The following is a 144,179-nucleotide window of genomic DNA, read 5'->3' on the forward strand; positions in this document are numbered from 1 at the left end:
GTACCAACAATTGCTCCACTATCTTCTCCCTCACCTTAGTAACCCGGTACAATAAGTCCCCACTCAACATGAAATAGGGAAACCTGGTGTCAGCTTCCGACTCCTGTGTTATGCTGTTTATAACGTTTACCTTTCTGAATGCCTCTTTTAGAGTTAGGTCCCTATGCTGGGTGAACCCAAAATTTTCTCTTGGCACTGCTATCTCAGAAATGTCTGCCTCAGGGAATACTACCTTCTCCTCTTCACCCACTACACAGAAGGCAAACTCGTTAGACTCTGGGGTTAGTGAGATTTTTTTTAGGGCGAACCCATTTCTTACCCGAGCAATTGAGGTCTCCACCCCTCCCCCACAAATCCCGAACTATGATAATTGGGAGCAATAAATCCTGGATCATGCCGACTCCATAGGACTTAGTACCTCGGGCCGTTTCACTGACCACTCTGGTCACCGGATAGTCTTTAGCATCCCCGTGAATGCAACGGGCCCACCTTCTCCCCAGGGATCAATTGGAGAGGGACTGTGGCCCTCACAAGGGTCATCAAACCTCCTGAGTCCAGTAGTCCAATCATTTTCAGGTCATTCACTTTTACTGGACAATTGTGGGGCCCCTTGCTGGGTGGACAGTCTACACTGCAAGCTGGATATGTGTAGAATGAACACCGGCGTCCCATGCTATAGTCATTTGCTCGGTGGTTAGGTGACAATGGGCAGCTATATGACCTGGGTCGTGACATCTCCAGCAAATGACATCCCCCGATGAGGCCCTTAGCATGACCTCCACTGCCCCCCTTAGACTTTGGGTGCCCCACCCCTTTTTTAACCTCCGCCCCCAGTATGGAAAGGGTTGCCTCCCCAAAGACCCGTCAACTCCCTGATACCTTTCGACCATTCCAACCAAGTCATCCGGGGATCTCCCTGGGCAACCCAAGTCTGCATCGGACTCAGAAGGGAGTGCATGAATCAGTCCATTACAACTCGCTCCCCCATCTGTGCTGGTGTAGAGGACTGTAATCACTTTTGGACGAGCTGCAGCAGATCAAACATTTGGGAGCGAGGGGGTTTGTCACAGTGATATGCCCAGCGGTGAACCTGTTGTGTCCTGACAGACATTGTCACCGTCAAGCATGCCAAAATTCCTATATGACAAAGGTTCCAGAAATTCATCTAAGACTGTGGGCCCACTACGCGTTTTCCAAGCGTTTACGCTGCGAAATTTCCACAGCGTAAATGCTTGGGAAACGCTTTGTAAACCTTCCAACCATGGTCTCCAATGCAATTCCGCACTTTCAATGCCCATGCTGTGTATTTTTCCGCAGCGTTTATGCTGCGCTCAAAAATCCACAACATGTCCATTAATTTTGCGGAAGCGCTGCGTTTTCGCCATCATTGACTTGCATTAGAACGCGCCAATTCCGCAAGACTGCATCTGTACTTGCGTAATTGGCGCGTTCTAATGTGCGGATGGTACCCGGGTGTGGAGGACATGAGACTCTCCTCCACACCCAGGTACCATTAAATGCTGTAAAAAAAAGAATAAAATAAAAAATAAAGATTATATTCACCTTCCGACGGCCCCCGGACTCCTTCTCTGTGCTTGCCGGTAGATTGCGCAGGACTGAAGGACCTGCGCTGACGTCACAGTCATGTGACGGCAGGTCTTTCAGTACAGCGTACTGCGATCTGCCGGCAGCCAGCACAGGAGCGCAGCAAGACAACGCGGGTCATCGGAAGGTAAGTATAGGTTTATCTTTTTATTTTTAACCATTCTCTCGGGTCACACTATATAAATCCATGCTGTTTGCATGGATTTATATAGTGTGACCTAGTTGTCAAGCACTTTCCAAGTGATGCTAAAATCGCTTGGAAAGCACTTGACACCCGCATGCGGAAATGCAAGTGAAGAACGCTTCATTTCCGCATGTCCCTGGCATGAAAAACGCATGTACAATCCGCATGCGTTTTTTTCTACCAGGGAGATGCAGAAAAGCTCAGGAAAAAATCCTGAGCATTTCTGCATCGTGGGCACATAGCCTTAAAGTTTAACATCTAGGGCTAGAGCCCCATGGTATAGCAACTCTCTCAAGCATAGAAAGAAAAAGGGCATATCGTTAAAGCTATTATAAAAATATTTCTTTATTAAATCTCATTAAAAAGGCTATATTGCACAATTAATTATACATAATAGAACAGTTTTTTGAACAAATGAAGCAATGTATAGAACCCAGTAGAGTGGCAAGGAGAAACAACCTCCTGAACAATCAAGGGATGAATGGGGAGAATCACAATATAGTATGTGCACAGCAGTATGGCAGTGGCGTACCGCCAATGGCGGCAGACCACGCCACTGCTATGGGGCCCTTGGCCAGAGGGGGCCCGTGAGAGCCCCAAGCAGCGTGGGAACGAGGAGGATAGGTGAGTAGGAGGTTGCGGCGGCAGAGGAGTGGGTTGCGGCGGCGGAGGAGCGGTGCACACACAGTAGCCGCTACTGCAGCTACCACGTGTGCCCGCTGCTAAAGGGACATGAATATTCCCTCTTCTCCACTCCCATGGGCGTGGAGAAGACGGAATATTCATTCTCTTTAGTAGCGGGCACGGTGAAGCGCTGAGCCCCGGCTCCTGCTGTCAGTGGCCGCCGCTAAAGAGAAAGCATATTCACGCTTCTCCACGCCCATAGTCTCGGCGTGGAGAGGAGTGAATGTGCCGGTAGCAGCTCACCTCGGCTTCTGAGAGCGCGCGCAGCTCAGATGCCGACATGAGCTGCTGCAGACAGGACACAGCGCTGGAGCAGAGGTGAGGAAGGAAGGTGAGTATAAGTGTTTATTGTTTTATGTGTGCAGTGATTGGGGGGATGAGGAGGCCACACATACTAGGATACTTGGATTGAGGAGGCCACACATACCAGGAATGGGGGATTGAGGAGGCCACACATACCAGGAATGGGGGGATTGAGGAGGCCACACATACCAGGGATTAGGGGATTGAGGAGGCCACACTTAACAGGATTGGGGGATTGAGGAGGCCAAACATACCAGGATACTTGGATTGAGGAGGCCACACATACCAGGAATGGGGGATTGAGGAGGCCACACATACCAGGAATGGGGGATTGAGGAGGCCACACATACCAGGAATGGGGGATTGAGGAGGCCACACTTACCAGGATTGGGGGATTTAGGAGGCCACACATACCAGGGATTAGGGGATTGAGGAGGCCACACATACCAGGATACTTGGATTGAGGAGGCCACACATACCAGGAATGGGGGATTGAGGAGGCCACACATACCAGGAATGGGGGATTGAGGAGGCCACACATACCAGGAATGGGGGATTGAGGAGGCCACACATACCAGGAATGGGGGATTGAGGAAGCCACACATACCAGGAATGGGGGATTGAGGAGGCCACACATACCAGGATTTGGGGATTGAGGAGGCCACACTTACCAGGATTGGGGGATTTAGGAGGCCACACATACCAGGATTGGGGGACTGAGGAGGCCACACATACCAGGGATTGTGGGATTGAGGGGACCACACATACCAGGGATTGTGGGATTGAGGGGGCCACACATACCAGGAATTGTGGGATTGAGGGGGCCACACATACCAGGATTGGGGGGTTGAGGAGGCCACACATACCAGGATTTGGGGATTGAGGAGGCCACACATACCAGGATTGGGGGGTTGAGGAGGCCACACATACCAGGATTGAGGAGGCCACACATACCAGGATTGGGGGATTGAGGAGGCCACACATACAAGGATTGAGGGGTTGAGGAGGCCACACAGACCAGGATTGAGGGGTTGAGGAGGCCACACATACCAGGATTGGGGGATTGAGGAGGCCACACAAACCAGGATTGGGGGATTGAGGAGGCCACACATACCAGGATTTGGGGATTGAGGAGGCCACACATACCAGGATTTGGGGATTGAGGAGGCCACACATACCAGGATTGAGGGGTTGAGGAGGCCACACATACCAGGATTGGGGGATTGAGGAGGCCACACATACCAGGATTGGGGGATTGAGGAGGCCACACATACCAGGATTGGGGGATTGAGGAGGCCACACATACCAGGATTGGGGGATTGAGGAGGCCACACATACCAGAATTGGGGGATTGAGGAGGCCACACTTACCAGGATTTGGGGATTGAGGAGGCCACACTTACCAGGATTTGGGGATTGAGGAGGCCACACTTACCAGGATTGGGGGATTTAGGAGGCCACACATACCAGGATTGGGGGACTGAGGAGGCCACACATACCAGGGATTGTGGGATTGAGGGGGCCACACATACCAGGGATTGTGGGATTGAGGGGGCCACACATACCAGGGATTGTGGGATTGAGGGGGCCACACATACCAGGGATTGTGGGATTGAGGGGGCCACACATACCAGGGATTGTGGGATTGAGGGGGCCACACATTCCAGGGATTGTGGGATTGAGGGGGCCACACATACCAGGGATTGGGGGATTGAGGGGGCCACACATACCAGGGATTGGGGGATTGAGGAGGCTACACATAGCAAGGATTGTGGGGGCCACACATACCAGGAATTGTGGCATTGAGGGGGCCACACATATGAGGATGGGGAAATTTACCAGTAACTGCTGCATTTCCCACCCTAGGCTTATACTCAAGTCAATAGGTTTTCCCATTTTTATGTGGTAAAATTACGGGCCTCGGCTTATATTCGGGTCGGCTTATTTAAAATATACGGTATTTTAAAATCAGTGAGTATGTGGTGCCCATAATACTGCAGGACTGTGGCATGCATTATACTATATGGGGGCTGCATTTTACCCTATGGGGTGTGTAATATACTGTATAGAGGACTATGGGGAGTGCATTATATTCTATGGAGGACCATGGGAAGTTCATTATACTATATGGAGGATTATGGGGGGCGCATTATACTATATGGAGGTTTATGAGGGGAGCATTATACTATATGGAGGATTATGGGGGCGAATTATACTATGTGGAAGATTATTGGTGGTGCATTATACTATATGGAAGGCTATGTGGGGCCATTATAATATTTTGAGGGCTATGTGGGGGGCAATTATACTGTATGAAAGCAATTATACAGTGTGAATGTTTGTGTGGGGTCATTATACTGTTTGGAGGGCTGTGTGGGGGCCATTATACTGTTTGGAGGGCTGTGTGGGGCCATGAGAGTGTATGGAGGGCTCTGTGGGGTTCACAGTTGGGGGATTATACTGTGTTAGGGTCACCATACTTTGCCGTGGGAGTTGAAGTGGGGTACAATAGGGTCATTATACTGTGCATGTGGAGGAATGCACCATAGGGGTATCATATTGTTTGGGGGGCACTTTTGTTGGCATCATACTTTATGGGGGCAATGAAGGAGGAATCTATGACTTCAGAAGGAGGTAAATTACTATGTAAAGGCTGGAAAGTTATGAGATCTCCTCTTCTGTGACACAGACAAATATTTATTTTTTGTAGGGGGGGGGGGCAATTAGAGCTTCTGCTATGGGGCCCCATGACTTCTATGTACGCCCCTGCAGTATGGAGAACAATATCTGCTCTTTTTCTTTCTATGCCAAAATTTCTGCTTTCAATTTTTCATATTCTTTGGGGTCCTGCAAGGCTAAATCATAGTAGGCCTTCTGTGGCTCCCCCGTTAAGAATGGCGCCAGGACTTCCGCTCATTGCTCTGGTGGGAGTTTCTTCCTATTGGCAACCCTTTCAAAAATGGTTAGAAAGGCCTCTATGTCGTCACCCGGGGTCATTTCCTGCAAGGCTCTCTTCACCGCCCTCCGGACAGAGAAATCATCAGCTGACATTGGAGTCGGAGCTGCCGCCGTGCCACGAACCACCTCTGTGACTAAATCAATCCGCTGCTGCTGTTGTCGGCTCTGTTGCTGGTGCTGCTGGAGCTGCTGCTGCAGTTGTTGCATAAGTAGCTTGCTTGTCTCCTGTTGTGCCAGCTGTTGCAGCTGCTCCCAATGCTGCTGCAGCTGTTGGCTTTGGACCAGGTGCTTGATCAGCTCCTCCATTTTGTCTGACCATCCTTACAGCCTCGACATGCAGTCTGTCTACAACCATCACACTTGCTTCCTGGGGATCTTGCCCGCACTTCCAGCACCAACTATGGTAGATCAGCTCACTTGACAGCACATAGAGGTAGACACAGGAACACTGTCTATTTAAATTTCCCGTGGTTTATTAAGAGTTCGGCATAAATCACCGCAATGTTAGCAACACAAATATGGCCTTTCCGGCCTAAAAGGAAAAACAAAACATAACGTATGGCACAGTTCTTGTTGCTACGGGTAACCACCTGCTCAGAAACAAACAACCCAAGGTTTAGATTTCCTTCACATAGCAATACAGCTCCAGAGCTTGTGCCTCCAGTCCCACCTACACCATATGCTCTAAAAGCTGGGAATTTGTCCTCTGACCTCCTCCCTCTCTACAGGTGTTTAATCACCCTAGCATTAAACATGGCTGATTAACCCTTCATCACTTTGTGTGCTGGAACATTTTTTCTATGTTTATATTACTGGAGCTAACAATCTCAGTGCTACATATCTCCCCTCCAGTACTTTGCCAGTGACTTTTTCACAACAGTCATGGCTGAAAGTGTTGGTACCCTTGAAACTATTCCAGAAAAAAAAAGGAAGTATTTCTCCCAGAAAATTATTGCAATTACACTTGTTTTGTTATACACGTTTATTTCCTTTGTGTGTAATGGAATACACAAAAAAAAAAATGGGCCGGACACCTTTCCAAAATTGTGGATGGACAACTTTGTTTCGAACAAGTGATTCTGGTTCAAACTTACCTGTGGCAAGTAACAGGTTTGGGAAATATGAAAATCACACCTGAAACCAGATAAAAAGGGGAGATGTTGACTCAATATTTGCATTTAGTATCTGTGTGTGCCACACTAAGCATGGAGAACAAAAATAGAAGAAAACTGTCTGAGAACTTGAGAATCAAAATTGTTGAACAATATCAACTATCTCAAGGTTACAAGTCTATCTCCAGAGATCTTGATGTTCCTTTGTCCATGGTGCGTAACATAATCAAGACATTTACAACCTATAGCACTGCAACTAATCTCCTTGGGCGCGGACGGCAGAGAAAAATTAATGAAAAGTTGCAACACAGGATAGTCCGGATGGTGGATAAGCAGCCCCAATCAAATTCCAAAGAAATTCAAGCTGTCCTGCAGGCTCAGGGTGCATCAGTGTCAGTGCGAACTATCCGTCGACATTTGATTAAAGTGAAACACTATGACAGGAGAACCAGGAGGACCTCAGTGCTGACACAGAGGCATAAAAAAAGCTACACTGCAGTTTGCCAAAATGTACGTGAGTAAGCCAAAATCCTTCTGGGGAAGCGTCTTGCGGACAGATGAGACCGAGATAGAGCTTTTTGGCAAAGCACATCATTCTACTGTTTACCGAAAATGGACTGAGGCCGACAATGAAAATAACACAGTACCTACAGTCACATATAGTGGAAGTTTGAAGATGTTTTGGGGTTGTTGTTTTTTTCCTCTGGCACTGGGTGCTTTGACTTTGTGCAAAGCATCATGAAATTTGAATATTACTAAAGGATTTTGGGTCGTAATGTAGTGCCCAGTGTCAGAAAGCTGGGTTTGCCTCCTAGGTCAGATTCATGGGTCTTCCAGCAGGACAATTACCCCAAACATACTGAGAGACCTACAGCTGTTTGCAAAAGAAGAGTGGTCCAAAATTCCAATTGAGAGGTGTGAGAAGTTTGTTGATGGTTATAGGAAGCGATTGCTTGCAGTTATTTATTCCAAAGGGTGTGGAACCAAATATTAAGTTGAGGGTGCCAACAACTTTGTCCAGCCCATTTTGGGGGTTTTATGTGAAATTATGTCTAATTTGCCTTTTTTCTCATTTTTTTTATGTTGTTCCAATACACACAAAGGAAATAACATATATGAATGTTAATGGCATGCCAACGTAGTGGAATGGATGGCAATTTTTTCTGGGGGAGAAGGGTAGACTGGGGGAGAGGTGGTTCAAATTTCAATAAAGGACTGTGAGCATGAGGATCCTCTTTCTTGCCTGAATAAAAAATTACTATTAATTTAACTCTGCGGAAAGGATCAATCAAGTGACGGCTCCTGCAGAGAGTAAGGCTGGTGTTACATGTCCACAAATCACTGGCTACCTATGGTGCCTCACTTAGCTCAGGTCAGGACACAAAGCAGTTGGACCGGGCCTTAGGGTTGGCTGTGCAGTAGCCTATAGCTGCTGATTAGGGCTTTAGTCCAACTGTTGCACTACTTTAAAGGAATTGTCCGGCCTTGGGTTACAAGTCTGCAGTCACTTTATGTGACTGCAAATCTGTGATTCCTCACAGCGAGCACTGCCACATGCCAGCGGTCATGTGACCGCAAGTATTCAACTTACATAATTCCGGACACATTCCGTGTAGAGAAGTCTGGCCTTGCTCAATACGCTTGTATTGAGTGAGGCCACGCAATGTCTAGTTGGCAAGTGACTGCATGTATGCTAACCAGTTACTTGTGGTCACACGTCTGTCGCCCACAATGGAGAATCCTCACAGAGAGCAGTGTGCGCACTGTGAGGATTCACAAGTCTGCAGTCTGGACAACACCTTTAATGCTAGGGAAAATATAGTAACCTAACATTTTTTATTTAGCGTGAAAATCTCAGATGCATACTCAATACTCAGTTTGGGGGCTTATATCTGCATTTTGAGGTCTATATTGCGCTCCAGTGGCAGTTTTCGTCCACACCACATTCCCTGCCTCCCGGAATGAAGACATCCCCCAGAGTAGCAGTGTTCTCTGAGGTTGTGTAGTGTGAAGATTTATGTAAAAAAAGTAGAGCGCTACATAGGAAGATTACATCAGAGTAATATGAAAAATAGTCTTGAGTTTCATCCAGAAAGCTTGTACAATTTCCATCCATATTGTCATGCGTATGTCCGTCTTATATGTCCGTGTGACATCTGTATTTATACATCAACATTTTAAAATGGACATGTTGAAATACAGTGTCCCATGTTAATAATGGCATATATCCGTATAAATCGGATGCAATGCGGATGATTCCCCTCTGGATACACCGCCTCTATGCTGTGTGACTTCAGGTAAAAGAGTTGTCAATCAAGCAGGAGGCTATAGAGCTGAAGTGACAGAGGCTCCAGATCTACAAATAGGTCTTTACATATCAGTACAAACGCCGATTTTTCAGTAACGGAGGAATGGACTGGCCATGTTAAAGGTATTGCTGGACTTGTCTGTGAGAGAACCACATGCCATGTATATACAGGTGCATCTCACAAAATTAGAAAATCATCAAAAAGTTAATTTATTTCAGTTCTTCAATACAAAAAGTGAAACTCATATATTATATGTAGCATCGGCGTCTCTCACTCCTGCCGGGCAGAGACGCCGTTCCCCTCACCGCCGCGGTCAAGGTCTGGCGTCTTCCTGCTCTCCTGCTGCTAAGGCGCGCATCGTGCGCAGCTTCCCGGGCACTGTGCTTAGGGCGAGCTCCCTCCCTCTTAAAGGGGCCACACGCGCCGTCCTAAAGAGTCCCGGACAATGGCCGGAGGACTGCCCCTGTATTAAGCACCTCCTCCAAAATGGAGGTGCCTGTGCAAGGTTGTTGTCTGTGAGCTAACACTCTCCTCAGCCTTCAGGTTCCTTGCCCGCCAGTCTGTCTAACAGTCCTGCCTGCCAGTCTGCCTATCTGCCGTGTACGCCAGCCTGCCTACCCGGAGCACCTGCCAGATTACCAGCCGTGCCCACCAGCCCACCAACCCAGAGCACCTGCCGTGCCCACCTGCCTGCCTACCCGGAGGACCTGCCAAGTTACCGGCCGTGTCTGCCTGCTCGTTTACCCGGAGTACCAGTCTGGCTAAACGCCGTACCCGCCAGCTTGTCTATCCGGATCACCTGCCAGCCTACCAACCGAGCTCATCCGCTGTACCGGTCAGCTCCTGTCATCTGACCCGTGGGAGTCACCTGCTCTTACACAAGGTCGGTCCCAGAGTGGCACCTGGTTCACCTGCTCGGTCCCTCCTTGGTTCACGGAGTCGACTAAGCTGCCGTGTGACCGGGGTCGGTCCGAGTAGGCACTTAGTTATGCCCCTCTGGTCCTTCCTTGCATCAAAGCACAAAGGTTCCACCACCCTGACCTGTAACAGTTTGCACAGGCCATGGAATCCGGTGGCTCCCAGGCTCCTTCGCTCTCTGACTTGTACCAGGAGGTCTCTTGCCAGAGATCCCAACAGGAGACTATTCTGTGCTATCTGCGGACAGTCAACTCCCGCCTGGACACGCTGTCCACTCCGTCGGTGTCCATCTCTAATCAAGCGGCACCCACTCCGGCAGTACCTCAACCCAGTGGTGCTGTGGCACCCGGCTTTGGACCCCAGCTTTCTGTGCCTCCACGTTTCGATGGTGACCCAGTTCTATGTCGGGGCTTCATAAATCAGTGAACGCTGCATTTTGAACTTCTGGCACACCAGTTCGTCTCCGACCGGGCCAAGGTGGCATTCATCATGTCTCACCTCACCGGAGAGGCGTTGGCGTGACTTAACCCTCTGTGGGAGAGAGGGGATCCTCTGGTGTCCGATATAGAGGCCTTCCTCGTGGCTTTTCAGAACTGTGTTCGATGAAGATCTTCTACTGCCTCCTCACTTCTCCGACTCCGTCAAGGGAGTATCTCTGTGGGACAGTATGCCGTGCGTTTCCGCACCCTCGCATCTGAACTGGCTTGGAATAATGAGGCACTGGTGTCCACCTTTTGGGAGGGCCTTTCCGGACGGATCAAGGATGAGCTAGCCGGCCGAGACATACCTCCTACCCTGGATGACCTGGTGTCTTTAGCTACCCGGATCGACATCCGCTTTCTGGAATGTGCTAAGAAGACGACCCTGGAGAGAAGACCTCCGCGTCTCGCTCCAACCTTCCAAAGGCCTGTCTCGCAACCAGCAATCCCCCGAGTATCTTCGCCAGAGCCAATGCAATTTGACCAAGCCAAGATGGTCAAGTCTCGCCAGGAGACACGCCGCGCTGAAGGGAGTTGCTTCTACTGTGGCAGTATAGAGCATCTGATCCCTTCCTGCCCGGTGAGACCGGGAAACTCCAGTGTCTAGGACCGCTCGGAGAGGTAATCCAGGGCAAGAGTTCTTCCTCTCTGTCCTTGACTCTGTCCATTTCTGTCACCAGTGGTGAGACCCGCTTCTTCGAGACTGCCTTTCTGGATTCCGGAGCCGCAGGGAATCTCATTCAACATGCCGTTGTGGAGCGTTATCAGATTCCTACCATACGTCTGGCTGAACCTTTGGCGGTTTCCTCAGTGGATGGGAAGCTTCTCCCGGAAACCATCTTGCTGGTCACCAAGCCTGTAACTCTTCAGGTGGGAATGCTGCACTCGGAGAAGATCTCCTTTCATGTGCAGTCTGGTCTCTCTCATCACCTCTTGCTTGGTCTGCCCTGGCTACAGAGACATGAGCCCGTCCTGAATTGGAGATCTGGTGAAGTGCTCTGTTGGGGTCAGGAATGCCATGAGTCCTGTCTGGTTCCAGTTCGCCCTGCTTGAACCCCGTCTACGCCGGCTAACCTACCTGGCCTGCTGGCACCCTACTGGTCCTATGTGGATGTCTTTGACAAAAAGGAGGCTGAGACACTACCACCTCATAGGCCGTATAATTGCCCCATCGACCTAATACCTGGTGCTTCACCTCCTCGCGGGCGAATCTACCCCTTGTCGTTGGCTGAGACCCGTGCTATGACATAGTACATTGAGGAGAATCTTGCTAGGGGATTTATCCGGAAATCCACCTCTCTGGCTGGAGCAGGATTCTTCTTCGTCAAGAAGAAAGACGGCTCGCTTCGTCCTTGTATAGACTATAGGGGTCTAAACGAGATTACCATCAAAAATAAGTACCCCCTGCCTCTCATCTCGGAGTTGTTTGACTGCCTAAAAGGCGCGAAGATCTTCACCAAGCTCGATCTTCGGGGGGCATACGATCTGGTCCGGATTCGTCAGGGAGACGAGTGGAAGATGGCATTCAACACCCGGGACGGTCACTATGAATGCCGCGTGATGCTCTTCGGTCTCTGTAATGCCCTAGCTGTCTTCCAGGAGCTAGTTAACGACATATTGGTCTTCTCCCCAGATCTGCCCTCACACCGGAGGGATGTTTGTCAGGTTCTGCTGAGGCTCCGGAAGAATCACCTGTATGCTAAATACGAGAATTGCCTCTTTGAGCAGACCTCCTTGCCGTTTCTTGGTTATATCATTTCTGAGACCGGTCTGCGAATGGATCCCGAGAAGGTGTCTGCGGTCTTAAAGTAGTCTCGACCGGAGGGATTGAAGGCGATTCAACGGTTTCTGGGTTTCTCAAACTATTACCGCCTCTTCATTCCTTGTTTTTCCTCCTGGAATGCTCCCATCTCTGCTCTCACCCGTAAAGGAGCAAATCCCAGGAAGTGGTCTTCCGAGGCAGAGAAAGCCTTCGTCTCCCTTAAACAAGCCTTCTCGTCCGCTCCAGTGCTACACCGTCCGGATTGTAACAAGCAGTTCTTTCTGGAGGTTGATGTCTCCTCCTCCAGGGCTGGAGCAGTGCTCACCCAGAAATCTTCGTCCGGGAGAAAGGTAACCTGTTGCTTCTTCTCCAAGCTCTTCTCCTCATCTGAGCGCAACTCCTCCATAGGAGATCGAGAGCTGCTGGCCATCAAATTGGCACTGGAGGAGTGGCGCTATCTGCTGGAGGGGGCTCTGCACCCGGTGGTCATCTACACTGACCATAAAAACCTTGCTTATTTGCAGAACGCCCAAAGACTAAACCCGCGTCAGGCCAGATGGTCACTATTCTTTGCTTGATTCTGCTTTACTCTCCACTACCGCCCGGCAGACAAGAACATTAAAGCCGACGCTCTATCCCGTTCATTTTTGTCTACCGACCAGGAGGAGGAGCCTCTACATATCATTGACCCTTCCAAAATAATGACTGTTGCTCCGTTTGACCGGTCTCATCTACCTCCCGATAAGATCTTTGTAGCGGTTCAGGATCGGAAGAAGGTTTTACTGTGGGGTCGTTCGTCCAAACTGGCTGGTCACACTGGCCAGAGGAAGACATTTCTGCTCATTGCCCGACATTATTGGTGGCCCACCCTGCGCAAGGATGTTGCGGGCAATTTGTCGTGGTTTGTTCCTCTTGTGCCCGTAACAAGATCCCCAGGCACCTCCCTGCTGGCTGTCTTCTTCCTCTTCCCATGCCTTTCGCTCCGTGGCAACATATTGCAATGGACTTCATCACGGATCTCCCTGTTTCTTCCGGTTGTACTGTCATTTGGGTGGTCGCCGACCGCTTTTCTAAGATGGCTCACTTCATTCCCCTGCCTGGTCTTCCGTCTGCACCGGTGCTGGCTAAGGACTTCATCCATCACATCTTCCGTCTTCACGACTTACCCCTCCACATTGTCTCGGATCGCGGAGTTCAATTCACTTCGCACTTCTGGAGAGCTATGTGCAAGCTGCTGGATGTCTCCCTGGATTTTTCTTCGGCCTATCATCCTCAGTCCAATGGCCAAGTGGAACGCATCAATCAAATCCTCACCAGTTTTCTTAGACACTTTGTTAACGCTCACCATAGCGATTGGGTTGAGCTCCTGCCCTGGGCCGAGTTTTCCTATAACAACCATGAGAGCGAGTCTTCAGCTAAAACTCCGTTTTTTTGTGGTCTACGGTCGACACCCTCTGATCCCTTCTCCCGTCTCCTCTTTAGTGCACAATCCTGCCGCGGAGTCTCTTGTCAGCGAATTTTCTTCAATTTAGGAAGACACTAGATCCGCGCTTCTTCAGTCCTCGGAGCGGATAAAGAAGCATGCTAATAAGAGACGTCTGGACCCGCCTCTGTTCCGTCCGGGAGACAAGGTCTGGCTTTCTTCCAAATATGTTCGTCTCAAGATACCTTTTTTACAAGTTGGGTCAGCGGTTCATCGGTCCGTTCGAGGTTCTGAACCAAATTAATCCGGTGGCTTACAAGCTGAAACTCCTGGCCTGCTTACGGGTTCCCAACTCCTTTCACGTGTCTCTCCTCAAACCGGTTGTCCTTAATTCTTTCTCTGACGATCCAGGTATCACCCCAGCTCCAGTCTCCGTTGAGGATGTCTTTGAGGTAGAAAACATTTTGGCCACCAAGCGGGTAAGAGGAAAGACTTTCTTTCTTGTGGATTGGAAGGGGTTTGGTCCTGAGGAGAGGTCTTGGGAGCCCACGGAGAACATTCATGCTACTCATCTTCTAGAAAAATTTCTCGCGGGCTTAAAAAAGAGGGGGCGTAAAGGGAGGGTACTGTAGCATTGGCATCTATGCCTCCTGCCGGGCAGAGACGCCGTTCCCCTCACTGCCGCGGTCCCGGTCTGGGGTCTTACTGCTCTCCCGCTGCTAAGGCGCGCACAGCTTCCCGGGCACCGTGCTTAGGGCACGCGCGCGCTCCGTCCGTCTTAAAGGCGCCGCGCGCGCCATCTTAAAGAGTCTCCGGCCAATGGCCAGAGGACTGCCCCTGTATTAAGTACCTGCTCCAAAATGGAGGTGCCTGTGCAAGGTTGTTGTTTGTGTGCTAACACTCTCCTCAGCACTCAGGTTCCTTGCCCACCAGTCTGTCTAACAGTCCTGCCTGCCAGTCTGTCTAACAGTCCTGCCTGCCAGTCTGTCTAACAGTCCTGCCTGCCAGTCTGTCTATCAGCCGTGCTCGCCAGTCTGCCTATCTGCCATGTCCGCCAGCCTGCCTACCCGGAGCACCTGCCAGATTACCAGCCGTGCCTGCCAGCCCGGAGCACCTGCCAAGTTACCTGCCGTGCCCACCTGCCTGCCTGCCCGGAGCACCTGCCAAGTTACCGGCCGTGTCCGCCTGCTCGTTTACCCGGAGTACCTGTCTGGCTATCCGTCGTACCCGTCTGCTTGTATACCCGGATCACCCGCCAGCCTACCAGCCGTGCTCATCCGCTGTACCGGTCAGCTCCTGTCATCTGACCCATGGGTGTTATGTTCTGCAACTTAGAACTAAGGAATAGGAGGGTAAAGCTGTGCCTGCACTGAGACTCAGCTTCACCCTACGCTGGGGTGGGTGCCCTATTCCTTATGAATAGCCCCACCAAAACTCCTGCACTGAACTCAAATGAAGACTTGTAGGACGGGGAAAGGGGTCCCTAAAAGATCTAAGGACTGGGAGCAAAAGCAGGAGACCTCCTAACAGAAAAGTTAGCTGCAGAAACGAAAATTAGAGAAAACAAAACTGGTGGAACAAGAAGTCCCAGGATAACAAAAGTCCAAAGCAAGAAGAACTAAACAAGGCTACTTAGCCAGAGCACGAGCGTTACAACACTGATGTCCAGCGGAGAATGGGAGTCAGGTGCTGAGTAATAAAGAGTGCAAAGATCACGTGACCAAGAAACCCAGCACCAGAGGAAAAGACTAGAAGCCAGCAAACCACAACAAGATGGCCGATAGTAAAACAAAATAGACTCTAACAGTGGGAGTCACCTGCTCTCACACAAGGTCGGTCCCAGAGTAGCACCTGGTTCACCTGCCTGGTCCCTCCTTGGTTCACGGAGTCGACTAAGCCGCCGTGTGACCTGGGTCGGTCCGAGTAGGCACTTAGTTACGCCCCTCTGGTCCCTCCTTGCATCAAAGCACAGAGGTTCCACCACCCAGACCCTTAACATTATATAGAGTCATTACAAACAGAGTGATCTATTTCAAGTGTTTATTTCTGTTAATGTTGATGATTATTGCTTACAGCCGATGAAAACACAAAACGTATTATATCAGTAAATTAAAATAATTAACAAAAAACACCTGCAAAAGCTTCCTAAGCATTTAAAAAGGTCATTTAGTCTGTTTCAGTGGGCTCCACAATCATGGGGAAGGCTGCTGACTTGTCAGATGTCCAGAAGGCAGTCATTGACACACTGCACAAGGTTCCAGAGTTCCAATTTTCATCAAGGTCCCAGAGTCTGGAGGAAGAGTGGTGAGGTACACAATCCAAGCTGCTTGAGGTCTATTGTGAAGTTTCCACAATCGGTGATGGTTTGGGGAGGCATGTCATTAGCTGGTGTAGGTCCACTGTGTTTTATCAAGACCAAAGTCAGTAGGCCAACATTTCAGATTTTAAAATCATTTTTCAAGCTGCTATACTGTTAAGTATTCTAATTTACTGAGATAATGACCTTTTTAAATGCTTATGAAGCCTTTGCAGGTGTTTTTTGTTAATTATTTTAATTTACTGAGATAATGACTTTTGTGTTTTCATTGGCTGTAAGCCATAATCATCAACATTAACAGAAATAAACAGTTGAAATAGATCACTCTGTTTGTAATGACTCTATATAATATATGAGTTTCACTTTTTGTACTGAAATAAATTAACTTTTTGATGGTATTCTAATTTAGTGAGATGCACCTGTAGTTTGGGGGGAGTGCAATACTGGTGACAGATTCCCTTTAAAATCTGATAGTGGGTGTGCGTCCAAAATAAATAGAAGGGATGTACGAACCCTTTCACACCGCATTCTTCCCGACGGGGCTTGCATCAGGACCCCCGCAAAATGGCATTTGGATGTATGTGCCGACGGGGCCATAGACTATAATGGTGCTGGCAGAGTGAACGTGTGCTCTGTGTATCATTTTCGGGCGAAATGCCTAATGTAGGTGGACACTTGGGTGCAGTCTACTACGTCTGGGTGTCCGTCTCCAGTAGGTCTACACATCCGAAAATGATGCATGGCAGAGCGCACGTTCACCATAGCTCCCAATCGTCCCGCATACTGCAGGATAGTCCCGATTTTGAGACTTTGTACCGCAGTCCCGGCCGGGACCCTACTTCTCCCGCTGGGCAGTGAGAAGCAGCTGACACGCCCCCCTTGTATCAGGCCACGCCTCCTCTGTCTCCTCTTCTGCAGGCTCCTGGACTGAGGTAATTTCAGCTCTGCCTACTGTATGCTCCGTTGTGTGGCTGCTAGTGATGGGCAGTCCAGCTGTTTTTGGTGACCTGGCTTCGCTCACCAAAACGAGTCGGCTCTTTTGGATCCTAAATGGATCGCTAGTAAATATGTGTTCACCATGGGTGAACTCCGTTGATGCGCCAAAACTCTGCCTACTCATGATTAACCAATTACATTGAAGAGTTGGCGGAGTTTGGTTTGGGTGATCAGAGTTACGATCGCTGAACACTGCAATTTTACACCCAGTGAGAGCCATTTAGAGAAGTTAGTGGCTCTCACTGGGGTGCTGGCTCCCATCACTCACAACAGGGAGCCGGCTCTTTGTGTCGGATCATTCGCGACCTACACATCACTAGTGGCTGCTTTCTGAGGTGTGCCTGCAGCAGCCACAGCACTGAAGAAGCAGGCACACACAGGAGCACAAGCAGCCACAAGGGAGCACACAGGAGGCGGAGCTGCTGCTGCTGCTGGGGGGACCCTGAGAAGACACCATGGATTGTCTTCTCTTTTGCAGGCGGCTACACTGGAAATAGTCCTGTTTTTAATCCTTACCTTAATACTATGGTGTTTGTACCTAATCCGCTCTTGTGTGATACTGTCTGCTAAGCCGTGTACCTAATCCCCTCTTGTGTGATAATGTCTGCTAAGATGTGTATGTAATCCTATCCTGTGTGATACCATAGCTCCCAACCGTCCCTCTTATGGAGGGACAGTCCTGATTTTGAGCCTCCGCCCTGCAGTCCCGGCCGGGAGCTTGCGGCTCCCGCACAGCAGTGAGAAGCAGCTGACAAGCCCCTCTTATATCAGACTATGCCCCCTCTGTCTCCCCTTCAGAGGCATATCTGGGGGGACAGCCGGGGCATATGCCCCGGGTGCAGCCGGCAGGGGGGTGCAGTCGGGCCGCCTAATGCGGAGGTCCAAAGTGTCTCCCCCGGCGGCTGCATTCTGCCGCCCCCCAGACTAGGAGTCAGCAGTAGTGATGAGTGAGCATGCTCGTTGCTGGAGATTTACAAGCATGCTCGGGCGAGCACCTATTGTCTTCAGTGTGCTCGGGCATTAAGTTTTCGTCGCTCCGTGAACATGATTTGCGACTGTTTGACAGCTTTAATACATGTGAGGAATTCCTGGTTTTCCACCATTCTTCACATGTATTAAAGCTGTCAAACAGTCGCAAATCATGTTCACGGAGTGACGAAAACTTAATACTCGAGCACACTGAAGATAATAGGTGCTCACCCGAGCATGCTCGTAAATCTTGAGCAACGAGCATGCTCAATCATCACTAGTTGGCAGTTCTCTGAGCCAGGTGTCAAGCTGACAGTCAGCTCACAGAACCTGCAGCGCCGGCACCCAGTGTTCAATTGTAGACGTGAGTATCGCAGGATCAGACCATCTTCTGAAGCGTGATCATGTCATGTGATCACACTGTTGACATCACTTGCCGGCGCAGCAGGCAGAGGGGCACATTGGTGGTAAGTGGTCCACATTAGTGGAGCTGAAGACCCAAAGATTAAATGTTGGTGGGGGGGGGGGTTATTTTGTGTAACGGCTGGGGGAGGTTTACAGTGTGGGGGTATTTATTGTGTGTGTGGGGGGGATTTATTATGTATGTGTGGGGGGATTTACTATGCGTGTGAGGGGAATTTACTGTGTGTGGGGGGGTATTTACTATTTGTGTGTGGGGGTATTTACTATGCGTGTGTGGGTTTTTACTATGAGTGTGTGGGGGAGAATTTAATGTAATGGGGCTAATTTACTGTGTGTTGGGGTATTTATTCTGTGTGGGGGAGATTTACTGTGTGTTGGGGTATTTATTCTGTGTGGGGGAGATTTAGTTTAACGGGGGGATGATTTGAGAACACAAGTGTGGGGAGCACAGAAGGGACAGGTGCCAACACAATATGGGGAGCAAGGGTTGAGATGTTGGGCATGTATGAGGAAACAGTATGGGAGGATGTGTGCAGACACAGTATGAGGAGCGATGGGAAATTGTACAGTACAGACCAAAAGTTTGGACACACCTTCTCATTTAAAGATTTTTCTGTATTTTCACATGCACACTGAAGGCATCAAAACTATGAATTAACACATGTGGAATGATATACTTAACAAAAAAGTGTGAAACAACTGAAAATATGTCATATTCTAGGTTTTTCAAAGTAGCCACCTTTAGCTTTGCTGACTGCTTTGCACACTCTTGGCATTCTCTTGATGAGCTTCAAGAGGTAGTCACCGGAAATGGTCTTCCAACAATTTTGAAGGAGTTCCCAGAGATACTTAGCACTTGTTGGCCCTTTTGCCTTCACTCTGCGGTCCAGCTCACCCCAAACCATTTTGATTGGGTTCAGGTCTGGTGACTGTGGAGGCCAGGTCATCTGGCGTAGCACCCCATCACTCTCCTTCTTGGTCAAATAGCCCTTACACAGGTGTGTTTGGGGTCATTGTCCTGTTGAAAAATAAATGATGGTCCAACTAAACGCAAACCGGATGGAATAGCATGCCGCTGCAAGATGCTGTGGTAGCCAGGCTGGTTCAGTATGCCTTCAATTTTGAATAACTCCCCAACAGTGTCCACCAGCAAAGCACCCCCACACCATCACACCTCCTCCTCCATGCTTCACGGTGGGAACCAGGCATGTAGAGTCCATTCGTTCACCTTTTCTGCGTCGCACAAAGACACGGTGGTTGGAACCAAAGATCTCAAATTTGGACTCATCAGACCAAAGCACAGATTTCCACTGGTCTAATGTCCATTCCTTGTGTTCTTTAGCCCAAACAAGTATCTTCTGTTTGTTGCCTGTCCTTAGCAGTGGTTTCCTAGCAGCTATTTTACCATGAAGGCCTGCTGCACAAAGTCTCCTCTTAACAGTTGTTGAAGAGATGTGTCTGCTGCTAGAACTCTTTGTGTCATTGACCTGGTCTCTAATCTGTGCTGCTGTTAACCTGCGATTTCTGAGGCTGGTGACTCGGATAAACGTATCCTCAGAAGCAGAGGTGACTCTTGGTCTTCCTTTCCTGGGGCGGTCCTCATGTGAGCCAGTTTCTTTGTAGCGCTTGATGGTTTTTGCAACTGCACTTGGGGACACTTTCAAAGGTTTCCCAATTTTTCGGACTGACTGACCTTCATTTCTTAAAGTAATGATGGCCACTCATTTTTCTTTACTTAGCAGCTTTTTTCTTGCCATAATACAAATTCTAACAGTCTATTCAGTAGGACTATCAGCTGTGTATCCACCAGACTTCTGCACAACACAACTGATGGTCCCAACCCCATTTATAAGGCAAGAAATCCCACTTATTAAACCTGACAGGGCACACCTGTAAAGTGAAAACCATTTCCGGTGACTACCTCTTGAAGCTCATCAAGAGAATGGCAAGTGTGCAAAGCAGTCATCAAAGCAAAAGGTGGCTACTTTGAAGAACCTAGAATATAAGACATATTTTCAGTTGTTTAACACTTTTTTGTTAAGTATATAATTCCACATGTGTTAATTCATAGTTTTGATGCCTTCAGTGTGAATGTACAATTTTCATAGTCATGAAAATACAGAAAAATCTTTAAATGAGGTGTGTCCAAACTTTTGGTCTGTACTGTATGTGGACACAGTATTGGGAGTGAGGGCGATGGGATGTGTGCGGACACAGTATGGGGAGTCGGGGAGATGTGTGAGGAGGGAGTATGGAAAGTGAGAGGGTAAATGTGTGAGGAGACTATTGAGCGGAATAGTGTGAGGAGACAGTATGGGGGGAGAAAAGTGTGAGTGGGCACAGAATAAAGTCTGGGTAATGTGTGTGTGTGTGATGGGGGTGGGGAAGCATGAGGGGGACAGTGTAAGGTAACAGCCATGAGTAGACAGTATGCCAAGGAAGGGGGAGTGTGATGAGGGGGCACAGTATAGAGACGGGGCACAGTATAGAGACTGGGCCCTATAGGGGGGACATAGCGTGAGAGGACAGTGTGAAGAGGGGGCCCAGTATGGTAAGGAGAGGGCAGTGTGTAGAGCATGTACTATAAGAGGGACAGTGTGGGGGTCATATTTTGTGCAGGGAATATAGTGAGGGGCAATTATTTATTCAGGGGCTCAGGGTAGGGCAGATATTTGTATTCAGGAGCATTATAATGACCCTGCTATCTTTAAGGGTGTCATGTTGGGATGTGCTGCAGAAGACCGGAGAAGATGGAAGTCTGCAGAGACGAGCTGTAGATGAGGAAAGTCCTCAAGGGGTCTGGACTAGATGGAGACGAAAAGAAAGAGAACAACTCCAGAGACGTCATCTATCAGGTACCTGGATGTAAATGTTTTTTGTGATACTAATTCTCCTATTTTTATTTCTGTTAGGAGCGTTAAAGGGGTTGTCCAGGTTTGTGATGAGCCTGCAGTTATTCTATGTGACTGCAGACTTCTGACAGTCTGCACTGCACGCTGTCAGGATTCTCTCGTTCCGGCAATTTGCATACATGCGGTCACGTGCCGACTAGACATGCGTGGCTGCACTCAATGAAAATGAATTGAGCGAGGCCGGACACATCTAGTGGGAATGTGGCCAGAAGTATACAAATCTCATACTTGTGCCAGGAAGAATCCCAAAAGTGTGCAGTGCATCGCTGTGAGAATTCAGAAGCCTGAGGTCACATAGAATTTTACTCACTGCCAGCGCCACTCTGACAACTCCTCCTGCCAGGGGAGAAAGACAATGGTAAACAGGCATGGATTGGGGTGTCACCAGGGGCATGGCTATGCTCTGCATGATTGGTCCCTCTTTCTGTTTTTCAAAAGTTGGGAGGTATGCGTTCACTCTGCCAGCACCATTATAATCTATGGCCCCATACCTCAGAATCCCGTTTTGAGGGAGGTTCAGCAGTAAGCCCCGAAGGGACAACTGACCAGGCGGAAGAATGCAGTGTGAATGGGGCCTAAGAAAGTACACTGTGCTGGGAGCCACTTCTTGCTTCCTTTTTTGAATCTCCTAGATGTCCAGTCTCGAATGTCGGCATTTCTACATCTGTCATATCAGAAAAGGCGTGTGTACAGTGCCCATGTGCGGTTGCGTTTTCGCTACGTCAAGTCCCAGTGTCCGCAGCCTCGTGTGCGACCTTAGCTCTGCAATTAGTACTAGTCGCACATCTGGGCCGGGCAAATGGCAGCACTGCCATATTAGGTATTGGCAGGCGCTGTAGTGACGTCACGGTGGGCGGAGTCAGGCGCGGGGTGCAGCGTTAGTCACAGCCGGCTGCAGGAGGTGACAGCGGGCTACGGCAGCTGGGAAATAGCGCGGCTCCGGGTGCGGCCTTCATCGTCACCTGGAGATGGGGGAGAACAGCACGGACAAGGTCAGAACTGGAGCCCGGCGGACCAGGGCTGGTGTGCAGAGAATGTGCCGTCTGCTTGCTGTGTCCTGCACATCCTGGAAGCCTGGTGCTTCTCACATTCATGGACAAGGAGGGGGCTGCACAGTGATCCGACACGTGCGATTTACATGCGACTTGTCTGACATGACATTTTGGAATAATGATGACAAAGCTGTGACTGTTCAGCCCCATTATTATTGTGAGACCATAGTGACTGTGTGATGTGTTTCCTGGGCTCGGACACCCACTTATCAATGGGGTATGACTGACAGATGAGGCCGGATTAACCACTGGGGCCACCATGCGGGCGCCACACGAGCCACAAGCTGTGACACTAGGTTGCTTCTTGGTAATGGCTGGTGGTTGTGCTTCATTCACACTGTCTGATCGGCGTGGGGTGAGCGTGATGACCCCCGGGATAGACGATCCTGTCTGGTGGCAATGCTGGATCTCCGCAGTCCTGACTTGTCACATTCACTAGGAGCCGAGCGCACTTATCATCAGCATTATATACCTGAGGATAGAGGGGCGTCTCCTCATTGGGAAAAGAGGTTTTTCAATCCACCAAAGCGAATTAAAAGCAAAAATACCTTATTATGATTTCATTAAAATAGTAGCACAGGCATAAAAAATATACTGACGCGATTCGAGTCCGGCTGACACTTAATAGTAGATATATCTATCGGACTCGAATCGCGTCAGTATATTTTTTATGCCTGTGCTACTATTTTAATGAAATCATAATAAGGTATTTTTGCTTTTAATTCGCTTTGGTGGATTGAAAAACCTCTTTTCACAACTTTGGACAAAGCTGCCTGACCCCTCACAAGCTCTATCCAGAGTGGATTGTCCAGGACTAGGCTGAACAGCACACGTCTACAGGATGGGGTGAGCTGTATCTACAAAATATTTTAGGCCACGGCCCCACTATCAGTGTTCGGTCAGTATTTTTTCTCTGGAGTGGCAGCCAAAACCAGGAGTGGGTGATAAATGCAGAATTGGTGACTTGTTTCTATTATACCTTTTTCTCTGATTTTTTTTCCTCTCTTGGTTTTGACTCCCACTCCTGAGAAAAAATACTGACCAAATACTGATAGTGGGGCCGTGGCCGTATAGTACTGCTCGGTTGTCACATAAGGTCATTCATTGCCAGTCCACAGGATCAGGGATTCATCTTTGCGGCCATCTCTCAGACTGAGTTCCCTCGATGAGCTCTTGATGATTTTTTGATGCTGCATATTGTATTTTCATGCACAAAAACACAGCTTCTTACTGTTCCAGCAAAAGGAATGAGATTTGTAAGAGCTCCTGCCCACTGTTTTTTTTTTTGTTTTGTTTTTTGGTAGCGCAGTGTGAACAGACCGTGTGTCTGAAATCTGCAACAAGTCAATTTCTCTTTCAGTAAATAAAATGAGTTTTATTTGCATATAATCCAGCAGAGACCAAAAGACTTATTATGAAGATATCAACTAGATATAGCAAATAAGTACATAAAATATAACTTTTATTAATGAAAAGTCTAAAAAGAAATTTATAACATGATGCCCATATGGTGTATCATAAGTAAAAAGATATAAATATCTACGATATAGCTGGACAGAATATCAGGCCCTATTAGGTCCAGCATAAGTAAGAATAATGAAGGTATTCAAGCTATGAAGTCCAAAAAGAGAACCCCACAGATACGCAAAAAAACAAGGTATATCTCACCAAATGCCCATATAGCAATATAGACGGTGATTATACCTATATCTGTGTATACCCATAGACAAAACCAGCCATTATTAAATGGTAAATAAGTATACAAATAGAGCTATGAGGGGCCTTCTATTATCATCCAGGCACTCAATCCTCATAAAACATGGAAACATCTCACCCGGGGTCTTTTTATATATATCTGCTCCCCCTTTACATTCCAGGTGATGAGTTAATCCATGGAACATCCCAAGCCGAGGTATACCTCACCAAATACCCATATAGCAATATATACGGTGATCATACCTATATCTGCATATACCCATAGACATAACAAGCCATTATTAAATGGTAGGTATGTATACAGAAATAGAACTATGAGGAGCCTTCTATTACCATCCAGGCATTTAAATCCTCATAGAACATGGAAACATCTCACCCGGGGTCTTTTTATGTCTGCTCCCCCTTTACATTATAGGTGATCAGTTTGTCCACGGAACATCCCGACGCGTTTCAATCCTTCATCAGGGGTATATAGTTCCTCTTCATTAAGGGTATATCATTCCTCATTCCTGCATTGGTTCATTAATCATATCCTAATGCCTCAAGTGGGTACACATTATGCCCTGCTTTATATGCGTGCGTTAAGCCGCGCTCCTTCATAATTACCGCGCTGACCGTGACGTGTTTCCGGTCCCAGAATACCACACTGCCGGAAGTAAACATCACGCGTTACCATGGGCATGGAACGCACTTCCGGTCCCAGAATACCCCGTTACCGGAAGTCAACGTCACGCGTTCCCATGGATATGGAACGCAAGCGTGCTGCTAGGAAACACGCATCACCTTACCAATACGTGGTGCCGCCTCACGCCATGCTGGAACCCACAGGTTCCTCCCCCATGCGATCCAGCAATCATATTAAGTGGGATAAAGGATTTTCAACAGCGGGAAAAGGCCACCCTCCGTTGTCCACATCTCTATCAAAACAAATACCCCAAATAATAATAATGTGTAAGAAGGCTCTATCTGTTAGTCACCAGAAAAACTGCCTAATTGTCTAAGTAAACACGTACAGTTCTCTCCATAAATTTATACAAATAGATCATGGATTAAAAAGGTTCCCACGGGAACCCCCATGTAACATACCGAAGCATTGCACTTATATGGTCTTTTCTATCTCGATAAAAACCTTTTTAATCCATGATCTATTTGTATAAATTTATGGAGAGAACTGTACGTGTTTACTTAGACAATTAGGCAGTTTTTCTGGTGACTAACAGATAGAGCCTTCTTACACATTATTATTATTTGGGGTATTTGTTTTGATAGAGATGTGGACAACGGAGGGTGGCCTTTTCCCGCTGTTGAAAATCCTTTATCCCACTTAATATGATTGCTGGATCGCATGGGGGAGGAACCTGTGGGTTCCAGCATGGCGTGAGGCGGCACCACGTATTGGTAAGGTGATGCGTGTTTCCTAGCAGCACGCTTGCGTTCCATATCCATGGGAACGCGTGACGTTGACTTCCGGTAACGGGGTATTCTGGGACCGGAAGTGCGTTCCATGCCCATGGTAACGCGTGATGTTTACTTCCGGCAGTGTGGTATTCTGGGACCGGAAATACGTCACGGTCAGCGCGGTAATTATGAAGGAGCGCGGCTTAACGCACGCATATAAAGCAGGGCATAATGTGTACCCACTTGAGGCATTAGGATATGATTAATGAACCAATGCAGGAATGAGGAATGATATACCCTTAATGAAGAGGAACTATATACCCCTGATGAAGGATTGAAACGCGTCGGGATGTTCCGTGGACAAACTGATCACCTATAATGTAAAGGGGGAGCAGACATAAAAAGACCCCGGGTGAGATGTTTCCATGTTCTATGAGGATTTAAATGCCTGGATGGTAATAGAAGGCTCCTCATAGTTCTATTTCTGTATACATACCTACCATTTAATAATGACTTGTTATGTCTATGGGTATATGCAGATATAGGTATGATCACCGTATATATTGCTATATGGGTATTTGGTGAGGTATACCTCGGCTTGGGATGTTCCATGGATTAACTCATCACCTGGAATGTAAAGGGGGAGCAGATATATATAAAAAGACCCCGGGTGAGATGTTTCCATGTTTTATGAGGATTGAGTGCCTGGATGATAATAGAAGGCCCCTCATAGCTCTATTTGATTGTATACTTATTTACCATTTAATAATGGCTGGTTTTGTCTATGGGTATACACAGATATAGGTATAATCACCGTCTATATTGCTATATGGGCATTTGGTGAGATATACCTTGTTTTTTTGCGTATCTGTGGGGTTCTCTTTTTGGACTTCATAGCTTGAATACCTTCATTATTCTTACTTATGCTGGACCTAATAGGGCCTGATATTCTGTCCAGCTATATCGTAGATATTTATATCTTTTTACTTATGATACACCATATGGGCATCATGTTATAAATTTCTTTTTAGACTTTTCATTAATAAAAGTTATATTTTATGTACTTATTTGCTATATCTAGTTGAGTTTTATTTGCAAATTTTCCCCATAGGCTTGAATGATATGAGTAAAATCTACTGATAAAAAAAAAAAAAACCGTGATCCACACATGACTTTATCAATAAAGTTTTATCAAAGCCAAGTAACAGGGAGTTTCCAAAACAAAAGCAGTTTTATTTAAAACATTACGTAAAAAAAGAGACAAAAATTGCAGCGTTAAAATGCATATAAAAAAACACAAGTAATCTACAATGTCAAAAGCTCATTGTGGGATCTCTGCTTGAGATTCCCAAAGATCACTAGAAAGTAGGTCCATGGCTGCAGTGATGAGGAAGATGAAGAAGTCACATGGGCTGACGGACGCCGCACAGCTCCACTTTTGTTACCGTCAGTGACTGTGGCTAGAGCGGAGCTGTGCGCTCTGCACCGCTCCTCCTCCTCACTGCTCCTCTGTAGGGAGGGTGTGGGGCTCAGGACCACAGTTGCCAACTAGACTTTTTTTTTCTGGACAGTTTATCAAAAAATCATTTTTTTTAAAAAAGTTTAATAAATCATTGATTATCAGTTATGCATATCTACAACCCAAAATTCTGATATAAAGACATGAGCTGCATTCATTGTAAAATGATGACAATTACAATCAAAATAATCAGTATAAGTTTCTTCAGCTTCAAAAAAAAATCACAGACACCTCAAATTTTTTTTTTTGACAGACAGGGCAAAAAAATGCCCTATTTGTAGGACTATCCTGGAATTTCTGGACGGTTGGTAACCCTGCTAAGGAGCCGCCTCCTAGTGATTAGTGAGGCCCCCAGGGATCCTATGGAAAGGTGATAAACGTCCATTCTGGGGTGACCCAGGAAAATCCTGTACTACTCTTCCTGTCTGTGAGCTGGGCATTGATCCTGCCTGATCTGGTAATAATGCATCTTATGTCTTGATTTTGGACACTTTCCATAGATGAATTCAGAAAACCTCCGAGAAGATGGTAACATGTACTTCAAATCTGGAGACTTCGAAGCCGCGCTGTCTTGTTACACAAAAGCGCTGAAGCTGTCCACGGATAAGAAGGATGCGGCCGTACTACATAGGAACCGCTCCGCCTGCCACCTGAAGCTGGTACGTACATGACGGAGGACTGTCCGAATGCTGCCACACCACACCCCTACTTTATTTTTTTTTCATCGGATCTAATGAGTAAAATGCCTACAAAAATCGGGCAGCACACACAGGTCACACGTATGTGTGACTATAGGCTATGGGTGTGTAGGGAAATATGGAGCATGCAACCCGACAACACTCAGCTATGCTTATGACTCGTGCTGTGTATCATCAACTGGCATATCCAGCACCATCAGTACCGAGGTGCTCGACAGATCCTTTAAGGGACCTTATTCTACACCACTGTTTTTACAGTACAATAAAACAAAAGTTGCACAGAAGATTGTGTTGCTGTTAGTCAGGTTGTTGGCTTTCAGACCACCAGCACCTATAAGAAAAATCATGTGTCTTCCCAGTTGATGCATACCCTGCATTAATGAGAGCGCTGTGCACACAGCGGAGGCTGGGGATGATGTGATTGCAGTGCAGAGAAGTTATATGACCATACTGGTGGGTACAGCTCTGATCGTAACAGCTTTTACTATTTATGTTATAAAGGAAGGATAATCCAGACCAGCAGACATAGTCTTCTTTATTCAAGTAGGCATCATACAGGGGACGACATTCATGTTAGGCTATGTTCACAGATGTTGTGTTTTTCAGCGTTTTTTGCTGCTGATTTTTATGCAAAATTTTCAGCTGTGTTTTGCAGTACCAACAAAGTCTATGATAAACCAGAATTCTCTGTTCACAGGGTTTTTTTTTGTGTATTTAGTGCCTCGGTTGGGGTTTGGGAAAATAGAACATGTCACTTCTTTCAGCGTTTTTCACTCATAGGAAGTAATGGGTGGTGAAAAACGCTGAAAAAACAAACCAAAATTTGCATCAGCGTTTTTGATGGCAAAATAGAATGGGGTTCTTTTTTTTCACAGAACTTTATATACATGCATTCAATAGAGACAGAAGGACAGTGAAGAAAACGCATCAAAAAATGCAGCAAAACCTACATTTTTGACGCAGCTGGTTTCCTGCCAGAGATCAGTTTTGCTGCAGATTTGTGACGTAAAAAAACCAACATGTGTGAACATAGCCTTAAAATCAAAGATGGCATTTACGCGTTTCAGTTGCATGAAACATGTAGATGTCAGCCTAGAGCTATTCATGTTGTCCTACCACCATCACCGTTATGACTGTGTCATAGATCCCTATGGAAGTGGGGCTGCCCTGTGAGATTAGTGATCAGCCGGTCTGCTATTGTCCAGAATTGATGGCAGTTACGGTATATAGATGTCTGTGTTTTACAGGAGGATTACGCAAAGGCAGAAGAAGACGCATCAAAAGGTAAGTGGAAGTGAAGTATTACAAATGTGCGTACTGTGGGTTCACACCATGTCATTCTGTATCCTGTTTTTCCCGATGGCCTTATGTTTGCACCAAAACCATCATCTTCTGTTCTGGTTTTTTTTTTTTTTTTTTTCCTTGGAAACCCACAACTAACTTTTCGTCCTTACACAATCTTCTCGTCATATTCTGTACTGTTGGTTTCTTGAGCTTTGGAAATTTCTCTGGGACGTGTCCATGGACAGTTTCGCTAACAGTAGTTTATTCTTTTCACAGCGATTGAGGTGGATGGAGGTGACGTGAAGGCTTTGTTCAGGCGCAGTCAAGCCTTGGAGAAGCTAGGCAAATTAGACCAGGCCATACTTGACCTTCGGAGATGTCTCACTCTGGAACCCAAAAATAAAGTGTTTCAGGACTCTGTGAGGAACTTAGGAGTCCGGACACAGGAGAAGGTATTCCGTTTACAGACACACACTTTCTTTATGAAAAAGAATAATCATTTATTTTACATTTATTAAAATGGGTTATCCTGTCTATTATGAAAAAAAGCTTAAAGTGCTAGGTCCACCTCGTACATTTATAGCATATCCTGTGGCTATGCCGTACATGTATTATAGATGTGAGTCCCACAATATGTTGCAAATATGCGTTAAGTGTACGAAGTGGAAATACACTCTTAAAGGGGTTACTTTTAAAAGGGTTTATAATACGCTCCCTCATCATTACAAAGCCTGTCCTGTTAGGCTGAACAAGACGAGACCACCCTATCACTGACTGACGTGGGTCACTACAACTATGTTGTAATAGCTTTAACTATAGTTTTTTAGAAAACAAAAATCTGTATTGAAACCACTGCCCCTATGGGTGGTGATATCTGCTATTTCTTTTCAGCAGTGTTGGTTTCTTTTTATCTCGGCTCATTTATATCAGGGCTATGAGCAGTGACTACAGCTTGGATGCAAGGGAGTCTTTGGCTATCATCCACACCACAGAGGTTTTTAAGTCATTGAAAAACTACTCAATTTTCAAATGGAAACTGCTTCAGGAAAGGCTCCTTTTTTGGTAGAGTTTTTCTTTTCATGAAACAGTTTTCAAGAGGTTTTTTTTGTTTTTTTTTTCTGAAGGGTTTTTGGAAGCCCTTGGATTTGACGGTACCTAGCTTGGAGCGGAGTCCATCATGATCCGCTTCTAAAAGTACATGCACGTGGATCGTTTTGAGGAGCGGTTCTGCTCCAAATAATGTGTGAAAAACTGTTTTTATTTATTTCTATTGTAAAACCAGCAACTTGTTCATGCATTCCGTTTTGTTTTTTTTTGAGTATTTTTCTTCTGGTGGGAGAGAAGAACAGGGATGTCATTTCTTTGAAGCGCCTCTTGATGGATTCCGTCCAAACTAGGCACTGTCCAATCAAAATTCTGCAAAAAGAAAAAAACTTTTAGGAAAAACCCTCCAAAAACACTTGAAAAATCCTACAAAACCACTTCAGGAAACAAAATAACTCCTCAAAAATCACCCCAGAGAAGGAGCGTTTCCTGAACTTGTTTCCACTAGAAAACTTGTCGTTTTTCATGTCTTGTCTTTAAAAAAAAAAAAAAAAACACCTGTGTGCACATAGCCTTAAAAGTCATACCCATTTCCTTTCCCCCACCAAGCGTTTTTCAAAAGCACTCTCAAACTCATCACATGAACAGCATTGAAATGAGTAGGACACTTTTTGGAGTCGCTTTTGAGGAGTACCAATCTTGGAGCAGATCCACTACTCCAAAACCTGTTTGTGAAAACCTCCTAAGCTGTAAATTACGTCTGATTTCATCATAATCTCAGTTGTTCTACATAGACACTATAAGTAAGTTTTTGCTTTTTCTAATAAATCTTAAAATGATTTTCTACAGGTGCGGCTCATGTCCTCTACCGACTCTCGTGTGGACCAGATGTTTTATATTTTGCTCGATCCTGAAGAGAAAGATGTTGATAAGCAACAGAAGGTAGTGATCGATTGGGAGGTGATGTGAGGTCCTGCTGCCCTAGGAGGATACTAAATTATATGTATACTTTTGCAGGCAGCACAAAATTTAGTAGTCTTGGCTCGAGAAGACGCTGGAGCAGAGAAGATATTTAAGAGTGATGGGGTCCGTCTTCTGCAGCGGATGCTAGAAACGAAAAAATCAGACATGATGCTGGCGGCTTTGAGGACACTGGTCGGACTCTGCGCTGGTCACCAGACTCGAGTAAGATTTCAAGCTGAATTATAAGACTCTGAGAACGGGCAGCTGTCATTTATTTTTTTAATTTTTTTGCACAATGTTTTGGGAAAATTAAAAAATAACTGAAAAAACAGATTTTCAGTTGTAATTGCGTAGTATTTGGAGCTTCCAAAGGTACACAGTATTTAGTCTACACAAGCATTAAACTTTGTGACTTCTAAGATCTATTACAGTTTTGGCAAACACTGAAAGAAACCGCAGTCTGCTATTGTGAAAGTATAATTCATATTCCATGAGTGACTCTACCATCAGGCCCGGATTCATCATTTTGTATTTTTTAAGTGACTTTTCTTGTCTTTAGGTGTTTGTCATTTTTTTGCTGCAAATTCTTCAAGATAGCGCATAGGGAGTAATTAATTTTGCACTAAATCAAAGTTTTTGTTTTTATATGCCAAAAAGTCATAAGATCCTTTAAATTGTCGTAGGTTAGTTTTCAGCTGTGCAAAAATAAAATTAGATTGTGTACCACACGGGGTACACCAGTGCACTAAAATTTGGCAACATTTTGAAAAATCGCTAATGATGAATTAGGCTAAAAACATTTGGCTAAGGGAAACCACAACCATAATGCCGAACAATAAAGAAACGGTAAAGTTAACTTAACCAAAAGTGCAAATTAAATAAGGCACAAACATAAGTCTCCATTAAAACCATTTTTGCTGCAGAAAAAAAGGTGCAAAGATGTTGATGAATCTGAGCCTTGGGGTGGCGTTACTCTATTCAATTTAATGCAGCAGTGTAAGGAACTGCTCCATAAAAAATATCAGAACATGTGGGCTGAGTCGTGCTGCCCGAACCGGACACGGGAAGCGTTATTGCAGTGGAGGTCAGTAATGATGCGTCTTGGTGACCTATATATGTGTTTATAGGGAGAGACCTGTCAGTCTAGGGGAGTAAGAACTGCTTCAGACTAGTCATCATCCCCAGTAGTGATGAGTGCAAGTTCTCGTAACTCCAGTTTGCCGAGGGTGCTCGGGTATGCACCGAGTATCGCGGGTGCTCGAGTGACATGTTCGAGTCTCTGCGGCCGCATGTTTCTCTGCTGTTAGCCACAAAACATGCATGAATTGCCCAAGTATGTCAGTCAGTCCCCGCATATTTTGTGGCTGTCTAACAGCCGTGAAACATGTGGCCATGGGGACTCGGAACATGTCACTCGAGCACCCACGATACTCGGTGCATATCCGAGCACCCAATGCAAACTCAAGTAACGAGCACTTGCGCTCAAGACTAGTCGCCAGCTGTCTTTTCAGAGTATGTTTTATCTGAAACATTGTTGCATTTGGGAATAAACTCTACACTGCTGCAATAGCCTCTGACTCCTGCTGCCCGTGATTTGGGCGGGATGAATCTCCCATCAGCTTCCTTTTTAAGATATCTACTATATAATCGGCTTATCCCGTCTGTCTGTCTGTCTGTCCGTCCGTCCAGGAAATCCCGCATCGCTGCTTGGTCCGGCCGTGGCCAATCAGCGACGCGGGATTTCAGAACAAGATGGCGGCCGTTAGCGGCTCATCTGCCGCACGGAGGTCATCTCCCGGCTGCTCGCAGCAGAAGTACCCCGACCGGCGGCCTAGGCAGCGCCGCTCCCCGGTCCTCCCTTCACACTTGCCGTCGGGAGATCAGCGGCCCTAGCCGCTGATCTCCCGATGGTAGCCGCATGGAGGTCAGCGGCATTGCAGCCGGGAGATGACTGGCACAGGCAGCGCCACTCCCCGGTCCTCACTAACACTGCTCGCTGATTGGTCGCAGCCGCAACCAATCAGCAATATTGGCGCGAAATTTAAAACACCGCTGTCGCAACGAGCGCAGTCCGACCGCGAATTGGCGCCGAATTTGAAACACGCTTCGCTGATTGGTCGCGGCCGGGCGGCCGCGACCAATCAGCGATATTGGCGCGAAATTTAAAACACCGCTTCTCTGGTCGCGGCCGGCCGCGACCAATCAGTGACTGGCGCAGCCCGGCCCCGAATTGGCGCCGGATTTGAAACACGCAGGCCATCATCGGGAGATCAGCGGCGACGCAGCCAGGAGATGACCGGTGCTAGCCTCTCATCTCCCGGCTGCTCGCAGCAGAAGTACCCAGACCGGCGGCCTCGCTCCCCGGTCCTCCCTTCACACTTGCCACGTGGTCAGCGATGTTGTCACAAGCAGTATTGACAACATGACGTAATTACAAAATTCATTAGGGACCCCGGGGGGATACATTGGGGGGTTAATTTAAAGTAGTGCCCATTTAAACACTGCTTCGCTGATTATTCGCGCCCGGTCGGCCGCATACATATTCTAGAATACCTGATGCGTTAGAATCGGACCACCATCTAGTAGTTAATAAATGTCCCCTACATCACAGCTTGGTTATTCTGAAGATTTTTACTGAAGTGTAAAGTGCTATATTAGTATGTTCACACGTTGCCAGTGTGAACCAGATTAACCGCATCCACCCTTGCCAGAATCCAGAATGTGGGGCTGTGTATCTAGAAGAACCAGACCAAGTTATATGTAGAAATCAGTCAGCTCATTCTGGTCAATATTTTCCATTAAAATTTGCAAACCAAAGCCAGGCATGGAACTGACGGAGAGAAATATGATAATGGGAAGAGTCCCACCTCTTCTGTGTTTTGGGTCCTTGTCTGGAATTGTCCTACAAATACTAGTACAGAATGGAAATGGTTCTAAAGAGTGATTTCTCTTCTGTTGATTGTTTAACTGTAAAGTTTAGTGTTGTAATTCAGTGTTATAGTAGACAAGTGATCTGTAAGCAAATACTTCTTATAAACGCTCACTCCACACGAGTGTATACTATGTTATACTATGTGGCAGTGCTGGTCAGCATGTTTTCATTCTTATACCGATATGGCATGAGAAAAAAATCGCAGCATGCTGTGAGTTGCAGAGAAAATTGTATCGTACTCATCCATTCAAATCTATGAGTGCGTAGAAAACATCGGACTGCACTTGGATGACATCTAAGTGCAGTCCAATTTCCGCAGCCTCACAGAATGGAAAAGATGGAGACATATTTTTTTTCTCCATCTTCTCCTCATCTGAGAGGATTGCATTACACTAAGCGGACACTTGATTCATCCTTTACATAATCGATCTGATTTTCTCGGAAGAGAGAATCATCGCTCGTGTGACCATAGCCTAAAGTTGTATATGCAGCTCGAGATTTTACTGCTGATTGAAGTTTGCACTTATTTATTTATTTATTTTACTCACTTATATAGCGCCATTAATTCCGCAGCGCTTTACAGACATGATCACTGCCCCCATTGGGGCTCACAATCTACATGCCCTATCAGTATGTCTTTGGAGTGTGGGAGGAAACTGGAGAACCTGGAGGAAACCCACACAAACACAGGGAGAACATACAAACTCCTTGCAGATGTTGTCCTTGGTGGGATTTGATCCCAGGACCCCCAACGCTGCAAAGCTGCAGTGCTACCCACTGAGCCACCGTGCTGTACTTAATGCATTTATTTCCATTAATATATAACATCTTCAGTATAGCAGCTCTTTAGGCCATGTTGTAGTATGTGTACACACTACAGAAATATGACATTCTAATATAGGAGTGCTAAAATAAACTGTATTATGTGTCGTCAGATTTATTATATATTGAGGATGTGAGGAAGAAATATCTGCAGAATAGTCGGACATATGAAGAAGTGTATTATTAGATCCGATAGATATGGGCATACAATGGATATATGGAATAATCATATTCTTCATTTTTGTTGTTACATGCTTGTATTATTGCAGACAGATCTGTGACACTCGGCCATGTTGTATAGTTTTGTCCTCTTGTTTGTCTAGACAGTGTCTGTCCTGGGCGCTGTGGGAGTGGAGACGTTCTGTGCAGTGATGGCAGTGGACAATGAGCCGGTCTCTCTTGCTGCTTGCAGTGTCCTCCATGCAATGTTTGATGCTCTGAAAGAAGGCATGATTAAGGATGTTCGTGGGAAGGAAGGAGCAGTCGTTTTGGGTAAAGGCTTTTTAGTGATACAATGACCATAAAGGAAGATATGTCTGCCCTTTATATATGGGTGACATAATATGTTTTTATTTATTGAAGATCCTTCGAAGGAGCTGAAGTCCATGATCCATCATCTGTTAGAAATGCTAACCCAAGCCGGCGTCTCGTCACATGGCAGAGAGAACTCCCTAAACCTGCTTATAAAGGTGGTGCCTCGTAAGTCCCTGCGGGATCCCAACAATGGCATGACGCTGTGGGTTATAGACAATGGTAAGCATACCCTTATACCTCTTTAGAAATGTGTTAAGAAGTTTAGTACATGGCTGGGAGTCTGTGACAGAATATATGTTAGGTACTATAAGAAAAAAAAGCCCACCCTGCATTGTATGTACTACCCTGCATGGTTGACTGACCTGGATGCCACGAACACATTGACTGCACTTTGATATAGATATATATATATTTTTTAACAAGCAATTAAGCAATGTAGATAAGTTACATATATATAATGGGACGCGTTCACTGAACAGCTGATCAGTTTTTTGTTTTTTTTTTAATGTGCTCTGTAATGAAATCTTTGTTTGGTTTAGGGTTAAAGAAAGTCCTTGAAGTAGGAGGTTCACTGGTGGAGATCCCTGGCAGCCTGGCGGTCACAGAGACCACAAGAATGAGCGCTTCTGTACTGCTGAACAAGCTTTTTGATGACCTTAAATGTGACGCAGAACGGGAGAATTTCCACAAGCTGTGTGAGGATTATGTCCGGTAAGGAGATAGTCAGCTCATAATAAGAAGTGAAGCGTCTGACTGGAGCACACACTGCAGACTGCCTGTAAACGCTCTGTATAGCCGCCAACAGGACGGACAGTCACAAAGCTCAATTCATTTGTCCCATGTTGCTGCTTTCTGCAAAGTTCTCCACCTCAGTCGTGCATTGAGGAGAATAGGGGCTGATTTCAGTGGTCCGTTGAGGTCCCAGCAGAAGGGTCTCCTTCGCCCCCAACAATCAAAATATTGACAAAAGACTTTTGTAGAAAAGTTCCTTTTAATAAAATATATCAGAAAATGTGACCTTGTTACTAGAAGCCACTATTCCGGGCTCCCGTTTAATTCCTTATACTGTGCTAATAAAATGGAGACACTGCTGAGTGTTTGGTGCCAGCACGAGTGCCCGTTTTCTGTTTCACAGTTGCAATTGTTTCTGTCCTGCTTGCAGCCATCTGCACTCATAGGACAACCCTTTATTACCTAAAAGGAAATGTAATGGCATTGTTTTTTAAATCTTAATTACTTTAATTTATAGAATGTAACAAAACCTCCTCTTGATTCCTGAATTACTTTTTCTTTGCATTTCTTTATACCCAGGAGCTTGTTTGAGAAGCATAGTATGGACGGAAAGCTATGTGCCATACAGACCGTCTCATGCCTCTTACAGGGACCTTTTGAGGCTGGAAACCGAACTCTAGAGCTTTCTGGCATAATGGACAGTGTCATATCTCTCTGCGCCTCAGAGCGGGAGATTGATCAGCAGGTGGCCGTGGAAGCACTCATCCATGCTGCTGGAAAAGCCAAGAGAGCCTCCTTCATCACTGCCAATGGGGTGACGCTCCTAAAGGACATCTACAAGAAAAATGAAAATGATGCTATCCGGATCCGAGCCTTGGTGGTGAGTGTCCTGTGTGATGTGATACTGAAGATGCACATATGTTCTGTTCTCTACTTTCTGATAACTGGCTGTGTGATGTGCCTGTGTAGGGTCTCTGTAAGTTGGGATCAGCTGGAGGAACGGACTTCAGCATGAAACAGTTTGCAGAAGGCTCCACTCTTAAGCTAGCAAAGCAGTGCCGGAAGTGAGTTACATATCAAGTACTTCCCTGTACAACATACATGTGAATAAGGAGTAAGACGCCCATCTGTATTTTCTGTACTACCCTGCAGGTGGCTGTGCAATGAGAGCATCCAGGCCAGCACCCGACGCTGGGCTGTGGAAGGCCTGGCCTATTTAACGTTTGATGCCGATGTGAAAGAGGAGTTTGTAGAAGATAAGGCAGCAATGCAAGCAATGTTCAGTCTGGCGAAGGTACGTCATTTCCATCGCCTTGTTATTCCCATATTACTAAGGTGACCAGTTATTCTGGTGTCTGATTTAGCGCGTTCTGTAAGCCCATTGATTGCTGTTTCAGAATACGAAGCTGTTCTATGACTTAATATAAAAGTAAGATGTGCAGTATTAAATCAGTGTTGATCTGCTATTACTATATGCTATATTTTCATAAAGGCCATTAAATCCACAGCACATCAGTGAGAAAAGACCAAGTGCGCCATGCTGGCTAACAGCGTATTAGTTACATCCATACTGTTCGATCAGGTGGGGTGTCCAGCACTATGAATAGTGCTTCTCACAAGTACCAACACTGATTTCCCCCACCATTGTACAGCGAATACTTGCCCCCCAAAAATGTAAGGGCGATGTTCTTTTTTAAAACTAAGGTGTAGCTAATGCTTTAAAATAACATAATAAGCATAACTTACATGTGTAAGCCCCCGTTGCTGCCTGGAGATCCGCATGGGTGGGTCACCAGAAAACGCATAATCACTGCAGCCAAATACTGGTCATTGACTGCAGTGCTCACGTGTGCTATGTTGGGCAGGATACACATTGAAGCATTGTTTGCACCATTTTCGTTAGTGTTTTTTTTTTCTCTTCTTTTACTAAGAATGCGGCAAATTCTACAGTAAATTATTGAAAACTCTATATACTGTATTTTGTTTCCAGTTTTGTGATAATTTTAGCACAGCATTCTTGGGTGTGGTGCTTTCTCTATTGCTTCATTGGGGGACACCGGAAACCATGGGTGTATGCTGCTGCCACCAGGAGGCTGACACAAGGCAGAAAAATGGACTCCTTCCAAGCAGGCTACACCCACTGACCGGAACTATGCTAATCAGTATTTGCTTAACATCCAAAGGAGGCAGACACAGATCGGTGCTCAACCCATCTCTACTTTTTTTGTGTTTTAGTAATGATTTCTCTTTTCCTTTGAGTTACAGCTTGTGACTACGGGCATCAGGGTGTAGTTTCTCACCCTGTCATGCCACCTAGAGACGGAGTTAACAGTGTGGTCTGATCCACATCGTACCTTCTCATGTCTACCAGGCAGCACCCCCTAACCCCCCAACAAAAAAAACCCCAAAACATCAAGAATGTTTGGGGCATCCGCACATAGGTACAGGCGCACTGGTCCTTGCCATCTATCTCCGGCCTGCTCGCCCACCATAATAAGATGTGTACAGGGAGGGTAGATGTACTTATGATGTGAAGGAGTCGGGACGCTAGATGAGAGCACAGCGGATTTCAGATTCTCTCATCTCCAGATGGAAATGCACTGTGCTCAACCCGTAATTCTCCTTCCAGCGTTATAGGCAGAAAGGGCTCCAGGCCTTGAAGACTTCAGCAGGTTTTTCACAGGACCACGTTTTTTAATCTTTCAGGCCACGTTCCCATGCTCCTCTAGTGAATCGCCATCAAATTTAGTCCCGGGCTTCATCGAGGCTTACTCTTCCATTAGGTCCCATCTCCCTGCCAGCCGCTGGGCGCCTGGGCTTTTTTTCCCTCTCTTCCTCCCTGGCTCACTTCCTGTGCAGCAGCCTATCTCCGGCATTCTTGTTCCTGCCCTATCTAACTTCAGGGTCGCATTTTCGCTTCCTCCTCTCTTTTGTTTCTTTTTTTTGTTCTTCCTGCATCTCCCCGCTCTCCAGTCACCAGATCCCGGTCTCCAGCACTGCGGTCTCCATTTCTGTGCTTCTGGGGTTATTTCCGCCTCTTCTGGAATGGGTAGGTCTCTGCTACTATAGCCACACAATCCTCCCCTCAGCCGCTCCATACCTGGAACCTTTTTTACCTATATGTCTAACATTAGGGCCTCTCACGTTCATCCTGCTCCTCCTATAAACCTACACTTTGCCTGTTGTTCCTGTAAAAAGTAGGTACTTACAGGTCAAAACACGGCCATCTGCCTGGACTACAGTAACCCTACAATGCAGGCCACAAAGGAGCCCCCCACTGCCCACGAGTATAGCGCACCTTCTATCACCCAAGTGGGCTGAAGCCTTATCTCAATCAGCCGCCAGCCTAACCAAGGTCTCATAATCCTTGGTCTTGGTCATAGAGCTCCTGCCCATGCCATCAGCTGCCTGTGGTGTACCGAGGGTCGAATCTGAGTCACCCTCAAATCGCTCCACTGTAGCAGGGTACATAGAAGAGCCCTGAAGCGGATACGTACAAGCTCATCCTCCAGGTCCCCATCTCCTTCCACCTCCTCTCGATGGTGTCCTTTTCCCTGGCGTCTGCGGGAATCTGACCTTCGGGATCTGAACTCTGACCAGATCTCCAAATTCCAGAACATCATGGACAGTATTGTCCTGGCTGTGAATCAGACTCTAAACGTCAAGGTTGAGGATCCTCTGCACACGGAGCAGACTGTATCCTTCAAAGTGGCAAAACGCCCTCCACGGGTCTTTTCAAACCACAAGGAGTTTGATGACATATTCGCCACGGATATGCCAGAGAAACGTTTTTCTAGGAAAAAGTGTTTGGATATTCTATATCTCTTTGCTTTCACCCTTATTAGACTCTGGTTGGACCCTCTGGCGGAAGATCCCCCTGTGTCTCGTTTATCTTCTAGCAAAATTCTCTCTCAAGGGCCCCACTTACATGTTGAGTCTTTGGCTAAATTTGGCAGATTCTCTTTACTGAAAGGTCCTCGTAAAGGTCTTTCAGTTTCCAAGGCTACCATTGCCTGTGGGATTCTTTCTGCCATCTTGGATCGTACCGAATGAAGAGAAGACCACCCCCACTTGGGGTGACTGCTCCCTCCATATGTGCCCAGTTAGTGCTTCCTGGGCGGCTAGCCATCAGGCTTCTGCATTGCAGCTCTGCAAGGCCGCCAAACTGGTCTTTGATCCATACCGACCTAGGTTCTACAGAGTTCACACCTATGCCTCGGTTGATGCCAGCCTGGGCAGGAAGGTTCTGCATGCTGCAGTAGGCTGGTCTTAGATCTGTGAGTAGTTGTTTCTCTCACCCAAGGGACTGGTTTAGGATGTCCCATGGTTTACTGTGTCCCCCAATGAAGCCATAGAGAAAACAAGATTTTGGGTACTTACCGATAAGTCTTTTTCTCAGAGCCTTCATTGGGGGACATAGCACCCGCCCTTAGTTGTGCTATTGTTGTTTAAAGTTTGTCACCTCTGTTTCTCCTTACTACTGCTTTCTCACTAACTGATTAGCTCAGTTCCAGTTGGTGGGTGTAGCCTGCTGGGGAGGAGTTAATTTTTTTTTCCGCCTAGTGGCAGCAGCAGCATACACCCATGGTTATCTGTGTCCCCCAATGAAGGCTCCAAGAAAAAGATTTTACGGTGAGAACCTAAAATCTTGTTTTTGTTGCCTTTTTTCTACAGTGCTGGAAAAATGCCAGAAAGAAACCTACATATTTTAAATGCAAAATAAAATAAAAAAAACACCAAAAATGCTTATTAAAAAATCACCTAACCTATTTAACTTTTTTTTTTTTTTAAGCGTTAAAAATGCTGAAAAATGTTTTTGTTTAATTATTTTCCCTAGAACTGGCGCAAGAACTAAGAAATGTAGTTAATTTGAGAGCCTCAATGCAGGGGGGCTGTGAACTTTGGTCTTAGAGAAAAATCACTTGATTCTTTTTTTAGAAATGTACAATGCAGCACACGTTTCCTTCTCTAGTCACAGGACAAGACTGTGATTTTTGCGGTTGCATCCACCCTCGTGAACTGTACAAACAGCTATGACCGAGAGGAAATGGACCCCCAAATGTTAGAGCTGGCTAAGTATGCCAAGCAGCACGTTCCTGAGGAGCATCCTAAGGTGAGGCAACAACCATTGCTGTAAGCATACTATGACATAGCGCCCCTTTTACACAATTTAATGGCATTTTCTGCTGCACAATGTCAGGACAAGAAAGATTTTGTTGAGGCGCGGGTCCGCAAGCTCTTGGTAGCCGGGGTGGTGTCTGCTCTGGCCTGCATGGTGAAGAATGAAAGCCCGGCATTAACAGATTCATCAAGGGAACTGATCTCTAGGTAATTCTTGTACTTCATCAGTTGTCACAAAATAGGAGACTGAAAATCGAGGATTCGATACACAAAATGCGTAAGAAAGTTCTTTTTTACTTTTTATTCTGGATATGTTTTGGTCTGGAAACCTCTTTTTAGCAGAAATCAAAGCTTTAAAGGTTATTGTATAAAAGAAAGTTCAACAATGTTCTAATATTCTTTATCAATGACCCTGTTTTCAACATCTTTGCTTGCAGTTATTGCTAACTTTTAGGAAATAAAATCCTATCCTGGTACATCGGTACTCCACACAGCTCTGGTTATATGATCAGGACAGATTTTATGGATGCAAACACTAATTGTTCCTATAAAATGACTGCAAGCAGAGATCTTATACAATCTTTCACTATATATTATCAATTTCTTATAACTTTCATGACATTAAAATACAAATGTGTCACATCTGGGCAAATCTCGCTCTATGGGATGTACAAAAGGTTTAGCGGAAAAGGGGTGCTGCAAACAACTTCCAACAATTCTACTAAATTTAATTTGGACTAAGTACATAATTTGTGCCCCAGCCCCTTGGTAACGCCTCAGGCGGCTGCCTGCGCTGTCTGCTTCCCTGGTAGCAACTAAATGATTACTTCTAAGCTGTATACTGATCATCGTTTCCAATGCAAAAATGTCTGCAAAATCTGTGATCTAGTGACAAATTTCCCTTCCCCCTAGGGTTTTCTTGGCTTTAGTGGAAAAATCTGAAGACCGAGGGAATGTAGTAGCTCAAGGAGGAGGAAAGGTAATGAGTTCTCTCATTTTGATTTTAATTAAAGTGACTGGGAAGAGATTTGCCGCTGTGAGCTTCCAGGTGGGCCGCTGTGTTCTAGTTAGGAAAGTGAACATTTTATTATAGTTTTCCGGAACGTGTCCCCAAAAGATGTAAACCAACTAAAAGCTAAATATAACTAGCAAAGAAAAGGCGCAATCTCACAGATTATAACAGCTCAGATGTTGTGCAGAAATTGAACACCTAAAATAAAACGAGATGACTATAGAATGTTAAATGAATGGTACACATTTAATGTTTTCGGATGCCTGCAGAACCCTTACAGTGCTCCTGATTGGATAACACCCTTTAAAAGGTCTAATTTTAATATTATGGCCCAGATTCATCATTCTTTTTTCTTAGGCAAGTTTATTTTTGCCCCAACTACATTATAGCCTTTGTGCCATTTTTACTCTTGAAAATGCGCTGTGGTTTTCATTAACCAGATGTTTTCTGCTAATTCAGCATTTGCAACTTTTCAAACTGTTGGCACTGGAGTGCCATTGCGCAAAAAATTGACCTTTTTATGTAGCACTCCAGTGCCTTTTTTATGTAGCACTCCAGTACCTTTTTTATGTAGCACTCCAGTGCCTTTTTTATGTAGCACTCCAGTATGTGGCTTTTTTGTTTAGTTGAAGACCAGTATCCAACATTTTAAAGGCATCCTTTCAGGTGATTAATACTGCCTAAACCAGTGTTCCCCAACTCCGGTCCTCAAGAGCCTCCAACAGGTCATGTTTTCAGGATTTCCTTAGCATTTCCCAGGTGATGGAATTCTTGCCTGTGTAACATAGTAACGTAGGTTGAATAAAGACCTAGGTCCATAAAGTTCAACCTTCCTCCCCCAATGTGATGCAATTATCACCTGGGCAATACTAAGGAAATCCTTTAAAATATGATTATTTGTGGCTTTTGAGAACCAGAGTTGGGGAAACACTGGCCTAAACCAAGGATGAGTACAATGAGCAAATATCATGTAGTAAGTAAATAAATAGTAATAGTGCATGTAAATAACATAGGGTTTTATCAAAAAAAGTATAAAAGCCTTCCCACCGTTACAAGGTGGACCGAATCAGGATGACCCCTATCCTTAGGATCTCGCCTTGCTATGTCTATTTAGCTTTCCATGGCAGGTACAACAGTCTGACAGTCAGGTCTGCGTCCTGCTCTTACCCCGTCTATTCAATATTTTAAAGTATTAAAAAAAAAAAAGTGTCAAAAGAACACATATTTGAACTTGTGCCAAATTCATGAAATATTGTATTGTATGCCATTTTGATGAATTTGGAGCAAGGCTCATCTTTGAAAACTGAAAAACAAAAGCAACTTAATAGGAACCTTTCAGCACAGAGCCCGCTTTGTTGCTCTCTGAAAGATAGTGTCCTCCATACGTTTTAATTATGCCATCTATTGCTATCTGACTGAAAATTTGCTGTGTTAATTAATATGTAAATGAGGCTGAAGTGCTCTGAACATGATCAGAGCACTTCCCAAGCTTCTGCTTCCCTGGCTCTATTTTTGCCACGCGCAACCTTCCTCTGCTTGACTGACAGCTCACTTGCTTGACTCCAGAGTCTGTGAGCTGTCAGTCAAGCAGAAGAAGGTGGTTGTAGGCAGGGAATAGAGCAAGGGAGCTAAGGAATAGAGAGTGCTCTGATAACACCCAGAGCTTATCAGCCTCATTTGCATATTAATTAAACCAGTGATTTTTCTTTTTGTTCAGGGAGCAAGAGATTACAAAAGTAAAGGTGTGGCTGACTTTTATCTTTTTAGAAAGCAACATGACCAGATAAACAGTTTGAGTGGAGTGAGAATTTCTGTTATCTTCCCTTTTAAAAAAATAAATTAAGTGCATTATTTTATGAATCGGGACCTAAGTGTTGGTTATCCCTGCGGTCACATATAATCACCAGCTCATCTGTTAGGAAATATGCACTACTGGATAAAATATTTTTTGCTTGATTTGTTACAGGCTTTATTACCATTGGCTTTGGAAGGAACAGAAATTGGGAAAACTAAGGCGGCACAAGCGCTGGCAAAGATAACCATCACCTCTAACCCCGAAATTGCATTTCCAGGGGAAAGGGTAGGTAGCTGCAGATAGCATCCAAACAATTACTGCACCTCAAGTAATCTGCTCCTGGGCGTATGTGTGATCGCCTCTGTACTGGACAGGTACGCAATGCATGTGGGCTTCAATTTCCACCATTTGGCCACAATATATTATTTTCTCTGGTTTTTATAAATGTTGATAGATATTTGGATTGATACTTGGTACCACAAGCTGGCAATGAAGTTATATGTTCTGGTGATCCTAGGCTGGTAATGATGTAAAAGCATAAAATAAATGATTTCTTTGGGGTCTTCACATTATTGTTGTAAAAGGAGAAAGTGTTACTTACAAGTGTCCATGCCTGGTGGTCAGGTAGACATGTTTGACTATAATGTGGCCCATATGTGTGTATTGCCAACACTAATCGTAGCACAGCAGTCTATGAGCAGGTCACTACAAAGGGGCCCTACCCAATAGATCCAAAGCTTGGATTCTAATATACCTAATCTTTTGTTCCCACGGGGGATGCAGGACAAGTAATATTGTGAGCATTATTTATTCCCCATCATCCACTTTCTATTTTCCAACAGATTTACGAGATTATTCGGCCCCTGGTCAGCTTGCTTCACCTTAATCGCACAGGTTTGCAGAATTTTGAGTCACTGATGGCATTAACAAACCTTGCAGGAATCGGTGAAAGGCTGAGGTGGGTAATGCCACACTTATCGCTGGCCACAAACCACTTCTGTCCTGTATTGATGGTACAATATGTTATAGCACTTAATAGACAGATGATTACTGGTTTGCAATGTTTTCTGCAGGAGTAAGATCATAAAGGAGAAGGCAGTGCCTATGATTGAGGGTTATATGTTTGAAGAGCATGAAATGATTCGTGTAGCTGCTACTGAGTGTATGTGCAACATGGCCATGAGCAAAGAGGTAAGACTAAAGCTTGCATCGAAGTACATCAGAAAAAAGTGACACTAACAAGTTATCGGTTTCCAGATCTAGTAATTTCATACTGAGGATGAACGCCATGTACATTTACTATTGCGAGGGACAGATGGTTCAAGCCCTTTATAAGGCTCTGATTTCATTGTGTTTATTGAATATTTTCAGAAAGCTCCCATTGTATATGTTAAAGGTTGCCCTAGACCCATTCACCAGCCGGAGCCTCCTGACATACACATATACTGCCAGGAAACACTCAAAATCAGTATGAATAGCATTTAAAGGGAACCTGTCAACTCCCTCTCCCCCCAAACCAATAATATGACCGTGTAGCCCTTTAAAGGGGTAGCCAGTTGATCTCTTTATGAACCCAAAGTGCTGCTTTACCAGTGAAAAATCCCATTTTGAAGTTGTCCCGGGAAGTGCGTTGGAGCATGACAATGCACGTCTAGCTTCTCAGCCTCACCCTGCATTTCCTACCTAGAACCACCCTCCCCTGGCTGACTGACAGGTTGTTTTCTCCGGTACATGGCCACTGACCTGTCAGTCAGCCAGGGTGCTGCTAGTTCGGGAATACAGCAGAATGTGAGGGGCTGAGTGCATTCACACCCCCAATGCACTTCCAGACACATCTGCAAAACCCGACTTCTCGCTGCTGGAGCAGTGCATTGGGGTCCTAAAGGGATAGACTGGCTTATCTTAAAAAGGGTCTCTGTCCTATAAATGATTTGAGGAGGATTACAGTTTTTGATATGTTCCCTTTAACAGTGGCCCCAGTGAGTTACCACGTAATCGTATTTTTCTGGTCACATTCGTTGATGATTTGTGATTCGGCACCATTATATAGGAATTCTAGAATATGGATTTGTAATGTGTTATTCCTTTTTTACACTCGAGGCATATTCATCAATGATGACTAATTTTTAGACGGCAGACGTAGACTAGTCTTCATATTTATCACAGCTCTTCATGCTGTTTGATGAATTTGGTGCATCCTTATTTAGCTAGGCTACCACCTATTAGCTGGTTTCCTTTGTGCCAGAAATTTGCTCCAAAATGTTGGCATATATTTGCACATTTAGCCAAACCTTCAAGGTGATACCACATCCGTTTGTCAGAAAAGGCATGAAAAGTATTTAAAACAGATAATAAATATGGTGTGAGTCACAAGACACAGTTTTTTTTGCTGCAGATTGCCCAGCGTTCTAGCGCTCTTAGCTTGGTAAATCTCCACCATAGTTTCTCATGGTTCACAGAGCTTTATTTTATAGGGAATCTAGCAGCTGATTCATGCTGCTGAACCAGGGGCACAATGAATCAAATAATGGCATTATTGCAGCCGTGTATGCTTTACATTGAACTATCAAGAGCCGGCCAGTGACTGTGTCTTGGATGACTATTTGGAGGCAGGTTCCCGGCCACTTCTCCCTGCTTCCAATAACAGACGGGTCTCTACCTATGTATGTGTATAGTGAGAGACCTGTCCGTCTAGGGCAGCGGACCTGGGGACATGTCCTGGACTTTTCTTCTGAGACACTGCTTTTCAAAGTTAGTTTTCTCTGAAACAATGCAGCATTCCATTGTAACAAACACACCGCTGCAATCATATAGCCATTGTCTGATTCATGCTACCCCTGGTTCGGGCAGCATAATGCTGCTGACAGGTTAGCTATAAATGGAGTCTGTCATCCTTACAACTCAAATTAAACCACTTGTCCATTCATGTAGAGGACTTGGCCCCTATAAAATCATCCCTGCAGTACAGATTTCACCAATTTAGTTTCATATAAAAAGTGTTATTACATAAGTAATGAGGGGTCCTCTTATGTTGATTGATAGCACCGACTCAGAGCGCTGCCTGCATTGGATATGTGGTTTGAGTTTTGGGGGTGACAGATTCCCTTTAAACTTACTAGCACCATTTGAGTAACTTTCCATATTCTTTGCCTTACTGTTTGTGGATTGTGCTGGTCAGATATGGGAGAAAAAATATGCCTTTTACTGTGTAACTTTCATCTGACCTCCCACTATGAAGAGCTTTTCAATAATTCTGCAAGCAGCCGAATTCAGCTATAGACCAGAAAGATGAAGCAATAATGTTGCTCAAAATCAGTTCAAGAAAAGTGTGTTTTTTTTCCTGAACATCTACATTTGATGCCTTTTGGAATTATGTACACAGATCAGTGTTAAATACAAGCAGTTGACCTTTCTCTAGGTGCAAGACCTGTTCATGGTGGAGGGATCGGATCGATTGAAATTAATAGTTTTGTACAGTGGTGAAGATGATGAGCGTCTACGCCGCGCTGCTGCTGGAACTCTTGCGATGCTGACTTCTTTGGAACCAAAGATTTGCCAGAGGGTTACACAAGTGGTAAGGGACTTGAGAAATAGTAGTGACTATGTGGACTCATGGTATTTATCATTAATGCCCAAGTTCATATTTACACCCTTTAGCCCAACTAACGCTCTGACATCCTTTAGCCACTAGACTGAGGCTGACCTTAGTTGACACAGACACTTCATTACACTGTATGGTAACCAGTGACCAGATGTGTTTGGTTTGCTTTTTAGGGTGCTTTCACATTGCGTTTAGGTACCTGTACAATGGCAAATGGGATTCGGACATATGCGCCGACGGGGCCATAGACTATAATGGTGCAGACAGAGTGAACATGCGCTCTGCCATGCATCATTTTCAGGCGTGTACGCTTACTGCGTCTGAGTGTCCGCCACTAGTAGGCATATACGCCCAAAAATTATGCATGGTAGAGAGCACGTTCGCTCTGTCAGCACCATTATAGTCTATGGCCTCCGTCAGCGCATATGTCCACATCCCATTTTGGGGGGAGTTTGGACGTAAGCACCAATGGGACCACTAAACCGTGCCTAAATGCAATCTGAAAGCACCCTTAGCCAAAGCTGGATATAGTTTGGCCTGGGAACATGTAACCGGTAGCAGACGCCTTTGTGCTTGAGTTTTTCTTTATAGAACTCTTTTAACGAGTTGAAATGAGGATCTACCTAGTTTGCAAGGTGGTGTACAGGTATACATATTATTTTTACTTTAAATCTTTGGACTTCTCACCATTCCCATTATCTTATGTGCACCAAATAACAGATTTTGGCATTGCTATCTGTAATGACAAAAGAATTCATAAATTCAGAGGCATTTTTACTCTATGGCCAACCAATGTAGATGCTCCAGTGCTGCACAAATATTGGCCTGGTATCAGTCTAGTCATGATGGCAGCCAGCGCAGGGTGTTATCGGGCTGTTAGCTCTATAAACCCTTGCTCCTTTACCTTTCACAGATTTAATATATAGAGTATTATCTGCTGCACTTGGAAGAGCATAGCAGATGGTGTACATGTGAGCGATCAGTTCTTAGACCAGTACGTATTAGCTGTAAAGAATACAAAACCATAATTACTGTAGAAACAGCATTAAAAGCTTTAGCTAATCCTCCAGGGTAGATTAAAGAGGTTGTCCACTACTTTTACATTGATGGCCCCTTATTAGCATAGGTCATCAATGTTTAACCCCCGCTGATCAGCTGTTATCGGTGGCGGCCAGAAGTACTTGCGGAGCTGGCCGGGGCTTGGTACTGGACATCTGCCTCCTATTCAAATCAATCGGGCCCCGGCCGATCAGACATTGATGACTTATCCTAATGATAGGCCATCAATGTAAAAGTAGTGGACAACTTCTTTGAATTTTAGCCTAAATCTTAAACTTAATCTCAGCCCTCTAGTTGGCAAATGTAAAATTGAATCTTTGTAATACATCTTCATTGGATGTATTCCTGCCTTTCAGCATGTTAGTTTTCCTATATTATGGATTGTTCCTACGGGTATGTGCACATGTTAAATATTTGCAGTAGAAATTACTGCACCAAAAATGAATCTTCTGGCAGAAAAAGTGCTGCATAAAATGTATCCGCTTTTTATCATTTGAATGAGTTAAAAAAATTGCAAAAACGCTGAAACAAGTGACATGTTGCAGATTTGACAACGCTTCAAATCTGCAAGGAAAAATGAAGCAGCGTGTGCCTGAGATTTTAGAAATCTCATTTATTCGGCTGGTATTGTAAACTGCAGCGGTTTGGTGCCAAAATTTCTGCTGCAAATACTTAACATGTGCACATACCCTTAGTTATGTCACATCTGTAGACCAGGTACACACAAGTATTTACCAAGATTGGCGTACCATATGTCAGACTGGAATAGGGGGCACCAAATGTACTAAAGGGAGTCTTTCAGGACATTTACTATTCCTACCAAGTGTAGGCGCTCTGTGCGCCCTTGTGTGGACAAACCTTTAACCACACCTTCCCACGTACTTGTTTTCCCTCTATCTTCACCCCCCCTCACCCTTCTTTTATAGACTGCGCGCTTTGTTTGAACAGTCATTCTGTACTGACAGTCCTTTTAAGAGGCACAAGCCTGTTAATAAATTTGATGCATTTTTGGATTGTCCATCCATCAGAAAATGAAATCTGTGCTAGCAGTGAGCTGGTGTAGCTTTTCTCTACGCTGTTCAGTTTTCTGCCATAGCTTATACTAAAGTGGACGCGAGTTGGTTGACCCTGCCATGTTTGCTCAGCCACACATTTTTCTTAGGGGCAGAATGGTTTTGTGACTTTCTGACTGCAGAAATCTAGTGTAGATGACTACCCCACAAAGTGTGCCTGCTCTTTATATGTTTCGATCAGTGATGAACCTTCTCATTGCAGACTGACCACTGGTTAGAGATTCTTCAGACCCTGCTCCTTAGTGAGAATAAAGACCTTCAGCATCGAGGAGCTGTCACGGTCTTAAATATGATGACTGCCGACAAGGAGTTGGCAGAGAAGTTGATGGCGAGTGAAATGTTTGAAATCCTTACTGTTCTTGCAAAAAACGAAGAAGAAAAGAAGCTGCCTGTGGCTCAAGTTGCACAAGAGTCTTTAAACAAAGCGGTTGAGCATGGACTTATTAAGCCCAACCTGACTAGTAAGGACTAAGACTTCAAGACTAAGGTTTACTCTCGTCATTTTATGCAGAGATTTTTTTAAATTTTGCTTTTCACTGACAGCAAGCACTGATCTTAAACATTGAGGGATTGAAACCCACAGTACAAGGAAAAGTTTCACAAGTTTTCATTTTTGAACTCTACTTGCTTAAAACTCCATTTTAGTACTTCGATCATTCTGTCTTCATCCAATTTGTGCAGTATAATGAAAATCGGTGACCAAGTAATCTAGCTGAAGGCGGAGTGGTTTTGTTGCAGTCATGGAGGTAAACCTTTCCGATTGTTGCTCCAGCCCGATAATTATAGTGTAATGGTTTACAAATATACGAGTAGCGTTCATTAAAGATTTCCCCATACCCACTTCTATTAATCACAGGATGCTGAAACTTCACATATGTAATGATATAAGTCTCTATAGGTTACGTGCCAATTTGCAACTCAGAACTGATAACGGTCTTGATTTTCCAGGTGCTGAAGTGGTGTGAGGTTTGATAATGGACCATGTGGAATACAGAGCAGTCATCAAGTTCCTTTACTTGAAAGGCCGCACACCAAAGGAGACGTTCGATGAGATGAAAGAGGTTTATGGTGGTGATTCCCCATCATATGATGTAGTCAAGGACTGGCATCATCAATTGAAATGTGGTCGGACTTCGGTGCAAACAGCTCCAATTCCAGGGCGACCCCACTCTATTGATGAACACACCATCCAGCAAGTGGAGGTCACCATTTTGGAAAATTGCTGCTTAACCATTCGCCACCTAGCCCAAAATGTCAAGATTAGTGTGGGGTCCGTGGAAAAAATCATCCAAGACCATCTTCACATGCATAAAGTATCCGCTCACTGGGTTCCCCGGCTGCTCACACCTTTCCAGAAGCAGGAACGAGTCGAATGCTCTCAGGCTCTATTGACGATGTGCCATGGAAACCAGGAGGACTTTTTCAACAGACTGATCACACCGGATAAAAGCTGGGTCCATCACTATGATCCTGAGACTAAAGTCCAGTCGATGCAATGGAAGCATCGTGATTCACTGCCTCCAAAGAAGGCACGTGCCCAACTCTCGGCAGGCAAGGTCATGCTCACAGTATTTTGGGACCAGCACGGAGTAGTATTGATGGATTTCCTAGCAAAGGGTACCATGATCACTGGGGCATACTATGCTTCACTGCTGCGGAAATTGCGGGAGGCCAAGAGACATGGCATGCTCACCAAAGGTGTCTTGCCTTCTGCAAGACAATGCACCAGTTCACAACGCACATGTTGCCCAAATGGAAGCATGCTCCTGTGGTTTTGAAATTCTACCTCATCTCTCTTATTCACCCAACCTCGCACCACCGGAAGTTATTTTTGAAGGGCAAGCATTTTCCAGATGATGAGACTCTGATTTCCGAAGTCAAAACGTGGCTTTTTGAGCAATCTGTCGACTTCTACAAGCGAGATGTTTACAGTTGCTTAAAGAGATGGGGAAAGTGTGTGTCCCTAAGTGGCACCTATGTCGAGAAGGACTAATAACTGTGCCAAGTTTCATTGCTCTCAGTCCACAAGAAGTGGGTCAGGGGAAATCTTTAATGAACGCCCTTTATACGTCTTAATATTGTTGAAACACACTAAATATACAAACTTTTGTGACCTTACAAAAGACTTCTTTTTTATGCCCTAAGAAATTGTACTTTTTAAATTCTGAATTCTTTCTTCTAAATTGTACCTTCATCTAATTTAATCGCAGCAATTTTGAGCACATTAGGGCTGTTCATGCTGCTATATCGTTTGGGTTATTCATTAAAGTGTCAGTAATAACTGGCCCTGTTATGAGTCACGAATGGAAATAACTTAACTTAAAAGAAAAAAAAACAACAACCTTTAAAGTGGTTTTGTTTTGCAGGAAAGATCCCAAACTGGCTTATTGCTAAACTCTATACAGAGACAATTAAAGGACTCTGTCAGCACAAGATGACTGTTCAAACGAAGTCCCTCCGCTCGGTGCTTCATGCCGGGGCCAATCATTTAGCTACACCTTCCCACCTGATCGTATTCCCTCTATCTGCACCCACCCCTTCTTTGATTGACAGCTCTGGCTTCATAGAGCCAGAGAAGGGAGGAAATAGATGGAAACCAAGCAGGTGCGAAGGTGTATAAAAATGATTGGCTGCCGTGATGCACCGAGCGCCTGTACTTGGTTTGAACAGTCATTCTGTGCTGACAGTCCTTTTAAAGGGGACTGACAGCAGATTCACGTCGCCTACCCATAGGTTCCCTCATTACAAAGAACTATGGATTTGATTCAAGATTGCAGTTTTGTACGCTAGTCTAAATAAATTAGGCACACATTATTCCATCGCATTCTTCCATTAAGAGACTCTTAATGAACTCAGCGCATATTTCAGCTGGTGTGCGCCAGCCTCAAAAATATACTACATACATTCTGATGAATTGGGTGGGTGCAGCCACGCCTCTTTTCCAAGCTTTGCCCACTATTTTTTTCTTTCAGATGGCCTTTCAGATCACGCAGTGCTGGTTCTACTGGCTGACAAGCTAATTACAATATCCATGTATGTTCAACTAACTTGCATAAACGATGCCCAGCTAGACATTTGCGCAGGTTCTACAAACTCCCACCTGGTGTCTCTGCAGGCTCAAGCTTAAGCTGGCTATACACAATGGATTAATATTGACCCAACCCACCGAATTTTGTGAGACCAATAATAATGAAGGATTGGGCATTTGGATTTCAACATGCCCAATCCTTTTCTTCTGCGGGGAGATTAGCTGCCACCCATGATGTCTTATGTTATGATAGCTGCTTAGTTTCCCTGTCACCATTGAGAACACATGCCCTCTTATAAGATGGAAGAGATTGACACCTATCCAATATAACCAGCAACAGGAAAGGGCATAGATAGTGGTGTAATACAGAGAAGAGCAAAAATATTCACACTATCCTGGTCCGGATGCCTCTCGTGGTTACTAGGACCCTGCATAATAATAATAATTTGTCACTGGGATCTAGTGACCACCAGAGATGCCCAGGATGCTGGAACTTGAGTGGCAGTAGACTAAGTTCACATTGCCCTGGACTGGCTGCCAAGAGGAACCAAAGTGATCTCAGGATCACGTTTTACATTTTATTTTTTTTATTTGGTTAGCCTATTTTTAAGGTTGTCTCATTTTTATTTTATATGTACTAGATGCTTTGGTTGTGTGAAGGGAAGCAGTGGGAAGAGCTTTGTTTTTTTTTGTTTTTTTACAAAACTTTGTTAATCAAGGTTCTCCCTTGACTATTTTATCCAGGGCTGTGGAGTCGGTAAGCCAAACCTCCAACTCCGACTCCTCAATTTCCATGACTCCGACTCCACGACTCCGACTCCCTCATGCATGGCTCATGTTTAAGTGATAAATTTACTGTAGCACAGATTCATCTCAGCTAAAAGTCTAGACCCTTAGATCAGGAATAGGACAGACATTTATAGGACATTTCATAACTTTCCCAAATTCTTATGAAAAAATATTCCCCACAATCTGCATTGAACTACTGTACCCAATTTAATATATATTTTAGGAGTCGGAGTCGGTCCATTTTATACCGACTCCACCAAAATAGACACCGACTCTAACTCCACAGCCCTGATTTTATCCCAATCATTATGATTATTACTGGGGTGATCATATGAATTGACTATTTACACCCATGAGATCTTGTCAGGATGGTTACATCTTTGTAAGAAATGAAAATTGGTGTAAATAAATGAACTTTTAGTAAAGTGCCTTTTACATAGGTCAAGTTCAGACAGTTCACATACAGATAACACGCTGTACGCTTGAATAATTATACAGAAACCGCATTGCTGTGGGGTGGACCAAGAATAAACGCATCTAGTGCACAGCCTAGGCCATTCTGAAGGTGGTGTGTGTGGTACTAGGTGAATTAAAGCGGAGGACCACATGCACCTACTCGTTGTTGCAGGACCACACATACACCTTCTTGCTTTCTGTAAAATGACTTGTTTTGCTTTAGCACATGAAATGTATGGACTGCACTGTCTGAGCTCTATACATTCCCTTTCTTATGTCAGCAATTGTTCACATTTGACTTGTTACGTATTTTCTTTCTTCATATGTTTCCATGCACTGCTTATTTATATTCCATTCTTTTCACTCAAGCAGAACAAGGATATTCCTTGGATTCTTGTAATTCATTTGTCATGCTGTTAAATCGATAAATCAATTTCTGATCAAATTATCACAATGGTTATTTTGTTACTTTTTTTGTTGTTAAATTGTGTGTTATCTATTTAAAAAAAGAACTATGCCCTTGTCATATCATGTATGTATTGCACCACAACGATGAAGCCGGGTCTACTAATCAGAAGAGGCATCTTGTATACTGACAGGTAGGAGGAGGTCTCAGGGCTCTGGCCTGGCAGCACGGACTACTGCTTTGGCTTCTGGCCCAGTGTCCCGTGAATAGAGATGAGCGAATCTGAACTGTAAAGTTCGGGGTTTGTACCAGACACCTAGTGTTCAGTGCCGAGATTTTTTTTTTTTTACAGCTCCAAAACTTGGGTACCCTTTGATTTCTATGGGGTTCGGGTTTAGGATCAGTTCTGGTACCCAAACTGTACTTTGGACTAAAGTTCGGATGAACCCAAATTTCCGAGGGTCTGCTCATCCCTACCTGTGAATACTTTTGCTCAACTCAAGCCTTTTTATTTAGTGCACTGAATTTACAAGGGGGTGTTGCAAATAAGGAGGGTCTTGTCTTTACTTTGCATAATTGACCTTGGACACTCAGAGGAGCTGAATGATTAAAACAGAACAAACTGGTCACTTTTGACCTGGTGACAGGTCATCCTTAAGATAAAAAGATCCTTACCTAGTGGAGCCCCACACCTCTGCCCCCTCACCAGGCTCCTCGCTTCTTTTCACAGCAGAAAACCTCATGTAATCGTTGCAGCAATGATGTTCCAAGTTGGAAGAGAGAGCTAGGAGACTGGTAGAGAACATGACCAATGGTGTGGAGGATGGGTGAAGCCACTATTGGCTAAAGAAAAGAAAAAGCCATGAAAATAGTACATGTGAAACTAGAATGCAAAAGAGTGAAAATCTAACATTTCTAGAGTTTTTAAAATGGTCGTGACTAGTACGTTCTCTTCTTTGATGGACAACTTCTTTCTGCAAAAAATGTCTACTGGAATACTTCAGCCTTGTTCGGTGACACTAGATAGCTGTTCATTTGCCATTTTGCACAAATAATTTTAATGTGCTTAAACCACCACTCCAGCGTTTATTTTACCACTTGAGTGGTGTCATTAATCTAAGTTCCCCTGCCCCTTTTTATTATACTCACTAGCTGCCTTTTTCATCTGTTATTGGCACCTCTCCAGTCATCTTCTGCAGTTTGTGACCTGCTGGATCACTCGTTCCAGAAGTGGCTAGTCAATGTAAGTCTGAGAGTCAGAGCAAGGCTCTCATAGACTTACACTGAGAGCTTGTGTCCATTACCTCTGACTGTCAGTCAGGAGCTGCAGTCACAAGACAACAGCTTACAAGTAGAGTGGCGCTGGGAAGAGCAGGAGCTGGTGAGTATAATATAGTAGGGTAAGGGAACTTGGATTAGTGGCACAACTCCAAGTCTGAAATAATATATAACAAAAAAACAACCCGCTGACATGGTGCTTTAATCAGACAGTTTAGTCAGCATGATGCTGGTGGGTATATTTGTATTATAGTTCCAAATATGTATACAGCCGGCTTTAGAAATGTTGCTGATTTACCTAATTTGGTAACACACACAAAAAAGCACCAGCATCTAAGTGACAATATGGGAACAGCAAATATAGCACCATTGATACTATATTACCTCCTGATGGAGAGGTCAAGTACGAGAAACTGACAGTCAATTTTTCTCTGATGGCAGCAGCAAGGCGTGGGAACGCTGCTCTCCTACCCCGTATACCAGGCACATGGGACTTCGCCCTCTCTGAGGTGCTGGAGCACCATCTCCTTACCTATTGCAGATCTTCCCAGGCTTACAAGCAACAGAACCGTATCTAAGCTTTCCTACTGGATCTCTTCATTACGTGGGCAATTAATCCCTGGCATATACCCTTATCTAAACGCAATAGTGACTTAATGAATAAGGCCGATGTTATGGCCGAAACGTCTGTTGCCTTCACAGCTATGGTTTAATCTTGTTTTTGCCTATGAATAAATGTACACCATAATCCAAAAAACTTTTTGAGTGTGCGATGAATGAAGTCTAAAGGAGAGCGCTCTCGCCATCTGGCTTCCACTACTCTGGTAACGCAATTTGTCTGTTCCTCATGTAAATGCAGACTCCCATCAGGACTGCAGAAATCCTCCCGCTACCCAAGAGGCCCCCACTGCATTTGAAGAGAGAGCGATTTCCCCCTGTCCCAGACCTTAGGCTGCGTGCCCACTATGCGTTTTTCAAGCGTTTTTGCCGTGGAATTTCCGCAGCAAAAACGCTTGGTAATACGTGCCCCATGGTCCCCAATGATAATCCGCAGGTGCTGTGCACATGCTGTGGAAATTTCCGCTGCGGATTATCTTTGCGGAAAAATACTCAGCATGTCCATTAATTTTGTGGACACGCAGCGTAATCGCCGCCATTGACTTGCATTGGACCGCGTGACATCCGCATCACTGCATCTGCACATGCGGATATCACACGGTTCAATGTGAGGATGGTACCCGGGTCTGGAGCAGAGGAGACTCTCATCCAGACCTGGGTACCATAGAACCTGTTAAAAAAAAAAAAAAAAAAATTTTAAAAATAAAAAATAAAGATTATACTCGCCTTCCGATGTCCTCCTGGTGTTTTCTCCCCTCCGTCTGGTCGGCTGTATGGGTCGCGGTGTTGTGAAGGACCTGCCATAACGTCATTGAGTCATGTGACCTGTCACATGACTCAATGACATCACCGCAGGTCCTTCACACCACCGCGAGCCGCCCAAGACACCGGACGCAGCAGAAAAAACACCGGGAGGACATCGGAAGGTAAGTATAAACTTTATTTTTTACCATTCTTATTCTATTTTTTTCAAACTAACTTAGTCACACTACTATAAATCTATGCCGGTTGCATGGTTTTATATAGTGTGAACAAGTTGTCAAGCACTTTTCCAAGTGATGCTAAAATCGCTTGTAAAAGCGTTTGATAACCCACATGCGGAAATGCATGTGAAGAACGCTTGACAAACGTTTCTACCTGGCGGGAAAAACACATTTTAAAACCGCATGCGTTTTTCATGCCAGGGAGAAGTGGAAAAAATATGCAGCATTTCCGCATCGTGGGCCCATAGCCTTACCATGGTATCTCAGACCCTGGAGTCTGCTGCGCTAGACAGATTAACTACTTCTGCTCCCGCCCCTGCCAGCGGTTTACAGGAACCCCCGGCTCAGTCTACCATAATTGGCAGTAAGAGATCCAGGGAAGAAAAGGAAAAGTGCAAATGATCCAGCGTAAAGGCTTAAGTAGAAGAAGTATAAAACTTAAGCTTTTATTAGCCATATAAAACTCTGCTCCACAGAATATACAGCAAGTGTGGAACTGTAGTAGTTTAGAGACCTACGAGTTTCGACAAATCATGTCTTAAGCATGGCCCATGATTAATCATGTGCGACTCGACCACTGATCAATTTATTCCCTCAGTGGCTGCACATGGCTTTTTTTGAATGTCCCAGAGGATGAATGGAGCTGCAGTCGGACCGATCATGACTCTGACATGGACTCCGACCAGGCCTCTAACATGCGGGACATAGTTCAGAGTCTTATTGCATCAGTCAACCAAACCTTTAACATTAAAGGATTCCGCTACGGAACCCACAGAACAGGCGGTTTTGTTTAGACGGTCCAGACTAACTCCCAAGGTATTAGCTGCCCATAAGGAATTTGAAGAGGTCCTTTCCAGGGAGCGAGAATACCCAACCAGACGTTTTCAGAGAGGAAAACGTATTGGTATCCTGTATCCCTTTGCCTCGGACCTCACTGAGAACTGGACTGCATCCCCCACGGTGGACCCTCCAGTCTCTAGGTTATCTACCAACCTTACTTCCTCTTACGGACGAGGCATCTCTTAAGGACTCTAACGACAGGCTCATAGAGTCGTTTGCCAAATCAGCCTTTTAAAGCTGCTTCTTTCACGTTGTGCCCTACCTTTGCCACCACATGGGTGTCAAAGTCTATATCTGCATGGGCTAAGCAACTCCGTCAAGGTATCCTCACTGGAGCTTGGCCGGAGTTAGCTAATTTGGCAGACCAGATATCTCATGCGGGGAAGTACGTGGTGTTGGCCTCTCTGGACGCCGCTTCATGCGCCACTCAAGAACCCAGTAATATGGTGGCCATATGCAGAACCATCTGGCTAAAAGTGTGGAAGGCGGACCAGATTATTAAGGAGGCCACGGGAGGGACGAGCTCTTTCCTTCCTCAGGCAAAACCTCGTCGTCCTCCTCCAAAGCGTAGCGCTATTTTCTACATTTTTCATCTGCGGATGAACCCTCACGCCGGGAGAGTCCACAGCCACGTCAGGTCCGAAAAAGGGCTTCCTTTAAGCCAACACAGTCATGGCGTCCAGGCAATGCGCAAGGTAGATCCTCCAGGACCCAATCTGGTAGGTTCTCTTCCGCATGACTCACTACCACCCAGGGATTCCTTCAAGCTGGGAGGTCATCTTCTGCATTTCAAGGACGTCTAGCTAGCTTCCAACGAGGATGCCTGGGTCAGAGAAGTTGTATCTTCAGGATGCAAGATAGATTTTGTGTCATGGCCCCGAGAGCGCTTCTTCGAATCTCCGCCTCCAAGGGATCCTTCCCTGGTTCTGGGTTTTTCACGGCCATCACTTTTATCTTCTCTGATCAGGCGTCATCATTCCTGTCCCACCACAGGAGCGTTTCACGTGGTTCTACTTGAACCTCTTTGTGGTTCCAAAGGAAAGAAAAGGGCTGCTGTGGGCAGAGTTTCATCGTGTGTCACACCCAGCATTCACCGCACGCTTACCCAATGAATGCCGGAGAGGGAAAGCGTGCGGTGGATGCCGGATGTGACGCAGAAGGAAACCCCGCCCACAGCCCATCAATCAGTGGGGAGTGCGACACTGGGTCACGCCCGGCTGCAGCTGGAACTTGACATCAGCGGATGCCAGAGCCGGCTGCAGCCCAGGGTCACATGATGCCTGTGAGCAGTCAGCAATAGCGCCGCTCACAGGCAACTATGACCACAGGAGGTATTTACAAAAAGTCTTATTTCCACTTTTTAAATCGACGGGGGCATTCTCTATAGTAGTGGACAACCTCTTTAAGGTATCGGTTTATTCACCTTTTATATGACATGCTTGCCTATGCATTAGCTTTAAGAAAGTCATAACTTTGCAAGAAGCAGCAAATGGAAATTATCTGTTGGCACTGCGCTTTTTTACATTTTGGGTCAGTTTCACACATCTGTGAAACATGGACTGTGCTCAGATTGTAGTGCCTAGTCCTACCCAGGGCTGTGGAGTCGGTAAGCCAAATCACCGACTCAGACTGCCTCATACATGGCTCATGTTTAAGTGATAAATTTACTGTGGCACAGATTCATCTCAGCTAAAAGTCTAGACCCTTAGATCAGGAATAGGACAGACATTTATAGGACATTTCATAATGTGACATGCAGAAGTAGTGCTGTTGCTTCAGAAGCATCCAGCAACTGTTACAAATAACACAAGCACAGGAGACAGGAAGTGTTGTGCTTCAGAAGCATACAGCAACTAGAGGGGTTAACGCAGTCACAGGAGACAGGGAGTGTTTAGCAGAGCCCCAGGGAATTGTGGGGAACTTGTTATTGTAGTCTGGCTGAAGCTGAGGAGAAAAGTGGTGTGTTATCTGGATCTGACAGAAGGCAACTCATCAGGATTCAGATCAGGAGAGAAACTAAAGACAGGTCAGATAAACTCCCTGAACTAATAGTGCAGAGTATTATCGGGCAGGAAGATAAGGACTCCCTGGAAAAGACCTAATCATCTCCCTCATCAACCCCCCACCCCTCCATCTCCATGCAGGATAACGAATGCTGTGTACTATTGTGTCCTTGTGAAGGAAAGGCCTGTGGTTATGTATGCATAGAAGTGTGCTGCCAAGAGATCTAATCTGTGCTGAATTATGCTACTGAAGAGACTGTAATACTGTGCCATGTGAAGAAACTACTATTGTATTGTTACTGGAGCCGGTTGCTCAAGAAACTCTGACTGTACTGTAATGAAGATTGTTGCTGTAATATCCCTGAATTGCACTGGCAGTGCTTCAGATTAAATTCCACTGTTAAACTGTTGAAAAAGACTCTTGTCAGATGTGTCTGGTCAGCAATTAAATCTATCGTGTGCCTGAGAGAAGCTGCAGCCTATGGTCGCCCTGAATAACGGTTCCCCCAGGATTCCAAAGAATTCACGAAACCCATCTCGCCCTATCTGAACCTAGCGGCGTGTGTGTAACAATAACTTTCCCAAATTCTTATGAAAAATATATTCCCCACAAACTGCATTGAACTACTCAGGGCTGTGGAGTCAGAGTCAGTGCTCATTTTGGTGGAGTTGGAGTTGGTATAAAATGGACTGACTCAGACTCCTAAAATATATAATAAATTGGGTGCAGTAGATCAATGCAGTTTGTGGGGAATATTTTTTTCATAGGAATTTGGGAAAGTTATGAAATGTCCTATAAATGGCTGTTCTATTCGTGATCTAAGGCTACATTCACACACACACAGCGTTTTTTGAGGATACGTTTTTCAGCTGCAAAAGCAGATCAGCTTTTAAAAAAACCGCATCACCTGAAAGGTTTTTGAGCTCATAGATAATGTTTTCAATAGCAAAAGCAGATTAGAAAAATGCCGAACAAACTGACATGCTGATTCTTTGTGAGGATCCATTTTTGAGCCCAAAAACGGATCCTCACAAAACGATGTGTCTGAATATCATATCTTGAAACCGATTGACTTTGCTGGGATGCCCAGAGACAATGCATTTTACTACAAAAAACAGATCCGCAAAAAAGCTGTGTGTGTGTGAATCATTGCCGTAGCCACCGAGGGGCAGGGGGGGGGCAGCTGCCCCCCCACCCCCCACGCACCTATCAAAACTCACTTGTATGCTGCAGTGCTCCAGTCCTCCTCCGTCCTGTCTTCTGCCATCTTCACCAGAGAGAGGAGGGGGAGGGGTGCCTGCCCTACACAGGATCCCAATCCTGGGCCCCGAGCTGGAGAAAGTGAAAGTACTACTTCTCATCTCTGTCACAGGAAGGTAACTAATGCTAATATTATAGGTGATTATTATGTGCTCTCTGTACAATGTGTGAACTATATGTGCAATGTACAATTTTCTGTCTGTAGCTGTCATCTGTCTATCACACTCTATCCCTCCATCTATCCATCATTATATTCTATCTAAATATCTTGATTATTGTATCATAAAAATGATTAAATGTCTGATGTTCACATTGTTCTACAATAAATTTTTCACTTAAATATAAGCAATATATGTGGGAGTCAGAGTCGTGGAGGCAGTGTAAGGGAAATTGAGGAGTCGGAGTCGCAGGTTTGGCTTACCACTCCACAGCCCTGGAACTACTGTACCCAATTTATTATATATTTTAGGAGTTGGAGTCGGTCCAGACTCCACCAAAATGGACACCGACTCAGACTCCACAGCCCTGCCCCTACCACCGGGTCTGCGGTCCTATTTGCCTCATATATGCCTATAAGGCAGTCGGGTCGGTTAATGTGACCTAAGCATGGTTCACAAGAGAAGTTGTAGCTTAGATCTGGTCTTTGACAAAGCCAAGCCACTAACCTTTTCTCCTGTGAGTGGCCACAATGAAACCTTGTAGCTACAGATTTTACATAAAAAGCTCCTAAATTAATATTGTATGCGAGTGCCATAGCTTTCATGCATGAATAAGTGGATTGTACTCCTGTTACCGTGCAATAAGCATCCAATAACTGAGTGTTCATCACTACTTCAGACATGATACAATTCTAAAATAGAAAGAAATACAAAAAAATTGTTCTACATTATAATGTGATTCATTTTAGGTTCAGTAGTAAAGATTGCTATACAATATGGAGAAAATGCAAATGCCTCGGTGTAACACGCAAAAGGCTGGGCAGTTGTGGGGAAGCTCTGTCTGATGTGTTACCAGGACAAAAAATGCCAGTTCTTATTTTATACCCACTGCCCCTCAGTAAGCCATACTGTTCCAGAGATATGGACCTTTTTATTTGCTGCTAATGTTGGTGTTCATCTAATTATGCAGAGCAACCCAAAGACACGTTAACAGATTCCTGTGAGTCACGCTCCCTAGGTAAAGACCATAAAAATTATCTGTAAATAAAAAGGCCCATAAAAATATATCTAATCTCAGGAGTAGCAGGAATAAAATAAGAGCTGGCCACTTTTGACCTGATGACAGATCCTCTTTAAATACCCATAGACATCCATAATAAAGAGGAGCACTCAAGATGGGATAAGACCGTACAGTCAGATAAATGCTCATCACCAGAAACGGCTTTAACATGGTAGATTTAATTTACTATACAAGACCTGTACAAAATGTCCAAAGCAATACATCAGGCACATTACCCCAAGATAGTTTTTTTTTTTTCTTTTTCTTCTTTTTTTCTCAAATGATGCTGTGGAATGGGTCTTCAAAGCCATGAAAAATACACATTTTTTATGGCACATCCACTTATTGCCGTTTCTAATTTATTTCCTACTGGTATAGAAAGCCTAATCTGGGACCAAATAAAATGTACATTTTTCTATACGCGTTATTAAAAACCCAAGGCAAAGCTGACATAATACGTCACAAAGAATAAAAAACGCCAATTAGAGAAAGAATACCAATGTCATGTCACACTCTGCACAAGGTATCCGGTCCGCTTGATTTTTCTCATAAAAAGAGTTCAGACGTTTCATAAAATCCAATTAAGTATAAAATAAGGCTCTGTTCACATGTGTGTCCATATTTCTGTATTCTTGTTCCATTATGGGAACAGAAATACAAGAATAACAGAAGTGCTGGACCCCCTGCCTATAAGGCTTTGCGCCCATGATCAGGAAGAGCAGCGCTTTGGACCTAGCGTATTTTCACTGTGCCGAGTCCAAAACACTGCTCTTCCTGATCGTGGGCACGGAGGCTAAAAGGGGTCGGTCTGGTTTAATTTGTTCTAGCAGTCATGCTCCGCTATTCTGACCAGCGTTTATGGCTGGATCTGTGAAGGAGGCTCTGAATAGAAGCTCCACATACAGGTACATCTCACTAAATTAGAATATCATCAAAAAGTTAATTTCACTTCTTCAATACAAAAAGTGAAACTCATATTATATAGAGTCATTACAGAGTGATCTATTTCAAGAGTTTATTTCTGTTAATGTTGATGATTATGGCTTACAGCCAATGAAAACACAAAAGTTATTGTCTCAGTAAATTTGAATACATAACAAAAAACACCTGCAAAGGCTTCCTTAGAGTTTAAAACGGTCCCTTAGTCTGTTTCAGTAGGCTCCACAATCATGGGGGAAGACTGCTGACTTGACAGATGTCCAGAAGGCAGTCACTGACACTTCACAAAAGTCCCAGAGTTCCAATTTTCATTTGGAAATCAAGGTCCCAGAGTCTGGAGGAAGAGTGGAGAGGCCACAATCCAAACTGCTTGAGGTCTAGTGTGAAGTTTCCACAATCAGTGATGGTTTGGGGAGCCATGTCATCTGTTGGTGTAGGTCCACTGAGTTTTATCAAGACCAAACTCAGCGCAGCCGTCTACCAGGAAATCTTAGAGCACTTCATGCTTCCCTCTGCAAACAAGCTTTTTGGAGATGGAAAGGTCATTCTCCAGCAGGACCAAAAGTACCAATACCTGGTTTACAAACAACAGTATCACTGTGCTTGATTGGCCAGCAAACTCGCCTGACCTTAACCCCATAGAGAATCTATGGAGTATGTCAAGAGGAAGATGAGAGACACCAGACCCCAACAATGCAGACGAGCTGAAGGCTGCTATCAAAGCAACCTGGGCTTCCATAACACCTCAGCAGTGCCACAGGCTGATCGCCTCCATGCCACGCCGCATTGATGCAGTAATTGATGCAAAAGGCGCCCCGACCAAGTATTGAGGGCATTTACTGAACATACATTTCAGTAGGCCAACATTTCGGATTTTAAAAACATTTTTCAAGCTGTTGTTATAAAGTATTCTAATTTACGGAGATAATGACTTCTGTGTTTTCATTGGCTGTAAGCCATAATTATCAACATTACAGAAATAAACACTTGAAATAGATCACCCTGTTTGTAATGACTCTATATAATATATGAGTTTCACTTTTTGTATTGATGAACTGAAATTAACTTTTTGATGATATTCTAATTTAGTGAGATGCACTTATAGATGTGAAGAGGGCCTGCGCTGGTATAGACATACTAACATTCATTAACCAGACATTCCTTAATGCATCATCGGCTCTACCTAAAGATGTGTAAGAGTTAAAAATCAGGAGTTACTGCAGAGTTGAAAACTGCTGTATAAAAAGCAAGCTTATGAAATAAATGGCCTGTGCAGATCATGTAGTCCTCACTGATCTTATCCCAGCCGTGATCACAGCACTATCGTGTTACTCAGGTCTTATGGAGCCTGGACTCTCAGATACTGGGCATACTTTTATGGCCAAATTGGGATAATGTGCTTAAAAAAAAAAAAAGTACTAAAATGAATTAGACTACTTATTGATGTTTTTGTATTGTATATTCCCACACAGGAGTGTGCAGCATTACGTCCAGTCATCTTTGTACTTCTCATACAGCAGTCTTTCACTTCTTGCTTAGATCTGTCCCAGCACCAAAGGGGAAAAAAAAAGTTAAAAAACAAGGTACATAAGTAGTGTTAAAGTCTCCAAAGACTATTTCCACAAGACGTTAACATTTAAAAAATATAACTACTTTGTGACATATCTGTAGTGAAAAAGAAAATACATGTGCAAAGTGTTCATAATATTTGCTGAACCAAGAACCGTATATACAGAAATATATTTAACCTCGTCGTGACAGCAGAAGCACTGAATACAAGGACTTATGCGCTTATCATACAGTACAGAGCATAGCACTGCTAACTACCAGCTGGAATATCGGCCAATCTTCTGAGGTCACCAAAAACTATTTATTCATGAAAGATAAAGAGATGAATTTACAGTGCAAAATTTAGCAAGGACTTTGGCGCAAGTTCCCCCTCAAAAGCAGAGTCCTGGGAACGCGCCCTTCATCTTAAGGGACCACCTTAATATATACACTGTGGCCACTCACAGCGATGCAAAACGTACACCTGACCATAGGTCCATCTTAGCCCTTCGACTTCTGGAGAGCGCATTACATGTGCGTTATGGTGGAGTTCAGAATTCGGGGGTTGGGGTTAGGTCCTGTAGCTTTTGAAAGTTCTCGCTGTACAAGGGAAAAGAAAAAAAAATGAATTACTGCTGGTCAAAAAGTACAAGAAAAGAGCACCATGAAAGAAGGGGCATGCAAAAGCAGGTACAAGGAGATAAAATGCTCATGAAATTGGGGTCAGATGCTTAAAAGGGATCTTCTCATCCATCTACAGGAGCTGCTTGCCAGGATGGGTGGCTGCTACTGAACCTGCAAGCACTCCTTGCCTAGGAGACTGGCTACCACTGAGACGGCAGAGGTGACCAGTAACCTAGGCAACGATCAGAAAATGATAGAACTAAAAGTAAAGTAAGAAGCACTTTGAAATTCTAACCATTTTCAAAGATGAGACAACCCTTTTAAGTTATTGGCAGCAGCTTATCAGAAACGTCAAGAAGGAATTAGGCTCCGTTTACCCTGACGTCATGGCTTCTGTTATTAGGGACGGTGCTAGTGTATCAGATCATAAAAGTTCCCATTGAACTATATAGGGGCATCACGTTTGAGGGGTTTTTTTTCTTTGAAAGATCTGGGGCAATATATCACAGTATTCCGGCCATCAAAAAGCAGGGTAAATAGAGCCTAACTTTTCTTTTTCGTAAACATTCTTTGTATTTTTGATTTATTTTTTGAGATTTGTATATGAAACATTTCTGAAAGGTGCAGTTGCGGACAACTTTATGAGTCGCTAGTCCTTCTTTGGAGGAGAGAATGGCAACTTTGTTTTTTTTTTTGCAACTTTCAGAAATGTTCTATGGTGCTCAGCTTTTTTGCAGTCTGATTATTTGCTGTAATAGAACAGTGACTATAGACAGTACAGTGAAGCAGGCACCTGTGTTGCTCTTACAGCTAAGAAAGGCACATCAGATGTGGCCACCCTTTTTACATCAAAGATTTTGTAGGAGTTTGTGAAGCACAAGTGATCAAATGCTCAAGTCATGTACCAATGTGAAAAGGAGAAAAGAAATACACATTGGTAACACGTGTATAACATTCTATATAACATTGATGTCAGCACTATTATATTACAGGTAATTCTCCTTAGAGTGAATTCACACGTCAGATATTTTTTTCGAAAAAGCACGAGGATCTGAAGGATCCATCGTATGACAAATGTCACGGGTAAATCTGTTGGGTTTCATTGTGATGAATCTTTGTTCTAAAACCCAGCACCCTGCAGATTTGTCACCTTTACCAAAAGCAATGATATGGAGGCGGTGGTAGCGACAGTTCATTCTAAAATTATGAATATGATGAGAAAGAAATACGTACATCAACAAAATGAGCATAGGCCAATAATATGTGGTAAAAAGTGGAAATCAATCAGCAGGTTTTAGATTATGTAATCTGAGAGCAACATAATGTATTGGATGAGACCCTGATTCCAGTGATGTGTCACTTTGCTGGGCTGCATGCTGTCATTTTGATACAATCACAGTTTTCTTTGCTGCAGATCTAGCAGTGCTCAGAATGCTGAGCTCTGTGTAACTCTGACCCACTGATTGGCAGCTTTCTGTGTACACTGTGCATGGACAGAAAGATGCTAATCCATTGTGAAGGTGGGGCTACACAGACCAGGAGACAACCAGTCCTGCAGTGATGCTCTCCTGATGACAAAACACCAATTTTATTGAAACAGCAAGACACAGCACATAAGTAACACATTACTGGAATCTATCAGCAGCCAAAACCTCTGGACAGATTCCTTTAAATCAAACCAGTCACCAGAAATAACGCTGTTAACCTGCAGATATGCGGTTAATAGGGTTATTATGCTGCCCGGCATCTGCACGCAGCCAAGTGCAGCGGGGAGAAAATGAACTTCTCCTCGCCAGCATTTGGTTTCAGTCCTGGGGGTGGAGGTACCATGGGTTCAGTCACGCCTCTGAGAATACAGAGCGGCGGCTGTAACCGCACCCCCGGTCCTGACTGACACTGGCTCTGCATTGCAGCTCAGCTGTCAGTCAGGGCCGGGGTTGGGGCTACAGTGGCCGCTCTTTATTCTCAGCCGTGCCACCCCCACCCCCATGACTGAAAACAAATGCTGGCGGGGGGGAATAAAATTCATTTTCTCCCCACTGCATTTGGCTGCGTGCAGGCACCGGGCAGCATAATAACGCTGTTAACCTGCAGATTAACCGCATATCTGCAGGTTAATAGCGTTATTTCTATTACCAGATTCCTTTAAAAGGGCAGGTTTAATACAATGAGTTGGTTATATGCCATAGGTTAGGTGCTCAAGCCTTGTCCTAGTTTTGCAAATGTAGCAAGGAAGCAAAAAGAGAAATAGACATAACGATGAAGTGAAAGTAGATTAAGAAAGCAGAAGATAGGACAATACAGAACAACACAGTTAGTCATGTTAATAAAGCCAATACACAGAAGGTTAATACTACAGCAAACAAAACTCATGTTACAAAACAGCAACACAGTCAGGTCCTAGTCTCTGCCTAGAAATAATCTACATTACATACATAATATAATAAAAGTGCACTGCGGTGAACAGATGAGGTGGGGTGCTGCCTTATGTGATATATGCCTGGAGTTAGAGATGGAGGTCACTGTTAATATACCGCTGATATCCCGCTCACTTTACCCATTGCCCCTCCACCACTGTGGGTAGCCAGAGAGTGTTAGACAGGTTAGATGACACCTTAGGGGAAACAGCAGCTTGAAGAACAGGGAAATCCCACCTGCATGCACCAGGTATGTGTAATGTGGTGGATACAGACCTGGAGATTATGGATGTGGAGTCAATATGTGTGGAGTCCCTCTATAAACACAGAATACGAGTGAGAACATGGAGAGAAGCCAAAACATTTGGTTTTGTGAATTTACAGTGTGTTTTCTGTGTGACAACATAATATCCTTTTACCTGATATCAACTGTTAAATGTGCAGATCTGCGAATCCCTACATGCCAATGCCCCCCACCGATTTTAAGGGGGTCTATAGATAGGTGCTGGTATTTTAATGTGACATTTACATTCAACATGACTAATATCGCTATTATTATTCTGTTGAAAGCTTACTAGAATTCAGCAGACTGTATGGGTATAACTACCTTAAAGGGAATCTGTCAGCAGTTTTTTTCTATGAAATCTGAAGACAGCATGAGGTAGGGGTTAAACACAGATTTCAGTAATGCCTGCTTGCAATGATTGTTTTAGCTCATCATTGCTGGACACAGCAGCACTTGCCTCCTGGTCCGGCAATGCCCCTTCCTGTGATAGGCACCTCACTGTCTATCGACATTGTACATGGACAGCCTGGTGTGGGCGGGGCTAGCTTTCTCAGCTCTGCTGCATTCTAAATCTAAAAACTCTATGTCAGAGCGGTAATCGAAGTGATACATCATTGGATTCAGCTTCTCTTTGCCTACATCAGGATGAGGTAGCAAAAACCTGCTGACTGAGTCCCTATAATAGCAGACAGCGCAAGTGCTATGGGTTTTTACACTAAGGGGGTCCACTGCCACCTAGACATAAGTTACAGCTATCATTATGGACAGTGCAAAGATGCACTGAAAAATGAATTCATCCCAATTGTAAGTTTTATTACCCCTGCTTTCACTTGCTGTGTGCATTTTTCTACTTTGTGGGATTGATTTTTCAATTCGTTCTGTTTGATATCATACACTCCTGCTAAATTCATAAGGGATTTAAGGCACAATAAAAGTTTAAGAATTGTTGTAAGCCATATTATCTCCAAAATGTTCCAGGACAGGACAATGCCATAACATTTGCCCACATAAGTATGTAACAATAAAATTATCAGCTCCATAGCTTTACATTTCTGTGGATATAGCTGTATGTCGACTTGCTATTTGAAGGGTCACGAACGAGTGCTGTGGCCCCTTTATTATTTTCATATGAACATACTAGAACGGGGCTGAGCTGCCGCATCAGGCAGTCGAGTTCATCAATAACCTAAAATAATTTTTGTATTACTAAAAGCAATTTTTTTTTTTTTTTTTACATTGTTTGATCATTTTAAAGAGGATTTAAGGGGTTCAACAAAAAAACAAGATTAAAAGGCAAATTTAAATAAATGGTAAAAAATGGCATGAAAGTACCATTCCTTGCTGTTGCAGCATTCCCGACCAGTCTTCATTTACCTCCCTACAGCAGTCAAATGCAGTCTTCCACTAAGCACTGCAGCCAAACATTGATCTTAGTGGTTTAGTGCCCTTCTGTTGTAAGGCCAATGATTGACAGCAGTGGCCATGATGCGACTGGCCGGCACATGACCACTACAGGGAAATAAATGGAGACCAGCAAGGAGAACCAGGACAGGATTCATCATGTATGTAATGGTTCTGGTTATTTAATGTCAATTACTATCTTTAAAGGGGGTTTCTGGTATTTTCCCAAATTTGGCTAAAGGTTGCAATGGCCATTTATGTTTATATCTTCCTTTACACTAAGCAAACCTTCATAAAAGCAGTTATATCTAAGTAATACAGTAGCAAGCAAGACTTAAAGGGGTTGTCCGGTCTAAAATGATAAGTCTCCAGTCACTCTGTGTGACTGTCTGCAGTCTCCCTTCTTTCTTGTTGCTGGGGGGCGGCATCTCCTCCTTGAGCGACTGTTCTGGTCAGTTTCCTTCTGCTACTTTCATTGTTCTAAGTCTATGCTGTTACTAAATTTGCAAATAGAGATTATAGTGCATTTAAAGAGAACCTGTCACGACAATCTTGCAATGTAAAGTAAAGGCATGGCTATAATGATGCTATAATACTGGTTACATTTATACCTTCGGTGAAAAAAATCTGCTTTGTTGTTCTTTAATCACCTTTTGACCTTTTCTGCGTATTAGATTTCAGTGCACAGGGGCCAGACTGTGCACTGGATCTTCTCCTTCCTATCTATGATTCCCCCTCCACTCAGCCTGTGTCCAGTCTGTGAATGACCTGCCTCCTCTGAAATCAGCAGTGACCTGTCAATCACAGGGCTGAGGCCGGCAGAGGGGCCGGGGATTTGCAGACATGGAGGCGTACAGTCCCGCCCTTGTGCAGAGAAATTTATTTAGCAGAAAACTTGAACTGGTGATTAAAGAAAAACAAAGTGGATTTCTTCAACAAAGGTATCAATTTAATCTGTATTTGTATACAGAGAGCCATGTCTTTACTTTACAAAATCATGGTCACAGGTGCTCTTTAAAGAAACACACAGCTAAGGAAAGGGAGAGCCCTGATTAGGAGAAATGCCCAGACTGAGGACCAGGGATTATGACTATGCAGGATTGATAAGGGCAGCTTGGTCAGGAGCTGAAATGGAGGGAGAGGGAGGTGAGCATCTAACTGCTGTATAGAAATCAATGGGCTGGAGAAATTGGACTGGGATCTTAGGAGTAAACTCCTCTCCTGTAATGAGGCTACTGCCAGGCTCTGGTGGCCAACCTCCATGTAAACAAGTATACTATGCAAGATAAAAGCTCTCATTGCAGGAGAATGATAGCAGACAGTAGAAGCTGGTCATTTGCAAATTTGCTTATTTTCATGCAGTCCAACTATCTAAAAAAAAAAAAAAAAAAAAAAATCTACACAATTGGCTAGGGAATCACAGACAATTCTGCACTTAAATAGTTTGTTGATGCTAATCGTTTTAAGACCCCCTCCCTGACTGTGTTCTGCTGCTGTTATTTGTGTTTTGTCTAAGAAAAGGTGAATTACCGCAAACTCAGAATAGGTGCTGGCAACAGAATTAACGCTGAGGTTACGCTGGGCAGGAATTGTGAGTTGGCACCCACCGCTCATGGCGGTTCCATTTAACTGCGACATGTTCTCTTTATTCTTTTCCAGTCTCCTTGCTTGTGGAGTCTTGAATATTCTTGTTGGAGTTCGGATAGGTAGTCCAGGCTAAAAGCAATTAATATGATTAACCAAAATTGTATGTGTTAAACAAAAGAATAATAATTTAAGATAAGCATTTTTCGATCCACCCTGTTATCTTAGAAAATATGTAATATATAAAGATGACATTCCTTTTCCCCCAGAAAATTCTATTTGGTGCAAACCTAAAGTGACTCGGCAGGGTCACAGCAAGGAGTGGAGCAGTCTTAGTCACAGAAGAGGTTGGCAAGAAACATCAAAAAACTAGACTGGCCAATAATCAGAGCTTCTGGCCAGCTAAATCAGCTGACATTTTAGGCCACAAGGGAGGTCCGGGCTAGGAGTTAGGACCAGGCTTACAGAGGTGGGCAGATGCCGGGCAGGAACATTTGGCAACAAGCCTCCCACCAACTCACAGGCTTCATAGCAGCGGCCTGCATTGGAGGTACACCACTGGATAGGCACACTTTAATTTATATGTAAGAACACAGCATAAGCTCAGTGAAATGCAGACATGCAAAGCTAGGCAGCTAAAGGTGATAAATATAATAAAGACTCTAAAATTATACTAATGAGATCCACTGACCTTCCCACCACTAGGGGGTGGACGCGACACAGGTGAGTGGCACATTGTTCCACCGAATGCAGAACGAAGCGTGGTGTTGGTAGAATTGGTAACACATGTGCCATTAAGCTGAGGGGGAAGAAGCAAGCAAGTTAGTGCAAGGAATAGGTAGGAACAAATTGCACATGCATCGCGATGTGACTTGTTAATATATAGTTATACTCAGTATTCACTATATTGGTGAAGCTGCGGTGGAGGAGGCAGTGCAGAGCATTCTGTCAGCAACATGAACACAGCTTAGGTATCAGGTTTAATTATTAATGGGCTTTTCATAACATACACTTTTCTTAAAAAGAGTTGTGCTGCTGTTTCCCTGCACATTAGGTGGCTAGTAGCACTGTGCATCCTTTATTTTTAAAAAGAGGATCCTTCACCACTTTGATCATATTAAACTGTCCACACCATGGAACAGTGGCTGCAGAGCTTAAAGCGTCAATTTTATTTTTTCATTTCTCATCTCTATTGCAGAGATTTTAAATTGGAAAGTTTAGATTCTAATTTGCCTTCAACCAGGGGAAGTTTACTTTTGTCCCTGCATGATTATGACCCATCAAAAGCAGGAGGCATCATGCAGGAGATAAAACATAAAAAACAAAATACAAACAAACAAAAAAAAAATCAATCAATCATTCTAGAGATGGTCAGAGCTGGCTTTCTCTGTGTGAGACCTACACTGACAGTGCTGTGGGATGAGAGCTGAGAGGTGTTTGTAATGACACACAGCTCTGCTCTACTCCCCTACCCTGCTTGCATTCACAGTACAACCAGTGCGGAGAGTAGGGCTGAGTGTCATTGCATGTCTCACACAGAGTACGCTGGGTCTTATATTCCTGGGCACGTGTTCTTTTTTTAACCCCAAGGCCACGGCTCCACTATCAGTATTTTTTCTCAGGCGTGGGAGACAAAACCAGGTGAGGAACAATCAGAGAAAAGGTATAATAGAAACAAGTCACCAATTCTGCATTTATCACCCACTCCTGGCTTTGGTTCCCGCTCTTGAGAAAAAATACTGACCGAATACTGATAGTGGGTCCGTGGCCTAAATGATGCTTTCTGCTTATGACCGATTAACGTTATGCAGGGGAAGAAGTACATGCCCTCAAAGACAGATCTCTGCTAATGTTCCCCTGGTTGTAAGGGAAATTAGAATCTAAACGTTACAAGCTAATATATCTCTGCAAAAGAGATGAGAAGTTAAAAAAATAAAAATGAAATTTTATTCAGCTTTGCAGCCACTATTCTAGGATGTGGACAGATTAATATGCTAAAACTGGTGAAAAGTCAGCTTTAAGATCAGAAGTTTTATGAGAAGTCGGACCATTATGAGATTCAATTTCAGGCAAATGCTAATGATTCTACACTACTATTGCTGCCCTGGCCCTCCACTATTCTCTGAGCTTCTATCAGCAACAGGTAAGTGACCTCTGCAACCAATTAGTAGCCACATGGGTGAATAATGGATCACTGTGAGCCAGTGTTTGGCTGCAGCGATCACATGGCAGGGGCTGGTCACACCCACTTGTTCTCAGACTACATGGAAAGGGCTGACTTTTACTAGAGGCCAGGAGAAAGCCCCCTGATCTACGACGCAACTTCCCCAAAAGGAGTGGGAGCATTAGGGAGCAAAACCAGCGTCCCACTAATTAGCAGATGATGATGATGGAAAACAGTGCTATGGATGTCAGCTTTATAGTTATAAAAGCATTTCCATGTGAATACTTAAAGGGGTTGTCCACTACTAGAATAACCCCTTCTTGATCTAAATGTTTGGCCCCGATAAAATAAACAGCTTATACTCACCTCCAGCGGTGTCGGCACTCGCAGTCCTGGGACTCTCGTGCAGTTTGTTATGACACGTGAGCCCGGCGCCCAATCAGCGCTGGAGTCACTGAAAGATCTCGGACTTTCTCTTCATGTTCAATTGGTACAAAGGCGGGGCCAGTGACACCAGCGCTGATTGGGCGCCGGGCTCACGTGTCATAACAAACCGCACAAGAGCCCCGGGAACATGAGTGCCGACTCCGCTGGAGGGGAGTGTAAGCTTTTTATTTTATCGGGGCCAAGAAGGGGTTATTCTTTTATCTCCCCAGAATTCCCCTTTAAGTCACGGCAATGTTAAGTCTGGTCATAGACACAGATTAAGAGATTGCTGAAATAAAAATAGAGTCTTCTAAAATGATTCTCTCATAGAATTTGAACATCTGACACTGGAAATCTAGTCCAGATAAAAAAAAAAAAAAAACAACCACCAAAAAAAACAAACGTATCTTCAATGTCTGTGTGAAGGGTGTTCTATGTCACTATATGGAAAGTTACACCATCGAGGACAGTACAGCAGAGCAGACCTTGCGCACTTTACTTGGTGTAGTTGTCCCGAGCACTCGTCGCTTATTCGGGGTTCTTGGGGCGCTTCCATAATACATTTCCTCTTCTAGCTGACGACTCTTTTTCACTAACTGCATCAAAATAAAACAGATTGTTAAATACATGAACCTAAACAAATCATTCATGTTCTGTACATTGTGCCATGCGGTACGCTGAATACTAAACTTATGGAGAAGCAACATACCAGAGGCCAAGTTATCATATAGAGACCGTGTAGGCTCATTATACTGAGTAAATAAGTCTTCTTACCCGCTCTTGCTTCTCCTTTTCTTTTTCTAAGTGAAGCCGATTCCACTGCTCCGTGACATAGTCCATAAACTTCTTTCCATTCATAAAGAACTCCCTCCCTTGTTCCTCCTCCCACGCTGCAATGCGAACTTTTAGCTCCTCCTCCAGCTAAAAGGAAAGTGAGATTTTTAGATATTTTATAAATAATATATGTGCACATTATATTAAAGAGGTTGTAAATTTGTTTTCATTTAAAATTTAGAGCAGACAAAAGAGAAGAATTAGCCGGGTAGAAAGGCAAAATGAGCAATTGTATTGCTATATAATATGATGACTGCAATATATTAAGGAGGATAAAAACTTTGATGGGAGGAGGAGTGCTTCATTAATAGAAATGAACAAAATTTAAACAAACAACATTGAACAGTGCATTCTGGCTGGTGAGGCCCAGGAATAAAAAAAAATATATATATATATATATTTTTTAAGAAAACGTTTCACTCCAATTAATATAGGCATTAATGTATGTTTCCTTACTTTTGGAAGCATTTTCTGCAACTTTGCCCTTTGTTTTTCTTCTTTTAAGAGGTTCCCTCCCCGATTTGTGAACCTGTTTGGGTCTGTTGCCTTTTTCTAAAATAAAAAAAATAAAATAAAAAGATGAATAATCAATATACATCTTAAAAGCTAAATTAACTACTAAACATATAATATCTATCTATTTCATAAAAAAATAAATAAAATCAAAACTGTAACTAGTTTGCGAGTACTTATAAATGATGTAAAAGCAATGTTCTGTAAGGGTATGTGCACACGATGCAGAAATGAAGCAGAAAATTTCTGCATCTCCCTGGCAGAAAAAACGCATGCAGATTGTGCATGCGTTTTTCCTGCGGAATACATGCGGATCCACATGCGTTTCCTCATGCAGATTGACAAGCGCTTTCCAGGCGATTTTAGCATCACCTGGAAAGTGCTTGACAACTAGGTCACACTATATAAATCCATGCAAACAGCATGGATTTATATAGTGTGACCCGAGAGAGTGTATATACTTACCTCCGATGGCCCGCGCTGTCCTGCTCTATCCATTCTCCCTCGCCGGCAACTTTGAATTGAAAGACCTGCCGACGTCAGCGTCACGTGACCCGTCACATGACTCTGACGTCAGCGCAGGTCCTTCAACTCACTGCAAGTGCCGGGAACCAAGCAGGAGCGCTGCGCGGGCCGACAGATGGTAAGTATATATATATTTTCAGCAGCAGATGGAAGGAAGGGAGACACAGTCATTACTAGTGGGTAGGCGGAGCCCACATAGGATAGAACACCTCAGATTAAAAAAAGAGTGTTGTCCGGCCCCTCCAGCTTGGGCTCCTCCTACTCCAGCTCTCCAGTCTAAAATTTGAGGTCACAGAGGATGGTCGCTGCTGGAAGCAGCTCCTCAGAAAATTTTTTTATTTTTATCGGACAGAGACTTGGACCCCCGTGGTCTTGAGGTCTCAGGGGTCTCAGCGCTGCTGGACCCCCACCCCTCCCTTGGCGGATCTGCATTACCCTTTGAGAGAGGTCCCTGCAGAACCCTGCCGGCCCCGGGGGATGAGGGATGCTTCCCTGGCGGGGACGCAAACCGCGCATCTGGGGTCACTGCGTTCTCCGCCCTGGGGGGAAGCTTGGGCACAGCGCCACAAATCCCTGGGGGTCCCTGTGGCGCTCAGCTGGGTGAGTACTCAGCATGTTAATGTGTTTTGAGTGCTTCAGCGGCTGCTGCGGCAGCCGCTGCTACGGCAGCCGCTGCTACATGTACTCAGGTGGTGACTTGTGTTTTTTTGTCCGCAGGTGGATGCCTGCAGGACATGGAAGCGGGGCAGGAGCGGAGAGCGGAGGAGTCGCGCGCGCTTTTTTTGAAGCCGGCGGGGGGCGTGGCTTCGCGCCTTCCCGGTCTTTCGCGGGCAGGAAGCGCTCTGAGCGCGCGCTTTCTCCTGCCCCATCTCTTCCGGCTTCTCTCTCCTCACAGCGCGGCAGCCATTACTGAACGGATTCCATCGGGCTCCTCACTCTCCTCTCCTCCCGACAGACCGAAGGAACACTGCACCGCAGCCAGCTGGGTGAGTCGCTTCTGCCTGTCAGGGCAGAAGCTTAACCCCTCACCCCCTCAGCGCAGGGCACCTTTCTGAGGCACAATAAGGTGGCAGACTGTGCTGTCCTGCAGCTATTACCTCATATAGAGGTTCCTTTTTTTGTCTGGGGCTCGCACATCCTTTTCATTTCACAGAGGTTGTGGGGAGTCTGCGACATTAACCCCTTATTAGGCGGTTATCCCTTAATTGGGGGTCAGCTGGGGTAGCTCTCTCTTTAAGAGCTTTAACCCTTCAGCTTTCTTTTAAGAAACCACACTGTCCTACTTACTGACAGGTTTAACCTGCCATATACTGTGAGGGCATGTCAGATCAGGGTCAAGGAGGTGCGGACCGTCTCCCAGGTCCGCTACAGGATCAGTCTCGCGTGTCTGACACGCAGGAGTCCTCGACGGCGTCAAGCGCAGCGGTCGGGGGTTTCGGTGATGGGGCAGTGGTCAAAATGGAGGCCCTCACTCGTTCTATTGATGGCCTGTCTGACCTTCTAGGTTATTGGGTGTCAGCTAGATCCTCTCATGGCAGGAAGCGCCACAGGCCGGTACTGCCCTCCCCGCGCAGCGACTCGGAGATCTCTGTTATGGAGGGTTCCCCTTCAAGCTCAGATGGGGAGATGTCCGATTCGGATAAGGAGGATCGGCAGGGGCACTCTGCCTCTTTTTTGGGCCGTGCAGAGGCTTTTATTGGAGCCATGAGGGAGGCGTTACAGTTTCCGGAGGAGGTAACTAGACGTCCTGGTAAGTCGGCCCGGGTGTTTCAGGAGTCGCATAGGTCGCGCTTGGCATTACCATCTCTGGATGAGCTTAATGGGGCAGTGGAGAAGGAACGCCTGTGTCCAGATAAACGTTTTCAGGGGACACGGTTTTTTGAGGCACTGTATCCGTGTTCCACGGAGTTGATTGATAATTGGATTCCTTCTCCTGAAGTGGATGTCCCTTTATCCCAGCTTAGCAAATCCTCATTACTGCCTGTTAAAGGGAAGGCGAGTCTGCAGGATCCGCTGGACAGAAAAACGGAGATGGCGGCGAAATCCATCTACGAGGCCGCGGGTCATGGATTCAGACCGGTGCTAGGATCCATGTGTGCTTGTAAAGCTTCCCTAAGCTGGTTGGACCGTCTACGGACGGCGTGGCAGGATGGATCCCCGCTATCCGAGGTAGATGGGCTTTTCAAGTTGTGGAGGATGCGGCCCGATATGGCAGTGATGCAGGTTTGGATACCGCGTCACTGCTGTCCAGGGCGCAATCCTCGGCGGTCACAGTCAGAAGAGCACTGTGGCTCAGACAGTGGACCGGGGACGCGGTTTCCAAGCAAGGTTTGCTATCTTTAGCTTACAAGGGTGGTCAGTTATTTGGATCTGACCTCACGGAGCTGATTGTCAAGGCAAAGGCAAAAGAAGCGGCCTTACCACAGCGAAGAACTGTGGCTTCTGCGTCGGGCAGGCCTAGTGCCGGTAGTAGTCGGCGGCCCTTTCGGTCCAGGGGACGGTCCGGTCAGCCCTCTTGGGGATCGGGTCGTCCCTCTTTTTCAGGAAAAAAGGCTTCTCAGAAATCCCGCACTCCCTGGAAACAGAGCTTCCGTCAAGACAAGCGGGAAGCTGACAAAAAGCCCGCTAAGGCGGACTGACGCCAGGTTTTCTCTCGAGGGCTCTCGAGTGGGGGGGGGTCGCCTGCTCCAATTCGAATCGACTTGGGCGTCCCGCGTTTCGGACGCCTGGGTGACGCGGGTTGTGTCAGCAGGCTACTTCATAGAGTTTCTTTCTCGACCCCCGGACAGGTTTTGCCGATCTCGCATTCCGTCAGAGCCCGAGCTAGTTGCCGCTCTACGGCAGGAGGTCGATTCCCTTCTGCAGAAGGGTGTGGTGGTACCGGTTCCGCCGGAGGACCGGGGAAGAGGGCTTTATTCAAACCTCTTTGTGGTCCCCAAAAACGAGGACAAATTTCGCCCCATTCTGGATCTCAAAAGATTGAATCGGCATGTCCGCACCCGGAAATTCCGCATGGAGTCGCTTCGCTCGGTTGTGGCGGCCCTGTCGCAGAACGACTTTTTGGTGTCAATCGACATTCGCGACGCTTATTTGCATGTTCCCGTCGGAAGGGCCCACCAACGCTTCCTTCGTTTTGCCATAGGTCAGGACCATTTCCAGTTTGTGGCCCTACCATTCAGGTTGGCCTCGGCGCCCAGAGTTTTTACAAAAATTCTGGCACCTCTCATGGCGATCCTTCGAAGACAGGGGGTTACGGTTCTTCCCTACCTGGACGACCTTTTGATTGTGGCGTCCTCAAAGGAGGAGGCGGTGACGGCTCGCAATCTATCCCTTCAGCTCCTGGAGGACTTCGGGTGGCTGGTCAATTGGAAGAAGTCGTCTTTGGAACCGTCGCAGTCAATCCTGTTTTTGGGGATGCATTTTGACACGGTACGAGCAGTGGTGTCCCTGCCTCCAGACAAGCAAGCAAGTCTTCTTCGACATGTACAGGTTATGAAGTCTTCGACAGCAATGTCCCTTCGAAGGTGTATGCGCCTTTTGGGTTTGATGGTGGCGTCAATGGAGGCACTTCCGTTTGCCCAATTTCATTCCAGGACTCTCCAAATGCTCATTCTGAACCGTTGGGATCGATCACAGGCTTCGCTGGATCGCAGTGTCATCATCTCCCACAGGGTGCGAGAGTCTCTAGAATGGTGGTTACGTCCGGAAGCGTTATCCCTGGGGAAGTCCTTCCTCCTTCCGAGGTGGTCGGTCATAACCACCGATGCCAGCCTGTCAGGCTGGGGGGGTGTCTGGAACGATCTCTGGATTTAGGGAGTATGGTCGTCGGAAGAGTCTGTCCTGCCGATCAACATCCTGGAATGGAGGGCGATTTTCCTTTGCCTCCAACACTGGACAGTCCCTTTAAACGGTCTGCCAGTCCGAGTGCAGACAGACAACGCGACGGCGGTCGCGTATATCAACCATCAAGGTGGAACGAGGAGCTCCAGGCTCATGATGGAAGTGTCTCGGATCCTGGTATGGGCCGAGGCCAAGGTGCCAGCCATCTCTGCGATTCACATTCCGGGAGTTCAGAATATCACGGCGGACTTCCTCAGTCGCGAGAAGGTGGATCCCAGAGAATGGAGTCTTCACCCAGAAATTTTTGCACAGCTGTGCTCCCGTTGGGGAACTCCTCAAGTGGATTTGATGGCATCAAGGTTCAACACCAAGTTACCGACGTTCATGTCCAGGTACAAGGACCCGAAAGCTGTGGCGGTGGATGCTCTGGTGGCTCCGTGGGACCAATTCGAGCTAATCTATGTGTTCCCGCCGATATCCTTACTTCCTCTGGTGTTGCGTCGGATCAGACTGGAAAGAGTCCCGGCTATGTTAGTAGCCCCAGACTGGCCAAGGAGGACGTGGTTCTCGACGCTGGTGTCGCTTCTGGCTGCACCTCCACTTCCTCTCCCTCTTCGCCCGGACCTGTTAACCCAAGGGCCCGTTCGTCATCCGGACCTGAAGTCTCTGCGTTTGACGGCGTGGCTCTTGAGACCGAAATCTTGACTCGTCAAGGTTTTTCAGCCGAAGTCATTGCCACTCTGCGAGCTGCCAGGGGTCCTGCCACTACTAGGATCTATCACAAGACTTGGGAGGCCTTATTTTCATGGTGTTCGGGTTCTTCAAGGAACCCGAGGATTTTTTCCATTCCCAATTTGTTGGCCTTTTTGCAGTATGGCCTGGACAAGGGTTTGGCAGTTAGCACTCTGAGGGGTCAGGTTTCTGCTTTGTCCTTGCTGTTTCGGAAGGCTATCGCCTCGCGTAGGGACGTTCGTTCCTTTTTTCGCGGGGTAACCCGTCAGTTTCCGCCGCGGAAGGCGCTTGTGTCCCCTTGGCGGCTCAATCTGGTCTTGGAGGCTCTTCAACATGGGCCTTTTGAGCCTATGGACTCCGTTAGCCTTTCTTTGCTTTCTTGGAAGGTTGCCTTTTTAGTGGCAGTCACCTCTTTGAGAAGGGTTTCTGAACTGGCGGCTCTTTCTTGCTCGCCTCCTTTTCTGGAGTTTCTCCCGGATCGCGTGGTGCTTCGCACACGGGGCGACTTTCTACCTAAGGTGGTGTCACAATTTCATGTTAACCAGGATATTGTGTTGCCCTCGCTCTGTCCGGAACCGAGGAATGCGAAGGAACGGGCCTTGCACTCATTGGATTTAGTGCGGGCTTTGAAGTTCTATTTGTCTATTACTCAAGGTTTTCGGAATTCGGACTCTCTGTTTGTGATTCCAGCAGGTCGTCGGCGTGGTCAACGAGCTTCCAAGGACACTATAGCTCGATGGATTCGGTCGGCCATTTTAGAGGCTTACCGACTCAAGGGCGAATCTTGTCCAATTAAGATTCGAGCTCACTCCACGAGAGCTGTGGGTTCATCGTGGGCTTTTCATCAAGGGGCCTCGGCAGCTCAACTCTGCCGGGCGGCTACCTGGCGCTCCGTCCACACTTTTACAAAGTTTTATAAGGTGGACGTCAGTGCTTCCGCTGATGCAGCCTTAGGACGTAGGGTCCTGCAGGCGGCTGTAGTTTAAGTTATCGTTAACTTGTATTTAGCGCTAGTTGCGCATTTTTCTAGGTTGTTGGGATTCTGCCTCTGTTGGTTTTTTCCCACCCTTAATTTTTGGACTGCTTTGGGACGTCCCACTAGTAATGACTGTGTCTCCCTTCCTTCCATCTGCTGCTGAAAGACGGATTTTGGTAAGACCTTACCTGTAAAATCCTTTTCAGCGAAGGAAGGAAGGGAGACACAGCTCCCTCCCATGGCAGAAGTGTGTTGTTGTGTTTTCAGATGCAGCGTGACCCTTCTCTGATAGCGATCATCTGGGCTGAGGTCGGCGCGCTAAGGCTCTGTTCCAGCATTGCCAGCTCATCGCAGTGGTCAGGTCCAGTGAGTAGTACCTGGGACTGTGTGGTTTTTCTGTTATATGCATAACCTGTCTCTTGTTTTTTCTCTGAAGTTCTTCAGAAGGGGTTATGTTGCTCCGCTGGTGATATTTGCTCTTCCTTAGCTTGTGTACGGACTGGAGAGCTGGAGTAGGAGGAGCCCAAGCTGGAGGGGCCGGACAACACTCTTTTTTAATCTGAGGTGTTCTATCCTATGTGGGCTCCGCCTACCCACTAGTAATGACTGGGTCTCCCTTCCTTCCTTCGCTGAAAAGGATTTTACAGGTAAGGTCTTACCAAAATCCGTCTTTTTATTTTATTCTTGTTTTACAGCTTTTTTAATGGTACCTGGGTGTGGATGAGACTCTCCTCTCCTCCACACCTGGGTACCATCCGCACATTAGAACGCGCCAATACCGCAAGTACAGATGCAGTCTTGCGGAATTGGCGCGTTCTAATGCAAGTCAATGGCGGCGAAAACGCCGCGTTTACGCAAAATTAATTGACATGCTGCGGATTTTTGAGCGCAGCGTTTACGCTGCGGAAAAATCCGCATCATGGGCACAGCACATTTCAATTGGGGAACATTGCTGCCATGCGTTTTTCATGCGTTTACGCAACTGCAAAAACGCTGCGGAAACGCATTAAATACGCATCGTGTGAACTCAGCCTAAAAGAAAATCTCTCAATGGACAAATTAAAGAGGTACATGCACGATTGCTGGGAAGATCAACAGCGCAAGCACCACTAAACACGTAATATAATTTACTTACATCAAACTCCAGGAAAAGACGCCAATTTTCTTCCCATTTCTGAACACCTTCAAACATCTCTTTGTGCGTCTCATAATATTGCTTGAGGTGTTCGATTTCAGCATCGTGAAGGCACAATAGTTCTTCGCTGTAGTCTTCTAAGAAGAGACAATTAGCTTTCAATTACATTCTGCCAGCAATTAGAATAATCCAAAAACTAAAGAATAGTTATAAAAAGCTAGGGAAAATAATAAGATAAGCAATCTCACCGTCATAAAACGGAGCAAAGGCTTGCCTTTGTTCATTGCTATAAAAACATTTATCCCAGTAGGACGACAGCTCTGTTCTAATGACTTGAATAACATTCTTAATATTCTGGAGCTTCAGCTCTTGTAGACGGTCCACTTCATCTTGTAGCTGGAAAACACAACCAGGTTACATTTGATCTATAGAAAGAAACCTGTCTGTACAAGTGCCATATGGTTTCCCTTTCCTGAATTTTTAGCATGTGGGGCACAAGACTCTTCAATACAAAAGGATCATGGATGCAAGAAACTAATTTCTAAAGCAGACTTGTTCTGCCAAAAAGTGCACAATACTGGGAAGTGCTCAATCCACGGGCAGCATGTACCTGATACTGGCTGTATGAATTGAGCCACATATGTTAAATTCTGAAACGGAGCTGCACGAAAGACTGATCGGACAGGCGGCAGCCTTTCCCGTCCGCTGCCAGAGATTGACACTGCGTGCGCTTGTAGGGAGAGCCCTATCACTCCAGGGCAGCAAGCGGGCAAGAAGCTGCAGAGGACCGCCTGTCCGACTAGTATTTCATAGTTAAACATATGTAGCCGAAATCATGCAGCCACGGTCCAATGTATGCATCCTGTGGATGTGGCAGCATTTATCAGCTGTTAGGTGCCATTTAAAGGGAAACTGTCAGCAGGTTTTTACTATGTAATCTGACAGCAGCATTAGGTAGTGACAGAGACCTTGATTCCAGCTATATATAACTTAGTTTATTGGGTGCAGCAGTTAGCTAATCAGTGCTGAGGGTGAGGCTGTACTAGGAAGCATAAGGGCAGTTGTCTTGCAGTGATAATCTACTGCTGATAAAACACTGATTGTATTGAAACAGCAAAACACAGCCTAGTAATTGACACACTGCTGGAATCAGGGTCTCTGCTCCTACATTATGGTGCTCTCAGATTACACAGCAAAAACCTGATGACAGATTCCTGTAATAAATATAAAGAGTACTGTCCATATTCGGCCAAAAGATAGGAATTATTAACCTGACACATCAAAAACAACATGTTTAGAAGCAATTCTTACCGCTTTTATGGTTTTTCCTTTCGATCCAGTCATATGAACTGAAAAAGCCTCCCTTTCTCCTTCAGGTATCTGAAGTCTTTCCCATAATTCGACTATTTTGGCCCGCAGTTCTTCACATAAGGAATTGTTTTGTTGGATTTGTTCCTCTAACTGCAAACAAGACATTGTTACCGTTGCTTGCCATAAAAATGGTAATTGGAATTGAAAAAAAAAAAAATAGGAAAAAATTACGCTCAGACCTGAAAAAGTAGCTGATGTAAAGCTGCAAGATTTTCTTTTGAGAGGCAGAAGGCCTCCTCTTCTTCACACACCACATCCCTCTCGAAACTTGTGTCAGGTAAGTGATCCAGTTCTTCCATACACAGAATTATGTGTTTCTTGGTTTTCACAAATTCGGCTTCACGCAGATCCTATGGTGTCAGGGAGTTAAAAAGAATCATAAAAACAACAACTCAGAATGTGCTTCATATAAAGACTTCATATGTGCAAACGCTGTCATACAATACCTTTTCTGCAGAAAGTGCAGCCAAATGTCTCCTAAATTGATCCAGCTCATCGAGGCTTGGCACGGGGTGGCCCTCTATGTAGTAGGGCGGCGTGCACAGGATGTCACACAAGCTTTGATCACGCTGTTTTAACTGTTTCAGCTCCTGCATTCTTTCCTTCTTTTGTTTCAGCATGACATCTACTCGTGTGCGTAAATCCTTCTCCACCTGCAAGATCGTGCTCTCTTCATCTTCCTTAAAAAAAACAAAGTCTATTAAGCCAGGACTGTTCTCGGTCTATGCAGCCATGGTGATAAAGAAGGAGACTAAACCCTTCACGCACAGAACGGACGAGGTGAGGACACACGTAGCTTTCTCCTGTGTCGAACAAAGGCATAAAGTGGAAAGGCCAGGACCAATCAATGGCATCTGAGAAGTACAGCTTTAATAATACAAGTATATAAGTTTTATATATTTATATTTCAAACACCAGTAAACTATTTTTTTGTTCAACCCCTTTAATATAGGAACCCTTTTAATAAGGAAACCTTTCAATGGTATCCAATTTCATTTCTAGGGTGAATGGCAGACTGTTCCCCCGAACTCTACAGATGGGGAACTGGAGCAAGCGGCCTTGATTGCTACACGAGTAATTTTATTTATTGGTAGTTTCATATCCTGGACTGATACAAAATTATCTTTTGGTCAGCCAAAGACAAGTATACATCCTGACGTTGGCAAAGGAATAAGTGATCATACAGCAGAGGTCTTCTATAATTCACTTCTTAAAAACAGATTTCCCCTCGCAGACATTATATACTTACTTCAAATGGAGGAAGGTGCAGCTCCTCACAAAGATCATTCAGTTCTTTTCGACAGATATCAATGCTTTTTTGCAGACGATTTTTCAAGCTTTCCTCTTCTTCAATCATTCGTGTTAGAAGGATCTAATACATAGAGGTCATACTGTAAAAACACTTCTTCAACCGCCATCAGAAATAATCTGTCACTTGCTCAAAAGAATTGAGTTAAATACCTTGTAAAAAATCCCAAGCTCCCCTGATTCTGCCGCTCATTTTTTGCTTTTGTATCACAGTATGCCCAAACCAACTGGGCATTTCTTAAGTCTTCCTTGGGGTGTGCGCTTCCGCTGCTCCCTCCCAGACTCTGCCAGTCATAGTTCGGCAGCGTGTAGGATTGCTAGATCAGCTGCGGGTCATTGACAGCATCTGAGAGGGAGGGGTGAAAGCGCACACCCCCAGGAGAAGATTGTGAAGAAACGGACAGTTGGACCGCAAGCAGAGATTTCACGTATTGCACTCCAGAAGCAACAAATGTGAATATCTCTGTAATGGAGCAACATAATGTAAAATGGACAAGAGCTCAGGGATTTTTACAAGGTATTTAACTTTTTGGTTTTTTTGCGCAAGTGACAGGTCCTCCTTACAGAAAAGAAATGTTTATTTATGAAGTCTACATTAAGCTGTTCCTGTTATTCCGCCTCGGTTTTTATTAATAAATATGCAACTGAGGGTTACCATTCTGTTTGTCAAGTGGGCGTGTTACTACACAGTTTAACGCTATCAGCACTGATTGGACAGAGAAAATGAAACGGGAGATGGGAAAGGATTTCATCCAGCATCGGGTAAGAAATATCCTCAGTTAAATAAAAACATGTTTATTGTAGAGCTTACGCGTTTCGGACTGAATACTGGTCCTTCCATTTTTTTAATGGAGTAAGCTCTACAATAAAGATGTTCTTAGGCTATGTGCCCACGATGCAGAAATGAAGCAGAAAATTTCTGCAGCATCGAAAAAACGCATGCAGATTGTGCATGCGTTTTTCCTGCAGAATACATGCGGATCCACATGCGTTTCCGCATGCAGATTGACAAGCGCTTTCCAGGCGATAGCATCACTTGGAAAGTGCTTGACAACTAGGTCACACTGTATAAATCAACCGGCATGGATTTATACAGTGTGAACCGTAAAAATTAAAACAAATAAAGCTATACTCACCCCCGAGGCCCCGGCGTGGCTGCAGCGCTCGTTCCTGGCTGGTTCCCGGCTGCCGGCATATCGCGAGACAGAGCGGTGAAGGGCCTGCGGTCACATGACTGTGACGTCACCGCAGGTCCTCAAGCGATGCCGGCATTCAGAGAGAAGCCTTCGGAAAGGCGAGTATAAACTTTATTTGTTATTTTATTCTTTTTTTTACAGGTACAATGGTACCCAGGTCTGGATGAGAGTCTCCTCTCCTCCAGAACTGGGTACCATCCGCCCATAGAGACGCATAGAAGCCGCTTGTAAAAATGTACAGTCGCGGTTTCTATGCGTCTCAATGCAAGTCAATGGCGGGAGTTCCGCTGCGCTTCCGCAAAATTAAATGACATGCTGCGGATTTTTGTGCGCAGCATAAACGCTGCGGAAAAATCCGCAGCATGTGCATAGAACATGCGGAATCCCCTTGGGGACCATGGGGTGCGGATTACCTAGCGTTTCACAAGCGTTTACGCTGCGGAAATTCCGCAGCATAAACGCTTGAAAAACGCTACGTGGGCACCCAGCCTAACTTAAAGCACAATCCTACTGACAGGTGCGCTCAGTAAACTACATACACTGTCAGGTGGGCAACATTACACTGATTAAAATGATACCTGGGTTGATGAAATCCGTCCTGTGGTTCTTGTGTAATCTTTACTTTCAGTTTGGAGTTAATGATATGCTCGTGCTCTGGGGCAGCGTTCTATCTGGTGCTCTGCTTACATATTCATCTGTATGCTCTTATGACAGCTCACTGTGCCTTCACTGACCTGCCTCCTATTTTACCTAGCCCCGCACTACTAGATACATTATGTCAAATAGGAGGCAGGTCAGTGAAGGCACAGTGAGCTATCATAAGAGCATACAGATGAATATGTAAGCAGAGCACCAGATAGAGCCCCCCCCCCCCCCCACAGGCCGCCCCGAAGCACGATAATATCATTATCTCCAAACAAAGTAAAGATTACACAAGAACCACAGGATGGATTTCATCAACCAAGGTATCATTTTAATCAGTATAATGTCACCCACCTAACAGTGTATGTGGTTTATTGAGCATAATCCTGCCGACAGCTGCGCTTTAACTGCTGATATTTCTTACCCGGCGCTGGATGAAATCCTTTCCCACCTCCTGTTCCATTTTCTCATACTGCATGTCCAGGAGTGCCGTCCTGGAGGATTCCGTGCACAGAACTTGGTGGACTCTTAACATTGTGGCACTGCTGACAGTGTAGGGGTGAGCTGATTTACTTTCTTTTTATCACTGACTGATGGGACAGAGTCAGGCTATACAGGACACCCCCAAACTTCAATTCATTCATTACTTTTTGAGGACTATCAGAGGAACAGCACAACACAGAGGTCTAAGAAAAGAGACTTCACAATTGTTATCTCACAAATAATACAAGTATTTACAATGCAAATTGCCTCTTCAGAGAAAAAGAGGACTTGAACTTTATAGCGCCACCTACTGGAAGCAGGAATCCTACTAATCCTAAGTATTTACTAAACAGACGAGTCAGGAGAGGCGACAGTTCGTCGTTATAGTACAGACTCCCCAAAATCCAGTCATGACAATTAAAAGAATTTACATCTAAAATGTATTAAGAACCATATAATACTAAAACTGAACCATCGAACTCTGATAATCACTAACGATTAGTGTGCATGGAGCCTATAGAGCAGCATAGCGCCCCTATGCGATATTATGGAGATATTCTCCCCTAATATAATCCTTCTGGGGGAAAACCTCTCTAATACGACAAATGATGAAATATAGGACAACTTTATTTTGTGGGAATCTCAAGATACAGATTTATTATAAACATATGAGTATTCTCTCTTAATAAAAGTGAACTTAGTCCTTACATTTACATGTCTCTTGACGGCATCTGTCCTTTGCAATCTCTGGTCTTCTGGTATTCCAATTTCTTCCCAGATATCTCGAAGACGAGCTAATGCAGAATTTAAGCATGCCACAGACTCTGCAGCAATCGCCTCGCTACAACACACAAGAGACAAGAAGATTACCTGGAAACCGGTGACAGCTCCCATGATCAAAAGCAGCGATAATAACTGTAATGTGGCCTAGAGAGGAAAGTCAGCCATAACTCACAGGACTCTGCCCAATTTTTTAATGACCCTCCTTTACACACACACACTGACAAGCCTATAACCAGAATAGGGCATTCTCTCAAACTTTGAGGCACCTCTATCAAAACTGGTGTCTTCTCTGGATTTACAAATCCCTCATTTTGTAACATATTGGCTCTTTTTTGCTTATTCAATTGTATTGAACTGGCTCCATGTGCATAGCTGACAGGTGCCAGAGCAGCCTTAAATTGCATGTGTTATTCTGGTCCATAAAAAGGACCAAAGTAATGTGACGCGCCCCCTGGGCCATGTTGTTAGGGATACCCGGAGCCGGATCAGATGGGGGTTGTAGTCTCCGAGTGGCTGTGACCCGGTCCGTGCCCAGGGTGTCAAACTCAGTGTGTGGCAGTCCTTATAGATGTTACTAGATGTTCTTTTATGTCAACTACGCCACCCGTTGATTTGCGGTCACTACGGCCGCCGCTGCAGCAGGGTCCGCTGAGGCTGGTGGTGTGTGTGCAGCTTTGGGTAGTATAACCCCCAACGGGAGGGGTATAGCCTCAGGGGGTCAGCCGTGGAGGATGGTGGTTGTGAAGGTGCAGCAAAGAGACTCAGAGGCATAAAATGCAGTTCCAGGGTTTTACTTACTGGTGTTGCTCGGGTCACTGTGTACAGCAGTGACCACCCGAGCCGTGCTGCGTCCACCAGGTCCTGGACTCGGTCAACTCCCAGGCAACTCCGGAGTGTGGTCCTGAGCTCCTTTCTGACTCTCCCTTCTTCTGGCCGTTCCCACCAGGGATCCACCTAAGTCCGGCTCCCTCGGGCCTCCTGTTGGTAAACCCTTGTCTCTGGGTTCCCTGACCCTATTCTTGGTTTGCCTTCCGGGTGGATTTAGTGGGTGGTCGTGGCAGATCCTGCCCACGACCTCCGGTTCCTGGCTAAGGTGTGCTGTAGCCTCTGCCAGCTTGGGATCCGGTACCCTTTTGCCGACCCTTCACCCTTTTGTCCTTATTTTGGGATCTTGGGGTCCCCTCTGCGCCTCTGGGTCTCTCTTCCTTCTCCTCTGCTCTGCTTCTCAGGCTCTCAGACAGACTGACGTCTCACAGACTGACTGACCGACAACTGACTGACCCTGATCTAAGATGGTGCCCACCTTATATACTCCCTCTATGTGTGAGCTCAGGTGACCAGCACCCAATGAGCTCCTAGCTTTACCCAGGCTGCTCCCCCTATCTGCCCCTACACTACTGGGATGTTCCACCCCCCTCCCACTCCAGCCAGGAACAGACACTGTCGTACCTGCACATTTCTCTAGTGGGAGTACCATCGGTCTGTTCCTCGGAAATGGGATGTGTGTAGTGCATGCAGCTAACTGAGCTCAGTTCCACACTCCATCCTTACCCGGGAGTGGAATATCACACCTCTGGGTTGAGGTGCAATACCCCTGTAGCAGCCGAATCCTCAGGGTGCTACATTCCCCCCTGGTAAATCACAGCACGTCCTCGGGCTGTAAAATATAAACATCCAAAACATACAATTTTTTTTTTTTTTCATAGACAAACATAGAAAACATCATATATATATATATATCAGCAATAAACTTTTCATATAAATAACATTCTTGTTTCTGGTTCCTCCGGTCACGGTGCAACTTGTGACCGGGTAAAGTGCGACAGTCTCTTGAAGAAACACGGTTTTCCTATAAAACCAGTAGGGGGCGCTTTAGGAAGCGCAACTATATACAAGGGGAATTATGGCCGCTCTCAGTCCTCAGTCAGTGGGAATAGGGACACACGGGTTTCAGTTCAATCTGCTGGTCCCAACGGGGACTATATTTTAACTAGAACAGGTCTTATACCCTGACGGGTAACTATGTACAGTCTCTCTCTACCGTACTTCAACGACGGCGTCCTCCTGCTCCTTCTTTAGATTCTTCAGACCCGTCCGGGTCCTCTTGCTCCTCCTCACACCGCAGCTCCTCCTCCGTCAGGCGATGCACATGGAGGGCGTAGGGTCCTTTGGCACACTTGTGCCGGGTGAAGGTGACCTCGTCCCCTACATACAGGTCACGACCTCTGTGTCCCTCCGGCAGATGGCTTTCTACGTCTCTGCGAGTCACAAAGACGTCGCCGGGGGTATGATGGTCTCTAATGAAGCCCCATCCGTGCTGCATGTTGAATTTTATCACAGTCCCGGTGGCACGGGGACCATGAGCTGCACGGGGTTTCCTCCTGGTCCGGCTCTTCTGCTCCGCGCTTCTCATCTGCGCTTGCTGTTCCCGGACCCGCCTCTCTCTCCGCTCCCTCTCGAAGACCTCGAGCTGCTGCCGGCAGCACTCTGCACGCTCCGCTGCGGCCGCCCGAGTCTCCTGAGTGAACCCCATGAGGTCTTCTCCAGTGGGGTCCCACTCGAACTGTGCCTCCTCCAGCGGGGGCGAGGTCCTCCTTGCGGGCTTCGGAACCGGAATCAGGGGTTCATCTAGGGGTCTCTCTTTCCGGAGTCGGGGATGGTGAAACTCCGGTGGCCATATGAAGGGCTGCCCATCCGGGCACGTATGCTGGGCGAACAGGTCCTCACCCAGGTGCGGTACTTTAGGTGCTATGGGCGCTGTGGTGGTAGCGGCGCCCGGGTTGACCAGGCCTTGCGACCAGGCTTGGGGCACGCTAAAGGAAAAGGGCACCGTAAGGACGGCGGCGCCCTGGGTTATTCGGCCCTGCGGCCAGGCCGGTGGGGGCGCTGTTGGAATAGCGGCGCCCGGGGGTACTAGGCCTTGCGACCAGGCCGGTGGTATTTCCTGCTTGGCCACGCTCGAGGTCGAGGCGTGTGACGTCACAGGGGTCGCGGCCGCGGTTTCCGGTTGAGGCCTAGTCTGCGGCGGTGACGATGCAGCGACGGGCACGGCAGGGGGAATTTCGGGCTCTGCGACGGGGAGCTGGGGCAGGCACGCGGTTTCCCGGCTCGGGGTAGAGACGTCCCCTTTACCTGCCTCCGTCCGTTCAGCTCCCTTCTCGGCGCCGTCTCCTGCCTTCATTCCTCCTGCGCCATCCTCAGAGGCGGTCTGTCTCCTCGTCTCAGGTGGCGTGCTCCGCTGACGGGTGCCGGTCTGCTGGGCCATCTCTCGGCTCCACTCCGCCAACGTCTCCCGCTGCACCCGGGCCATCCTCCGTGCGAGGCCCTCCAGCGCGGTCTGTGCACACTCCCGGTCTCGGGGGAGCTGTGCTAGGATCTCCAGCAGGCCTTCTGGAGTGGCGACCTGCAACAGGCTCCTGACCACTGGGTCGGTGCTGCCTGACTCTCCCTCCATCTCCGGGTAGGCTCTCTCTGGACTCTCTTCCAGACGTCTTGTCTCCGGGTGCGCTCTCTCCAGACTGCTCCAGGCGACACCCATCTTTGCTCTCTTGTTCTGTCTCCGCCCACATCGAGGGTGGTCCCGGGGCAACTTTGTGATTGTCAGTTCCAGGGGCAGTTCTCTTACGCTGATGGACACTTCCAGCATCACAGTCTCTGTTGGTGGGCGCGGTTTCCGCTTTTGGCGCCATTCTTCGACCTGGCCCACGATGGGAGGTGGCCTTTTGCCACCCTCTGGCACGCCCATAATGGCGTCCGCTCTTCCAAGGCGGGAAATCTTCGGAAATGGCGGGAATCGTCTCCCAGTGGCGGGAAACTCCATGGATGGCGGGAAAAAGCTGCAAATGGCGGACAACCGGCGGGAAACGACCTGTGATGGGGTCCGTTGGCGGGGACCCTCCGGAACCGGCGGGAGACTTCTTTTTGAGGTAACGGTGAACTTTTCTTCAGGCACGCAGTACCCGGTTGTTGCGGGCACGTTATCCTGCCGACTACGCCAAAGTTGACGCGCCCCCTGGGCCATGTTGTTAGGGATACCCGGAGCCGGATCAGATGGGGGTTGTAGTCTCCGAGTGGCTGTGACCCGGTCCGTGCCCAGGGTGTCAAACTCAGTGTGTGGCAGTCCTTATAGATGTTACTAGATGTTCTTTTATGTCGACTACGCCACCCGTTGATTTGCGGTCACTACGGCCGCCACTGCAGCAGGGTCTGCTGAGGCTGGTGGTGTGTGTGCAGCTTTGGGTAGTATAACCCCCAACGGGAGGGGTATAGCCTCAGGTGGTCAGCCGTGGAGGATGGTGGTTGTGAAGGTGCAGCAAAGAGACTCAGAGGCATAAAATGCAGTTCCAGGGTTTTACTTACTGGTGTTGCTCGGGTCACTGTGTACAGCAGTGACCACCCGAGCCGTGCTGCGTCCACCAGGTCCTGGACTCGGTCAACTCCCAGGCAACTCCGGAGTGTGGTCCTGAGCTCCTTTCTGACTCTCCCTTCTTCTGGCCGTTCCCACCAGGGATCCACCTAAGTCCGGCTCCCTCGGGCCTCCTGTTGGTAAACCCTTGTCTCTGGGTTCCCTGACCCTATTCTTGGTTTGCCTTCCGGGTGGATTTAGTGGGTGGTCGTGGCAGATCCTGCCCACGACCTCCGGTTCCTGGCTAAGGTGTGCTGTAGCCTCTGCCAGCTTGGGATCCGGTACCCTTTTGCCGACCCTTCACCCTTTTGTCCTTATTTTGGGATCTTGGGGTCCCCTCTGCGCCTCTGGGTCTCTCTTCCTTCTCCTCTGCTCTGCTTCTCAGGCTCTCAGACAGACTGACGTCTCACAGACTGACTGACCGACAACTGACTGACCCTGATCTAAGATGGTGCCCACCTTATATACTCCCTCTATGTGTGAGCTCAGGTGACCAGCACCCAATGAGCTCCTAGCTTTACCCAGGCTGCTCCCCCTATCTGCCCCTACACTACTGGGATGTTCCACCCCCCTCCCACTCCAGCCAGGAACAGACACTGTCGTACCTGCACATTTCTCTAGTGGGAGTACCATCGGTCTGTTCCTCGGAAATGGGATGTGTGTAGTGCATGCAGCTAACTGAGCTCAGTTCCACACTCCATCCTTACCCGGGAGTGGAATATCACACCTCTGGGTTGAGGTGCAATACCCCTGTAGCAGCCGAATCCTCAGGGTGCTACAAATGCATGCTGCGATTTTTTTCCAGGCTGAAAATCAGTCCATGTGGAAATTCGGTCATGTGCACCAGCACATTGGCTACAAAGAGTCCATGGCGCTCGAAGACAGTTTATACCTTCATCTGAATGAGCCCTTAATTTGTAATTGACTGACTTGGTGGGAGGAGAATAGCTGGTAGATCTCTCCTATACACAACACTGAGGGATTCCTGCAGTAGAGCCGGCTGTCAGTCAGTGCCGGGGTCGTGGTTACAGCCACCGTTCACTGTATACGGAGCAGTGACTGAATCCGCACCGGCCCACCCATATGATTGAAAGCCAAACGCTGTCAGTAGGAATAAAGTTAATTTCCTACCAGTAGCTGGGTTCTCAGTGCAGGCGCAGGGCCGCTTCAAAACACTATTAACCTGCAGATTAACCCCAGATCAGCAGGTTACTAGTGTTTTTTTTTACATGACAAGTTACCTTTAAGAAAAATCTAGGTAACTATTTTTCCATGGGCTACTGGTAATGGTGAAGCTTAGGAATCAGCAATGCTGAGAGGCTGGTGAGACTAAACTGGCTTCCTCTTTCTGCCATATATCTAGTATCTTCACTTGATACTTCAGGTCGAGTGTCAGCTCTCCTGGTCAGTGCTCTCCCTGCCAACACTTCACATCGGTCCTGCTGGAACCTTTATAGCTCTGCTCGTTAGACCTGTATCAGACTATGTTCACATCTGGGTCGGAGCCTCCATCACAAACATTGCTATTTCTCAGGTGAAAACTGAAACGGATGTTCCACTGTATAAATCAAAACAGTCTGTTAGACAGAAGGAGGACGCCTTTGTGTGGAGCAAAAAACAGTTTGTGCATCCTTGAATCATAGAATATTCTGTAGACTCGTGTTTGGATGAAGAATTAATAGTGACCTATTAGTTGCACTATAGTGAAGATCATCATTAATGGAAGGACTGGTACAAGACTGCGCACAATAATCCCACTGTGCACAGAACATGAGCACATGACACTGGAATGTAACAAGCACCCGCTGCTCCACCCTCAGACAGATCCGGTAACACAAGATGACATCACTCCTCATTCTCTGTCTGGAAAGGTTTAGATTCAATTTACACCTGAACCAACCAAACCTCGGGAAGAAGATGTCCAGGCTTCCCTGCGGGTGGTTCTAATGAAAGGTTTTATCAAAGTAATTGTTCGGGGTTCCTCTGCTGACCAAACCATGAAATTGTCTCTGTTCGGAATATTCCACCATTTTATTTTTGTAATACATTGTAAGGTGTCATATGACCATCACTTTCCACCATGTCCTACAGCAGAAGATTTTTTTCAGGTCTATCAATAACTTCTCACATTAGACCTGACAACTTCAATCTGAGAAAAGGAGCATTGTAGATCCCCTTACAATACACCTGATGGCAGGATCATGCAATGTAAGGACACCTTCAGACGGCCATAACCTGCACCAACTTTCTGCTGGAGCAAAGCGAGATCACTAGTGTCAGGAACCTGCCACAGGCCTATAGGAATTATGCCTAAATGGATGTAACCAGAGCAGTGTGTGAAGGGGGCTGGTTGACAGCTAATTTCAATAGCTAGGCCAGCCTCCTTCTAGATTTATACTTGGTAGAGCAGGGACTGGCAGGACGGTAGGAAGGCAACAGAGCATTAAGGCTCAGAGAGCATCAGGACACCAAAGCCATTAGAAATTGATCAGTAGGGTATCTGACTTACTATCGTATTTAACGTTCATTTAGGCCGAATTTGGAAAGGTTGGAAAATCCCTTTAACGCATATTTTACTCACAGTGCCACTGCAGTCATATCAGCAGGTGAATGCTGATTTCTCTGTATGCTTATGGAGTCTTAGACTGCGTGCCCTCTATACGTTTTTCAAGCGTTTTTGCCGCGAAATTTCCGCAGTGAAAACGCTTAAAAAACGCTTGGTAATACGTGCCCCATGGTCCCCAATGATAATCCGCATGTTCTGTGCACATGCTGTGGAAATTTCCGCTGCGGATTATCATTGCGGAAAAATCCGCAGCATGTCCATTAATTTTGCGGAAAAGCGGCGTTATCGCCGCCATTGTATCGCATAATATCCGCATGAGTACATGTACACAAGCAGATATTAAGCGATTCAATGTGCGGATGGTACCTAGGTCTGGAGAAGAGGAGACTCTCCTCCAGACACGGGTACCATAGTACCTGTACTTAAAAAAGAATTAAAATAAAAAAAAAAAAAAAACATTATACTCACCTTCTGATAGCCCGCGGTCTCCTGTACGGTGCATCCGGTGTCTTTGGCGGCTCGCGGTGGTGTAAAATGACCTTCCATGATGTCATTTAGTCTCATGACCTGTCACATGACTAAATGACGTCATGGAAGGTCCTTTTACACCACCGCGAGCCGCCCAAGACACCGGACGCACCGGAGGAGACTGAGGGCCATCGGAAGGCGAGTACAATGTTGTTTTTTTTTGTTTGTTTTTTATTCTTTACCATTTTTAGTCTTTTTTTAACTATTAACTTGGTCACTCTATATAAATCCATGCCGATGCATATCGCTAGGATAACTAATCACTTTCTAATTGGTGGGGGTCTGATTGTTGGGATCTTAAAATGCAGGGGCAAAAGGGTGGAGGTTTCCCGATCAACCGTTGTACATGGAATTGCAGCACAACATTCTAAAGAATTCTGCTATAGGGGAATTAGATGGCTAGTATTATACGAGTTCATTTTTTTTCCTAATTGCTCTTAATTATGTATGTAATGAATAATGGTATTAAGATTCTTACAGATTTCCTTCTTCCCGTTTCCAGTCCTCTTCTGGCCCACATGATTGTTCTGCAGCTTTGCCGGCTCGCACTGTGTGGGTCAGTGCTGCTTTTCCAATGTTAGGTCTGTGAGAACCAAAAGCCGGCTCTGTAGACCCACCTTGAGAAAGCACCACACACAAACCCTGGGTGATCTGGCTAGTTTTTCAGGTTATGTGGCCAGAAGAGGCCTAGTATGAAGCTGGAAACCAGGCAAGACAGCATTAGCATTTTAATACCTTTGCACTACATAAGAAGGAGGGATAAGGGGAACATTTTTTTGCTTAGACATTTTCAATTGAGACCCAACAAGCCCATAACAAAGACCTATAAGGGCGATGTGCCACCATACATACAGCAATGCCATGTGCATGGATCTTTTGCATCTTAGCTCATGGTTTGGAACATAAGGCTGTGTGCCCACGTAGCATTTTTCAAGCGTATATGCTGCGGAATTTCCGCAGCGTAAACGCTTGAAAAACGCATGTATATCCGCACCCCATGGTCCCCAATGGGATTCCGCAAGTTCTATGCACATGCTGCGGATTTTTCCGCAGCGTTTATGCCGCGTTCAAAAATCCGCAGCATGTCATTTAATTTTGCGTTTCCGCAAGCGGAATTGCCTTAGTCCAATGCATAAAAAACGCAAGGCAATTCCGCATGTGGAAAACGCGTGATAAACGCGCGAAAAATGCGCGATAAACGCGTGCGGAATTCCGCATGCGTTTTTCCGGGAGAGGACTTGCATTTATGCAGCAGAAATTTTCTGCTTCATAAATGCAACGTGGGCACATAACCTAAAGGCACGCTTTAGTTACCGGCAACCATAGAAAACATAAAAAAGACTAGACGTAAAATAATGAAAAATAGACCAGATGTACATTCTCAATAACCACCTCGCTTCTTAAGAAATTGTCCAATAAAATTATCCTTATCCCCTAGGCTATGTTCACACAAAGTTTTTGAGGCATTTAAAAATGACTTTTTCAAGCACAAAATGCTTCTTTTTTCCTGAAGCCTGTTTTGTAACCCTTTGATTGGCCAGTGCCTAGCTTGGAGCAGGTTCCCTCCGCTTCAATGAAAACATATGCACTTTATTTTTTTCCCACCAAGCACTTTAAAATAACTCTTTGGGAAAAAGAAAAAAAAAAGCTCAACAAACTCCATATCTGAATGAAAGCAAAGTGGTTGTGCCATAGAAAAGAATAGGAAGAGTTTTCCAACTGTGGCGATCTACTCCAAAGAAAAAAACAAACCTGTGTGAACATAGTCCAATGGTTCATTTGCAAAAATATATGTGTTTTTCAAAATACATCTGAATGAAAAAACAAAAAAACATGCATATGCTGCAGAAACATCCTTGTTTTGGTGTAAGAATAGATTGTCAGTCAGATTTCTGCTACAGATCTGTCACGTGTAAGTGACATCTACGGCTGCCTCCTGGGGAACCTTACTTGGATAAAGCTCAGGCTTTATACACACTTTAAAAAGGGGTGTGCTTGCCACAGGTCATTAAAAAAAAAAAAAAAAAAAAAAAAAACACATCTATGAGTAAGACCTTATTCAGACGTCAGTGATTTTTTTCATAGGTAAAAAACAGACCGTTGTTCAGAGTTTGGTCAGATTTTTGCCACCAATCATTTTCTCGTATGAAAAAAAGTAAATAAATGATAAAGCTTCTATAAATTACAGTGATAATCACAGAAAGTGCACAAATGTCATCTGTGTATTCATCTCAAACAAAATTCACGGTGTGGGATCTCACCCCAGATAAGCCAGTACCTGGGTGTGGCAGCCGCTGAAGAATGGCTAGCTAATGTGTAAGGTGGGCTCTGGGTTTCTGCACCCACCCTGACCACTTGTGCTGTCTCACCAGGGAGGGGGCACATTTACAAACAATGCACAAGGCTGAATACTTTCACAAGGACAGACTCCGCTCTCCCCACTGGTCTACCCAATCATGCACTGCAGATGGATGGATGTCTCAGCACCCAGGGATAGGAAATATAATAATGGCTGCTACTGGAGGTCAGATGATGTCTATCAGGTTACAGAAACCGTTCCTAATAAAACATTATTGTGCTCATATCTCAGAAGCACTTGGCTTCCATAGTAATGCCGGGTTCACATTAGTGTTAGGAGTTCTGTTAATGGGAGATTGTGAGCACAAAATGACTGCTGAAACCAAGCACAGCACCTTGTAGCCCTAATTATGAAAATGGATCTTTAGTGTCCAAACCCGTTGGCGAGTTTACCAGAGATCATTCTTTACTTAGATGTGTTATTGAGGCGCTCGAAGCACCTTGTAACGACCAAACAGATCCGTGCACCTTCCCCCCCATTTGTTTTCCATCTATCTCCACTCTCCTCATTCATTCAGACTGGCAATGTTCACACCGGTCTTGATGATGGGCCGAGCTGAAGTCAGATGCTCCCGATTCATGAAGGGGTGCACGTCTCTACATGATTCTGGGTCATCTGACGAGAGACGTGCTCCACGCTAGAAATTCCACCCCAGTACCTGACTGGAAAGAGGTTTCTGGTGTAGGGAATGTCACAGCTCATCATGAATTAGATGGGCTGTGGCATCCCGCTCCCGCCGTGCCCACACCCTGTACCATCTCAGCGGAGTTGGGAGAACCTGGAGCGAAGATGCCAAAAGTCACTAAATTTTAGGCACAACTACAAGTTGTGTCTAATTTTTGTGACTTAAGAACTTATACACCAGAATTCTGGAGTGAAAGCTTTGATGAATCGGGCCCTAAGGGTAACATTTTTAATGGTGATATGTCCCCTACATAGTGCTGTGCTTGGTTTGAACAGTCATGTTGTGCTGACAGATTCCCTTTAACTGATTAAAAAAAAATTGATCTCTCCCATGATGGACAGATCCAGATGGGCTTTATGGACTATAATGGAGTCCATTTGGTTCCCCTCAGGCTGTCCATCCTTGTAACAGTAAGAAACAGCTGTAAGCTGCACCTTTATTTCTGGCAAAAGTGATGGGAGCTTGTGAAAAGCCTCAAACACACGGTGATCCTAAACAAAGTGCCACCACTTACTGATGGGTAGGCGGCCACCACTTACTGATGGGTAGATACTCATCTGTTCACTGCACATGCTCAGATTGTATTAGCGGAAGGATTAAGAACTGAGCATGTGCAGGCCTTCAGCACAGTTAGTGATGACATCTAAGGCCCAGGTGACATCATAGTGACTCCAGGCATTCTGGTAACATACCCAACACAATGATATGTTATGTTTTACCAGGCTGAGATGAATGACTGTAATAAGGGCATGCTGGGAGGGCTGATTACCTGTGCCAGCACTGTTTACTGGTCCTTAAGCATTAGCAGTATGACATTACTGCACTACATGCAGGGACGCTCACAAGGTCTCCAGGATGCAAAGTACATTAGTGTTAATATTTACCCAGGAGCCAGATTCCTGACCAGTGATAGCCGACCCCTATAGACATGCGGATAACAGCATAGAGGGGTCTCCTCTGTAGGACTCTGCCCTCAGCAGATTCAGGACTCTGGGAAAGCTGGGTGACCGGCCTCTGTGAGCAATGTCTGCAGGGGAAGCCAGGGCACAGCAGGGACTACAATCAGTGCCTCTAGTCTGCAAACAGGGACCATGTTGTAGCTTGGCAACAGATGAGCCCCTCCCCCATAATCCTTCTGTGCAGTGGCATCTTGCCCATATTCCCCTTGTGCTATCTAACCCATGAGAGGGAACCGGGCAGAAGGGGGCTGGGCAGGAAGGGGCACAGGCCAGAAGGGGGCTGGGCAGGAGGGGGCACAGGCCAGAAGGGGGCACAGGACTTCCTTCTGGCCTGTGCCCCCTCCTGCCCAGTCCCCCTTCTGGCCTGTGCCCCCTCCTGCCCAGTCCCCCTTCTGGCCTGTGCCCCCTCCTGCCCAGTCCCCCTTCTGGCCTGTGCCCCCTCCTGCCCAGTCCCCCTTCTGGCCTGTGCCCCCTCCTGCCCAGTCCCCCTTCTGGCCTGTGCCCCCTCCTGCCCAGTCCCCCTTCTGGCCTGTGCCCCCTCCTGCCCAGTCCCCCTTCTGGCCTGTGCCCTCCTGCCCAGTCCCCCTTCTGGCCTGTGCCCTCCTGCCCAGTCCCCCTTCTGGCCTGTGCCCTCCTGCCCAGTCCCCCTTCTGGCCTGTGCCCTCCTGCCCAGTCCCCCTTCTGGCCTGTGCCCTCCTGCCCAGTCCTCCTTCTGGCCTGTGCCCTCCTGCCCAGTCCTCCTTCTGGCCTGTGCCCTCCTGCCCAGTCCCCCTTCTGGCCTGTGCCCTCCTGCCCAGTCCCCCTTCTGGCCTGTGCCCTCCTGCCCAGTCCCCCTTCTGGCCTGTGCCCTCCTGCCCAGTCCCCCTTCTGGCCTGTGCCCTCCTGCCCAGTCCCCCTTCTGGCCTGTGCCCTCCTGCCCAGTCCCCCTTCTGGCCTGTGCCCTCCTGCCCAGTCCCCCTTCTGGCCTGTGCCCTCCTGCCCAGTCCTCCTTCTGGCCTGTGCCCTCCTGCCCAGTCCCCCTTCTGGCCTGTGCCCTCCTGCCCAGTCCCCCTTCTGGCCTGTGCCCTCCTGCCCAGTCCCCCTTCTGGCCTGTACCCTCCTGCCCAGTCCTCCTTCTGTCCTGTGCCCTCCTGCCCAGTCCCCCTTCTGGCCTGTGCCCTCCTGCCCAGTCCTCCTTCTGGCCTGTGCCCTCCTGCCCAGTCCCCCTTCTGGCCTGTGCCCTCCTGCCCAGTCCCCCTTCTGGCCTGTGCCCTCCTGCCCAGTCCCCCTTCTGGCCTGTGCCCTCCTGCCCAGTCCCCCTTCTGGCCTGTGCCCTCCTGCCCAGTCCCCCTTCTGGCCTGTGCCCTCCTGCCCAGTCCCCCTTCTGGCCTGTGCCCTCCTGCCCAGTCCCCCTTCTGGCCTGTGCCCTCCTGCCCAGTCCCCCTTCTGGCCTGTGCCCTCCTGCCCAGTCCTCCTTCTGGCCTGTGCCCTCCTGCCCAGTCCTCCTTCTGGCCTGTGCCCTCCTGCCCAGTCCCCCTTCTGGCCTGTGACCTCCTGCCCAGTCCTCCTTCTGGCCTGTGACCTCCTGCCCAGTACCCCTTCTGGCCTGTGACCTCCTGCCCAGTCCCCCTTCTGGCCTGCGCCCTCCTGCCCAGTCCTCCTGCCCAGTCCCCCTTCTGGCCTGTGCCCTCCTGCCCAGTCCTCCTGCCCAGTCCCCCTTCTGGCCTGTGCCCTCCTGCCCAGTCCTCCTTCTGTCCTGCGCCCTCCTGCCCAGTCCTCCTGCCCAGTCCCCCTTCTGGCCTGTGCCCTCCTGCCCAGTCCTCCTTCTGTCCTGCGCCCCCCTGCCCAGTCCTCCTGCCCAGTCCCCCTTCTGGCCTGTGCCCTCCTGCCCAGTCCCCCTTCTGGCCTGCGCCCTCCTGCCCAGTCCTCCTTCTGTCCTGTGCCCTCTCCTGGGTGTGGACTCCCGGCTTCATTAGCACAGAATGCAACCTCCTTGTATTACAATCGCCTCTTTATGTCCCGGTTTCGGGGGAGGGTCCTAGAGCCCACAGCACACACCCTGCACCAGGAGGCTGATGACCCGTGCTGGGACTTGTGGTTCCCCATCAGTTCACATGCACAATAATATTGACCTGCAGAGGTTAGTACCCAGGAGGTGCCAGGCCGGTAGTATGATCGCACCTTGCCAGCAGGCAGGAGGCACAGAGCCCGCTGCCACCATCACAGGTGTCGGTGATACATGACGGGCCCATGCCCCCCACCTGCACTGTGCCCCCCGCACTCACTACAGCAGGCACCGGCCTCCGCACACGTACTATGGGTCTGGCAGATCATACAGGCAGATGAGGGTTGACCGGCCGGCACCCCGCTGGTTAAATCCGTTAATGAGCTAATTAGCGCTCACCTTCTCCTCATGGCGGCGCTCCGCTCCTGCACTGGCTCCGCTCCCGCACTGCGCTGTATACGAGGCTCAGCCGCTTCTGACACAACCGTTTCCAAACCTCGATCACACTCGCAGTAACTTTTCAAATTTGCCTCGAGAACGCAGCTCTCCGCGTTGTGATTGGTGGATAACGATGACATCACAGGTTCCCAAGGTAACGGCTGGAATGACAGCTACAAAGCTCCACGCCTCAGCCAGGAATGAGAGACTGCGCATGCGTCACAGGGCGGGTGGGCATTCAAAACCCCAGTCTGTATCCTGGTATTATAAGCCAGTATGACTGGACTGAGCGACGTGTGTGCAGTGTGCAGTGTGCAGCCGCTGCCAGGTGGGCTGAGCCTGGATGTATGGGGGGCTCCTGCCGAGTCCTGACTGCAGCCCCTCCAGTACAGCCCGCGCACTAGTGAGGACGCTGGAATGTATGGGCTATAGGCGGTGTATACCAGTGACGCCATCAGAATGTGTGGACCTGCTAGGTCCTGACTGCAGCCCATACAGTCTATCCCATTCTGTCCTGATTCCTCCTGAATGGATGCAATGATTGATAGTTCTGCCCTCCAATTTGGGATGGGACGTGCTGAGCTGTCATTATGGTGATGGACAGCTCCACCGTCCAATCGGATGCTGGGGTGTGCTGAGCTGTCAGTGTCTGGAGTGACAGTCTAGCTGTCCAATCAGGGCCAGGGTGTGTCGGGGCTTCATCCATGTGTCTTTTGTGCACAGTAATTTCCTGGCTATTTAACCAACTCTCTGCCTCTGATTGCTGCTAATTGTAGCTTTGCTCAAGAGGTCTGTGTTTGCTTTGTGCTCCTTGTCCAGGTGTCTGATCTTTGCTGGTTGACCTAGGATTTATCTTGACCATCCGTTTACCTAGCCATTTTGTTATTAGCTCCCCTCTTCTTGGAATATGACCTTGGACAGTTTCCTGACTACACTTTTGAACCCCCCCCCCCTCTGTCTATCATATACTCTCTTGGCTTTTCACCTTGGACCTCTTAACTACCGAGCCTCAGTAGTGACTAGTGTCACATTACAATTGGTCTTTTTGTCCCCCACCATTATGGATCCTATTGGTACACTGTGTGATCAGGTGATGACTTTTACCCAGGTGGGTCAGAATCTGGCCATGGAGCACCAGACACTTGAAACTGCAGATGCAGGGTCAGTTTTCTAGCGTGATTGATGCTTCCATGACCCCTCTGCTGCCCGCAGTAGCTTTGACACCTGTATCTTCTGATGTGCAGTTAGTTTCTCTCGAACCAGTAATGGCCTTCCCTGATAAATGTTCAGGGGAGAAAAAACAGTTTAGGGTGTTCAGGGAGAGCTGTAGGCTATATCCTACCTTGCAACCCCCGGTCATCATGGAATGAGTCCCAGCTGGTGGGAATAATCATGCCATTGCTGCAAGGGGGTCCTCAAACTTGGGCATTTTCTTTGTCTCCCCCCACCCAACCCCAGAACAGTAATGTTGACTTTCCCTTTTTTTTTTTTTTTTTACGCCTTAGGCTTAATCTGCACCTGACGGAGTCCAGGTTGCAGAGGCAAAAGTCAAGATCCTGACATGGGGGCCGCACCTCTGAGGATTATAGTACTGATTCATCTCTCTAGTGTCAGTTTTGCAAAGGCCTTTCTGAAACGTTTAAGGATGCTCTGCATACTCCACCCTGTTCCTTGAGGGAAGCCATGACTCAGGTCATTTGATTGGATCGCAGAATACGGAAGAGGCGTAATGAGCGACAGGAGGTTTCGGTCATTTTCCCCGAATCTGTCCACCTATCAGAGATAGAACCGATGAAAGATGGAGCTGCCAGCTCTTGGACTGTCGAGGGATGTCTGCGTGATCTCACTCTGCTTCTACTGTGGTCAAGTTGGGTATCTTCTAAAGGACTGCTCGATACGCACTCAAGCAAGCAGACGTTTTCCCCACTACCTTAGTCTGGGTGATTTGTTGTCACCCAGACTTCGAGGTACTTTTTTTATTCCTCAGATAAAGTACTGCTGAATATGGAACTACTTTTCCAGAACCAGTCATCAGCGGTAGCTCATTGTTTGTGGGTCTGATACCATCTTCATCGATTCAAGACTGGTCCTGAGATTAGGACTAGGGACAGTTAGGTTGTAAAGTCATATTGAAATTGTTTCCAATGGCAGGACACTGTTAATCCAGAACTTTGCCCAGCTGATAACAGTGGAATTCATACTTTAAGTGGAAACACTTCACTCTGAGTGAACCTCCTGTTATGTTTTGGACACTTTACCTGCTAGGTTGGTATTGGAATTTCCATGGCTGCGTATTCACAATCTGGTTATTGATTTGGTGTCAGAAGGATATTGTTAAGTGGAGCCCCAACTGTCATAAGAAATGTCTTGGTTCTGTACAAATATGCTCTTCAAGTCTGGAGGGTCTGGTGGGGTATCTGAAAGACTTCGGAGATGTGCTCTCAGAAAAAGAGGCAGAGATTACCTTCCCATCATCCTTATGACTGCGCTATTAATTTTATTCCTAATGCCAAATTGTCATAAGCTCGTCTGTATAATTATTTTGGGTCCTGAATGTACCGCCATGAAAGAATATGTGAACAAAAGTTTACGGAAGGGTCATATCCGTCCTTTCCTGTAGCTGTTGTGTTTAAAAATAAGTGGGGGAGAGGAGTCTCCGTTATTTGATTTCTGCAAGTTAAACATTTACGGTTAGATGCCTACCCACTTCCACTCATTCCTGACATATATAATCAGCTTACTGGGGCTAGATCTTAGAGGGGCTTATAATTTGATATGCATTTGGAAGGGTGATGAGCGGAAGACGTTAACGTCTGAGGGTCTACTTAAACTTTTGTCATGCCTTTTGAAAAAAAAACAAAAAATTAACTGGGATAAAAATTGCGCATGTAAGTGCATGTTCACACCTGGCCACTGAACAAAAAAAAACAAAGCTAGAAGCTTAATAAGCAAATACCCAGCAACAGTGCATGAAAATATAGGATACTTGGTTAACATAATTTTGATCAAAATAATGCAAAATCCACCCCACCACGTCATGGTGACCGTATTAGGAACAGTGATAACTCTAATATTTAAAACTGCTGTTTGTCAAGTGACATGTAGATAAGGGCTGAAAAAAGACCTAAGGTAAAAGAAGTTGTCCACTACTTTGACATTGACGCCCTTAATAAGAATCCAGTTTGGGGGAAAAAAAAACTAAATAAATTAGAACATAGTCAAGGAATACCACAATAAACCTTTCAATACAAATCCAAAAAGATTTCATTAAGGTTTGAAAAACTGCTGGCGCATTGGTTAAAGGGGTTGTCCACTACTTTGACATTGATACCTTATCCGTAGGTGCCTGGCCGTCCATCTGTAGTGCCGCCGCGGGGTACTGCACATCCTCCTCCCATTCAGTTGAATGGGAGGCGGATGTGCAGTTACGAGCGGCGGCCACTACAACTTGACGTCCAGTCAGATCATAAAAACCCCAAGAGAGGCCAGATGGTCCTTATTTTTATTTTATTTTTTTATATCGTGTTCAGGGTCCAAGAATGTGAGGGCTGATCCCTTATCAATCAACCTTAATTCTGTTTCTCCACCAGAACCTCCATCCTCCAATCTTCCTCAGGGTATTGTACTGTAGTTTCTATGGTATCCTCCAAATTTATTTTTTACTCGCATAGCGCCATTAATTCAACAGCGTTTTACAAAAATTAATGGCACTGTCCCCATTGGGACTCACAATCTAGATTCCTTATCAGTATGTCTTTGGAGTGTGGGAGGAAACTGGAGAACCTGGAGGAATCCCACGCAAACATGGGGAGAACATACAAACTCCTTGAAGGGGAGATCTGTAGAGTCCAGTCATTGGCCCCTTCCACTACTCCAAGGTCCAAATTATTTGTGCCTGTGCACTTTAAGATTACGTCTGTTGCAGGAGTTTCATGATTCTGTCTTGAGTGGTCATCCTGGGGTCACAGCTACGCAGAAAATCATTGCTAGACTCTTCTGGTGGCCATCTATGATTTAATGATATTAAGGATTTTGTATCTGCTTGTGAGGTTTGTGCACATGCTAAAGTCGGTCATAACTGGCAAGGGAATTGGCTCCATTGGCAATTCCAGAAAGACCGTAGAATTTTTTATTTACTTTTTTTTTCTATGGATTTCATCACTGATTTGCCTTTCTCTGGAGAAAAAAACTGTCATTTGGGTGCTTAACATTCAGTAAACAGGCTCATTTTGTTCCTTTTATCAGGGTTACCAAATTCTGAAACCCTTTCCAGGTTATCAATCATGTGGTGAGATAGCATGGAATCCCTCTGAACATTGTATCTGATAGTGGGGTGCACTTTTGTCCAAATTCTGGAGAGTTTTTTGTAAGAAATTGAACATTGGTTTGTCCTTGTTGTCTGACAGTTGATTTCAGAGTGGTAAGCAGATGAAAATGACAAATCAATCATTGGAACAAACTTTTAAGGTGTTTCGTTGTGGCTCAGCAGGAGAACTGGTCCTCAGTTTTTACCTCTTTTTACCTCCTAATTTATTGGCCCATATGAAATTCTGAAGGCAATTAACCCAGTTGCCTCTTTAGATGAAAGCTTCCTCCCTAACTTTGTATTCTGAATTTTTTTCACAAGTCCCTGTTGGAAGAACTTTATCCTTTTTATTGTCTCTGCCTCCTCCAGTTTCTGTTGATGGAGGGTTAGAGTACGAGGTACATAGGATTGTGGATTCTTGGAGGGTCCGAAATCCCTCCAATATATTGTTCATTGGAGGGGATATGGACCTGAAGAGGGGGGGGGGGATCCTGGGTCCCAGGAATCATAGGTTTCTTTGGAAACTTGGCTGTCCGGCCTCCCCCCACCAGAAGTGGGGTACTGTCACGATTCCTCCTATTTGAGTGTCTGGATGCAGTTAATGACAGTTCTGCCTTCCAATGTAGGAATGGGATGTGCTGAGCTGTCAGTATGGTGATGGACAGCTTAGCTTTCCAACTGGATGCTGGGGCGTGCTGAGCTGTCAGTGTCTGGAGTGACAGTCTAGCTGTCCAATCAGGACTAGGATCTGCTGGGGCTTCATACATGTTTCTCTTGTGCACAGTAATTACCTGGCTGTTTAACCAGCTCTCTGCCTTTTTGATTTCTGCCAATTGTAGCTTTGCTCTTGAGGTGCCTGATTGGACTGTGCTCCTTGTCTGGTATTTTGATCTTTGCTGGTCAACCTGGGATTTGTCTTGACATCTGTTTGCCTAGCCATTTTGTCGTGATCCGCTCCCTTGGAATATTGACCTCGGACTGTTCGTCTTACCCCTCTGTCGTACTCTCTTGGCTTTTGACCTCAGACCTCTTGACTACCCAGCCTTACAGCTTATCTGTGAGTAGTAACTAGCATCACGTATTCACTAGTGAAGAAATCAGAATGTATGAGCTCCTAGTAGGCTGTGCCCACAGACCATGCAATCTAGCTAGGTTAGTAATTAAGAGCCTTGATAATATATCGGCTCTTAGGAGGTCCTCCCTGCAGCTATACTACTTATTTTACTATTTAAAATTTATGGTCCATATAGAGTGAAAAAGAAAACTGAATGCTACCTAGTGGGGAAAATAAGTATTTGATACACTGCCAAAGTTTTCCCACCTACAAAGTATGGAGAGGTCTGTCATTTTTATTGTAGGTACTCTTCACCTGTGAGACAGAATCTTACAATGTGATTTTCTGGATATTATTTTTTTTATTTTATGATCTTTACATAATTACTTTGCATTTTATTGCATAAAATAAGTATGTTACAATGGAAAAACAGAACTTTAATATTTGGTACAGAAACCTTTGTTTGCAATTAGAGGTCAGATGTTTCTGGTAGTTCTTGACTAAGTTTGCACACACTGCAGCAGGGATTTTGTCCTTCTACCTACTGATCTTTCAAGTTTTGGGGCGGTCACTGGGCAACATTGAATTTTGGCTCCTTCCAAAGACTTTCTATTGGGTTCAGGTCTGGAGACTGGCTAGGCCACTCCAGGACCTTGAAATGCTTCTTACGGAGCCATTCCTTAGTTGCCCTGGCTGTGTGTTTCGGGTCATTGTCATGCTGGAAGACCCAGCCACGACCCATCTTCAATGCGCTTACTGAGGGAAGGAGGTTGTTGGCCAAAATCTTCGATATGACCCCATCCATCTGTGACGCCTCTTGTCGGAAGCCCTTTTCGTTACCCTGGGAGATGGGGGACTCGGAGTCGGGTCCTTAAGATGGAGAGATGGGGTGCAGCCGTGGCCCAGACCCGCTCCGTGCTCAGGGCCGTCACAATTTAAAAAGGATGGTACGGGCTTATCCGGGTTGAGTGGCTGGTTACGACTACGCCACTTGTGGCACCTGGTGAGAGGCCACCAGCGCCGCTACAGTCCGCTGAGGCATGGTGGTATGGCGGCCGTCATTGTTACTACTCCCCACAGGCGGAGCAAGGCCTCAGGGCAGAGAGACAGGACGGCGGGGGTAGTAGTCTAGAAAGTCTGTGTCGTGCGGTGTAGCGCCGATTAAAGAAAGTCCGGAGGCCATAGGGGTGAACTTCCAAGGCTTTACTCTCATAAGAGATGGCAGAAGGAAGGCGACTCCCTGCTCCTCACGGAGTTCTGCGGCCACCAGGGACGGGGGTCCGACAACCTCCGAATAAATCCAGCGTTAGATCAGGACCCTGCACCAGAGTGTTCCTAGACTTCAGACCGGGTCCTTTCCCGTCTGTGTGTGTGTGTGTGGATAGGCCGGGTCTCCCTCTGAACTCCTCTCAGAAAAAGGGCACGGGTGGCAGCTCCGCTCCTTCCAATACCCGGTGGGATCCTCAGGGCCTACCGGGCTTTCCCGACCAGGACGTAGAGTAGCAAGGTCAGGGGCCGGTACCCCTCTTGCAGCCGGACTCCCTCTGAATATATCAGGTTGGCGAGGACAGGTGGCGTATACCGCTCTGTCTGCATCCTCCCTGGGATCCATTTGCGATGGAGCTACACTCCTAAGCTCCGGGCCTTCTTGGTCATGGTCCTTGACCGGGTTGAGACATTCCTTGTCTACAACCTGCCCCTCGACCCTAGGTACGAGGGCTGTGTCTCCATCCGCTGCAGGTCCTCACAGGATCCACGCTCAGGGTGGGAGATCACAGTAATTCACAGTTCAAAGATGGTCAAAAGAACTAGGCTACAAGGACCCAGAACCAACATGGCTTTTTATTAAATATGAAATTTAAGGTGTCACTAAAATGTGTCTTCCACCCTCACCCACTAAATGGTTCCCCAGTCTCCCTGTAACCAGGAGGGTAGCACATAGTGCATTCTAGCCCCCTCTGGTGGAGAAGTGTGGAGGTTGGGTCCTAACCATCACACTGTTCTTACCTCAGAGGAGGAACTCCACACTCCATTAGAGAAGTGCAGCATACCTGTGGCGGTCAAACCCTCATGGGTGCCACACATCCTCCCTTCAATACGGTGCAGTCTTCCTGTCCCCTTTGCAGAAAAGCACCCCCCTAAGTTAAGCATGATGCTTCACGATTGGGGCAAACACGGCGAGTTCTATTTTGGTCTCCTCTGACCATGACCTTCTCCCATGGCTCCTCCTGGTTCATCCAGATGGTCATTGGCAAATTTCAAAGGAGCCTGGACATGTGCCAGCGTGAGCAGGGGAACCTTGTGTGCCCGGCAGGATTTTAATCCATGGCGGGGTAGTGTGTTACTAACGGTAACATTTGAGACTGGTCCCAGCTCTTCACATCATTGACCAGGTCCTCCCATGTAGTTCTTGACTGATTCCTGACCTTTCTCAGTATCATCCTTGCCCCAGGAGGCAAGATCCTGCATGGAGCCCCAGCACGAGCAAGATTGACAGTTATCTTGTGTTTCTTCCATTTTGTTATAATTGTGCCAACAGTTGCCTTCTCCCCAAGCTGCTTGCCTATTGTCGTGTAGCCCTTTCCAGCCTTGTGCAGGTCTACAATTTTTTGTCTCTGGTGTCCTTAGGCTGTGTGCCCACTATGCGTTTTTTTTTTTTTTAAGCGTTTCCGCAGTGGCAATTCATCTGCAGAAACGCATAAACACTTGGTAGAAGGTCTGCAATGTTCCCCAATGATAATCCGCATGTGCTGTGCACATGCTGCGGAAATTTCCGCTGCGGATTATCATTGTGGAAAAATCTGCAGCACTACCAATTATTTTGCGGAATCGTGGCGTTTTTGCTGCCATTGACTCGCATTGGACCCGATAATATCCGCATCACTACATGTGCGCATGCGGTACCATAGCACGTGTTAAAATAAAAAAATAAAATATATATATATATATATATATATATATATATATATATATATATATATATATATATATATATATATATATATATATATATATATATATATATATATATATATATATATATCTCCTTCTGATAGCCCCGTGGTCTTCATAGCGATCTGTCCGGTGTCCCCTGCAGCTCGCGATGGTCTAAAAGGACCAAAAGCGGACAAAAATTAGGAGGAAATGCAATGCCCGTTATAAGAGTCGTGGAGGTTAGAGGTAATTAAAAACAACATTTCAATGCCCCTTGGAAGAGCTGAGGAGTTCAGAGTGGTTTAAAAAGACGGTTTTAATGCCCCTTGGAAGAGTGGTGGAGGTCACAGTAGCTTAACAAGATGGTTTTAATGCCCCTTGGAAAAGTGGTGGAGGTCCCAGTAGCTTAAAAAGACGGTATTAATGCCCCTTGGAAGAGTGGTGGAGGTTGCAGTGGAATAAAAATAGTCATGTGGCTGGGGACACTGGACGGATTGGATAAGGACACCGGGGGGCCATCAGAAGGTAAGTATAATATTTATTTGTTATTTTTACTATTCTTTTACGGTCACACTATATAAATCCATGCCGGTTTATAGTGTGACCAAGTTGTCAAGCACTTTCCAAGTGATGCTAAAATTGCTTGCAAAGCGCTTGTCAACCCGCATGCGGAAATGCATGTGAAGAACGCTTCACTTGTCCCTGGCAGGAAAAACGCATGTACAATCCGCATGTGTTTTTTCTGCCAGGGAGATGCAGAAAAGCTCAGGAAAAATCCGGAGCATTTCTGCATCGTGGGCACATAGCTTAAGAGATTTTTTCATCTTATAAAATTACTAAAAAAAAAAAAAAAAAAAAAAAAAAATGAAAAGCACTGGATAATGGAAAAATTATTTCTAATGCGTTTATTTTTAAATAATCATCGCAAATCAGCAAATAACATGGACATATTTGGTGTCCCTGTAATCGTAACGACCAGCAGAACACAGTGATCAGATTATTTACAGGGATCGGTAAATGACATAAATTATGCCTTTTTTTTTTTTTTTTTTTTTTTTTTTTTTTACATTTTTCTCTTAAATCCATAAATGCAATAAAAAGGTAATGCTGAGGGCGTAAATGCTGCATTCTTTCTGCAGTTGTCTGCTCTACACGACGCATTAACAATCTTCTCTGATTATTGGTGTTTGCTGCGTTTCTTTTATGCATTTTCCCGCTTATTTGATGCGATTTTGGGGAAGATAGGAAGCAGAGTTTTGAACGGTCTTCTTCAGTAAGAATGTAAAATAAAATACTGGTATAGAAACCTATATAGCATGTATAACTAAAGACAATTTGAACCAGTTTATATACCATTGAATCATTAAAGGAGTTGTCCAGTACTTTTTATTATCCCCTCAATGTATTGCCACGGGTCCCCTAAGGGTTTTTGTACATGCCTTCTGTTGCATCATGTGACCCCCTGGCTGCAGCCGGCTCTGACCTCCGCTGATGTCACGTCATGGTTCCGGATGCAGCCAGGGGTCTCTTCTGCTTTTCAAGGTGGCTGCTGGGTGGTGGGTGGGGTTATTCCCCTGCTTCACACCCGGCATCCATCGTGCACTCCCTCTCCCCATTCATTGGGAAAGCACGCGGTGGATGCTGGGTGTGACGTGGGAGGTAACCCCGCCCACAACCCAGCATCCATCCCAGGGACCCCAGCGCTAAGTCACACCTCACTTGACGTGACATGACTGGCGTGTCGCATGATGCCTGTGAGCGGCCCGTGGTAGCGCCGCTCACAGGCAGTAATGGCAACGTAAGGTTATTACAAAAACCCTCACGGGCCCTGGGGGGATACATTTGAGGGGGGTAATAAAAATAGTGAATAACTTCTTTTAAGTAATGAAACTAGTGAATTACAAAACAGTCATTTAATGATCTAAAAGGAGTAAAAGACACACAAGACTTAGTGGATAGGGTAGGGGAAGGTAAGATTGACAGGGTGAGGGGAGGATTTATTGAGTTTGAGGGTTAATAGTTAAATATTCAAGGTAGTCCAAAAAGTATCCCAAGGTGACCAGATTAAGTTGATGATTTTATTTTTTTTTTTCATTCATGGCATAACGATATTTATAATTTCTAATATCTTTAATTCTCAGGTAGAGATCCAATAGAGATGGGGGGGAGGGGATGTTTGCTTCCAGTGTGCTGCTATTAAAGGGAATCTGTCACCCCCTGGCACTCATCAGACCTCTAATACGGGCATACAGGTTATAGAAATGTGAATCAATACCTACCTGTATGCCTCATATTAGAGATCTGATTGCTTTAAAAATGCCTTTTATAAAATCATTTTACCTATGCTTGCCGTCCGGGGGACACCAAGAAATCCCCGCCTACTTAACGAATTCCAATATATGGCCAGATCCTGCGTAATTTACCTGGTACGCAAGGCGCTCTTCCGGCAGTCTGTGTATCCTTGTGGAGCAGGGATCTTTTGCGCAGGCGCCGGGAAGGCAGAGTGACTCGCCGGCGCCTGCACAGAAGATCCCTGCTCCACAAGGATACACAGACTGACGGAATTACCGCGCCTTGTGTACCAGGTAAATTGCGCAGGATCTGGCCGTGAACTGTTCGTCACAAGGCCCTGTGACATGCAGGGGAGAGAGTGGAATATTGAAATTAAGTAGGTGGGGATTTCCTGGACGCCGAGCATAGGTAACATGATTTTATAAAAGGCATTTTCAAAGCAACTAGACCTCCTAATATGAGGCATACAGGTAGGTATAGATTCACATTTCTATAACCTGTATGCCCATATTAGAGGTCTGATAAGTCCCAGGGGGTGACAGATTCCCTTTAAATATTCAACAGCTTTCAATACAATTAGAATTAATTTGACTTTTTTTTTTTTTTCTTAACCTTTGAAAATATGTTGAGCAAAAAAATCTGAGGTTCTAGTGGTAGTCAGTCCAAAAATTTGATTAATTACAGATTGAACATTGGTCCAAAAGGGGGTAATAAGGGGGCAGTCCCAGAAAACATGAAAAGTAGTACCTCTATCCGAACTACATCTCCAACATAGTGGAGAAATAGTTGAATCCATTTTATTTGGCTGTTCCGGAGTATGATACCAGAAATGCAGTATCTTGTATTGATTTTCTTTGTATGCAATACAGGATGCTGTAGTATTAGCTCTGGACCATACAAGCCTCCATTCCTCATCCTCCAAAGATCTTCCAAGAAAGTTTTCCCACTTCAACATGTATAGTTGTCTAACTAGAAGATCATCATTGGGTTTCTGTAAAATGCTATACAGTAGATATCAGAGATCAGTCCCTTTGTTGAAGGACCCACTGTACAGTCATGGCCAAAAGTCTTGAGAATGAGACAAATAGTCATTTTTCCAAAGTTTACTGCTTCATTTTTTGTAATGGCAATTTGCATATACTCCTGAATGTCAAAGAGTGATCAGCTTAACAGCAATTACTGCACTTGCAAAGTCAATATTTGCCCAGAAAATGAACTTTAACCCCCAAAACACATTTCAACATCATTGCAGTCCTGCTTCAAAAGGAGCAGCTAATATCGTTTTAGTGATTGATCCATTAACACAGGTGTGGGTGTTGATGAGGACAGGGCTGGCGATCAATCAGTCATGATTAAGTAAGAATTACATCACTGGACACTTTAAAAGGAGGCTGGTTCTTGGTATCATTGTTTCTCTTCAGTTAACCATGGTTATCTCTAAAGAAACACGTGCAGCCATCATTGCACTGCACAAAAATGGTCTAACAGGGAAGAGTATCGCAGCTACAAAGATTGCACCTCAGTCAACAATCTATCGCATCATCAAGAACTTCAAGGAGAGAGCTTCCATTGTTGTCAAAAAGGCTCCAGGGCGCCCAAGAAAGACCAGCAAGCGCCAGGACCGTATCTTAAAACTGTTTCAGCTGTGGGATCGGACTACCAGCAGTGCCGAGCTTGCTCAGGAATGGCAGCAGGCTGGTGTGAGTGCTTCTGCACGCACTGTGAGGCGGAGACTCTTTGAGCAAGGGCTGGTTTCAAGGAGGGCAGCAAAGAAGCCACTTCTCTCCAGAAAAAACATCAGGGACCGACTGATATTCTGCAAAAGGTACAGGGAGTGGACTGCTGAGGACTGGGGTAAAGTCATTTTCTCTGATGAATCCCCTTTTCGATTGTTTGGGACATCTGGAAAACAGCTTATTCGGAGAAGAAGAGGTGAGCGCTACCACCAGTCTTGTCTCATGCCAACTGTAAAGCATCTTGAAACCATTCATGTGTGGGGTTGCTTCTCAGCCAAGGGAATCGGCTCACTCACAGTCTTGCCTAAAAACACAGCCATGAATAAAGAATGGTACCAGAATGTCCTCCAAGAGCAACTTCTCCCAACCGTCCAAGAGCAGTTTGGCGCCCAACAATGCCTTTTCCAGCATGATGGAGCACCTTGCCATAAAGCAAAGGTGATAACTAAATGGCTCATGGAACAAAACATAGAGATTTTGGGTCCATGGCCTGGAAACTCCCCAGATCTTAATCCCATTGAGAACTTGTGGTCAATCATCAAGAGACGGGTGGACAAACAAAAACCAACAAATTCTGGCAAAATGCAAGCATTGATTATGCAAGAATGGACTGCTATCAGTCAGGATTTGGTCCAAAAGTTGATTGAGAGCATGCCAGGGAGAAGTACAGAGGTCTTGAAGAAGGGGCAACACTGCAAATATTGACTTGCTGCATTAACTCATTCTAACTGTCAATATAACCTATTGGTACTCATAATATGATTGCAATTATATTTATGTATGTGATATAAACATCAGACAAACACTAATAAAAACCAGAGGCCAGCAGATCATGTGAAAATATAATTTTGGTGTCATTCTCAAAACTTTTGTCCATGACTGTACATAAACGTTCAAAGGGAACGGAGACCTGCAGGGAGCAAAACAAAGGCAAAATAATTCATTTTAATTGGAATAGAGACAGGTTGTGTATAGAAAATGTAGACTTAATAGGAATAAGTCTCGGGCTCTTCTCCTCAGTCTTGATGCAGAAAAGGCTTTTGACCGCCTTAATTGGCCCTTTATGTTTGATACAGTGAAGACTTTTGGGATATCAGGTGCTTTTCTAACAGCACTAAAGGCCCTCTATTCTTCTCCCATGGCGTCCATTAAACTTCCAAATTGTGTATCACCCAGTTTCTCTATAGCAAATGGCACAAGGCAAGGCTGTCCTTTTATCCCCGCTCTTGTTTGCCATGTGTATCGAGCCTCTAGCGGCAGCAATAAGAGTTAATCCTGACATATCGGGGGTAGAGGTAAGTGGTAAAGTATTTAAAATTTCCCTATTTGCAGACTGTGCTACTGACCCTTACGAATCTGCATATCACCCTCCCTAATCTTAAAGTGACACTTTGGGAATATGGCATGATCTCAGGATATAAGATTAATTCTAAAAAAACAGAGGCACTTCCACTAAACCTTCCCCATGAAGAATTAGATCATCTTAAGCTGAATTACAAATTCCGGTGGAAGTCAGAGAGTATCAAATATCTGGGCATTAACATAACGTCAGACTATGGGACCCTGTTTGCTCATAATTTTCCGCCCCTTTTTAATGAATCAAGGGTCTTATGGTCAAGTGGGCCAATCTTCATATCTCATTTTTGGGGCGGATATCGGCGGTGAAAATGTCCCTTATTCCTAAACTCAACTACTATTTTGAAACTCTACCAGTTGGGGTTCCTATGGGGGAGTTGAGGGCTCTCCAATCATGTATAGTTTATATGGAATAATGGGAGGCATAGAATCTCCAAGCAAGTACTGATCTCGGGGAGCGAGCAGGGGGGGTTATCGGTCCAGGATGTGGTAAAATACTATTGGGCGGCTCACTTGAGAAGGATTCCTTCGTGGTCATCCCTTTGGGCATATAATAAGTGGACAGAAATTGAAAAATTATGGATAGCCCCAGTTCATCCGAATTCACTACTGTGGTCTGAGAAATCTGTTAAACTCCAAACCACTTTACTGGACCCTATGCAATTCACTAGAGACATATGGGACACCTGTAGGAGGAGATTTCCTCTTTCTTCTAAACACTCCCCGATGATATTGTTTGTCTTTCAGCCTTTGCTCCCTCAGAGCCAAGAATCATCGATGGTTCACCCCTGGATCAATGCGGGATTATTTAGATTTGCGGATATAGTGGACAGAAACACCTTAGTAATACATCAGTTTGATTATGTAAAAGAAAGTTTTAACATCACTAATTGGGAATTCTATCAGTACGCACAGATTCAGTATTTTGCAAGATCCCTGTTTGGCTCATATAAAGTGTCCTTCCCCACGGAGTTTGAGAGGCTGCGCAGGAGAGGTCCCTCTACCAAGGGGTTGATCTCGGATATATATATAATAATCAATTCATCGGTGGGTGGACCCATCTTCCAGCACCCCTGAATGTCTAAGTGGGAGGGATTCTTGGGAAGGAGGCTTTCCCCTCAGACATGGCAGACAATATGGTCTAAAGCAGCTGAGACATCAATTTGCACCCTATACAAGGAGAACCAATATAAAATTTTAATGCACTGGTACCATACGCCGGATATCCTGAATAAAATGAACCCGCAGGTCACATGTTTTCTGGACCTGCAGCAAAATTGTTCCTTTTTGGGAAACAATAAGAAAACTGGTTCAGGATGTGCTATTTACAGAGATTTCTCTGGAGCCCTCTGTTTTCCTTCTCAATGTGACCCCTGGGGGAATGGGTAAACATTCTTCCAAATTGCTCCTCCACTTGTTGACAGCAGCGAGATGCATGATTGCTCTTTTCTGGAAAAGGGACTCACCACCCTCTAGACAAGAGTACTACGCTAGGGTCTGTGATGTGAGGCGGATGGAGTCCTTGACCGCAAGTCTTAATGCAAAGATGGACCTGTTCGGCACAGTATGGGCCCCATGGGACTACTATTGGGTGCAGCGTAGTGAATGACCAACTGTTTCTTGATCTTTTGTCTATATCATTGTTCCTTTCCCTTCCTTCTCTCTGTGTTGTCCTTAGTTTTTTTTTTTTTTTCTCTGTGTTTTATGGCCTGTTGGAGGCCTAAGTGTTTTCTCTGATATGAAAATGTGAATGACTTCTCTGTTCTATGTTTCCTAAAAATATGTGAAAAATTTTAATAAAATTTAGTTATAAAAAAAAAATAAATAAATAAAAATGTAGACTTCATCTCGTCATATGTGAGGAGATAATGTGTTAGTCGATTGCAGATATTACTAAAGTTAAATAAGCCAGTATTCCAAATATTTGTCAGATGAGGTCAGACTCTGGAAGGTGTGGGTGGAATAAGAGAGAGGTGAGGGATGAATTTGCAGATGGCCATTTGCACGTCTTCCATATGTCTCTAGTCAGGGTCATTGGGCCTAATGGTTCATTCGTAGGGGGAATGTAGGGACTGTTCCTAATTTAGAGAATTAGGATGTGCAGGTGCTAGCCAGAGCCTTTTGTATTTCCATCCTCTTTGTATAGGCCGGTTTAGGCGACCAAGCTGGGATTCTCCGTAAGTGGGTGGCCCAGTAGTAATACACAAAGTGGGGAATGCTTAAACCCTCTGAACATTTACTCAACATAATTGATTGTGCAATCCTATGGTGTCTATTTGCCCATATGAACCTCAGGGCAGTTGCTTGGAGTGACCTTAAGTCACCATTTGGGACAGGTATGGGTAATGTTTCAAATAAATATAATAGTTTTGGGAGGACAGTCCTTTTAATTGCAGAAATGCGGCCAGAGGGATAAAGGAAGGGGCATCCATCTTGTTAGGGGGGAGCGAATCTCTTTGTAGATGGGGAGGAAGTTACTTTTGTAAAGAGTTGAGAATGAAGGTGTAAGATTAATTCCCAAATACCTCAGGGAGTTTTTTCCAATGATATCTAAAATTCACATGGAGGGGACTCCATTGGGATTCTGGAATATTTATTGGGGGAGCTTCTGTTTTTAGTTGTTTTCATCTTGTATCCTGAGAGATCACCAAATTTTGCTAGTAGATTAGGAAGGGATATGTGTGGGGATTAGTGAGAGTTAGGAGGATATCAATTGCGAAGAGTTTGAATTCCAAGGTTTGGTTGGGTTGCCTTGAATATCCGGGGTTAGTCTGATGGCAGTGGCTAGGGGTTCAATACATAGGACAACAAAAGTAAGGGTGATAATGGGCATCCTTGTCTAGTTTCATGCTTTATTTGAAATGGTTTGGGAGAGTTATGGGGGAGTCTGATTGTAGCCGAGGGATTAGAGTATAAACCTTCAATAGCCCTTAGGAATGGACTTTTTATACCATATATCTCCAGATCCTTTAACATAAATGGCCAACTTCGGCGATCAAATGCCTTTTTTGCATCTAGGCTTAAGAGTAGAGCAGAATGTTTAGATTTTTGGACTATATCTACAATATCAATTGCACGTCTGGTATTATCGCCTCCCTGCCTAAATGGGACAATCCACCTGATCCTTATGGATCAATGATGGTAGATATGTATTTAAGCATGTTGCAAGTAATTTAGTAAATATTTTAATGTCTGAATTAAGAAGGTCTATAATTTTTTACTGTCCAATTTGTCTTTACCCGGTTTGGGAATTAGAGTGATATAGGAATGGAGGATAGAATCAGGAATAGGGGATCCTCTTAGAAACAAATTAAAAAGGGGAACTAGGGTGGGAAGGAGAATATCCTGAACGGTTTTATAATAGTTTATCTAAGCTCTATCAGGGCCTGGTATTTTCCTATTTGGTAGGTGTTGTATAGTTTCCTCAATCTCTAACTTTGTAATGTGTGTATTTAAAACTAAATTTGCATCCAATGACAAAAGAGGAAGGTGAAAAGATTGAATGAGATTATCCCTTACGGAAGGGTTAGCCTGTATGACATTGGGAAGAGCATATAGTTGAGAGAAATATCCATGAAATATTTCTGCTATTTCTTTGGGATCATACGTTGAACGCTTTTTAACAGTACAGAAAAGCTTTGATTCTTATTGTGTAGTTTGGTGCGGATCCTGCAGAAAACAAGCACAGTATTTCTGCAAGGTGTGAATACAGCCTTGCAGACACAAAAAAGCCGGATGTCATATAATGAAGCTACAGAAAGATGAGAGTTCTGGTGGCTCCAACTGTGAATAAAAAATAAAATAAAATAATGCAAAGCAAAAAAAGTGGTGAAGAGGTTAAAACGTAACCTTTAATAATAAATAAAGGGGTAAAAGATCTATACTGATACTAAAGTCACATGAACCATAGGTGCAAATAAGTGCCTGCCAATGGTAGAAAATATATACACTACCCAAGACAAATATATCCTCATCCGTATCAGGGATTACATGGGATAATAACTAAGTACAGCCCACCTGAACACCGGACAAAAAAATGGCAGATATTGATGGAGCAGTTACTAGGAGCATAACCAATCATGAACCGTATATGACATACAATGGTTAAACATGAGAGTTCGCACTTAAACACAATAATGGAACCATCTCACCATTTACGATGTCCGTTCACGCTATTGCTCTAGATAGCTCACTGTTCTGGGACATCAAACATCTTCAGCCGTCGCCTCTGCTGGGTCCTGCGACAGACCCCAAGGAACACTATGCGTGATATGACACTTGTCTCCCCTGATGAATTACTGATGTGATGAAATCCGTTGGGAGTGGTGTTCCGTACATAGCTGGTGGCTGAAGATGTTTTAACCTCTTCACCACTTTTTTTTTTACTGTGCCTTGTTTGTATCAAGTGGTTGTTCTACAAAAGACCCCCCTCACCCCCCTTTTTGCTATTTTCAGAGCAAAAAATAATCCACAACTAGAGATGAGCAGGACGCACAGATGACATCGCTCTGGCTCCGGTGATCAAAAGCCGCCGGAGACACTGGATGGTTAGAGATTCACGACCTCTTGTCCATCCGCCATGTAACACTGACCTGGATGCTGGACCAGAGACCCGGGAATCCATCCTCTCATCTCCTAGTCCCAACCCTCCGGGATACAGCAGACAGTCCTGGATTTGGGTCTACGCCCTGCAGTCTCGGGCGTCTGCTGAATGCCCCTCATAACTCCTGCCAGGGGAGAAAGAAATAATAAATGGACGTGGCCAAAATTTGCCACGACACGCACACCGCATGATGTCTCCCTCTTTCTGTTCTTCAAAAGTTGGGAGGTATGTTTCTGTCTGTCCGCCAGTGTGTTGGGTGACTGTGTATAAAGAGGATATGTCCAGGGTGCCCAGGATATAACTCTCCTGCCAGGTTATTTGATTCAGTAGTTGTAGAATGTGTTTACTATCTTTAAGCTATGCTGGAAACAAGGACACTAGATCTTGGAGATGGTGATGGACATATCTAGATAGATTTGAGGTGAAACACTGGATGCCCGAAATAATTGGTCTGCCTTTATGGATTTGTAATGGATTTGTGGATTTTAGTAAGGTAATAAGACCGCCAATCTTGGGTGGAGTTTGTTAATAAATTCTAATTCCTGTTTAAGGAAGCCGATCAATTCAATACACTTAATATATGCTGATACACATGGATATAGATGTATCAGCAATGACCAATAAAGCTCAAAGGTTTACATATCTAGCAGATGCATCATTATAACGTGTCATAGCCAATTAATACAGATGTATACCTCTAAATTGTATTAAATATCCAGTAATCTATTGTCCACAGGCATGCAACAAGGTGCCACCATACACAAGGGAAGATGCTGTACATATTAACTCATATATATGATGGAAGGCCCCAAAATACGTGAACCCGTGCAGCTAACCTATTACGTCCAGCACAAAGATGTTCTTTGTATTTGTGCAATTGTAGATATAGAAAAAGTAACAGACCGCATGTAAGGATGTAAAAAATAACAGATGTAGATAGCTTCACATGACGAATGGTATTGGAGGAGATGCCACTGTAAAAGTCTTACTTACTTACCAGTAAAGGGATTTTTCAGAACCTATGACAGCCCCATGAGGGAGGGGATCTGCCCACCAAGGACAGGAAACCTACAGGCTAAAGAGCAGCACCCCTCCCTCGCATCAGTTGGATTACAGAGCACGAGAAAACCTCCAATGGTTATTACAATTAAACACAAAACAACCAACACCACATAACAACTTAAGGTGTGGAATTCAACGCTAGCGATAGGGGTGCTCACCCACACGTCACGAGAGAAAATAAGGGTGCTGTCATGGGTTCCGAAAAATCTTGTTACAGATAAGTAAGACTATCGATCACCCATGACGGCACCACAAGAGAATTACAGAGAAATAATAATCTAGGGAGGGACCACAGTCTGGAGCACCCTTCTCCCAAAGGTGAGATCAGCAGATGCACCCATAGCCAATCTATAAGTCCTGTAGAAGGAGCGGACCAGGTAGCTGTCTTACAAATCTGTTCTATTGAGACGTCCGATCTCTCCGCCCAGGAGGTTGCCACAGCCCAAGTGGAATGGGCCTTTAAACCTTTTGGAACCATCTTGCCACTTGCTGAGTAGGCTACAGAAATGTCGTCCCTAATCTACCTAGCAATTGTTGGTTTTGAAGCTCTACACACTTTCTTAGATCATTGTTCATGTCCTTCCAGGGTTCTATCATTTCTCCAGTCTTTTCTAGATGTCTGATTACACATCTTCTAACATCCAAAGTATGCAGTCTTTCCTCCTTCTGGTTCTTTGGATTAGAACAAAAGCAGGGAAGAACGACTTCCTGTAGTCTGTGGAACCGAGACGCTACTTTGGGAAGGTAGGCTGGATCTGGCTTAAAGATTACCCTGTCATCCAAAATTTGGGTAAATGACAGCGCTATAGAAAGAGCCTCAATATCGCTGATGTCAATGCTATCAATAGGGCTGCTTTGAGTGAAAGAACCTTAAGGGTTGCCGATTCTATGGGTTCAAATGGGACGTCCGTTAAGGCTGTCATGACCATATTTAAGTCCCATGGTATTAAGTTTACATTTAGAAATGGTCCTAGATCTTAATGATGCTTTAAAGGGAATCTGTCACCCCCCCCTTCCCCTGGGACTTATCAGATCTCTAATATGGGCATACATGTGATAGAAATGTAAATCTATACATACCTGTATGGCCCATATTAGAGGCTTGGTTGCTTGAAATTGCTTTTTATTAAATCAGTTTTGTCATGCTTTCCGGTCGGAGGATGCGAAGAAATCCCCGCCTTCTTACTTAATTTCAATCACCTGTATGCCCATATTAGAGGACTGATAAGTCCCAGGGGGTGACAGATTCCCTTTAACACTTTAATGACCTTGCGATTTTTCCACTTTCATTTTTTGCTCCCCACTTCTTCCCAGAGCCATATTATTATTATTTTTTTTTTTTTCAGTCAGTATGGCCATGTTAGGGCTTATATGTTTTTTTGCGGGACGAGTTGTACTTGAACGACATCACAGGTTTTACCATATCATGTACTGGAAGACTGGAAAAAAAATCCAAGTGCTGTGTAATTTAAAAAAAAAAAAAAACTGTGAAATTGCATTTTTTATTTTTTTTTATTTTTTATTTTTGCTGCCGCGTTTTCTGAATGCTAAAACTGACCTGACATTATTCTCCAGGTCATTACAAGTAGACACCAAACATGTATAGGTTCTTCTTTATTTAAGTGGTGAAGAAAAATCCAATTTTTTGTTAAAAATAAATAAATAAACGCCATTTTACGGGAACTGGAGCCAGGTGAGGGCTTATTTTTTGCCCGTCGAGCTGATGTTTTTATTGATACTATTTTGGGGTAGATCTGATGTTTTGATCGCCCGTTATTGCATTTTATTGCAATGTTGCGACGACCAAAGAAACGTAATTCTGGCATTTTTAACTTTTTTTTTTTCTCTCGTTACGCCGTTTACCGATCAGATTAATTCTTTTTTTTTTTTTATGTTGATCGGGCGATTCTGAACGTGGCAATACCAAGTGTGTGTGTGTGTGTGTGTGTGTGTGTGTATTTTTTTTTTTATTTTGAATGGGACGAAAAGGGGGTGATTTTAAACTTTTTTATATATATATTTTTTTTGCATGCTTCAATAGTCTCCATAGGAGACTAGAAGCAGCAATTACCTGATCGCCTCTGCTACATCGCCTGTATGCAGCAGAAATGCTCACTTGCTATGAGCGACGACCACTGGGTGGCGCTCATGGCAATCAGGACATGACGACCACAGGGGTCTGCCGCGCTTCCGGCACGGCGATGTTAAATGCCGCTGTCAGAGATTGACAGTGGCATTTAACTGGTTAACAGCCACAGGTGGATCACTATTCCACCCGCGGCTGTTGCGGGTATAAATCAGCTGACATGTGCCCGGTTCAGTGTGGGCTCAGCGCCAGAGCCCGCGCTGAACCGGGGATTATGACCTGGGGCGTACTAGTACGCCCCAGGTCATAAAGGGGTTAATAAACTGTGAAACCCAATAATTACCGGCCAAATCACAGCTGTACAGAGCCCTGAGAGTGGCCACTTGTACTTTTAGGGTACTGGGGACAAACCTAATTCAAGGAATTCCAGAATCTTCCCCACTGGTGCCCCCTCTTCTACCCTAGAAGCTGAAGAGGATAAAAATTTTCTCAAATTCCTAGCTTATATCTTGGTCGTGACTGGCTTCCTACTCTGAAACAGAGTGGAGATGAGATTAGGGGAAAAACCTCTCTCCTTTTAACAGCGCCCTTTCAAATTCCACGCCGTCAAGTTGAGGCTGGCTGCTTGTGGATGGTACCTTGGCCCTTGAGAAAGGAGGTTCGCAACCTCCAGAAGAACCCATGGATTGGACACTGACATTATTCTTGGCCATGAGAACCATTGCCTCTTGGGTCAGAAGGGGGCAATCAACACAATCCTCGGCCTGTCCTCCCTGATTTCCTTATGACTAGCGGGTTCAGGGCTAAAGGAGGGAAGTCATATGCCAGGCTGAAATCCCCGGGGGTCAGGGAAGTATCTACCGCTAAGGGGTTTTCCTTGGAGTCCAGTGAACAAAACTCCTTCACCTTTCTGTTTAGTTTGCTGGCAAAGAGGTCTATTACCAGCAGACCGCACATCTGAACTATCTGAAGATGTCCCGATTCAACTCCCACTGTCCTTGTTTTAGAAGATTGCGGCTTAAGAAGGCTTTGGTGTTTTCCTTCCCTTTTTATATGCCGAGCCGTCAGGAAGAAATAACCCTTGCTAGCTGGAATAAGCGATCTGTCACCTGCATCAATGTTTTGGACAGAGTTCCCCCTCCTCCCCTGGCAATTTATGTAAGCCAGACACAGGATCCTCTTGGACAATCAAGACATGCTGGCCCTGTAGGGATACGAGGAATTTACTTAAGCCTGCTCTACCGCCAGTATCTCCTTTTGCATTAGAAGAAGACAGTGCTCCCTCACTCCTAGTCCAGACTCCCTGGACTACATCCATTCCTAAATTAGCCCATCCACCCCCGTGGTGACAATTCATGTGATATTAATAACCCAGGGAACACCCCTGGACAGGTTTGATCCATCCAACCACCACTGGAGGTATTGTAATGTCTGTAGTTATAGCATCATTCTGCCTTCCAGGTGCCCCTAAGGGAGATCTCGTTTTGTAAAACATCCCATTGCAGAACTGTGGAATGGAATTGGGCCCACAGAACTGCCGGAAAGCATGAGGTTAAGGTATCCAGAAGGGACATGGAGGGGACCTCTACAGCTCTTTTCACTTGGCACTGAGTTCTTTCTATTTTAGACACTGGGAGGTGACATTCCTGCGCTTCCGAGTTCAATATGAGCCCCAGAAACTCCTGAATCTTTAGGAGTACTAATCGGGACCTTTTTAGATCCAGTAACCAGCCCACGCCCTCTAGGATATCAATCACCTCTTCTAGTTGACTTTTACACTGATGGGCTGATTTGCCTACCACCAGGAAATCATCTAGATATGGGATTAACAACACAATTTTTCCTGTACGTTATTATTATTTTTTTTTTTATTATAGCGCCATTTATTCCATGGCGCTTTACATGGCAAAAACAATTACAATAATCTTGAACACAATGTGACAGTGACTGGTACAGGAGAAGCGAGGACCCTGCCGGCGAGGGCTCACAATCTACAAGGGATGGGTGAGGATACAGTAGGTGAGGGTAGAGCTGGTCATGGAGTGGTATGGTGGAGCGGTGGTTACTGCAGGTTGTAGGCTTGTCAGAAGAGGTGAGTCTTCAGGCTTCTTTTGAAGGTTTCCACGGTCGACGAGAGTCTGTGTTGGGGTAGAGAGTTCCAGAGTAGGGGGGAAGCACAGGAGAAATCTTGTATGCGATTATGGGAGGAGGAGATAAGAGGGCAGTAGAGAAGGAGATCTTGTGAGGATCAGAGGTTGCGTGCGGGTATGTAACGGGAGACTAGGTCAGAAGATATATTGAGGAGACAGGTTGTGAATGGCTTTGTATGCCATGTTTAGGGTTTTGAACTTGAGTCGCTGAGAAATGGGGAGCCAGTGAAGAGATTGACAGAGGAGAGGCTGGGGAATAGCAGGGGGACAGGTGTATTAGTCGGGCAGCAGAGTTTAGGATGGATTGGAGGGGTGTGAGAGTGTTGGAAGGGAGGCCACAGAGCAAGAGGTTGCAGTAGTCAAGGCGAAAGATGAGGGCGTGCATTAGTGTTTTTGCAGATTCATAGTTGAGGAATGTGTGGATCCGGGAGATATTTTTGAGTTGGAGTCGGCAGGAAGTGGAAAGGGCTTGGATATTTGGTTTGAAGGAGAGATCAGAGTCCAGGGTTACCCCAAGGCAGCGAGCTTGAGGGACTGGGGAGAGGGGGCAGCCATTGACATTGATAGGTCAGTTGGGGGGGGTGGAATGAGATGGCGGAAAGATGAATTCTGTTTTGTCCATGTTAAGTTTTAGAAATCTGTCTGAGAAGGATGAGATAGCGGACAGACATTGTGGGATTTTGGTTAGTAGGGAGGAGATATCGGGTCCAGAGAGGTAGATCTGTGTGTAATCATCATAGAGGTGATGATGAAAGCCATGAGACTCTATGAGCTGTCCCAGGCCTAAGATGTAGATAGAAAAGAGTAGGGGTCCTAGACCTGAACCTTGGGGGACACCGACAGATAGGGGGCGAGATTCAAGGAGGTGGTGTGTGAGTGGGAGACACTGAATGTCCTGTCTGTTAGGTATGAGGAGATCCAGGATAGGGCCAAGTCTGTGATGCCGAGAGATGAGTTTGTAGTAAGAGGGAATGGTCCACTGCGTTGAGGCAGATGACAGATCTAGGAGGAGGAGGACAGAGTAGTGTCGCTTGGATTTGGCGGTTAGTAGGTCATTGGTGACTTTAATCAGTGCAGTTTCAGTAGAATAGTGCGGTCGGAAACCAGATTATAGGCGGTCGAAGAGGGAGCAGGAGGAGAGGTGGGAGGACAGTTCAGAATGGACGTGTTCCAGTAGTTTTGAGGCATAGGTGAGAAGTGATATGGGGCGATAGCTAGTCAGAGAGCATGGGTCAAGGGAGGGCTTTTTGAGGATGTGTGTTTGAGGCATGTTTGAAGCATGAGGGGAAGTTGCCAGTTGTTAATGACAAGTTGAAGAGGTGTGCTAGAGTTGGGATGAAGATAGTGGTAAGGTTTGGGATGAGGTGGGACGGGATTGGGTCAAGTTTACAGGTGGTGAGGTGTGATTTGGAGAGTAAAGCGGAAAGTTGATCTTCCGTAATGGTGGAGAAGGTGGTTTTGGAGGAGGGTTGAGTAGGTGTGGGGAGGGGCTGTGGGGGCTTTAGGCAAAAGCTTTGATACCATCAGACAATCTGCTACTTGAAGAATGAGGCAAAGTCTTCGGCTGAAATGGGAGGAGGCACTGGGGGACTGAGGAGAGAATTGAAGGTGTTGAATAGTTGTTTGGGGTTGTGGGACAGGGAGGATATGAGAGATGCGAAATATGTTTGTTTGGCTGTAGTGCGTGTGGACTTGAAGGTAGTGAGGGACTGTTTGAATGCGATGAAGTGCTCATTGAAGTGGGACCTTTTCCATCTACGCTCAGCAACCCTGGAGGCCCGTCGCAGTTCTTTAGTTAGGCTGGTGGGCCAGGGTTGCCTGTTTGTGTGAGCTTTGGTATGTGGGGGGGGGGCAACCGAATAGAGAGCTGCATGTGTTGTGGTGTTGTATAAAGTGGCAGCAACATCTGCATCATGTAAGGAGCTAATGTCTGTAAGAGGGAGAAGGGATTCAGAGTCAGTGTAGGGCAAGGTGTTTAAGATTTCTGCGAGGGTATGCAAGTTTGTGAAGTGGAGATTGTTGCACTGGAGAGGAGAGGGTAGAGAATGTAAATAGGATGAGGTGTGTTAGAGAGGTTAGATAGGGAACAGAGGCGGGTGAAGATGAGGTCCAGTGTGTGGCCGTCTTTGTGGGTGGGTGTGGAAGACCACTGAGTAAAGCCGAAGGAGGAAGTGAGGGATAGAAGCTTAGAGGCAGCTGAGAGGGAAGTGTCAATGGGGATGTTGAAGTCGCCCATGAGGATAGTGGGGATGTCAATGGAGAGGAAATGAAATAGCCAAGTGGTGAAGTGGTCAAAGAGTGTTGCGCACAAGCCCGGACAGACTAGCGTGAGCGTGATTAGTGATCCCACTGTACCATGAACCGAGGAGTGCCTGGAGGGGCGTAACTAAGTATCAACCAGATCCGACCAAGGTCACACGGCGGCTCAGTCGACTCCGTCAACCTGGGAGGAACCGAACAGAGGGTCCAGGTGCTACTCCAGGTCAGACCCCGGTCACAGCTGTTGACCCACACCGGGGAATGCAGGAACAGGCAGGTTAAACTGGCATATTGACTGGTGGGTACTGGCAGGCACGGCTGGTATGCACACAGGTGGATATTGACAGACACAGCTGGCATGCTGACAGGTGGGCACTGGCAGGCACAGCTGGCATGCAGACAGGTGGGCACAGGGAGGCACGGCTGACATGCAGACAGGCGGGTACTGGCAAGTAGGAACGTAGGCAGGATAGGGACCAGTACAGACTGGGATACAGGAACAGAGCCGCAGGTGCGGTAGACAAGCAAAGCGGAGCAAAACCCGCAGATGCGGTAGACAAGCAAAGCGGAGCAAAACCCGCAGATGCGGTAGACAAGCAAAGCGGAGCAAAACCCGCAGATGCGGTGAACAAGCAAAGCGGAGCAAAACCCGCAGATGCGGTGAACAAGCAAAGCGGAGCAAAACCCGCAGATGCGGTGAACAAGCAAAGCGGAGCAAAACCCGCAGATGCGGTAGACAGGACAGGGCTCTGTTCACATGGAACAGATAGGAAAACACAAGAAGACAGCTGGAACACAGGAGTTAGATACAGAGGGAGGGAAACAGAACAAGCAGAACCAGATACACACAAGGTACTTACAATGAAGTAGCGAGTGGACACAAAACTCACAAAAAGGTACAGAGACAACGAGTTGGAGTTAGGTGCAGGTTCAGATACTGCAGGAAAGAGGGAAGATACAGACATAGAGACAAACAAGTAACGGACTAGGACACTGTACAGACAGGATCTGAACCAGGAACAAGATACAGGAACTAGCCTGGGAACTCAGCCCCCAGGGTGGCAGAAACTGACTAGAAGTCACAGGTACAGGTAGAGGCCCTGGGTACTCAGCCCCCAGGGTGGCAGACAGACTAGAGTCAGGACAGGACCTGGCAACTCACAGTTGCACAGAACAGACTGTAAGAAAGTGTTGCTCAGGCACCTCCTACTGGGTGGAGGGGGTTTAAGTATCCAGTGACTCTCAGCAATAGGCTGGGGACGCATTAGGACTGCGCACACTGTAGATTTAAGAATCAGATAGCAACAGCGCTGACGCCCTAAGCCAGCAGACAATAGACCTACAAACAGCAGGTACTGGGGCAAAAGTGCGCAGCCTGGCCTGAAAGGTAAGATTGCGGTCTTGCAAGGTGGGAGATGGTAAGCCCTGCAAGCACGCCACCAGGGATGTTACAAAGAGTGGTGGTTGATCCTGGGGGGGCAGTAAATGACAGCCAGTTGGAGGGGGAGTAGATGCGCACGCAATGCACTTCAAAAGAGGGGAGAGTAATGGAGGGCGGTAGTGGGATATGGGTGAAGGAGCAGTTATCTGATAGGAGGAAACCTATTCCTCCACCATGCTTGCCTGTGGGGCGGGGTGTGTGGGAAAAGTGGAATCCACCGTACAAAAGTGCAGCAGGAGACGCCATGTCAGAGGGGGTGAGCCAGGTTTCAGTGATACCGAGGAAGGAAAGCTTGTTAGTGATGAAGAGATCGCGAATGTAGGAAAGTTTGTTGCAGACCGAGCGAGCGTTCCATAGAGCTTCTGTTAGAGGGACTGGGGAAGCGGGGACTGGGTGGATGGGTATAAGGTTAGAAGGGTTACGAGAGTTTGTGATAGATCGTGGGTAGGAGGTGGAAGTGATTGTAGGGATATGGTGAGGAGGGCCAGGATGTGGAGAGATGTCACCGGCAGTGAGGAGGAGCAGAGAAAGCGTTAGTAGGTGGGAGCAGGAGAGGCCATGAGGTTGCTGTCTGTGTTTGGAGACCAAGGATTGTATGTTAAATAGCTCTGAGGAGGAGGTGAGATGGGTGGGGAGAATGGAGGGAGAGATTAAGAGTTCATTAGTAGGTGTAGGGATTAGGGGTGGTTGTAAGAAGTGAAGGATTAAGGTGGTGAGAGTGAAAACAAAGACAAACATTGTTTACTGTGACTTAGTATCCAGTTACCTAAACTTCCCTTCAGGTTCAATTCAGGATTAATTCATATTTCTCACACTTAAGCGATGGACACACTTAAGGTGATGGACACAGACTAAAGTCTAACAGACTCCTAGTTCACAATATATGTGCTACAGAATGCAAGCCATGACTTCGGCAGTCACCTTTTGTGAAGATCCAAGGGGCTACAGCCAGCCCAAATGGAAGGGCTCTGAATTGCAAGTGCCTAACCGCCCAATCAATGACTATAGCAACATGGGCACATGCTGATGAGCATCCTTCAAATCCAGGACCGCCATGAAGAAATGGGGGAGAAAAGAGCCGTCCATCACCTGCCCAGGAATGCCACTCACTTGCGTCTGTACGTGCGTGAAAGACCCCCTTGGACCCACCGTGGTGTATCCAGGGAATCTGCACCGGACGAGGCGGAAAAGAGATCCCTGCCTGAACCAGCCGGCCAGGCCTGGAAAGGAGAAAACTTCTTCATCTTTACTCCACGGATACAGGTAAGCCTGTACGAGATTTCTTCGAGGACAGGAAACTGATGTGACAGAGAGGTGCCGCCCTTTTTAAGCAGTAGGTTTCCTGTCCTTGGCGGTCTGATCCCCTCTCTCGTGGTGTCATGGGTGATCAATGGCATTAATTTTAAAAAACCACATATAGCAAACACAAACCATAACATGACCGTAAGCTTGTAAGACAGCAGAATCCACTGATCATAGGAAAGGGACAAAACTGATCTCGTCTAAAGAAGTTATCCACTACCCTAACTCCTTTTTTTTATTCATTAATCTTGCTATTATGTGCCAGTAAATGCACCCATTCTCTTAGTGTATGTGTATATACAGTACAGACCAAAATTTTGGACACACCTTCTCATTTATAGATTTTTCTGTATTTTCATGACTTTGAAAATTGTACATTCACACTGAAGGCATCAAAACTATGAATTAACACATGTGGAATTATATACTTAACAAAAAAGTATGAAACCACTGAAAATATGTCTTATATTCTAGGTTCTTCAAAGTAGCCACCTTTTACTTTGATGACTGCTTTGCACACTCTTGGCATTCTCTTGATGAGCTTCAAGAGGTAGTCACCGGAAATGGTCTTCCAACAATCTTGAAGGAGTTCCCAGAGATGCTTAGCACTTGTTGGCCCTTTTGCCTTCACTCTGCGGTCTAGCTCACCCCAAACCATCTCGATTGGGTTCAGGTCTGGTGACTGTGGAGGCCAGGTGATCTGGCGTAGCACCCCATCACTCTCCTTCTTGGTCAAATGGCCCTTACACAACCTGGAGGTGTGTTTGGGGTCATTGTCCTGTTGAAAAATAAATGATGGTCCAACTAAATGCAAACCGGATGGAAAAGCATGCCGCTGCAAGATGCTGTGGTAGCCATGCTGGTTCAGTATGCCTTCAATTTTGAATAAATCCCCAACAGTGTCACCAGCAAAGCACCCCCACACCATCACACCTCCTCCTCCATACTTCACGGTGGGAACCAGGCATGTAGAGTCCATCCGTTCACCTTTTCTGCGTCGCACAAAGACACGGTGGTTGGAACCAAAGATCTCAAATTTGGACTCATCAGACCAAAGCACAGATTTCCACTGGTCTAATGTCCATTCCTTGTGTTCTTTAGCCCAAACAAGTCTCTTCTGCTTGTTGCCTGTCCTTAGCAGTGGTTTCCTAGCAGCTATTTTACTAGAAGCAGAGGTGACTCTTAGTCTTCCTTTGCAGGGGCGGTCCTCATGTGAGCCAGTTTCTTTGTAGCGCTTGATGGTTTTTGCAACTGCACTTGAACACTTTCAAAGTTTGCCCAATTTTTCAGACTGACTGACCTTCATTTCTTAAAGTAATGATGGCCACTCGTTTTTCTTTACTTGGCTGCTTTTTTCTTGCCATAATACAAATTCTAACAGTCTATTCAGTAGGACTATCAGCTGTGTATCCACCAGACTTCTGCACAACACAACTGATGGTCCCAACCCCATTTATAAGGCAAGAAATCCCACTTATTAAACCTGACAGGGCACACCTGTGAAGTGAAAACCATTTCTGGTGACTACCTCTTGAAGCTCATCAAGAGTGTGCAAAGCAGTCATCAAAGCAAAAGGTGGCTACTTTGAAGAACCTAGAATATAAGACATATTTTCAGTTGTTTCACACTTTTTTGTTAAGTATATAATTCCACATGTGTTAATTCATAGTTTTGATGCCTTCAGTGTGAATGTACAATTTTCATAGTCATGAAAATACAGAAAAATCTTTAAATGAGAAGGTGTGTCCGAACTTTTGGTCTGTACTGTTGGTAAATGGCCAGAGTGATATGGGATCATCATAAGCAAAGGGGTTTATATAACCTAAATCAAGTCATGGTGAACACCCCTAAGGGGCAGACTCATTCATGCAATGACCAATCTACAAAAATTCACAATACCTGTATTACATCTATCGCATGCTTGATCCACGGTACATGGCGGCAGCAGCATGCGTCTCACCCTGGAGCGCAGCAAGCTGACCTGCGCATGCTCCGATGAGTGACTCCAAATTCCATTGGTGCCCTAATTCAAGGCCGGAAGTGGAATGGAGACTGGATGTGCGTCATAATGCGTGTCAGGTCGGAACGCACAGGGCCAGATATAACCGTGCACTCCAACCTGGAACGCAATGTCGTAGTAAGTGGGCGATTCAAGTTCCAAAAAACATCGCGGTCCAGACCGGAAATGAGTCCTAATGTGCTCCACACTGAAGCACAGGCCAGATCCCGCAGTGTCATGGTGTGCTACGGGCTGGAACGCAAACGGTGGGCAGCATCATAGTGCGCTCCAGGCTAGAGCGCAAGAAGTAGGTATCATTATCCAAGAAAGCATTCCTTGCTCATGGAGCCGCCTAACTACAGCAGATCAACCCAGATCTTACAACCAAAAAATACCCATCCAAATGTGGGGAAGATATTAGGATGTAAAAACAGTGTCTGTGTTAGATTAGCCACCCTCCTCTCAACTATACCAATACAAAAGAGACATCAAAATATTTAAGAAATAAAGTCCCTCTAATCATGATAGTGCTGAATGGTATAGAAATGGGCGGTAGAATGCTACCTCTATATAATAGAGTAGAAGGGCAGCAGTCATGCTAAATAAAATTGGGCACACATTACCGATCAATCTTAAATTATGTCACATCTTAGTGTAGAATCAGATAATGATAGAAGCTCCTAATAGAGATGTCACATAAAGTGACACAGTGTCCTGATACAGGATCTTTTTGATTCTAATATACTGGATGCCAATATAATGTTAAAGAAAACAAAATGTGTTCATTTAAGGGACCTGGGGGCCAATGACTGCAATCTAAAAGTCCATTTTGCCTCTTTCCTAAGAATGATCTTGTCAAGATCTCCACCTCCTGGTTTTTGTCTTGATTAACTCAACCATATTGAAGGAGATCTCATGTAGGAGACTCTTATGAGTGCTATTCATGTGTCATGCAATGGCGGTGTCACGGCTATTGCGAATATCACCAATGTGTTCCCCCCACACGTCTTCTGAGCTATCTGGTGGTTTTACCAATATAGTCAAGTGGACATGTACAGTGCCTTGTGAAAGTATTTGGCTCCCTTGAACTTTTCTACCTTTTGCCACATTTCTGGCTTCAAACATAAAGATATAAAATTCTAATTTTTTGGGGAAGAATCAGCAACAAGTGGGACACAATCTTGAAGTGGAACGAAATTTATTGGATATTTTAAACTTTAACAAATTAAAAACTGAAAAGTGGGGCGTGCAATATTATTCGGCTCCCTTGAGTTAATACTTTGTAATGCCACCTTTTGCTGCGAGTCGCTTGGGGTATGTCTCTATCAGTTTTGCACATCGAGAGGCTGAAATTCTTGCCCATTCTTCCTTGCAAAACAGCTCGAGCTCATTGAGGGCGTTTGTGAACAGCAGTTTTCAGCTCTTTCCACAGATTCTTAATTGGATTCAGGTCTGGACTTTGATTTGGCCATTCTAACACCTGGATACGTTTTATTTTTGAACCATTCCATTGTAGATTTTGCTTTATGTTTGGGATCATTGTCTTGTTGGAAGATAAATCTCCGTCCCAGTGTCGGGTCTTTTGCAGACTCCAACAGGTTTTCTTCCAGAATGGTCCTGTATTTGGCTCCGTCCATCTTCCCATCAATTTTAACTATCTTCCCTGTCCCTGCCGAAGAAAAGCAGGCCCAAACCATGATGCTGCCACCACCATGTTTGACAGTGGGAATGGTGTTTTGAGGATGATGAGCTGTGTTGCTTTTACGCCAAAGATATTGTTTTGCATTGTGGCCAAAAAGTTTGATTTTGGTTTCATCTGACCAGAGCACCTTATTCCACATGTTCAGTGTATCTCACAGGTGACTTGCGGCCAACTTCAAATGAGACTTTTTATGGATATCTTTGAGAAATGGCCTTCTTCTTGCCACTCTTCCATAAAGGCCAGATTTGTGCAGTGTACGACTGATTGTTGTACTATGGACAGGCTCTCCCACCTCAGCTGTAGATCTCTGCAGTTCATCCAGAGTGATCATGGGCCTTTTGGCTGCATCTCTGATCAGTCTTCTCCTTGTTCAAGAAGACAGTTTAGAGGGACGGCCGGGTCTTGGTAGATTTGCAGTGGTCTGATACTCCTTCCATTTCAATATGATCACTTCCCACGTGCCCAGTGCACGTGGGAAATCTTTTTGTATCCAAATCCTGCTTTAAACTTCGCCACAACAGTATCTCGGACCTGCCTGGTGTGTTCCTTGGTCTTCATGATGCTCTCTGCACTTGAAACCGAACACTGAGACTATCACAGAGCAGGTGCATTTAGACGGAGACTTGATTACATACAGGTGGATTTTATTTATCATTACCAGTCATTTAGGACAATATTGGATCATTCAGAGATCTTCACTGAACTTCTGGAGTGAGTTTGCTGCACTGAAAGTAAAGGGGCCGAATAATATTGCACGCCCCACTTTTCAGTTTTAAATTCGTTAAAATTTAAAATATATCCAATAAATTTCATTCCACTTCACAATTGTGTCCCACTTGCTGATTCTTCCCCAAAAAATTAGAATTTTATATCTTTGTTTGAAGCCAGAAATTTGGCAAAAGGTAGAAAAGTTCAAGGGGGCCAAATACTTTCACAATGCACTGTACATGTCGCTTTGTACACCAAACCAAAGGATTTGCAATTGCCAAAGTCTCTAATGGCAAAATCTTGCCGGTTGACGCACTCTTGAATGTTTTACAAACGTTCATCCACTTGCAATTACAACAGTTACCACATTTGAAACACCCACATGTTTTCCTATCCAACCAAGTACCTGTGCCTTGGGGTCTCAGATATAGACTGTGTGTGAGGTGGTCGCTTAGAGATCTTCCCCTATGGTATGTTATTTTAGGTATCGATGGAACCAAGTCCCTCACATTGGGATCAGCTAGTAGAATATTCCAGTGTCTACGGAAAACTTAGTATATTTTCTTGCTCTGATTGTCATGCATGCTAATGATTGACTGTCATCATTTTGATTTATTCCTTGAGCCATGTAATAGTTTCTTCCTATCCTGGTTCATAGCATATGTATAAGTAGTCCAAAATCTGTCGGGGGTAACCTCTCTCCTGAAACCTAGGAAGGTCCGCTGCCTGAGTTCTGAAGTCACTGAAAAGTGTGCAGTTTCTCCGAAACTGAGAAACTGACCCTTAGGAATACCCTACCCATTTTAAGGGACACTGGATGATGACTGTCCCATTTCAAAAGGCTATTGATTGCTGTTGGTTTGCGATATGTATGGGTACTTAAATGTCCTTTGGTTCCATAAGTATGGCCAGATCCAAAAAAGAAATCTCTTGGTTGCTATGAACACTGGTAAAGCTTAGACCTATGCTATTAATGTTAAGAGCTTGTACAAAAGATAGTCAACCTCTGAGCCAGACCACAGTATCAAGATGTCGTCAATGTATCTGGCCTAGAGGCTGATAGAGGGGTGGCACCACTCATCTCAATCGTCAAAGACAACGGCTTCCTACCACTAGCCAGAAGCAGGTTGGCATAGGTGGAGGCACAAGGGCTCCCCATTGCTGTGCCCCTGAGCTGGTGGAAGTACTTCCTGTCAAAAATAAAATAATTGTGTGAGTAAATAACAGGACATCCAGAATAAATTGATTCTGTTCAGATTTGATACATGTGGGGCCGGGTGAATATTTAATTCTAAGTCCCTTTTGGTACGATTTTATTCTTAATGTAGTTTTCCAACCCTTTCATTTCCCACCATCTTCTAATGTTGTCCTTATAACATGTAAGTACTACTTTTGAATAATAACTTGATTGTTGCACTACCACTAGACCCCAGGGGAACTACACTTAGTGAAAAAAACTTGTTGGCGTCCTCTATCCAGGATTCTGCTTTAATAGATCCGGACAAAAAGCTGGCCATGCTATAGTTTGACAAGTAGACTATAAATAATAGTTGAAAGGAAAAATCATAAATGTATATGAAAACCCTTTAAAATTACAATTTATTAATTTTTTTTAAATTAGAATATGCTAAAATGCACCCACTTGTGTGTCTCCAATAAGGGGCGAGTCTGATTCAAGATTTTTGTGAATTAAGATGAGAGCCCTAGAAAGTCGTGAACGTGCTGCCATAAAACTGTGTAATTGGCCCTTTAGCTAAACACTTGCATACCCAACCAGATCACCTCAAGTAAGTTACAAAAAAACCCATAAAGCACACGTTTTTGGTGCTGTGATTTTGGAAGTGCTCAGATCTTGGTACCACAGCAAGGATGAATGGAGTACAGGGGTCAGCTGGCGCTCATCTTCGGGATCCCAATGTACTGCTTCATGTCGCTTCAGTCGTATAAGGCTATGTGCCCACGATGCAGAAATGAAGCAGAAAATTTCTGCAGCATTTCTGCATCTCCCTGGCAGAAAAAAACGCATGCAGATTGTGCATGCGTTTTTCCTGCAGAATACATGCGGATCCACATGCGGGTTCACATGCGTTTCCGCATGCAGATTGACAAGCACTTTCCAGGCGATAGCATCACTTGGAAAGTGCTTGACAACTAGGTCACACTGTATAAATCCATGCAAACAGCATGGATTTATACAGTGTGAACCGTAAAAATTAAAACAAATAAAGCTATACTCACCCCCGAGGCCCCGGCGTGGCTGCAGCGCTCGTTCCTGTCTGGTTCCTGGATGCCGGCATATCGCGAGACAGAGCGGTGAAGGGCCTGCGGTCACATGACTGTGACGTCACCGAAGGTCCTTCAGCGCTGCTGGCATTCAGAGAGAAGCCGCCGGACAGGTGAATATAAACTTTATTTGTTATTTTATTCTTTTTTTACAGGTACAATGGTACCCAGGTCTGGATGAGAGTCTCCTCTCCTCCAGAACTGGGTACCATCCGCACATAGAGACGCATAGAAGCCGCTTGTAAAAATGTACAGTCGCGGTTTCTATGCGTCTCAATGCAAGTCAATGGCGGGAGTTCCGCTGCACTTCCGCAAAATTAAATGACATGCTGCGGATTTTTGTACGTAGCATAAACGCTGCGGAATAATCCGCAGCATGTGCATAGAACATGCGGAATCCCCTTGGGGACCATGGGGTGCGGATTACCTAGCGTTTCACAAGCGTTTCCGCTGCGGAAATTCCGCAGCATAAACGCTTGAAAAACGCTACGTGGGCACACAGCCTAAACCTTGGACCCATTGCCAACTGACTCAGTAGTATTTATTTTCCCCCGGTCACAGTAGTTGGACATCTATCAATGCTGTACAGACACTGCCATTGTTATACTGCTGATTAGACCTTCACTCCTTCTTGGTCCTGGCAGCAGAATAATGTTGTCAGTTCCCTGCTATTATGACTTATACATCGCTTTTTGAGCATTTCTTTAGTATTTCATGAAGCACGAGGTGTGTGTGTGTGTTTGTGTGTGTTGTTGTGGTTTTTTGGGGGGGGGGGGGGGTTTTCCCCATTGCATGTGTTTTTATTGTAGGACCTACTCCTAAATTGTTGTTGAATAATACTTATGCTTTAAGCATCCTTATTTGTGGATATTGCTGAATACCATGTTTTGTCATGGCACCAATTGCGCTAACCGTTTTTCTGATGGCCTACAATTTTTTTTTTTTATCTATTCCTGTGCTTAAGATCTTGAGACCATCCCTTTTAAGTAGCTCACAGGTTCTCTGCCTCCCTGCTTCCTGTTGGTGGAGGGGCAGCGCTCTCTTCATGATTGACATTTCAGGCCAGCGGCATGGCTGATCCGCAGACTCGGTCAGAGTTCTCTGTGATGCTGCTTTCAGAGGCAACTTTTCCACTGCATCATCAGAGGATTGCAGGTGTCCAGAACAAGAGATCCAACCAGCTTTTAGGCTGTGTGCCCACTATGCATTTTTCAAGCGTTTTTGCCGTGGAATTTCCGCAGCGAAAACGCTTGGTAATAAGTGCCCCATGGTCTCCAATGATAATCTGCATGTGCTGTGCACATGCAGCGGAAATTTCCGCTGCGGATTATCATTGCGGAAAAATACGCAGCATGTCCATTAATTTTGCAGACACGCAGCGTAATCGCCGCCATTGACTTGTATTGGACCGCGTGACATCCGCATGACTACATCTGTACATTTTTTAAAATAAATAAAGATTATACTCGCCTTCCGATGTCCTACCGGTGTTTTTTCCCCTCCGTCTGGTCTGCTGTATGGGTCGCGGTGTTGTGAAGGACCTGCCATGACGTCATTGAGTCATGTGACCTGTCACATGACTCAATGACGTCACCGCAGGTCCTTCACACCACCGCGAGCCGCCCAAGACACCGGACGCAGCAGAAAAAACACCGGGAGGACATCGGAAGGTAAGTATCATATTTTTTTTTTATTTTTTTTTTTTACCATTCTTATTCATTATTTATTTTTTTTATTTTTTTAACTACCTTGGTCACGCTACTATAAATCCATGCCGGTTGCATGGATTTATATAGTGTGACCAAGTTGTCAAGCACTTTTCCAAGTGATGCTAAAATCGCTTGGAAAGCGCTTGATAACCCGCATGCAGAAATGCATACAAAGACGCTTGACAAACACTTCTACCTGGCGGGAAAAACGCATGTAAAATCCGCATGCGTTTTTCCTGCCAGGGAGAAGCTGAAAAAATATGCAGCATTTCTGCATCGTGGGCACATAGCCTTAAACAAACCCCTTGCAATTTCATGTTCCTGTCTAGCATATCGGCCAATACGGATTGGTCCAGTAACCTTGTTAACAAGCTGCAAAATGTTATTTAAAATGGCTCCATTCTTGCATTCTTGAGAATTGAAAGAACTTTTTTTTTTTTTTTTTATAAATCCTGTTAAGAAATTTAAAATTCATTAAGAGAAGAAAAAACAATTCAATGTTTCATTTACTCGTCCATGTTGTATCTACTTTTTTTTTTTTTTTTTTAAAGGATAGAATATTGTCAAATGTAGTGGGGGGCTTTTGTTCACTAGGAAAAATAAGAATATTCAGCTTTTTTTTTTTTTTTCGCCTTCAAAATTTCATCTATTTTATTAGTCAATAATATGTATGTATATTATTTTTTAGAATAAAACCATGCCACCATGCATATTATAATATGTGCGGCGCCACGGCACATACCGGCAGTCAGAGGCGGGGGGCCCCCAGACAGCTCCCCCAGCAGCTGTGCACGGCCGCTGCTTCTTCTTCGGCCGGGCCAGCACTGCACCTGTTAACTTCCCTGTGTGCTGGCCCGGCCGCGTCACAGCTAGGAGACACGGCCCTGTGCGCGGCAGTGTCTGCTAGCATGATGTCACGCAGTGCGCGCTGCACCGGAGAGGAGCTGAACATTAGGAGCCGAGTCGGGGGATGGTGTGAGTGTAGGCAGATATCATTGTGTGATGTCTGTTTATATGTATTTTTGTGTTTCAAATGTGTATATGTTTGTGCGTGACTGCGTGAGGCCTCCCACTGTATCTGGGGGGCACCGTGCGCCCCCCCCGCTGCATATAGATGGCGCCGTGTGGCCCCCCGCTGCGTATAGAAGGCGCTGTGCGGCCCCCCGCTGCGTATAGGAGTATTGTGGCAGCTCATATTGTGTAAGGTCTCATACTGTATATAGGGGATGTCAGCATACTTAATTGTGCTCAATATTAAGTCAATTGTTTTTACATTAATTGTATAATTAATATATTCATATTGTGCCTAATTAATTTCACGTGAACTATCAGATGGGATCATGTGACATGTCACGTGATACATCAGGTGTGTGTGTGTGGGGGGGTGGGGCCGCGCCTTCTAAACTGCCCGGGGCCCTTGCTACTCTAAATCCACCCCTGCCACCATGCTTTCCTGTGGTTCATAGATTTGACAAAAGCAGAACGTTGTCAATGTGAAATGGGACAGCATTTCACGTTGTACAAAAGTTATCTCTGAAAGATCAACACCTTCGGTTATGGCTGTCGCATTAGCTATGACAAAAGGTCTGCAATCACTTTGACCCTTTTTTGTAGCTGAAGGCAATGGAATTTCACATCTAGACATTTATTGACACCCTCTCCCCTTCAAACAGTGAGCCATACAGCTTTATTAATTGTTTCGTTAGCATTGAGTCATAAACAGAAACCATAGAATTACAGTACACAGATACCACCCAATGAGTTCCGACATGGCGGATTTGTACTACATGGTTTCCAAGTGTATCCTCGATATTAGAATGTGCCAAAATCGCAGTATCCTTGAATCCAGATATGTTTGGGTGTTGATTCGATAAGAGATACTGCCAAATGTTTGATATTGTCATCCAGCCAATCATTGCTGCAAATCCCAGCTCTATCATCAGTTAATTTGCACCCAAGCGTTCTCTTTAGTTTCAATGAATGTTTATTCTTCCTTTTATTTTGTCAGCTTGAATCCCTACTCTTTGTAGTTCTGCTTGCCATATTTCCTTTTGGGAAGAACATGTATATTATCACTATCTACAGTTTTCTGCGTGGGCACTAATGCTACTCCAAGATCGCAAGGCATAGTTTCTCTCACCAGTAACAGCAATTCTGTAAAATTGCCCTCAAGCATCTTAATTGTGTGCATGTTTTGCAAAATGTTCAGTAAGCTCTTTCATCTTTTCGGTTTGGAAGTTTATTTTTTTTTTTTTTTTCTTCATGGGGATAAATTTTTAAGTACCAACTTTTTATCAACGAGCATTTTTTTTGGCTCAACTGTTCAGGTTCCTCTAGTTCGATCTTTTTTTTTGTTTGTTTCCGAAAAAGTCATCGTCTAGCAAAAATAAAGGGTTGTTTCTATAGCAGGTGTTAATATTGTCCCATTTGCAAGATGTGTAACGAAACCCCGCACAAATGTGCTTATATGGCAATAGAAATCGGTACCGATCTTTACATGTGCAAGAAGGGCCATCAGGTCCAGCACAAACCGAATACACAACAGATTGTTCCTTTTCACTCGACTTCCAGCTGCCTCATCCAGGACTGTAATGTCGTCTTTCTAGTCCACCATAACGCTGGATTACATGATTAATAAAATCCTGTAGACAACTGTGCAAAACTGATAGAACTTTAACGTCGTACTTCCGATTATTATTTTGAACTGATCAAATATAATTGCAGATACCTGCAACAACAAAATAAGTATTTTACACACAAATACATTGTAAAATATTAAATTATAAAGTATATTGAGTTTTCTAATCTTAAATTCCGTTTACACAGCTAATCTGTGCATTACAATGCTTTCTCGATCAGCCTGTTTAAAACCTGCCATTCCCCAGTGAAATAATAGACAAAGTGGTAGTTCTTCAGTGATTTGGTTAATTCTTGTGGGCTACATTTGCCCCCTTTTTTGCATATACCACCACTTCTATCTTTGCTGTTCGTTTCCCGTGAATGTGATTCCTTATGACAACTTTCTGCCAGTAGGCTGGTATTCTACGTCTGCGGTTTCTTTGTGATTTCTTACAACTGATGTTATATTCATGGGAATACTCAAATTCTTCTACTATATATTATCAGTCTTAGAATGAACTGTGAATGATGTATGCATGTACCTGCAGGTACAATTGAGGAATGTAAGATGTGTTGAGGTATGATTGAGGTGCACATTTTGCACTTAAGTTTATATCCAGTACTGCATATAAACTTAAATATTATAAATTGAATTATTTCATGCGCCTTTTAATGTTTTAGCATCATATATAGGAATTGCACTATGCACTTTGATTTAAGTTGATAAATAATATTTACAATAGCTAATAGCTGTATATAGTTCCATTTTCAACTATTTCACTTTTCTCACCCTATTTGCATTCAACACATCACTCACCTTATATTTACATCTTTATTCACAATATCCATTATTTAGGTAGTCAAGTATATGGTGAACTCATCCCATCTGCCTCAAGTTAATATATACAACTTCCCACACATATAGACATTTATTTATGTCCCTTGGCTTCATTTGGTTGCCATGGTGATGCGTCCTCCTTTGCTTCTCCCTGCCCGTATTGTGACCTCAGTGTGGGTGGATGGAGGTGACGCAAGCCACAAACCCATTGCTTCCTGTGTCCATCTTTCCGGCTCCAGGTCAGATCGCCATGGCGACACGTCCTTGCATTGTCTCTCCCCGCCTGCATCTTGATGCCTTCCAGTGTGGGCAGGCTGAGGTGACGTGGAATGCCGAACCCTGGCCTCCCAGTCCTGGATGCAGCGGACGTGAACGTCTGAAACACCTGTCATTGGTATGCCTCAGTATAAAAACCTCCCCTTGACACTCTGACATCATTCCTCGTAGGAAGCTGCACGTGAAACGCGCGTCAGGGGTGTCTCCCTGGCAGCCACACAGGTTTATCTTGGCATATCCTTTCTCATTTGAGGCATATGTTTTGTTTTTCTTTTGTCTTGTTCCAGCTAGACATCTAACCTTCTCCACCTTTAGGCCTTGTGCTGCTACATCAGTGTTTTGGACTCACTGATTTCTTGTCCTAACCTATAGACACACAAGGTCCTTTATACATTACCAATTGGTTCACTTGGTAGGAGTCTTTGCCACCATTGTATTTTATTTATGACTAGGAGTATGTGGACCTTGTAAAGTGTCTTGGAATTATTGTTTGAATAGAGTCTTATTGTATAAAATATAATCTAGTGATGTATGCTTCTGGGACATTTTGCCCTGATAGGGGTGGTGTTTTATATTGATCACAGTATTTCACCTTTGACAGATGTCTTTGTTTTTGATTTCTGATATTTGGAAATTTATCCTGTGTGACTTTGCCTGTGTCTGATCCTTTTTATTAATTTGTTCTGTAAGGGTAAGTGCACACATGTTGTGTTTTGCTGCATATTTGCAGCAGATTTTTATGTAAATTTTCAGCTGCGTCTGAAAATACCAGCAAAGTGTATGAGAAACCAGAATTCACTGTTCCCACATGTTGCTTTTTTGTTTGCGTATTTTCAGTGATTAGAAAAATGCTTAAAGAAGTAACATGTCACTACTTTCAGCGTTTTTTTAGCAAAAACGCTTGTATTTTCTCGCGTATCTTGCTGCGTTTTTCACCCATAGGGTATGTGCACACACGTATTTTATGCACGAAATCTGCTGATATCTGTTCTCTGTCAGGAGATTAGCTGCATTTTTAGTTGCGTGTTTTTTTCCCTTCAATTCTGTCTCATGTTTATGCTAATAAAGTTTAGTGACTACAGGGAAAAAAAATGTCTGTCATTTCTGGCCCAAAAACGCTGCAAATACGCATGTGTGTTTTTTGGTGCGTTTTTACTGCGTATTTGTAGGGTTTTTCATCACCCCCCCCCCACCCATTACTTCCTATGGGTGAAAAAACTTTGAA

At 45.5% G+C, this 144,179-nt stretch overlaps 2 protein-coding genes across 12 annotated transcripts; one reads left to right on the top strand and one right to left on the bottom strand.

The window, feature by feature from the left end:
* Window positions 1–22,171: 22,171 nt before the first annotated feature.
* Window positions 22,172–54,429, top strand: UNC45A (unc-45 myosin chaperone A). 3 transcript variants are annotated; one of them, XR_012251306.1, is made up of 21 exons: window positions 22,172–22,345; window positions 27,539–27,697; window positions 28,984–29,020; window positions 29,297–29,472; window positions 30,914–31,006; window positions 31,082–31,249; window positions 35,105–35,273; window positions 35,364–35,534; window positions 35,855–36,026; window positions 36,627–36,927; window positions 37,017–37,111; window positions 37,200–37,341; window positions 41,020–41,160; window positions 41,248–41,375; window positions 42,081–42,147; window positions 44,147–44,260; window positions 44,818–44,933; window positions 45,049–45,166; window positions 47,394–47,549; window positions 49,911–50,454; window positions 50,657–54,429. XR_012251306.1 is itself a non-coding variant. In XM_073653195.1 (21 exons), the coding sequence occupies exons 3-21, from the start codon at window positions 27,539–27,541 to the stop codon at window positions 50,178–50,180; spliced, it is 2,793 nt and encodes a 930-aa protein (XP_073509296.1). In that variant the 5' UTR covers window positions 22,199–22,345; window positions 27,292–27,408; the 3' UTR covers window positions 50,181–54,429. The 3 variants fall into 3 exon arrangements, 2 of the variants coding, with proteins under 2 accessions (XP_073509295.1, XP_073509296.1); XM_073653195.1 differs by adding an exon at window positions 27,292–27,408 and having other exon boundaries at window positions 22,199–22,345; window positions 49,911–54,429; XM_073653194.1 differs by having other exon boundaries at window positions 49,911–54,429.
* A 10,179-nt stretch (window positions 54,430–64,608) lies between these two features.
* Window positions 64,609–102,441, bottom strand: PRC1 (protein regulator of cytokinesis 1). 9 transcript variants are annotated; one of them, XM_073653198.1, is made up of 15 exons: window positions 102,201–102,441; window positions 88,241–88,373; window positions 85,153–85,275; window positions 84,350–84,583; window positions 84,083–84,253; window positions 83,844–83,993; window positions 82,781–82,928; window positions 82,533–82,666; window positions 75,268–75,363; window positions 74,752–74,898; window positions 74,463–74,573; window positions 72,079–72,186; window positions 71,334–71,519; window positions 68,393–68,433; window positions 64,610–65,675 (listed from the first exon to the last, which is right to left on the bottom strand). In XM_073653198.1, exons 1-15 carry the CDS (start codon window positions 102,377–102,379, stop codon window positions 65,627–65,629), a joined length of 2,010 nt encoding a protein of 669 aa, XP_073509299.1. In that variant the 5' UTR covers window positions 102,380–102,441; the 3' UTR covers window positions 64,610–65,626. The 9 variants fall into 9 exon arrangements, with proteins under 9 accessions (XP_073509306.1, XP_073509299.1, XP_073509297.1 ...); XM_073653196.1 differs by having other exon boundaries at window positions 64,612–65,675; window positions 82,533–82,669; window positions 102,201–102,433; XM_073653202.1 differs by having other exon boundaries at window positions 64,613–65,675; window positions 71,411–71,519; window positions 82,533–82,669; window positions 102,201–102,425.
* Between the last annotated feature and the right edge of the window lie 41,738 nt (window positions 102,442–144,179).

This window comes from Phyllobates terribilis, unplaced genomic scaffold (genome assembly GCF_046119375.1).
Source record: "Phyllobates terribilis strain yellow unplaced genomic scaffold, ASM4611937v1 Scaffold_11__3_contigs__length_659146591, whole genome shotgun sequence".
NCBI lineage: Eukaryota > Metazoa > Chordata > Amphibia > Anura > Dendrobatidae > Phyllobates > Phyllobates terribilis.

Coding starts and splice junctions, on each gene's coding strand:
- UNC45A (XM_073653194.1), top strand. CDS start 22,322: ATGGGGGAGAACAGCACGGACAAG. Junction 29,021..29,296: donor AGAAGAAGACGCATCAAAAG/GTAAGTGGAAGT, acceptor TTCTTTTCACAG/CGATTGAGGTGGATGGAGGT. Junction 31,250..35,104: donor GCGCTGGTCACCAGACTCGA/GTAAGATTTCAA, acceptor TTGTTTGTCTAG/ACAGTGTCTGTCCTGGGCGC.
- PRC1 (XM_073653196.1), bottom strand. CDS start 102,379: ATGTCATCGTTATCCACCAATCACAACGCGGAGAGCTGCGTTCTCGAG. Junction 72,187..74,462: donor CACCAAGTAAAGTGCGCAAG/GTCTGCTCTGCT, acceptor CTTCCCCCTCAG/CTTAATGGCACATGTGTTAC. Junction 65,676..68,392: donor TCCACATCCATAATCTCCAG/GTCTGTATCCAC, acceptor TCCCTTGTACAG/CGAGAACTTTCAAAAGCTAC.